This window comes from Lipophrys pholis (assembly GCF_963383615.2).
Source record: "Lipophrys pholis genome assembly, chromosome: 19".
In the NCBI taxonomy this organism is placed as follows: domain Eukaryota; kingdom Metazoa; phylum Chordata; class Actinopteri; order Blenniiformes; family Blenniidae; genus Lipophrys; species Lipophrys pholis.
The window spans coordinates 20890937-20995936 of NC_137647.1; the positions used below are offsets into that span (position 1 = coordinate 20890937).

Consider the following 105000-nt stretch of genomic DNA (forward strand, 5'->3'; position numbering starts at 1 on the left):
TCCAAATTTTAGTCTGCCTTCCCCGACGATCACATCTGTCATGGTTTTAACCTTTCTGCCGCCCATACAGGCCAGGGTGTGTCGATGTCCAACTAGGAGGGTAAATTAAGCATCATAACTTGGTCAAATTTGCTCCAGATAAGATGAGATTTCTTTATTAATCCCATTGGGGGAAATTCCTTTTTTTTCACATTGAATGGATTGAAAGTATGGATGTTGAAAGTATGGATGTTGAAAGTATGGATGTTGAAAGTATGGATGTTGAAAGTATGGATGTTGAAAGTATGGATTGGTCCTTAGGCATCTCGCAACATCGTTGATTTCTCCATTGAGTATTTCTGAAATCTTCACTCCAGTTGGGTCACGGGGCCTGTCCACACGAGAACGCCGTTTCATGTCACCGCATCATTTTTGGCCGATCATTCTCGCGGCGCAGCGTTTTTTGGAGCCTGAAAAAGGGTTCCAGAGTGGAGAAATTTGAAATCAACACCGAGGCTTTGAGGTGGACGGGCAAGAGGCGCATTTTACGGAAAAACGACGATGTCATTGCCCCTGGCGGTGTCACCCTCTCCGTGACATCACTTAACAACAAGAACATCGCAGATCCAGCTGCAGAAGCTCCTGATGCCAGGAGGTTTAATAAGGCCAGATGTTGGATTTCTCGAATACGAGGATGAGCAGAAGTACTCTCTGTGTCTTCTTCTACATTTTCGTGTTCTCTGTGGCTTCTCGGTTTTTGGTGTATTTCTGTGGCAGTTACACCGCCATCTAAAGGCCTGGCATATGTACTACATCATTTTGAGCCATGTTTATAGTCGCATGTGGAGAGAATTTTTTTTATTTATTTTTTTAAGAACTACAAGCAGAGACGCGGACCGGACCTCAGCGTGGCGTTATAACCTCTACTCTGACTGAAATGGTGCAAACCCCCAAAGGACCAATAAGAAAAAGCACTTGATTTTATTGCTAAATTACAGTCAATGTCTTCTTTGTTGCATGCAGTCTCCAAGGTCATCCACCATTGCGGGACTGGACACTTTTGCAGAAGAAATGTTTGTTGGAAACTCTTTGGGTCGGTCTCAGCGCCGCGCTGCAGACGATCTCTAACGAGGGCGGACGACAGCAGTTTCCCACAAAACTATAAAGTGAGCCGAAACGGAGGACGCTGTTATGGCATCAATAAAGCATGCTGTTGCAGCAGTAAAAGCATATATCACTGCCCGGGATAAAGTCGATCAATTTCTGGAAATATCGCATAAATAAAGATGTAGCCATAAACGAAATGGCTGGCATTAAATTTAGTTTGATCGAAGACAAAGGAAGGATTTTGATGAAGACAGCACAATCGGCTTCGCGACCCAAGTCGCATTCATAATTAAATGTGAAATTTAAGTGAGAGTATCCAGCACTAGACATTTAAAAAAAAAAAAAAAATAGAACTTTGAACATGTGTAGAGAGCAACTCGTGCGGTGCGTGAACTGGTTTTTTTTGTTAATCCAACTTTGCGTGTGTTTCTTGGATGTGGGACTGTGGGAGTCTCTGCCTCCCTTCCCTGAGTTTACACATAGTCACTGATCAAACAGCCTCAGTCATCAAACTCAACATCAAACCTCAGCGAGGCGCAGAGAGACACCGGCGGCCCAGATTTACACACCGCACCAAGGAGATCACACACACACACACACACACACACACACTTACACACACACACACGCCACGCACACACGCACACACACACACACAAGCACGCACAAGGAAAAGATATATAACTTGCTTTAAGCAGTCAATTAGGAGTTTTTTTTTTTTTTTACTGGTGCAGATCCTATTTTAAAATCTAGAAATGTATCACATTAACTAGTGAGAGCAATAAAGGAGAATTAGTGGCTGAATTTATGAAGTGCTTCAGAATCTATCGCTTTGTTCTGTCTGCTGGAGCTCGCCTCAGCTGCATCCCTAAACCCTAAAAGCTGTGTGGCTTAAAAATAAGAATAAAAAACCCCGAAAACAAACAGGAATTCAACAGATATTCTTCAAACATCAGAGCTGCAAAAGGTATGCAGGAGATGCTCTTTTTCTTTGTTAATCTTTTCTCACTTCTCCTTGCATCCAGGCTTCCGTACTGAATGATAACGTGTCACACTCCGAGACAGATTGATGCCCCAGACTGTTTTTGATGGACTCCTGGAAAGTTTTACGCCAAAAAATCTGAAAAAATTAGATCGATTACACTGAGAAAGTTTTGACTTGAAGAAGTCCAACAGAATCCCCAGGTCGTTGTTGACCTGTCAGAGATGCCAGGAACCCATTTTCGTTCAGCTCCAGGTGAATCTAATAAAGAAATAAATGGATGCATAAGTATTACAATAAATTAATAATAATAAAAAAATTAATCATTTAGAAATCTTACTCTTTGAGCCACATAATGTTGAGCTTTGTGCTCTCTACACCAGACTGAGGTGGTGGAGGGGTAGTACAAATACTCAAATACGCAGGAAAAACTACACAGTACTCTTCTCAAAATTGTCCTTATGTCTTCGTCATTTTTAATGGATTTTTTTATGGACATTGTGTTCCTCAAAAAAGGGAATCAGTTGACGGTGGACTACCTTTCAGAGTATTTTTTTTTTAAATAAAACAGTGATATGGAGATAGAGTCTGCACTGAGGCATGTTTAAAACTGTTAACTATTGAGAAATGCCAGAACGGGCCCACAGTGGGGAAAACCTCTCTGAAGAGTCGAGAGGTAACAGCATCGTTTAGAGAACTTGAATTTCGGACGCCCCAACAGTCCTCCAGAGGACAGGTGGAGTAACAGTAACTTGTCAAAGACAGCAGGGCGAGGGACAGAGACTGAAGGATCATATCCATCAGCCAGGCGGCAAAGTCAGAGCTCTGGTGATGGGAACTTTTTCTACAAGGAGGGTTCAATACCGCCGCTCCGTGGAGCATTAGGGACTCAATTTGAGAGAATATGTGCAAAACATTTTCTTTTCTCATCTCACAGTGGTCTGATAACAGCACCAGCTGTCCCTTAGTGGGTGAAAAGACACCTGTAGATTGTCCTCCTGTCTGCGTTCAGCACTAAAACATCCACGCCTCGTGGCATCATTCAGCCAAGGCTCAGGTTTCCTGGTTTGTAAAAGGAGCCCCAGTGTCTGAGATTGATTGGCAGGTGGAATAAAACCATGAGCTGAAACTATCAGTATTGTTGTTTAAAGATCCAGGAAATTCATGAATTTGGCTTAAAGCTGCAGAGAACTGAAATGATCGAAGTCGGAGTTTATGATGATACGGTGCTGAGCTGTAGTCTGATGTTTGACTGCTTTACGGGTAAGATCAACTTTATGATCAGAGAACACTACAACACAGACCTCCGAGGTCAGAACGGGCAGACCGTACCAGAAACCAAGGTCAAGTGTTTGTCCAGACACAGACGAGTCAATGAGATTTAAAAACTCCCTCGCCATTTGATCATCTGGCAGCGGACGTAAATGGTAAAATTGGACTTTGCCTATATGGCGCTTTTCAACGGCTTGATCAGTCCCAGAGCGCTTTACATCGTTAATCACATTCGCCCGTTCACACACACACATTACCAATGGAGGCTGCTGCCACGGAAGGCACCGTCAATCCATTGGGAGCAATTTGGGATTCAGTGTCTTGCTCAAGGACACTTTGGTGACGCGAACAGGAAAATTCCCCAACTATAAGAACAGGGGTGGTGTTGAGGCGCGACTTCTGAAGCCTTTGTTCAAAACTGATGAAGACACTGCGACAGCGGGGCCGGAACTCCTCGTCCGGGCCGACGACAGGTAAAGCACGCCAAGGCAGCCTTCAGCTTCACGAGTTAACCGCTGCGTTGCCCTCGGCGACAGAAGCGCGCTTACGTCGGGCAGGTGAAGCAGGGGTGGGCAGGAAGTGAGCTGCTGCAGCCTATAAGAAGCAGGAGCAGCGTTTTAGGTCCATCCTAATTAAAAGACAACACTTCTTTGGAAACCAGACGAGGGTTGAGGAAAGTTTGACAATCATATGTGAGTACACAATGACCGATTGACCCCGTTACTATTGTCAAAAATGATGTGGAGCTGCTGTTAGCCGGCGTCTATACTAATGGAAAGTAATGGAAACATATTTTTTATACAGTTTCCCTTCATCATTTGCTCATTCATCAATTTTTTTGTAGTGTTCTAACGCAGATGAGAATTTTGAACAGATTAAAAGACCAAAATGAGATTACACCATCCTCGTTATTAGACTGAAGTATCAGTAGTGGTACTTTATGACTGTATTCCAGTAACCTTTGCTCATTTCATGCTGGATTCAAGCACATGTGTTGTACAGAAGAGCAAATTCCTAAATTTGTCCTCTAACAATGGGTTCAATCAGCCGCTGAGGACACCGGACCGAGCGCTGGTAGAAGTAACCAGACTTCCCAAACGCAACTTGGCTCAAACGGGCTGGGATGGAGCGGTCAGTCAGTCAGTCAGTCAGTCAGTCAGTCGGTCAGTCGGTCCAGTGTTTGTCTGGACGTCCACCAGGATCTCTGCAGCCGACAGCGAAGTGGCGGCATCCAAAATGGAGACTCCATTCTGAAGGCCGCCTCTCTCTCTCTCTCTCTCTCTCTCTCTCTCTCTCTCTCCCTCTGCCATGGCGGCGGGTACGTGCCTCGGACCGGCAGCGTGGCGGTGGCACATTTTATGGGCATTCCCCATAAGGTGCCTTGTCTGATTGATGGCGCCGCCTCGCGCGCCTCCCTCTCGTCACTCCTCAGCACTGATTTATTCGTCTGCTCTCTGTGACTTGGCACCGGCGTTGCCCACTACTTCTCCCGTGGAAACTCCCTGCGGGCACATTCGCTATTATTTGGAGTCCCGGCGGGCGAAACCATCAGACAGAAACATGCATGCACACACACACACACAGATACACACATATATACACACACACAGAGCAGCGTCTCATCTCACATACACTGGGCCCTGTGCTGGAGGGCAGGTGAGCTTCCCACTGCCTCCACGCTGAAAGGATCTCTCACCCAGAGGGCTCAGCTGCTCGCTGGGCCAGAGGGGTAAGCGGCTGAGTGAGGCTGCCAAGAGAGGAGCTGGTCTGGGTGTGGATGAAGCCAATCCAACACACACACACACACACACACACACACACACACACACACACACACACACACACACACACACACACACACACACACACACACACACACACACACACACACTGCACGAGCACAGCAAGCTCTGTCTTTGCCAATCTACAGTTTATGATCCTTGTCTGCCTGTCAGGCTGTTCATAAAGAGATCAGCCCAAGTGGTGAAGGAATCAACATATAAATAAGATTGATGCACAGGGACCACTTCACGTTCTAAAAAAATCTGCATCTCTACAGTTTTAGGTCGGCATGATATTTCGTCAGTTCTTTTTACAAACTAAACCTGCAGAATAGGAGATAATTATCATCCGGCAGGTTAGCGGCTCCGAAAATCTAAATAAAATAGCATTTCTCCTCCCATAATTTCATTCAAACATTCATTATGCACAAACTGAAATATTTCAAGCCAATTTTTTGCTTTCTCCTTTGTTTTACCTTGTAAGGTGGAAATACAAAATGTGAAAACGTATTGCTGAAATATCAACATATTTCATGTTTTTCTTAACTGGAGGTCATGGGTCTCACAAATAGTGCAAAAAGTGTTTTAACGTTCATATTTAATTTTATATTTAATCTATATCTTGTGTGCTCTGAGGATAGAAGTAAATATCAATGAATTCATTAATTCTAAATGATACATTTTGTTTTAGAAGCCTCTATTTTATTTGTAAAGTCAAATGAACTGTGCTGTATTAATGAATTAGTGTGAAGTGATTTAAAAAATGCAAAATTTCACTTTAAAATGAGCTTTTATTTATATTATGTTTGCCTGATATCAGTAAAAATGTGAGAAAGCAGCAGAATTGATTAGTTTACTGTATTTATTCATCTGCCGTGTGTATTCAAGTGAACAGATCCACAGGAAGCCAGAACGAGCCGTTATTTCATGGATTTAAAAGAAAGAAAGCCTCGTGGTTTATGAAACACTCCTAAACCTTTAAGTTTGAATCTCGTTTTAGGACCAATTCTTTCCACGGTTTAGGCAAAGGGAATGTATTTAGACATTCGGAAGCTTTAACCTGTGGTTCTGCAGGAACTTCAGTCATAATGCGCGGGTGAATTTGTGAAAATGTTCATATTAACAGCGGCAAAATACCACAATCCCATAGGACAGGTTACTTTCTCTAACATTTCACTGTTGTTGCATAAACGTCTGTAGTTAAAGGGACAACCACAGTCCCAAAATACAGAGTTGTGGCATTTTAATTAAACAGTAATCAAGATTAACTAAAAGTAATACATTACTAGTTTTAGAAGTTATGGGAAGAAGAAGGTCACTTGAACCAAACATGAGCCAGGCATCGTCTCATCACGGTTCAAATCCGTGTTACAGCAGGAAAAGCTGCAAGTTGCAATGACAACCTATTTATTTTCTGAATCAAACAGATGAATAAAGGATGAGCTTTGTATTCCACATAAATTAAAGTCATCACTGACCGAGTCTCTGTCCACCATCTAGTGGCCGCCCGACACACAAACATCCAGAACAGGTTCAGCTGGTCGCATAACTTCCTTTAATAAACTGAACCCAGGAAACACACATTACAAAATTCTTCTGTTTGCTTTTTCTTTTTTTTCCTTTTACAGTCACATGAAACCATTTTGTCATCTCCCTCTCCTTTTCCAAAAGCACACACAAAAGAAAATGGAAACAGAATATTTGATAACTTTTCTCTTTTTTCTTTTTTTAAGCGCGTTGTCATTTTATGTAAAAAAATAACGGCACAAAAGGAAAAATAAAAAGAAACATTTGTTGCAAAAGTTAGCAGGGAGGCGAGGCAGACGATTCAACAAGGCTTTTCAGAGCCCACCAGGAGAAGCCAGAAGTCTGAGGGATTTTAGCTTTATAGCTCAGAATGGGGTGTGTATTATGGAGCGGTTGGTGGTAATGTGGTGCTTTACTATATATCCCAGAAGCTCAAACATTTGCTGTAAGTTAAGAATGATATCTTCAAGTCGGCGGAGTCACACTTCAGACGGTTCCAAGATGAGACTGAATAACTGAATCGCCTCCGACAACCTTCCAGTGAAAAGAGAAGATTTCACCGTTTCCTCACTTGGCGTCCCGAGGCTGACGAGGCTTTCTATCATGGAAGGTCGAACAAAAACAACACAGAAGGTGGTCCTTGCTTCAGATCCACACACGATACCTCAGCTTCAGTCGATCTTGCAGCAGATTGTCGGGGTGGAGAGCTTTGGTTCTCCTGGTGAGCCAGTTCGAAGTGGGCACTGCAGTGGACGTGACAATCTGAAGGGGCGAGCGTCGGCTGCTCCGGCTACACTTCTTCCTTCAGTCCCGACCCTTGAGTGGAGGGATAGCAGAGATCTGCAGGTGGTTGGAGTCCCGTTACCGGGTGACCACAGTCCTCCCACCCTGCTGAGAAATCTGGCGGCTTGCCGCAGACGCGTCCATGTCCAGAGCCTGGAAAACATCTCAATCCCCTTCACTCACACATTCAAAATCTCTGATCAACTTTCACTACCTGCTCATGGTCCAGTGAGTCCCGCACCCCACCCCCTCATCATCCAGGATTGGATGGTGGAGCCGTCCCATGATGCCCACGTTTATCTCGCCGGGGAGGGGGAGGGAGGGGAGGGGGTCGAGGGTCAGCGGGCAGCTCCGTGGGAGAAGCGGAGGTCCTGGTCTTTGGGGAACTGGGCTGAGGTGGTGGAGGAAGCAGCAGCAGCCGCAGTCACGAGTCCTGCCGGGGCCTCGGCTGGAGGTTTAGGCGGAGAGTCCGCCACCCAGGGTGGGGGGGGCTCCGCTCTGGTCGGCGCGTCGACGGCCGGGGAGGGCTCCTTGCGGCGCTGCGAGGCCCCCGCTTCCGAGTCCTGCTGGGAGATGAGCTGGAGCAAGGCGGCGGCCACGGCGGGGCTGATGTTCTGACCCGGCTGCGTGTCTGCCCCCGCCTGCTGGCCGGGAGCCGCTGGGGGGGGTCCCGGTGGGGAGGGGGGACGCTGGTCACCGGACGGGGTCACCTGGATGTCCCCGGCTTGTTTCTTTTTTGTCACTGCTCCATCTGAAGGGACAGGACACAACATTAGACATCAAGACACATAAAAACATCACTTTCAAATCCTCAGTGCTTCTATTTGCTCCTCTAAAGATCAACATGATCACCTCTGGGCGCTCAGGAGCTCCGAAGGCCTCAACGTGACCTGACGGTGACATCCCTACCTTCACCACAAGGGGGAGTAGGAGGGCACCGAGTTCAGCTTCACAGCTGGTCACTTGACTATTGTCAAAAATCATTTAATTTATTCACAAAAATTAAACTATTAATCACATATTTAAGTAAGGTCAGCTTTAGATGTTTTTTTCCCCTACATTTAGATGAATCTTCATTATTATTAGAGTTGATAAAACAATGATCTCTACAACTGATTCATCCAAAGCCAAAGAAAAGGGCTTTAAACTGAACGGGGAACTCGTGTGCCGCTAAATGAGCAGAAATGGTGACATATATACGAGAACTTTAAGTTTTAGATTTAAAAAAAAAATCTTGTTCACAAGATTACCAAGTCAGGGGAGATTCCCCAAACCTACTGCAAAGTGAAACGGCCTGTGAGAGTTTCAAAGATGTCACCAAGTGAGGAAAAGGAAAGAATCCAGTTTTATTCCACTTGCCAAATGTCTAGCCCAGTGTGAACAATTAACAAAAACAAAAAAGGGTGTGACAAATCAAAGTCGAAAGAAAAACATGCAGGTGAGATCTAAATATTCAAAACATTTATTTCCACTTAATTACTTTCTTCATAAAAGGCTGACATTACAGACCATTTAAAGCCGCGTCGTCTTGCTGTGAAGAAGTCATGACACCTGCTCCGTGATGGAAATGAGGCGAGGCAAGAAGGGAGAAATAAAAACACACAGATGGAAACAGGTGGAAACAAAGTGTGAGAAAGAAACGAGGACGCCGGAGAAATGTGGAAACAAATACAGTGTGAAGCTTTTCCTTTTACTCGAACCACGAACACCCGGCGATCCCCTGGTTTATTCGACGCACCAGTGAAGTCCGCAAGCCTTTTCCTAGTTACCTCGAGTCACCTGACGGCGAATGCTCAGGATTTTGATCCAACAGCGTCATATAATTTTGGAACTCTTACTTTATTGAGCACTCTAACCTTTGATTCATTGTTATACGAGTATATAGGAAGCCGGAGCCCCTCAGAATGAGCTCTTTTGTGTCAGGCTCTAAAGACTAAACCCAGACTTGCCCTTGCAATCAGTAGTAGAAGCGGACGAACCGCGAGTTAGTGCCTCCTCTGACTGAACGCCGTTGCTCTCGTCGGCCTGCTCCTCGGCCTGCGGCTTGATGATGTGGCCCAGAATGAGAGCCAGCAGGTTGGCCTGGTCTTCCTGGCTGAGCTGCGGCTCTCCGGAAGGCGGGGAGGGCTCCTGGGGCTCGGGAGGCGGCTCCGGGGGCTGAGCCCGGGGAGCCGCTGCCGGTGGCAGGCTTTGGTCCTCTAGAGCCCCCTGGTGGTCAGAGGCCTCGTTGAGGCTGGACAACAACTGGCTGACAGTGTCTGGGTTGGAGACGTTGAGCAGCTGCGCCACCTGGGGGAGGCTGAGGTCCGCTTGTCCCTGGAGGAGGTTCAGCAGCACCGCGAGCTCCGTCTGGTTCAGCTGCTCCGTGGGCACTCCCAGGCCTGAGAACACACACAGAGAAGACAGAGTGTGAGCATTTCCAAAAAGAGCTATGAGGATATTCGATAAGTTATTTATTTTTTTCCACAATAAAATAAAAAACAGGAAATTCCTGCATATTTTTAGGATAGTTGTCAAAAATCTTCAAAACAGCTTTGAAACTGACACTTTTGAAGCCTAAATAGAAAGAAACCTGTAATGTAAGGCCAGCATGGACTAGTTTAATGAATCCAATGCTTACAATACAATTTTCCAGCTTATAATTTCACATTTGGGAATCTTTGTTGTTCCTTTTTCTCATTCTTGTCCAGAGCAGAGTTCACCAGCAGGGAACCGACATCATTGTCTGCTTTGAAGTGAGTTAGATTACCACATATCAAAAATAAATAAACCCAACTATAACACTTTCTAGAAACTAGAGCAGAGCCAGCGGCTTTTATTTTGAAGCTAAAATTGAAGACACTTGAAACTAATAAATCTGAAAGTGAGTATTTTGAGTTTGGTTAGAGAAGCACGGAGATGAAAGTAAAAAGTTCTGGAATAGAAAAAAGAACCAGGCTTGTTTGTTTTCATTTCAGATTCCTTCAGGCACCGAGAACAACCAAGTTAGAAACATCTGATCATGTGATGTTTGTTACTTATTAAAGATGAGGCGTTTTTCTTCTGCAATTGTGTGGCAAGGAAATTCTCACTATTATCGGAGAACACATGGAACCGATGACGCAGAACCAGAAGAATTTCATGAGGATTCGGAAATCTATGACTTCTTAACCTTGCCTGTGCAGAGGTTCAATTTATGACTTTTTTCCTGAGAGATTTAATTATTGTTTCTCCTTAAAAATGGACTGCATGAAAAATATCCTTTAGACAACTGGAAGCAAGCTCCTAGAGCAGGTTGTATGGAAACTTGTCCTTTTGCAGGAGAATTAAACGCTTTCTGAATAGTTTCAATTGCACTCAGTCTGATTTCTCTGAACTTTGTCTCCTGAGGTTTTATGAGGAATTTTGCTGACAAACCACATGTAAAATACTTTATAGGGCACCATGTTCTCGCTACGCTGTCACAAGTTGACGCTGTGATCAGATCTTAAAGACGCAGCTTCATGGGGCTTAACATGGTAAAGACTGACTCACCTGGACCCTTTGCTCCGGGGCAGTTTTCAAAGCATGCCAACAAACGTACGCGCGCCATTGCAGTGTACTTCCAGGCAAAATCGACTTATTGAACTGGTCAGATTTTTCTTTTTCACTTCTGCATTCCGCCACAAGTCCACGACAGGACTGAGCATGGCATCTATTTACACATTTTACACACACGTTCCGGCACGCTAATGACTGGATCAGTCATATTTTAATCATGTAGCCTCACTACTGTGTGAGCCCCGCAGCTCATTGTATTTCTGGAATGTATTTGTGAAAACATTTGTCAGCAACCAAACTCTTTCCTTGTTGTTTTGGGAAAATTCAGGGGCCTTTTGCCTGAGTCTTTATTTGCTGAGGTGGCCTGTTTTTCATGACCATGAACCCTGTTCACACCAATGATCAGCATAAAATAACTTGTTTTTATTATAGATCTCGGGGCAAAATTATATGTTCAACTACCAGTCTCAAAATAATTATGTGGTATTACTCAACTGACTTGATAGTTTAAGATTTATCAATTCAGCATTTAACCTTTACTTAATGTCTGTATTAAAGATATGCTGTGCTGTATCTGCACTGCTCATCACCTCCAAGACAAGGAGGAGGAATCAGGATGTGGAGTGATGTCAAGGTCCAGCTGATTGACATCAACTCTGAGCAGTAGGTTAAATATCTGCCACTGATTATAGTCCTCCAGGTTCCCAAATAAACCTTCTAAATAGCCGATATCTGCAAATATCTGATATATGTTGAGAAATGGACGTGCCGTCACTGTCACTAGCTGTCTGTACACCTCGCATGGGATCAAATTTCATGTCAATACTTTTTTTAATTATTATTTCTGAGTCAGGGAACAGAGGAATAAAATCCAGCTGGATTTTTGTTCAGCTGCCTTCACTTGCACAAATTCCAGAAGTCACACACAAAGTGAACATGTCTCAATATTTAGACGGTGACTGAATCATGTATCCTGTCATTTATTTAGCAAACCGATCAAACCCATCACCGAAGATGTACTGAATTTATGGCAGTGGAAACAGAAGTTTTATTCCTAATTCCAGTGGAATTGAAAGCGACACCGCGTCTCTGTGATCCAGGTGAAGCTAGTTACCTGACAGCTCGTTCTCCAGGTTGGCTGCGGTGGGGGGTTTCGCGGGTGGGGGCGGTGGGGCTCCGGTCGGGCTGTTGGGAGGTCGACTGTTCTCTCCGCTGGAGGTCCCGGTCGCGTCTTTACGGGGCACTTTGGGCACAGGCACGTCCTCGGGCAGCCCGCTCTGACGAGCACGGCGCCTCTTCTTGCTCCACAGCTCGTGGCAGTCCTGATGGTGAGGAAGACTGCAGACAGAGTGGAAGATGTGACACGTGTAGAAGTGGACTAGGAACCACAGACACACAGTACTCAAAAGCTTTAGTTTGCTCATTTTAAGCTCAGTGGTTTTCAGCTACTGACTCAGGCGGCGGCATCCTGCTGGGCTCCACGTCACACAGGAAGTCACTGAAGAGCGCCTGTTCTGATGTGCAGCGGCGGGCCGGGTCCAGGGTCAGCATTCGGTCCAGCAAGTCCAGGGCGTTAGTGGGTAAACTGCGCAGACGGAAAGAGACGTTTCATTTTCGGTAACGGAATAAGCTGACCGCAGCTTTGAGGAGAAAGTGCAGCGTGGTTCCGTACAAGGCGAACTCCTCCCGTAGCCGCCGTCTGTACTGCTTCTTGGGCTTCATGGTGTTGAAGAGGGGGAGTTTAATGACGTCGGGCCAGACTGCAGGACAGGGACTCCCACACAGACGGCTGGAAGACAGACGGGTTTCATCAGCGGTGGTCAGCATGTCGAGTTTGAACCTGAGATCTCCAGCTGTGGTAAACTTACCTGATGAGCTCCAGCTGCAGAAGCTCCTGGTTCGCCTGGAAGATGGGCTTCTTGGTAAAGAGTTCTCCCAGAATGCACCTGGGCAGTTAGAAAAGGTCCAATGTCATGCTTCCAGCAATCAATCGACATCTAATATAAAGTTTGTTTAACTGTGATGAAAGTTAAACGTGAAAGTTCAGAGAAAATATAGGGCTAATAGACAGTGTGGGTTTACATATTGTTGTTAGTTGCTGAGCTGCGTTCGCCTCGATTCCCACAGCAGCTTGGGTTTGAGCTCTCGATGTGCTGCAAACAGCCATTCTTCCAAAAATATTGCCAACATGTTTGCTTGCGAGGCAGGAATAAAAACAAAACAAAAAAAAAAACCCACTTCTGCTACATCTGCTATTTATTTACTTCTATCGATGCTTGCATCCACAATTCCATGAAAAGTATCAATCAGCACTTTGTGGTGCAGTTTGTGAGGTGTGTGGGAAGATCTGAGCCCCAGAGAAGACGACGCCGAGAGGGAGGATGTGCATTCGGCCGAGACGCCAACAGTGATTGGTGAATTAATTTTTGGGAGAAACGCACAGCTCAGCTTTTTCCCATCAACTCTTTGGGGATGGCGTTAAAAGCAGCTCGACTCAACTAAAAGTTGCTTCATAAAACAAAACACTGGTGCAAATCTACAAATAGAAATATGTAGCGTCCACCGGCCTTCAACACACGACCGTGGAAGGAAAGATGAGTGCAGGGATCTGCAACCTGCGGCTCTGGAGCCACATGTGGCTGTTCAGCTCCTCTGTAGCGGCTCACTGGCGCTTTCAGAAAATGTCATGTAAATAAACAGCTGTTTTCATTTTTTATTTCTTTGCATTCAACGCTGATTTTCAAAACTGGTCTAACCTCCAGGATCGAAACAGCTAAAGAAGGGAAAACAGCTAAGTCAGACATTGTTTTGCGGAGAGAAAAGAAAAAAGAAAAAAGGGGGAAAGAAACAAAGAGAAAAGAAGGAAATTTTAAATTTGAAGAAAAAAAAGGTGAGAAACAAACAGAAACAAAAAATACAGGAAGAAAAAAAAGATTAAAAAAGATAAAAGGGGAAAACAAAAATAAGAAAAGAGAAAAAGAAGAGAAAAAGAAAAAAAAATGTAAACAAAGGAAAAAAGGATTAGAAATAAAGAAAAAAAAACTGCTTGTAGAGCTTAAACTGCTTTAATGATTCAGAAATGTACAGTGGCTTAACAACTAAGCTAAAGAGGCTCAAATAGCCAAGATGAATAAATAGTGGGAAAATACATGAACTTTTTCTTTTAGAAATGGCCACAAAATCTATAAATTTAATCAAATATATCAAAGTTGTACCTGTTACACTTAGATAATGCAATGCTTTTCAGATAATTAGCATGCTTTTCAGCTCCAGACAAATTTTACTTGGTTGACAATCATGAAAACAGCCATTTTGGTCATAAAGGTTGTAGACCCCGGGACTGAAAGATGTGCTATCAGATGTGCTACTGAGATGTTTCGTTGACTCACCCACAACTCCAAACGTCGATGGCTGGAGAATACCTCTCCTCACCCAGCAGCAGCTCGGGGGGGCGGTACCAGAGTGTGATTACTTTATTAGTGTAGGGCCGGCTGAGAGACAAGGACAAAGAGATGATGAAGCAAAGCACACATTTAAACGGCTGCTTCTGACCAAGAGCTCCATCTAGTGGGGAGATTATGTAACTGCAACAAGGGAACCCACTAATGAAGTTTAATCACAGCTTCGAATCATGTACTTAAAGTAGATATTATACTATAGAGGCTCACACAAACACAGTCTAATTGCAGAAAATAACCTTGTCTTACCTTTCCTCTGAATTATAAAGACGAGCCAAACCAAAGTCAGCCAGCTTGATCTGACCTCTGCACAGAGACAGAGATAAATGTGAGATAAGGAGGAACACTGAGCAAAAACACTGAACGCTAAATAGAAAAACAAGTTATTCTACATAAGCCTCTTTCGGTGTGGATCATTCTGGCGAAGAGATACTCAAATTGTTTACACATACGACAAATACTAAGCACTTAAACAAAAAAAGTAAATTAAAATGACAACTGTTTGTTGTACCATAGCAAACCAGTATGTGCAAGCAGTGCAGCCGAAAATGTTTTTGTAACCAGCATCTTTAACTTGGCTATCAGTATAGCTTGTTTTATGTTGTGTGTGTGTGTGTGTGTGTGTGTGTGTGTGTGTGTGTGTGTGTGTGTGTGTGTGTGTGTGTGTGTGTGTGTGTGTGTGTGTGTGTCTGTGTGTGTCTGTGTGTGTGTATTCTACAGTTAAACTGGATGTGCAAATATACAAATTAACCATCTGTGAGTCTTCAGCTTTTCAATTTGCACACTGTGAGTAGCAGCATTTTAAATCCTGTGCTGCATGAGGTGTAGCCTCCAATCAAACTTCTAATGAACAGAAACAGCCACCACCACATTACTCTTTTTACACACTTTGTATCCTTGTTCATTCCCAGAAAATTCATTGCTTTTGGCCCAATAAGTATATTGTGACATTCTACAGTTGACCGTTGTTAGTTATTGAATGTCTTCAGCTGATTTTAGGTACGAAACTAAACAAACGTGTAAACAAAGTGCAACAGGCCAAACCTGAAAAATGTCCCCTACATGAACTAAAGAAGACATATTCCTCACTTCCTCACCTGTTGTTGAGCAGAATGTTGGAACATTTGATATCTCTGTGCAGGAAGTTGTTCTTGTGGCAGTAGTCCAGACCCTCCATCAGCTGGCGCATGAAACTGCGCACGTGTTCGTGGGAGAACTGGACCAAGCCCGACTCCAGCAGGCCCATCAGGTCGTGGTCCATGTATTCAAACACTAGATAAAAAGCACCTGGGGACAGAGGGGAATGGCTTCAGCACTGAGACACTAAGATATCGGCACATGAGGTTTGGTAAGTGGGTGTGAGACGAGAGGCTCATTATTTATCTCAAAACATTTAACTCCAAATGTTACTCCTTGACAAGTTTAAGATTTATAGTGCAAGTACTCGACTGAAACTGTGAAAAAGCACATTGTGATGAGGGTTTTTTTTTTCAAAAAAAGTTTAGGTCACAGAGCAGTAAACTCACAGCTCTGCATTCAGTGTGTAAGGAACTGTTAAAGTGAATCATCTCTGCAAATATAACCGACACACATGCTGCCAAATAACTAGAGCCAAAAGATAAAGGCTGATTCAAACTCCATTAGAACAAGAAGACAGTTCGGCACTCCAGGGTACTGCCGAACAAAATGACATCATTTTCTTCGGCAAGCTCCTTCTGGCCGAAGAAAGTTGGTTCAACTGTGTCAACCGTCCAGGCCGAAGTATGTCGGTGCCGTGTGCTGCGCATGCACGTTCCAGCTCACTAATGACTAGCAGTCATATTTTAATCATGTTCAACATGTAACCTCGCTACGGTATGAGCCCCGCCGCTCGTAAACATGTGAGTTACGTAATGCCCCTGAACGCATCACTCAGGGCTGTCAGCTCCTGCATTTAAAATCGGACACACACTGGGACTCTCTCTTTTATTAGGCAAACTGTTCAGAGAAATGTATTTCTGAAAACATTTCGAGCGAAAAATAAGCAGTGCAGTTCTAAAGTTAAAACGCTGCTTCACAGAAGTGTGGCTGCGTTGCGGGGGAGTGGCCTGCGAGATCAACAGCTTCTTCTCGGAGTATGAACACACCTGCAGAATAAGCAATTTTTTCAGCAGCTGGCTGGCGTCACGGCCGAATTTTCTTCTTGTGGGTTCTTATTGGAGTATGCAGGGGCCTTGACGGTGCTAGTTTAATGTGATCATTTAAGCCGCGGTTCCACCGCGCAGTACGTGCCGGCACGGGAGGGTACAGTGCGGCAAAGCACACCCAGGCCCAACTCTGTCGCGGTCCCACCTCAGAAAGTACGGTTAAAATGTAGGCGGGGTTGTGAACGACACGGGGACATGTTGAGTGAAGAACACGGAGAGTCGTCCGAGTCGTTCTCTGTGACACAGCACAAACTTTCTTATTGTGAACAGCAGCGTCCAGCTCCTGCTGAATCTCCTCCTGTTACTGAGGAGCGCCTGTACCTCGTTGAAACACTGCAATGTTGTGTCGCGCGCCGACGTTTCAATAAAGCCAGTTAACAAAACAACCAGTCAGCGCAAAGCAGGCTATGTAAACAACAACGGAGGGTTTACGGCCGAGGAAATATTGAAATATTACAGGAAAGTCGAGAGTGACGGTCGTCACTACCAATCAGCAGACGGCTGCATTGTCCCTCCTCCAAGCAGACCTGTTCCTCGGTGCCAGGTACCTCAATGGAGGGGTGGCGGAAATTTGTAGCCGGAGGTCGCGGTTTCTCTCCGTACCATCAGAAAAGACGACGTCCCGGCACAGAAAGTGCCGTGGAACCGCGGCTTTAGAAAGTGAAGTGCCCAGTACTGGTTCCTAAATATTTTTTTGTTTTATAGTCACATCCTCAAATATTGTCCAGCATCTTATTTAAATTATTGATTCCTTTAAAAGAAAAGTAGGACTAAAATGGATCTGCTTGTTGCATCAACACCAGTGAATGAGCTGTAATGCATGCATATATCTTCATTTAGGATAAATGAAGTCTGTTTTATTGGCTTGACTTTCAAAATTGCATCCTTTTCGACACATTTCACACTTGTTTGTGATTGAGGATGCACGTGTGACAGTTTTATAGAAGGAGCAGCAGGATTCAGCTCTCTCGCTTTGTCACTCTGTTTCCTAAACACGGTACGTCTGGCTGCCGGCTTACCTTTATCTTTTTTAAAGTCGAGAGCGTCCTGCTTGTCGGTGACGATTTCCTTCATGTTGACGACGCTGCGGTGCTTGAGCTGCCGCAGGATCTTGATCTCTCTGATGGCTGTGATGGGGAAGCCCTCCTTCTCATTGTCCAAACGCACTTTTTTCAAAGCCACCAGCTCACCTGATGTCAATGCAGAGTGGACATGTCACTCAAACTGTGGGATTAGGAACGTCTAACACTCAGTTAAGATAGAGTCGCAAGCTACTGTCAGAGGCCTGTGACATATCTTTAAGTCGTCCTGCTAAACTATGAAACATTTCAAAACAAAAACAAATGCAGCATTCATCTATCCTGTGTGTATTAAGCCTTTTCTATTATGAGATGGACAAAGCAGTGTAGACAAAATACAGAGTATTCACTCACCAGTATCTTTGTCCTTGGCTTTGTACACTTGGCCATACGTTCCCTCTCCTATGATGCCGATTATGTCAAACTTATCTACACAGCGTTTGCCCCAGTCACTCTGGGTGTGCTTGCGCTCACCATATCGCGGGCAGCAAATCCTGGAACCCATCAAAAAGGAGAAAGAATAAAACTTTGGGTGGAGTTCGCAGGAGGAGAGAGGAACAGCGAGTGGGCAGGTGGTGAAATGAACTGACTTTGGTCTCTTCTTAAGAACAGGTGCGGGGAGCATTGGAGCCTGGCGGATGGGGGACTGTGGCGGCGAGGAGTCTCCTCCAGCAAGTGTGGGCGGGAGAGGAAGGTCGATGAGAGAAGGCCGGCTGCGAAAGTCTTTCTCCTTTCTCGAAGACCTCTGAGGAGGGGTGGACTTCTTTGGGCTGATCAACAGAACACAAGTTTGAAACCCTAAACTACTAGTGACAGAAAAAACAAATACAAGCACTTGCAAGACCAGATTTTAAAAACCTGAACACAAGCACTAATAATGACATAATGCTTAGATAGGCACAATTTAAACATTAACGGTACTCGTATGTCCAGGGAATATTTTTATTTCCGAAGATTTTAGACTGGCGGAGAGGAAACTAGCTGATGTGATGAAAGTTTATTCTTATCACCTAATAAAAACAGAACAGTGCATCAGCAGAACTGGGATCAGTATTTGGTCAGAGAACTCTCTCCATAAATCATTCAACACTTGAAGACAATTTTGCAAGTCCACAAAGACTAGATGTAGTTAAGATGAGGGCATTGCGGTCAGGCCACGCTCCCACTTCCGGCACCCCTCAGCCTGGAGATGTGCATCTTTAGTAGCATATTTTACACCAGCCTAAAACTTGATTCAGTATGACCATCTAAAGAGAACAGCCCCTGCAAGCCACAGTACAGAACAAGAAGGAAACGCTCAGAGAATGTTGAACTCTAAAATGTTCCCAAAACGCATCTGGTCTCACCTCATTACTGTTTAAGTCTTGCTGTGTACACAGTAACTAGTGCCAAACACAAAATAAACTTGTTCTAAAGAGTCTTAACCTATGATCCTGCAAATTTGTAACAGAGCAGTCAAAACTAACTCATTTGCATATAAGTGAATGGGACTGGGAGGAATCCTTTCATTTTCCATGCAGACTTTAGGTCCATGCATAGAGAGGAAACGTTGTTTTGCTTTTGTTCCTCGCTTCCTATCCGAGTTAGAAAAAGAGTTTGACGAGCTCCATCTGGCCTCTCTGTCTGAGTTTCACAGGTTAAGTTGTGGTGAACAGCATCTGTATGAACGGGTCCAGCAGGATTTCGCATGTTGTACCATGTCTGTGGAAGTAGGCCGACTGTATAATTCTACGCATCAGGTGGTCATCGCTCAGTTTGGGGTCTCTTCAAAAGGTCAACAATGAGCATTTTTGCCAGAGTGGCATTTAACTGAACTGTGTTTTATTCATGATTCAATTAAATATTATCTGAAAAGGTGCAGATATTTACCAATTTAGCCGTTTATTAAAACAAATATGAATAAATTACAGGGAATTTAGGACAACTATGGCACATTTCCACTTGTTCCTCCTTAGCCCTACTCAAAGTGACTTTACTCGGGTTTGACGCTTTTCCATTATGTGTTAGTAACCTCTAACAGGTACTTTCGTGGTACCGAAGCAGCCGAGGTTCCAAGCGAGCCAAGACGAGTAGACAATGTGGCATCGGCAGACGGCATGTCGCTGATTGGCCGGCGCGTCACGACACAGATGAGTCAGAGGGCAGGTCATTCACCCCGCCATTTTTTTCCCCAAACCAGAGGATTCAGGAGCTCCACGGAACGACATACTACGAGTATAGGGAGGTCTCCCGAGCCGTGGATACCACCGGTGTTTCAGATTAACAAGTTTCCCTGTTAACTGGTGACAGGCTTCTTCGAGCGTCCCCTTTTTCACAGCGGATGTTACCGACCAAAATCAGTAGATGTGTTTGTAAATGCCATTTACCCGCATTTCCATTAAAGTTAAAAGTATCGCACCGTTTGTTTGTCGTATTAAAACATCAGCTGATACTAACGGCTGGTGGCAGAAGTCACCAGTTAACGGGGGCGCCAGTGAAACCGAATCACCAGACAGTGAAGGATGAGTGTAACAATCCACATTTTCAAATATTAATAAAAATATGAAAATATATACTATTTATTATTTCAGCTGATATCCAACGCATGTTCACTCCGTATCATATCGGGATGAAGTGGAAAACTGAAATGACTCCGCCCCTGGTGGAGCTATATTGTAATGGAAAACAACCGAGGTTGAGAAGAGTAGAGACTAGGTGAGGCAAGTCGAATATGGCTGAATAGGTACTAGTGGAAAAGCACCATTAGTATTTGTCCCACCAGGTAACAGTCTAGTAAACTCTGATAGATGACGTGTTGTGTTGGTTTTGGGATCTCTCACCTGTCCTGAGCATTTCCCAGCAGTACAGGTGGTAAAGGCAGGGGCGGCAAAGTCGACGTCTTGTGGAGTTGGGTCTGGCGAGCAGGGCTGCGCGCAGGAGCCGAAGCTGGCGATTTGGCATGGGATGCCGTGGGGGCTGTTGGGTGCTGAATGTTCGGTTCAGCCTGAGGTGGCGGTGGCGGTGGAGCCTGCACGGCAGGAACGGGTGGCACAGGAGGAGACGGCTGAGGAGGAGGCTGGGGAGATGTGGCTGAAGAGGAAGGTAGAGCAGCGGTGACCTGATCAGCGGTGCTAGGAGCATCTTGAGGTGTCGGCGCGGTGGGCGGCGGCGGTGGCTGAACCTCCGCCGTCGAGTCTCTTTCGGGCTGCGAGGCCTCAACCTTGGCGGGCCTCGTGGATGTGGTGGCCACGGCCTTGCGAACCGCCGGTGGGAGGGGGGACGCGGTGCCGCTGGCTCGGGCGGCCGCCTCGGCGGCCTGCAGCTCCTTTTTCCTGCGACTCAGCTCTGCTCCTAAGCTGGAGTTAAGCGGCAGGCGGGAGGAGGGAGGGGAGCGGCTCGCTTGCCTGCTACTGTGAGAGCTGCTGCCCAGTCCGGCGGAGGAAGTGTGCCGCTTATTGCGGGAACGAGAAGAGGAGCGACGGGAAGAAGAGTACTGCAGAGGGGAACGACTCCTGGAGCGTCCTGAGCGTCTGAAAACACAAAATTAAAAATAAAAATTCACAAACAGCAAAATAACTTTCAGAATGAGATAAAGAAAATTAAAATATACACTGCTTGCTTTTTAAAGAGTTGATATGCACTTGATATAAGCACATCACCATAAATAAAATCACCTTAAACTATGCGACTTATTCAATAAAAGGCAAAAAAAAAGTTTTTCCTTTCTACTGTTGTTCTACATGTTACTGCAATATCAAGTCCAATATTACTAATTGACACTCTAACTAGATTAAATTAAAGTTAAATAAGAGGAGCGGGGACTGATCTAAATCTACCGCAGACTGGTTTTGCCTTTGCTATGGTACTAAAAGAAAATATAACTGTTGGTCAAAGCATTAGGAACACTTTGGAGAAAAAAATATTTTGTTTACAATAACTTCCAATTTCTAATTCTGTTTTGAATATGACATTCAAATAAACATACATCACAAATGTAACTATGTGAAATGAATAAGCAGTGTTCAACATTTCTTCTTTGGTTTTGAGAAACTGTGATGCAATCCTTGAATCTTCCACTGTGCAGATGAGCATGATCCCCAAACAAAATATACATAGAAATGTAATTATTATTGCACACTGGTGCTTTGTACAACTATCATCACAAAAGCAAAAAAAGCCATTGTTGTAACAAAAATATAACGAGGAGATACTTTAAATTAACTGAACACTGGAGTGAGACTATAGTATGTTATAAAGGTGTCCAGATTTCATGTGAAGTATCAAACTACCAAGTGATTTTCTTTTTATTATTGGCGATTTTTAAAGAAATCGGTGGAAAACTTCTGTTAAAACAAGAAAAAAGAAAGCATCCTGGGGATTACAAGAAATAAGACAACAGAAAACTTTTCTAGTCCACAAAACCTTTTCCTGGTCGCTAAAACTGACATTTACTTGAAGTCACGCACCTGGCGGGAGTCCGTTTCTAAATAGACTTGTTCTGACATAACTTTCCTTCTCTTTTCAATAGTGTTGTGCCGATACCAATACGAACAGTATCGGCAGGTACGAACTATTAACTGGCCGATACGCAGCGCCGTGTGTTTTTCTCTCTCCTGACTCTCACTCACTGCTGCCCTGACTCCTGATCCATGTATGGTGACGTATTCAGTGCATGCCAAGGAAAGCCTCATATCTATATTATTTGTTATTTTCATTTAAATTTAACTGGCGTTACTGTTTTACAAGTACCGGTACATGGATATTGCACTATTTTTTGGCATTTGTGAGCTAAAACTCAGGTTTAAGAAAAGTTTATTCTTTTTTCAGTTTCACCCATACCAGGTCGGAAATAAAAAAGTTGTCCTATATTTACTGTGTTGGTGTTTTTTTCCTGTTTCACAAAGGTTTAAGCAGCCAGATGAAGCCATAATAGCAATGATTTATACAACCAAGTGAGTATGCAGTTCTTAAGAAATGGAAGGAAAAACAGGCCATATCTTTTCTAAACATTGCGATATAGGCAAATATCGGTATCGGCTGATACTATGCAACCGGGTATTGGTATTGGGACACAAAATTGGTATCGGAACAACACTACTTTCCAACGTGCAGTTTTTGTTCCGTTTCAAGTTCTGATTCCTGCTGACAGCTGAAGCTCCTATTAATAGTTTGTTCTCAGCGTTCAATAGGTCTTTTGGTTTTAAACAGTAACCTGGATGATATAAAGTTAAGCTTTACCCCCCCAGCAAAATCAGGTTGACCAGGTTTTCTGCAGTCTCATCATGTGTCAGGCTTGGATCACTGAGATCTCACAGGTGGCCCTAAAGCATATACTCACCGAGACACGGGGCTGGTGCTGGAGGACCGTCTGCCCCCATACGGGCTGATGGATCGTCTTCTTGAATATGGGCTGGTGTCCCTCTCGAAGCTGGAGGACCGGTGTCTGCTGCCATAGGGACTGTCCGATCTCTGCCGGCTGCGGCGAGAAGGGTCCCCGTAAGGGCTGGGGCTCTGCTGGGCTGCCCTCCTCCTGGAGTAGCTGTCGTCTCCCTGCTGCCCGTACCCACTGCCAGGTGGGCTTTCACTGCCAGCCCCTCTTCTAGGACTGGGGGACAAGACAGAGCCGGCGCCCCTTCTCCGAGGGCTCCCCCTGCTTGAGGACTTGCCCTTGGGGCTTGATTTGTGGCTCTTGGAGGACTTGTGGTGGCTCCTGTCAGTCCGGCTCCTCTGAGAGGAGCTGCAGCTGCCTTCTTCTCGGCCTTCTCTCCTCTGCTGCCGGTCTTTCCGAGACTTCCCTGAGCGGCTGCTCTCCTTGCTACGAGATGAAGACGCGGAGGAAGTGGTGCTCCCAACACTGGCTGTGGGCAGCACCTGCGTGGAGAGCATCACCTCCCCACGTTTGGATTCCCCCTCCAGCTGGACCTGGCGCTTGGATGAGGAGCCTGTTGAGGCAGACTTGTCCTTACTCTTCCCAGTGCCAACTTTCTCATGGTCTTTGCTGCTCTTCTTCTTGTACCCACGCTCGCCATTCCCAGAGTCTCTAACCTTGTTGGGGTCCTTGGACTTTTTCCGGGAGTGTCTGTGGGCCCTGTTCTCCCTGACGTCCGGTTCTGGACCCAAGTCTTCCCCATCGTAGTCCGGAGAGAGGTCCAGGCGGTCCCCTAAGCCCCTCTCGGAAGGCCTGGAGGACGGCGGGTCTGAGAAAGTGTCTGAGTCGGAGCTGATATCGTCGTACTCCACCAAAGGCTTCACCGCGTTGACGCCAGGAGGCGCCGTGTCGCCCGGGCTGAAATCCTCAGAACCCGGTGCCGCCAACGAGCCTCGGTTATGTTTAGCCGATTTGTGCCGTTTGCGTTTAATAGAAGACATGTAAGACTTCGACTGCACCTTCCCCTCTTTGCTCGTCATGTCTCCCCCGGAGGTGTGGGTCGGGGCCTGGGTCTGGTGGAGCACACCGCTGTTGCTCGGTTCCGGCTTCCTCTTGGTCCCATGGTGTCTGTCCGACCCAGGCATCCCTCACGCCGGCCTCGATGCCTCTGGTGCGACTGGGCCTCGGTAATCCACCCAATTCATTCACATGAGCCCAAAGTGGTGCCAAACAAAAAAACTAACAAACAAAAGAAACTAACAAATGTTGCTTAAGCAGACACGAAAAGACAGAAAATAAACACACCAGGCCGCTTCGCGTCCAGTCCCGCTGCTTCAGAGCCGATTCATTCCGGCGACATCCCCGGCACGGTCCCGTCGAGGCAGAAAATAGGAAGGCGGTTCCCCCAAACGGCAGATTTCTGTACGTTACTCAGTGAATGAAGAAAAATATCCACATTATCGGAACATTGTGGCGTCGCCTCTCCGTCTCAACGCGAGCTAGCGCGGCTAGCTAACGCTCGGCGGTTAGCGAGCCGACTGGTGAAAAAGAAAAAAAGTCCCTTTGTGAAAAGCTGTCCTTGTCCGGTGCCAAGTTAAGTAAAGGGCTTTTTATTCCACAGAATTACGCTCTTGAGCGTTCAATAACAAGCAAACGCCTCCATTACAAGACGTTAGCCTCTCCAACAAATTGAAAACTTGACCCGGTTGGTACTGTTAACATGTTCCCTTTTAATGTAACTTTTATCCCCTATAAAGTCAATATTGATAAGAAATCATAGTATTTTCGTGTGCAGTAGATGTTCCAGTTTATTATCAATGGCTCTGGAAATCAACCAGGCCTATATTTAGGGCGATGCTGGTGGATTTAGTATGATCCACAGCCCTATCTGAAGGAGACTACAAACGCCATTGTGGCTCCTGTGACTGGCAGCTTCTGCGTACAGAGGCACGAGCCGGAAGCCGGTGTGCTGTCAATCACGGCCGTATCCGAGCAACAGCCTATCGCCACACAGTGCCCGCCCACCGGAGCCGCTGTGTCGCGACAGCGACGTAAAGTGAGAGTCAATAGAGCAATTTACTTGAATAAATCATTTGTTTTAGCCCGTAAAATGTCCCAACACTTTCCAATGACGACGACACATTTGGAAAGAGCACAGAGCGGGTAATATCTGGCTGTGCACGGAGTTTAAAACTTCAAACTGACAGAAAGCCGTAAAGTGGTTTGATCACCAGCAGACGCAATGCCTTAATGGATTGTATTTACGAATAATAAACAGGAATATAGTACAATATCCATTAATTATAATAGAGACACAGGATATCTGGGATCCCGCTTGCTTGCATTAAATAGTTTCAATGAAAAGGAGTTTATTAACAGGCATTAATATGACTATACAGAGTTACACTCCTTAACAGGTTTGAACATATTTGCGCTCACATCAGCGCACACATACAACATAAACAAAAGTAGCAGTGCAGTTCTTCAGGTTTTGTCCACAAATATAAAAAAGTTATTTCTTTTCATGCATTTCCACTTTTATAATGATCCCACCTTCCACAGTATTCTCTTTTCTTCTATAATTTAAATATGTTTTTCTCCTTTTGGGCTTGAGTGAATTCGTGGTAATAGAACAAATATTGAGTAAGCCGTTCCAGCATTTTTCATAATATTATATGGTGCAAGACAAAGACCACATACTTGAGAAAAGCACTGGTTGAAGTTTAAATTGAGTTACAATGGGAAGTTGAGTTATTTCACTTTGTCTCCCCGAATGGATTCTATAACACATTTGGGTTCATGGGCCATAAAGGCAGTTATTCCAGTTGAGCTATTTTTTCAGGTTAAACAAACATCAAATTTGTGTAACAGATTAACAGGACATATGTAGATTTACTGTCACATAAATATAATTTTCTTTGGTGTTAGAATTTTAACAAAACAGCCACACTAGGAGTTAATTCACGTGTAACTCAATTCATGTAATTTGATTTTTAATTTGAATTAATTTGATTTTTTGTTAATGCAGTTTTGGGGAAATGTGTTATCACAAGTACAATAAAATATTTATAAAATATAAAGATTTATGTTCCTGCCGCTTTACTGGGAAACTCTTGTTGTAATGATGACATCCAATTGTGCTTACACCTTGCTGTGAATTTGTCTCAGTTGTTAACTGAGATAAAACTTTTGTATTGCAGTGATCACACAGGATGTTTTTATTCAGCAACAGCGTTCAAAACAACAATTTCTTTTCTACAAAACATTTCGAAATGTCTTATATTTACTCCTGTCACTGCTGACAGAACATGGCACATGCATAATATTTTCTCATCATCATAGCACTGCCATGCCTGTTTATGATATCTACAACATTTGAAAATGAACAGAAAGCAGATAAATAGATCATTGTCTCCATATATACCAGTTATTAATGTTGGATTTTCTCAGTAAAACCTTCCAATCAGGAGTTTCACCAGCAAGAGCTCTTCACTTCAAAAGCCACAAAGTGTTATTAAAGTGAATGCCTGAAAGTTGAAAGGTTTCTAGTAGAAAGGGGCTTGCTCAATGCACATTTACAGAATTAAAATAAAATTTAAATAAATAAATTTAAAAATCCAGGTAATCTAGTAAATGTGTTAAAATGGTTTTAATAACTTTATGCAGACCAGTACAATATGAACATTGTATAACAATCAACAGAAGGTATTCCCATCATTCATGGGCTAAGATGAGGAGATACAAACACAATCATTAAACATATAAATATGTAGATTGCAAGAAAAACACAACATCAATACCGAAATAGATAAAGTTAAGGCTGTCTTTTAAATGAACCCAGACAGAAATAAATCAAAGACTTTGCCAATCTGAACTCTTAAAACCTAATTTCATGCACTCATGAATTAAATATTTTTTTTAATTAAATTAAAAAACCTAAACTAACTAGCAGTAGGGAGAGAACGCTGCCTCCCTGTTTCAACTTTATTTTTCGTTTGAATTCTCAGTGTGATTCCTGTCACACAATATTTATATATTTCCTCCTCTGCCACTAAAGTTCAGACGCAGTTCATGTGGCCCCTCGGATCCTGGACATATTTACTGTAGACGCAGTGGCATACTGGAAGGACGACATTGAACTGTTGTCAAGCGTGCGTCGCTCCGTGCCGCTACGTCGTATGACGCCGGACGCTCTGAACGCTGATTGGACGAGCTGCCCGTATCGGGGCGGGACTAAAAGCAAAGCGGAAGTGGCTGTTTCCTACTGCAATAACAAAGTTGTACATTTGAAACGAATAAATGTGATAGATTAAGACTTATTTAGTATCTATAAACCCCACCACTTGTATATCTGTTGTCATTGAACCTTTAATGGTACATATTTTACAGAGGAGGGCATAAAAAAATGAGAAAACTCGTATTATTCGACACATTTACTGGCTATATGAAGTGTTAAAGGTACAACTACTTCCGTTTATTATTATACAGATAAAATCTTTTTTGTAATATAAGAAACTATTCGGCTGTTCAAAGGTTGACACCCCTTTTTTGGCTCTTTATCTTGGCCTTTGTTAAAAAAATAAAATCAAAAAAAAAGTAGCCAGAGTAAGTTTTCTAATGTCCAGCACAACTTGAAATATTCTAAGTTGTATTGTTACGTTTTACTTTTCTTAAACGATGTAGGCGTTGTGACGCTTTACTTTTAGGCTGCCAGATCCCATTACTGTCGGGCTATTGTGTGGATGGATGGAAAGCTGTGGCTATAGGGGAGGAGGAGGAGGAGGAGGAGGAGGAGGTGAGGACGAGCCCAGCAGATAAGAGAAGTGGCTTATTGGCTCGCTGCTGCCTGTAACCCATATTTTATCAGAAACAAGAGGGCCCGTCGTCTGTGTCACAGGCCGAACGACGAACTAAAACAAAACAAAATAACGCTGTCGCACGGAGAGGACGGTAGCATGGTAATCGTGGCGAGGGCCCGGATCTGCATTTCACTGCGCCTCCACCGAGTCCATTGAGTCGGTAACCGGGTGGCAGTCCGACATGGGGAAGGAAGTAAACGGTGTGTCGCGGAGCCGGTTTGAGGTGAGTAAAGCTCGGGGATATTGGCTGACAGTCACCGACACGCGTCCAGCAGAGCTTCCCCGGCCGTCGGGATGCGGGCCTGCTTGTAATTATTACAAAACTGCGCCTCTTAACGCCGCTTCCGCAGTCGGTGTTTGGGATTAGGTCGAACACTGTTGTTGTGCTCCGACGGCACGTAGCCGCCGCTCGCCGTGTCACTCCGGTAAAAACACCCGTTGACATGTGTTGGTGGACGTCGCGAGCCGCACTTGGGGGGGGGGGATTTTCGGGGCTTGAAATGTTGTCGCCCCCCCACCCCCTCCCTACCTCCCTCGTTTTCCCTTCGACTCGTCAAAACAAAGACAATGAGGCTCGGCGGAGCAGCACGCCGAGCTCCGCTCCCCCAACATCCACACGTTCATCACCACAGACCGACTTTCCCCCCTGCAACACATGGCTGCTGGCTTTCTGCGGTCACGCGCGGAGGTCCGGTGTGTCTTTGGCTGGTTTTGCGGGGCTGTCTGACCAGCCCGGTGGTTGTGTTTATGCATGGCCGCTGCAGTGGTGGTGGGGGGGCCTCGGGTTTGGAACTCCTACCTGCACCTGGTAAACCGTCAAAACAATAAAAATAAATAAATAATTAAAAAAGAGTAGAGAGCTGCTTCGGTGCAACACGTACCGGGACCTGCACCCACAGCAGGACCAGCACCTGGACACACACGGACACGCCACACTGTTGTTGTTTGCTGCTATTCATCATAAACTTTGTGTCGCAGCCTCGTCTGGATCTTTAACTGGGGGGAAAGAACTTGTGCGTTTCCGCACTCGCAGCCCGCGCGCCTCGCTGTTGTTTAATCCCTGGCCAGGGGAGGATTTGTGTGTGGTTTTATTTATTTTTAACGATGCAACAGCTGACGACTCAGAAGACTCAGGCCGTTACCTTCTGGCCCGACAGCTGCGGCGGAGCCGCTGCGTCAAGCCCCATCCGCGTTCACCGCCGGAAAACGGAGCGGCGCTGCGGCCCGCGTTTCAAAATAAAACCACGCACAAACTCAGCGCAACCTAGTTTCCGCTGAAAATGTGGTGTGTTTTACCTCATTAAGCTCCAGTCATCATAATTGTTTCCTTTCAGCGAGGGGTGTTAAATTCTAGTCCTGGATACCAGTAGACCTGTATATATTTGATGTATCTCTGCTGAGACACCCTATAATCTAGATCAGATTGGATTATACTTTAATGTCCCACAATGGGGAAATTTACTTGTTACAGAAAAGTTAAAAAAAAAAAGCAACATATAGCCTATACAGAAAAAAGACAAACAATCTACTATAGAAAATTTTAACAATATTCAACAGAACAATGACTGGAGTACAAGTGATTATGCCATTGCCAAGCCCCAAAAGCAGGCCAGTAAGGACACGTTGGTTCCAGTCAAGAGTCTTGCAGCAGGGCAACACCTGAAACATGCAAGAATTGAGCATTGGGCGTTCCTCCAAGCCATAAAAATGTATTTTATTTAGACAGGCCAGAGTGCCCACTCATTTACTGTTTCATTTGATTCTTGGAATGTTATTGTCATATTTACATTTGTGATTTGGCCCTTTTGTTTGTAATGTACATAATTGTGATTGAAACTGCTTTATAAATACAAGCATTATTGTTTTTATGACCAAACAAGTCTGAAATCCGCTTTATAGAGGTGAATTGTGAATGCATTTTAACTTGTAACATTTTATTGCCTGACATACATAACATCACAGATGCACTGTTTGCATTTATTCTGTCTTTTGCTATTTTCCCCATAGCATTACTCAAGGCAAGTTTACATTCTTAACTTGTTATAAATATATGCCCTGTGAAGGATCAACAGGGCACTATTTTTATAGCTAGAAATTATAATTGTCTGAAAATATCATGTCACTATGAACAGCATACATATGTATTTAGTCTGATGCTGTTATACTAGAAAAAGTCGTTAATGTGTGAGGTTTTATTGATTTCATGAAAGCTGTAGTCCTCTCCAGTGAATAACTGTTGTCTGTTTTTTGTGAACTGTTTTTATTATTAATGTTGCCTATAAACCCCGCACAACTCTATTCAGTACTTAGGAAATATAAATTTTGAACTGATTTTCCGGACGATAATGTCAACAATATATATTTTTTTGTTTTATGATTTCGTGTTTTCTTTTTTCTTCAAAATAATGTCGTCATTGTATATTTATCAAGTCAAAACATGATAATCATACTTTATTAATTCCCTTGGAGAAAGTTTTTTACTGAATTATACAATATTGCTGCATTGAGATAGTATGTACGTCTTGGACGGAGTTGGAAAGCAACATCTTCATCCTCTTTACATTCCTAGAAGATGTCAACAAGTTGAGCAGTCGAATTGATGGGTTTTACTTTGAAAGGAATTGGCGGAAGTTGTTTTGATTCCCTGCTGCCCAGTAGATGGTAATCTGTTGTGTAGCAGCCCCAAACAAAAGACCACAAAAGCCTAAAAATGTTGACTGACATTAGTGGCTCCAGGTTGTGTTCCTTAATGAAAACTAATGTGTCAATAGTACCAGTATTTTGCTCTTAATTTGTTAGTTTGACTGTTAAGTTGTTTTGGGCTGTGCTTATGTAGATTGTTGACTCTGGGACAAATAAAACAAAAACAATATTTATTCAGATACAATTAAATCACCAACCGTATTATTATATGACACACATGGAGGTCACAGTCCCATGTCCTACTGATCTTCATGTGTCTTAAAATTATTAATTCTCCCAATAAAACATGCATTAATTTAACAGAAAATCCACCAGGTCTTGTTTTGCTTTACAGTTATGTTTAGCTGCAAGTCACAGCTTGGCCAGCTTTTTTTTTTTTATTTATTTTTTACCCACTGCCTCTCTTGATTATTGCTGACCACTGGAGAAAACATAATGCCCACATTCATGCAGCATCGGGTTCATTTTATGCTAGATTACAAAAGGGGACAGTGTATGCCCGTTGACCACGCGCATCTGCTTCTTTGGAAATGGCCCGGGATTATTTGGCCCAAAGAAGCGCTCTGGAAGGTGAGCTGTCAGAGTCAATTTGCCCCGAATCCAAACAACGAATGTCTGTCCCTTCTTCCTCCCTCCAAACTTTACACGTCTGCGCTGGCAGGCAGCCGCTGCACAGACAGCTGTGTGCACGTCGACTCGCTATGTTTGTCAGAGAGACATAGAGAGGCTTTGACCCGGAGCTGACTGGCCTCTGAAAGGTCCCGTCGTTAATTTCGACTGTCAGACGTGTCAGTTTGTTTTCTGTGAGCTGTTGAAAGGGTTTGCAAGTGCCTGAATATGGATATTCTGTGGCCTAGCAACAGACGCACATAATTAAAATGTTTTAGGGCGTATACATTATTCCTTTTGTTTCAACATAAACTATTGATTTATTTTGGGATCGTGGACGGGCGATATCTGCACCTGTCGAGAGGGGTAAATAAGCACCCGCATTTCCTGGTGTTGTCACAGATGTTTGCCTCTCGTGAATAATATGTGCCTTCCTTCACTTTTTATTTACACGCCAAATCTCCTACTCCTCAATTATCCGTCCCCTGATTTAGATTTACCGTTCTAAATCTTCTGGGGGGGAATGGATCAAGCCAGATGTTGCTTTATTTGCTTTGTTGCGACTGACGACGCTTCCGAGCTTCATTGTCTCGACATCTTGCGTTTTACAGTCGCGCAGAGTAAGACGTCCCACAGATGATGGGAGCCCTACAGCGCCTGGGTTAATGGGTGTGAACCTGCATCTTGATAAACGTTCATTTATTGTTCCTCTGTGTGCTGAGACTTTCTCCTCCACGCGGATTACAGACTCGTATTTGTGCTCACGCAGCATGTAATTATTTCTGTGGAAATCCATTTGCTGCTCGCACAAGCTGGAGCTCTCCGTCGGAGAGTCACAAAAGATATATTGTAACTAATACCACTGCACTCTCGGTGCTTGCTCATGTGCTCACTGGTGCAAACTCGACAGCATAAACTACAGAAGAGCTGAGGAGAGAATAAGGCAGGCAGAAAAGATAACATGAAAGTACAAAGTCTTTTTCTGCTTATTTTGCTCAGAAGACCCAGAATCCTCTCCCCGTGCTGCTTTCTATTCCTTCCCCCTCCTGCGTTTCCCGAGAACTGGCATTGAATCCATCTCTGAAGATGAGATTACCATCATTTATCCTCGCTTATGTGTTAGGCCCGTCCTTGAGTGAGGTGAGGGGATGGAGGAGAGGAAGAGGGCTCCGGCCATGATGAGGTCCTCCGTCAGGACTGACATTATCTTTTTGCATCCTTTCAGATGTTCACGAATAGTGACGAGGCTGTCATCAATAAGAAGCTGCCCAAGGAGTTGTTGTTACGGTGAGTGACTTTTAGAAATGCTTCATTCAATGATTGATTTTTTTGATTTTTTTTCCAATATTGCAATAATGGCATGCTGCATTCATCCTCGTGACCTCAGAATGGCGCAGCACCACCTACCACGCACACACACCACACACACATAGGCGGTTGTCCTCGCGCCACCCTCGTCCCTCCTGCAACCTGTAACGTCTCACCATTGTAAAGTGGACGCTCGCCTGCCCTTTAACAAATATTCTGACCACCACGGTGCCAGTTTCCCTCTATTCCCCGCCCTACCCTTTTCCCTCAGTGCCGAAAGTGTAATTAAACACAGATGCTCGTGGCTATAAAACATTTAAATTGATTTCAGACCGCAAGAGAGAAAAAAAAAAAAGAGAGAAAAAAAAGAGGAAAATCAGGACCCCCTGAGCAAAGAGAAAATGAAGGCCATAACTCAAGCCTCGGCCTGTCCAGCTGAGGTGCCTGTGCTGCTGCTGACTCTGCTGCTTGGCCAGGTGTGGCATTGTCCTGATTTGTGAGGCGGTATCCCCTCCCTCAACCTTCCTGCTGCGTTGTGGGATCCTGCAGCCAATGTCGAGCTCGGTCACTTTGACAGGCGTTTGAGAAAACTCAACTATCCCGCCAAAGGGACAAACGTCTACCGACCGGCAGTCGGAGACAATATTAGCTGATTTACTCGCACCCCGGTGCTGTGAGCGGAAGCGGATGCAGGGTCGAGAGTAAAGAAGGAGCTTCTGGCAGCGAGGGGGGGGTCAGGGTCTCTAAACCGTCCCTGTCTGTCTTCCAGAATCTTCTCCTTTCTGGATGTGGTGACGCTCTGTCGCTGTGCCCAGGTCTCCCGGGTGAGTCTGTGTGTCTGTGTGTGTTGTTAGGTTTTACGATAAGCTTGGTTCTAAATGTGCATTTTTGTCGCATCCCGCCTCAGTCCTGGAACGTTCTGGCCTTGGACGGCAGCAACTGGCAACGAATCGACCTCTTTGACTTTCAGAGGGACATCGAGGTGAGCAAATCTCAACATCGCTTCATGATTTCCCTCCTCCAAAATGAGGCGCCAAACACAGCGGACTGAGTCAGTGGCTTCTGTTGCAGGGCCGGGTGGTGGAGAACATTTCAAAGCGATGTGGGGGGTTCCTTAGGAAGCTTAGCCTGCGGGGGTGCCTGGGTGTGGGTGACAGCGCCCTGAGGTGAGTCTGGCAAGGTTCTCACCCGACAGAAATTCTCGCTCTTGTGTAAGATCCTCCGATGGGCCACAAGCGAGTGCTGCTCCACTGACGTCACGTGAATCTTTGTCGTAGGACTTTCTCGCAAAACTGCAGGAACATCGAGCTGCTAAGCCTGAACGGCTGCACCAAGATAACCGACAGGTACGCACACGGCTAACGCCGCGGTGCTGTTGACACATCTCTGTGTGGCGTCTTCCTCAAAACACTGACGGCGTTCCTCTTGTGCAGCACGTGTAACAGCCTCAGCAAGTTCTGTCCAAAGCTGAAGCACCTGGACCTCGCCTCCTGTACCTCCATCACCAACCTGTCGCTCAAAGCTCTCAGGTGTGTGACGGGAAACGCTGCGATGGACGCCTCCGTAGCAAGAACTCTCCAATGTGTTTTGCCACATGTGCTTCACTAAACCTTGGAACCTGCTTTACCCGTCACTAATTAGACTCAAGTTTGCCCGACTTTATCAGCCACACCTAAAGCACAACACATAGACAGAAATAAAAGGCTGATTAATCGATACGTCACTTGTAGAGTTCCTCAGACTCTCCACTTTCATTCTGCTATCGGTTCAAGCTGCTTTTTATCTTCAGTAAATTTCCATTTCAAACCTTTGTTTCTTTTCTTCTCCCAGCGAGGGTTGTCCCTTGTTGGAGCAGCTGAACATCTCCTGGTGCGATCAGGTCACCAAGGACGGCATCCAGGCCCTCGTGCGCTCCTGTCCCGGCCTCAAGGGACTTTTCCTCAAAGGCTGCACGCAGGTACTGACTGTGGAAACCACTTGATGAAGACCGTTTTCAACAAACAAGCTGATCATTGTAGAAAAACGGAATTCTAAAACGGAATGGGATGTGTTTGAAATCTAATGTTTGATTTCATCAGTGGCACTACTTGGCACTTTCCTACTCGTACATACTCGGCCCGCCTTGACTCGCCTTTTACGCTTTTCCACTACGTGTTAGTACCTTGTACCCGATACTTTCCTTGGGACCTCCTCAGCCGAGGTTCCAAGCGAGCTGAGGCGAGGAGACAATGTGACGTCGGCAGATCCTGCCATTATTAAATCACAATCACAACAAAAACGCGCACAAACCGAGATAAACACACAGAAATCAACCCCGTGGAGCAGCGACGTAGTGCGGACGTTTCTTTGTCTGGTGGCCGACCAGAGGATTCACCAGGAGCTCAACGGAGCCACCCGCTACAAGTATGGCGAGGTCTCCGAGCCACGGATGCCACTGGTGTTTTGGATTAACCGGTGTCGTTGTTAACTGGCGATTGGCTTCCTTAAGCATCCCTTGTCACAGCAGGTGTTAAAAACCCGAGCAAAATCTGTTTGTCCTAGCAAACGCCATTTAACCACATTTCTATTAAGGTTTGAAGTATCGTAGTGTTTGTTTGTCTTATTTTAACATAAGCAGAAGTAGGTCACCGGTTAACTGGGACGCAAGTTAAACTGAAACACCGGACAATAAAGTATGATCATAACAATCCACATTTCGAATTACTAATAACTTGACACCGACATCCAACGCGGAGTTGTAACTCCACTCTTCAAAATGCAGGTTTGCTTCGGATCAGGAGATGCAGATTCTATCGGGGGTGATTACTTGTGCATGACGGGGAAAAGCTCTGATGACTCCGCCCACTCCCCACTCCACTACTATAATTATATGTAGTATACTATAACGGAAAACAAACAAAACTGAGTCGAGGTGAGGCAAGGCGAGTCGAGCTGGGTCGAGTAGGTACAAGTGGAAAAGCACTATAAGTCCTTCAACTTCACTTACACCCATCACATGTACCAACTACCAAGTTCACTTTTTTTTTATATTTGCTCGACCTATGATACAGTCTCCATCCACAACACACATAAGACACATCGTTCATGCGCATCACACGATGTTCTTGAAGAAAGACATGGCAGGTGCTGCTTGTAGTGTAATGTAAATCTTTCATATTATTCTATTGTATCAGCATCACTACAGTAGTGAACTATGTGAATACTCCAGTTTGATTCCAGGCCCTTCTGGTGCATGTTATGGTTGGGGTTTTTTTTTTTCTGCGTACTGCTGCTTCACACATGCTTTTTAGGTAATTAGTGAATCTAAATTGCTCATAGGTGTGAATACGTGTGATTACGTGTTCAAGCTGTTGGGGTTGTACACAGTTTTTCACCTATTGGCGTCAGCTGGGATCGTTCCAGCTCCACACAGCTCCTGGATAAGGAAAAAAACAACATTATCTAAAAACATTGAAAATTGCTTATATTGTCCTGGCATGATTTAAAAAATAACAACTGTCTTTATTTCTTCTGCAGCTCGAAGATGAGGCTCTGAAGCATATTGGGGCTCACTGTCCAGAGTTGGTCACACTCAACCTGCAGACATGCTCAGTAAGTATAGTTAATAACGCCAATGGACTGTTGTCACGTTTCACTTACTTCAAAACAAATCCTGTGAATCGCGAGTAGTCTTATAAAACCACAAATTACAGGAAAAAAAAACTTGTTTCTTTCCACAGTACAGGCTGATGCACACCAAATACACCATGCTGTGCTCTTCATTTCAAAGCTCTCAGTGGATGTCCAGATATCGGAAGAAATATTCTCTTGAATATACTTTCATTATATTCAAATTTCTTCATCCCTGCATCTCTTCTCACACCTCAGCATCCCCCTCGTGTTGTCCTTCCTCTTTGTAGTACTTCTGGTCTCTCTCCCAGCTCTTTCTCCTCTGTTCTTCTGTCTGATCTCGGAAGATAAAATAAGACGGGAGGGAAATGGTGCTCCCCAGCTGTGAATGTTTGTGGTCCATGAAAATATAGATGGAGACAATACGTCGTGTGCTTCTGGTGCTGAGAGACTAGAGCACCAGAGAGGGAAAGTTTGAGTTTGAGCAACGCCGAAACTTTTTTCCCTCTCCGTTTCCGAGCAGCAGATCACAGATGAGGGCCTCATCACAATTTGCCGGGGTTGCCATCGCCTGCAGTCGCTATGCGTGTCGGGTTGTGCCAACATCACAGACGCCATCCTGCACGCCCTGGGACAGAACTGCCCCCGACTCAGGTGCATACACACACCCAGCCAGCAGTCCGGACCCTTTTATTTGTCACAGCAAACTAATAAAATAGCTGAGAAAGCAAACGATATAATGACTTTGTGTGATAGTTTTTAACTTTCTTCTTTCCTCAAGGATGTTAGGGTATAAGGCTCATATTGAGCTTCACAGACTGATGTTCAGATGGATGGGAATTATGGAAAAACGTGAAAATGTATCTACACACTGTTTGTTACTGCAATGTTTTAGCTGTAGTCACATGAAACTCCGATCTCCTTAAGTGAAAAGTGATGTTTCTGTTGTGTTACTGTTTTTTTTCTTTCTTTCCCCCTTTAGAATATTAGAAGTGGCTCGCTGCTCTCAGCTTACAGATGTGGGCTTCACTACATTAGCAAGAGTGAGTGCTGCGTCTGCGTCCTAATTAAGTCAAATGAATGAAGAAAAATAATGCATTCATCTAAATTCCTGTTTGCAGAACTGTCACGAGCTTGAAAAGATGGATTTAGAAGAATGTGTGCAGGTAATAGAATTATCCCAAACTGTTTTCAATGAGTGGGGTGAGCCCGCTTTGGGGGAGCAGCAGGCACAATGTGTCCCAGCATGGCTTTGATTTTTAAGAAGGAATCATCGGAACATTTTAAGAATGAATGGTGAACTGTTTTATGAAAACATATTATCTGAAATTTAGAATTAGTTTTCATTGTTTTGGAGATAAACGAAAGTAATTGTGTAGCCCATTATTGCAGTTGCAGATTAAATATAAAGGTGGGCTCATACTCACACCCTTATGAAAACACCTTCTCTCTATTTTGTCCGTCTCCATAACTCTTACAAGTTTGTGTTTCGGTTCAGATCACTGATGGAACACTCATCCAGCTGTCGATCCACTGCCCTCGTTTGCAAGTCCTGGTGAGTGTGTGTGCTCACACGTACGTGCACCACGTGGCAGCCTGGTTCAACAATCGGCGGAGTAATAAACGTCGGTGTCCCCGCAGAGTTTGTCTCACTGTGAGCTGATCACCGATGACGGGATTAGACACCTGGGCAGCGGACCCTGCGCCCACGACCGCCTGGAGGTGATCGAGCTGGACAACTGCCCCCTGATCACAGACGCCTCACTGGAGCACCTGAAGAGCTGCCACAGTCTGGATCGCATCGAGCTCTACGACTGCCAGCAGATCACCCGCGCCGGCATCAAGAGACTCAGGGTGAGCGGCGTGATGAGTCAGCTCTGATTCAGAGCGAAAGAATCGACTGCAGACGCTCCACGTCGTGGTGTAAAATCGCAGTGTAAACACGTTTAGTTGACTTTATGCTGTAACACTCACCTTCTTCAGCACTGCCAGATCGCTGCTGTGTTTGTGTGGACTGTGCTGCGCTATTTGTTGATGTAAAGGTGACGGCCACTGCAAAAACTGTTTCACACTAAACAGATGAGCCTTCTCACAGCGAAAAGGCCCCGGTTCAAATGCTGACCAGGGCCTTTCTGTGTGGCGTTTGCATGTTCTTTCCCCCATAGTCCAAAAACATGCAACGTGGGTCCCCGAGCAAGCCCAAGACCATCAGCTCCCCCGGAACTTACTAATGGATCAGTTTGGTAAATAATAAATGGATAAATTAATTGACATGAACTCCAATGCCAAAACGCCAAACACATGCACACTGGACCCCTCCGTTTTGCCTGTTTGGATCGTTTTAGCGTCGCTTAATATCAAAATACTGACGATATGATGATTTTATAAAAGAAGAATTTCATATAAAGAAAGGGAACATGGAATATGGGTTTGATGTGAATGTATAGTAGATGTATGGTTGAAGTTCGGGAGCGGTTTTACAACTATTTAACACAATTCTGCTGGTCTTTTTGAGGCTATGTCACCCGATACATTCCAAAGGAACTGAACCAACGTGATTTGATATCAGAATCAGGAATACTGGATTAATCCCTGCGGGGAATTCTCGGGATGTTTTGAGCTGCAGCGGATTGGTTAGAATCCAGAAGGGTGGCTGCAGAGTCGAATAGCTTTTGGCCACCAGTGACAGACAAATGACACAAATTCATGTTTTTTTTAGTTTTTTTTTGTCCAAATGAAACTTTGCTGTGTGACTCAGCGCTCCACCCACAACAAGTGATGAATCCAAACTAAGCTGTGAAAAACAAGCTGTCTCCTCGATGGCACTGAGCGAGCGCTCTCTGCCGATCTGACTGAACTCATCAATTCATCTCGTGCTTGTCCTCAAGTTTTTTTTCAGAAATATCACTCCCTCACTCACAGCTTGACTGGCTTGTTAAACGAGGGTTACGTGTGCAATCCTACATTCAGTGGCTCGTCGAATAATCATATTGATGTGACTTCTGGGAAAGCTTCAGGAGCTCCTGAAGCTCAAACTTGCCTGTGTAACACCTTTTCCTTTCTTTTTCCTCTGCCTCTTCCTCCACAGACCCATCTGCCTAACATCAAAGTGCACGCGTACTTCGCCCCCGTCACTCCACCGCCCTCCGTCGGGGGCAGCCGCCAGAGGTTTTGCCGCTGCTGCGTCCTGCTATGATGTAAAGACAACACCCCTCCCCCCCTTCGTCCCGGTGTCCCTTGTACACACACCCCCGAAAACCTGCCACTTGACCTCCTGACCTACTGTCCCTTCCACCCCCCCCCCCCCCCCCCCCCCCACCCCCCCCACCCCCCATAGACTACATGCTGGTGTGTGTGCTCACCCCCCCCCCCCCCATTCGGAGCTGCAGAGAGAGGGAATGAGCCAAACAATGCTACAGGGTCCTGGGTAACCCCCCCCCCCCCCCCTTAAAACAAAAACCTTCTCAGTTCAACCCATCTCACATATACACATAAGGTGTCAACATAAGCTGATGTGCAGCACTCACACACACATTCAGATTAACTCTCATAAGAATGTCAGCACATTCCCGGTCTCGTGTTCAAAGGACACATCAGTATTACAAAGAGGGTTATGTAAAGCTCTGTGATCACCACTGTTAAGGGATTTAACTCTCCATCCAATGAAGAATAGTTCAGACAAGAACATTAAAAACAATTGTTCTGCATTTGAGACAGATTACAATGACATTTTATTTGTTTAGTTTTTTTGGGGGTTAAAAACACAACGTTAAACCAACTCAGTAATCCCACTAACCTCATGACTCCCTCGGCGTTGAAGGTCATTTAACAGCTACCTCTAGACAGAAACTGCACTCGAGTAAGACCCGTGTTCGCTTGGTTCCTCAGGCGCTTTGTTTCAGAAAAAATGGGCAGCGATGTAGCTGGTTAACTGCCAACACCCCCGTCTCACACACACACACACACACACACACACACACACACACACACACACACACACACACACACACACACACACACACACACACACACACACACACACACAACGCAGCAGTAAGCCTTTTTGTTTATTTGTTGTTGTTTTTTCTTTTTTTTTCTTTTTAAAGAATACTTGCAGCTATTTGCACTTACAGTAAAGCAATGACGAGACACTTTACAAAAAAAAAAAAAAAAAACAGAACTCCAACCATCTCAGATTTGAAGACTGGCATTTTTACGAACAACACAAGAAAATCCTCACTTACCGCATACATTGCGCTTGCAGCCACCGCCCCCTCGCCTCTCTCTGTCTCTCTGTTACAATCAGAACCTTCAACTTACTGAAGAGAGAAAAGACAAACGTTGAATATTTTTCTAAAAAAAAAGAAAAGAAATGGACACCAGTGAAAGATCCAGAAGTTGGGGACTTGAAAAGATGCCAAATGTTGCATGTAACACCTCTAGTTTTCTAAAAAAAAAAAACATCTAATTGTAAATATGTGAGGATTGTGGGAGTTGAGAGGAGACGCCAGCTTCACAGCAGCAACGTGACTTTACGAGACGGACCCTGATGGATCTGTGTGCCGGAGCTGTGGTCGAAGGACCTGATGCTGGCTCGTGAATCCCTCAAACGGAAAAAAAACAAAACTCTTTTTTTTTTTGACAGAAGACCGTCAGGCATCACTACATAAATTCCTGCTGTCAGACCAGGACAATGGAAAGTAAAAGCCAACTGAAAACAATCAAAGTATGTCTATTTTCAGTTTAGTTTGATTTCCTTTCGCTGCTCTTGTTTTGTTTAGTCTTTTTTTTTTTTTTTTTTTTTTTTTACATCGCTGATGGTTCCAGCAATGAGGAACTGATGAACACGCAGCGGTGAACGGACACGCTGGACGCCGGGAGAGGAAACTCCTTTAACTCCTATGAGGCCTTGCGGGGGACGGAGTGACTGCGAGTCACGCCCTGCCCCCTGTGACCCCCTCCGTCCGTCTGGGACCGGCGACGCCGCGGGAGGTGGAGATCGGATCGGACCGCTGGCGTCACTGCATGAGGAAAGGACGACTGAATCTCGAGTGCAACATTCGGGCCTGCTGACAGATATGATGGAATGATTTTTTTTTTTTTTGCCGCCGAGGGCTACGATGGACTTCAGCCCCTTCGCCCTCGGAAGTATTGAAGCCTTTTTCTTACGGATTATCCTGTCCTGCACTTGCACCCGCTTTACTCTCGTCTCTTTTCTTCCCATTTTTATTTCATTAACGTGTCTTTTAAGCTTGTTCTTTCTTTCTCCTCGACGTGATTTCCTCTGGATCTCTTTGCAGTTCTTTTTTTCTTCTTTTCTTTTTTTTGCAGTGGTTTGGACTCTGCCTGCTTTGTGTTTGAAGTCATGAGTTCAGTGTCTCCATGTTGAGTTTGAGCCCTCTTCCAGTTTTCAGTTGTTTTCTTTGTTTTGTTTTCTCTGACGTTTGTTTTCAGTAAGAGTTCATTGTTACTAAATGTCCAGAGTGTAGCCTTTGTGCAAGGGAAGTGTTGGCACCGGTGCAATTGTAATAAACGTTAAATGTGAGGGGTTTTTGTTTTTGTTTTTTTTTTTGTTTTGATTTTTTGTTTATGCGAGTTGGAAGAGGAGTGGAGGATGACATGTGTGGTGTCAGATTATTTAATGTTTTCATCAGGGGTGACGGCTGTTTGGGCATTGTGTGCCACTTTAGCAGATTTTTCTCTCCCTTCCTCTAATTCCTACGCCTGCCCGGCCCAGTTCGAATGCATCAGACCGAGACACAAGGTGACGAAACCTCGGTGTGGAGCCATTCATAACCCACACATGTCCTCCGTTGATTTGTCAAATTCTGTCCGTTTCTATCCGACAGCCCGGATAATGCCAGCGGAGGTGAATCCAGCGTAATCCAGTTTCATCTGTTATGTTTGAACGGGGGTTTACGCAGGATTAGGGAAGAGCCAAGAGTCAAAATGGAGGAGAAATGTAATGTACTCTTTCTTTCTTGTTGTCGCGGGGTCACGACACTTAAATTCCAGGAAGAGAGGGGTGAGTCTGGATGTAACACCTGCTTGCCCTCATCATGAAACCTCTGTGGCACGAGCTGAGTCACCGGTGCAGCGGAACATGTGCTGCCAGGGCAAAGAAGTTTGAATGGATTACAAGTCAACCTGGTCTTGGAGGGTTTATATTTGCAAAAAAAACCAAAAAAAACATCAGTTCTTTCATGGTACAAAATTCACTACAGGCTCTTCACGGCTACACGCAGAACTCTTCATTTCCTCTTCGCACGTCATCAAATTGCCTCTGTGTCTTTGTGCGAGACCATCCTCCGAGTTTACACACAAAGTGGAGCCCTTGATGCTCCCGATCTGTTTTTCATACACGTTCAGTCCCAAACACTGGAGCAAGGTTTAAGATTACAACCGAAGGCAGGAGCGTGTTCATAGATGATTGACACCTGAGAAATTTCAAAAAAAGTTTCGACAATGACTGTAGTTTATATAATTACTGTAAATCTTTTCCTCTTTTTCTTTCTTTTGTTTTTTACTATTAACCGATATAAATGAATATGTACGTATGAATAAATATATACCTATATTATTAAGAGTTGTCCATGTTTCTCTCCTTGCGGTTTTAACTGGTTGTAGTTTCACACTGCAGCAGTAGGTGGCAGCCGTGAGCCAGCTCATTCATGGTGGCGCTCCGAGCTTTGCTGCTGGGTGAATTCAGCATAAAATCAGCCATCTAATCGATTCTCTGTCGTTTGCGGCAGACTGGGGTTAACCACTGTCTTACAATATTCAGCCACCATGACCTTTGTGCATTTCTTTGCATTACTGAGGTGTGTGCACATTTCATGGCATTGTTTGGTTGTGGTGGTGCAGGAATCTTTACCAATACCTTGTTTTGTTTTCCTCCAAAAACTTGGATTTCTGTGAAAACGTAATAAACCATAAAAAAAAAAAAAAGAAGAAAAAAAAAGAATCACAATAGAACAGATGTTTAAACTGAGACTTTGTCCCATTTTATAGAAATATTTGCTCTTCTTGGAATTTAATAACGGTGACACATCTAAAAAAAAAAAAGAGAAAAAAAAAGCTGGACATGTCCATGGTTACCCTTGTGAAGTGTCCCTTTCGTGTAATAACTGAGTGTGTGTGGGAAGACAAGAGTAGCTGGAGTTTTGAGGACTTCATGCAGGCCTGGTTCAACGGCGTGGCCGTGTCGTGATGCAGGCAGAGTGAGCTTTCGCATTGTCTTGATGAAACATAAAGATTTTCAATGTAAAGGAGCAGATGTTACTCTAATACCTCTGCGGCGTTGATGGTGCCTTCCCAGATGCTTATGCTGCTCATAATGCAACCACCAGCGATGCCGGCTTTTAAATTGTTTGCTCATTAACTGGATGGACCTTCTCATTTTGAGATGGTGTTTCCAAAAAACGAGAGAACATGAAATGGATCTCCCTCTGATTAAGAGGCCAGGGTTCTAAGCGTTTGCCACTTACAGGAGATTTTCATTCAGCTGCACGCCATGCCAGGGTAGGTTGTGAATCTGGTGTTTATTGGATCTGTTAGCAAAGAGAACCTCCTGCAAGCTCCAGGGTCTCACACAGTTTTCTTTCAACTGGTCTGACTACAAATGAGCAGAAGTAAAGCCTAAAGTTTGGTACAGATGAACCACCGCTGTCCACTCGTCTGAGGTGCTTTCTGTTCCAAATGAAATGAGAAACACTAGAATGTATTGACAGGAAGAAAGAGGGGACTCGTTGCTGGAATATGCAACTTCATAGCCGAATCATTAAGCAGGGGTCGTGTGGATTTTGTCCAGTTGATCTTAAAGCTTAATTCTTCACAAATGAACAGTAAGTTTGGTATAAATCATTTTGGCTTCTTCATAAAAACCAACACATCACCAGAGTGTAATGACAAGTGATGTTGAGTGTGACGGACTGAAATAGGATGCACAGAGAGGGACATGACTAATCAACTGAGTAAGTGGCTCAAGAGAAGGTATAGAAAGTGTCGGGTTCACGAGGCAACTGGGACTGAGAACACCATAGTGGAGAGTTGGCCAGTGAGTGCCAGGGCTGAAGGATTTGAATACAGAACCTTCATATGAATTAAGTTTTAGCCAAAAATGTATTTTTATAAGACCGCCCACAGAAAGGACTCTAGCCTATCAACGGCCATCGTAGCATCAAGGTATAGCTCTGCAGCTGGATCTGGATTGCCTACAGTTGCATCAACTACATGAAGCAGTCATCTGACATTGTCTACAACGAGCCGAGATTTAGAAATCCAATCTGATAGCAGCTGACTAAGGTCATCATGTGATTGTGAAGGCGTCTCGTCAGCACCGTCACATACATTTAGAGATCTGAATTTTAGAGTCTGAGTGCTCTGTAACTACTGCAGTCTACAGGGTCCGTGTCTTTTAAAGTAAAGATATTAGGGCAATATTGAAAAACTGCCTTGGTCTATAGATATCATTATCATGTTAGGCAGTAGCGGCCCGAGCTTGTCCCAGAATTCCACATGGACTTCAGGAGGTATTCCATCCAAACCTGCTGATTTGTTTGTTCGAGAGCCGCAGCTTTAGGTTCTTCCAGCAATAAAGGTACGTCAAGTCACGTAGAGTCAGTAACTGGAAATTGTGGTAGATCCAAAACAGTGACCCAAAACAACTCTTTTGGTCTTATAGGTTTCTGACTGCTGGTATAAATGTGACACTCTGTACCTCGGCGCTTCTGGTTTCTCTCCCTTTCTTTCTCCCGTCATCTCCAGGTGGGCGGGTCACGCTGTGGCTGTGGGAGCAGAGTTCTGGCTGAATAACCACCTGATTCAACTCCCCTGGGCTTCAGACGCCACTCGACGCTGGACTGTAGTGCTCTCTCAGTCAGTTTCTGTGGCACATGATTTAGGTTTTGGTTGTTCCAATATTCTTGATGAATCCTGCTTGTTTCTGCCTTCAGTGTGAAGATCCAACCTGCTCCGCTCTCTGACCAGCACTGCTGACTCAGCCTGCGATCAGCCAGCTCTGGATCCCACAAACCAGTCCAAGCCACCACGCTGCCCACCTGCTCACCTGGAGACTGCAAACTCGCTTTCCGAGAGACATCCGGATCTGCAGACCCGTACTGGAGGACCTGTGCAGACTCATTGCCTTGTTCCTGAGATTCCCCTGGATTCTGCATCTGTCCAGGACTTCAGCTAAGCTCTCCGCTCCCTCAGCTCTGCTCCAGACTTGCGCCTCTTGACTGTTTTAATAACCGTTAGAAACTCTATTCATTCTCCTCCTTGCCTTCTGTGTCTGGGCCTCAGCCTGCACCACGTAACGATAAAACCTTTAACCACATCCCATAAACATCTTGGGGTGAAGTTCTAGGGATTCCAGTGTAAACTGAGGTTGAAGAAAATCCTTTAATTGGGACAGGAAGAGGGATTTATAATCTCGTTTTTTAACAGGGTGCTATTAAAGCGCCACCCAGCAGCACACTTACATTGGCAGCTCAAGGTTGCACAGCAAAATACTCCTTTGTGAAAGAGGGAGCAACGAAGTGTCATTTATTTATTTATCTTTTTTAAATTGTGTTGAAGTAAAATGACTCTATCAAGAATCATTCATGTCTGGCTGAACAAAAGAGTAATCTTTCATTAAAATAACACTATACATCTATTAGACCGAGCGTCTTTACCCAGGATAGTAAGGCTGCATTTGCCAGCTGTTGATCTTTCAAGGCGCTGAAACGAGATCGATCGTCTCTAACTGCATTCCCCACCATGAGACAATATTCAGTTCTAGCATTTGTGTCATAGAGTTTGTCAGAGTTGTTTGGAGCAAAAGCAGCGATAACTATCTTCCACCATGGCCACTGCTATCCTTCCTGCTGTGTCCGCCCACACATCCAGCACCTTCATTTTGAGATTGCAAACAATGGCCACGCCCAAAACGGATAAATCACTCATCAGTTCATGCTGGTTTCAAAGTAACCGACCATTTATCTAATGATAAAATAGTAGTGCCAGCAGCGGAGGCAAACTGACTTGCTTGTGAGCACAAAATGAACATACATTCCTCTTAATTAGAAGTTTAAGATTCAACTCCTGTTTCCCAAGGTATGATAGCAGCACCCCGCCCCCTCATCCCCTGATGGTGCCTAACAAACAAACATAAAACACAATGAACAGTAAAACTCAAAATGGCAAAACCAAAATGTAATAATCCCATATTGATCCGTGATCGGGTATAAATCTGGAGCTGCAGAGAATCAAACTCCGGCAGTGGATTAAAACCGTATTTGTGCTGAAAAAGACCAAAAGAGTATTGTCTATGTTGTGTAATTGTCTTGCTCCAGTAACGGCGCTCAGACACACAACCGGTGAGCAAAAAACTGTGAGGCTGGGAAAGTAGATGGTAGTCGTGAGAACAAAGAACGGAGCGTCCACTGAGCAATAAACATGAACTGTGTCCGTGGAAAACACAATTATTTTTGCCTTTGTTTCCTAAACCGACTTTTTCTGAATGTCATCAGTGTGATGGAGTGGAAACACCCATACTTTTTTACTCCTGGATGACTCTCTGTATCATTGCCCTTGAATTCCTTCTAAAAAATATTAGAGATTTACCACTGAGGTCTATTACTTATCTTTATGCAATTGCCATGCTCAGCGACTGACATTTATACGATCAACACGCATCGCGTTCCACTTTCTACCCAATAAATCTCAATTTTAAGATAAGAAGCAGTATAACTCAGTGTTACAGGTTCATTTCTTTCGTCATTTAACAGCGTAAAGTGGTGGACGAGAGGTTAGAGAAGCGGAATTGGGATCAGGAGTTTGCAGGTTTGAATCCCACACCACTGTGGGTCCCCGGGCAAGAATAATAAACTGTGATTAGTTTAAAAGAGACAGAAGAGACAGTCCTTCACACACTGGCAGACTAAGCATTACTTGGACTGAAACCATGAAAAGAGGCTCAGCAAGCAGTTCTCTTGTGGGGTGAATCTGAGACTAATTTATATGTTCTATTCAGCTTTCCCAAATTTTGTTTTCAAACGATAGTCACATAAAGACGCAGTCCATCCTCTTGCAGTCATTATAGGTGCCGTTCTAGTCAATAGTTCTAAACCTAAAGGGTCTGCAACCTCTATGAGTCCCAAGAAAGCCATTTTCACGATTTTCAACCAAATTAAATTTGTCTGGAACCACAAAACATTAGAATTCTTGGAAATTAAGAAAAAAAGCATATAACAAATAATGAAGTGTCCCAGGTATAGGCATATGTGTCCCCCCAGTGTTAAACTCATTCCTACGCCCTCGGTCACAGGTACAGTTTAGATTTATTTTACTACATGTTTAGCTGCTGTGACCATATTTAAAGGTTGTTTTTTGAACATCATGGCTATTTTAGCCTCTTTAGCTATTTGGCTGTTTGTTGCCGCTTCCCAATGATTAAAGCAGTTTTAGCTATACTACACCTTTTTTTTTTTAATTTTTGTATTTTTTTAATCTATTTTCTTTATATTTTTCTTTTTCTTCTTCTTTCCTTTTTCCCTTTTCTCTTCCTTTTTTTTGTATTTTAATTTTTCTTCTATTTTTCCCTTTTTTCTTCTTTTTTTTCCATTTCCTCAAAGCTGCGGTTGGCTTGAAAACAAATATTTCTTTACATGACATGTTCTGAAAGCTTCAGGGAACCACTGCAGAGGAGCTGAAGAGCCGCAGGAGGCACAAAGATCCGCAGGTTAAAGTCCCGTGACCTGGAGTCAGGAGGGTCGGCCTCGGGGAAAAGGGTGTCAAATATTGCGGGTGTCTGAGGCTTTGCCTGCTCCGACACGTCAAACAAACCCAGAATGAGATAACATGGGGTCCAATGTGTGGCCTGCCTGTGGGTTTAATCAGGCCATGAGATGATGGCCTTTCAAAGAGCCAAAATAACAAAGGAGAGAAGCGTAACGGTTCCTAATATGCTTCAGAAAGAAGAGGGGACACGGCACAACACCCAGAAATGAACAGCAGGTGGCAACAATGTTGGTAGGCAGAGATCAGTGGAGCTGCAGTTGGCATGAGCGTTAAAGCTATTTTCTGTTTGTGAAAAGCAACAGGTTGTTAACCCACATTAATATGCAGGGGACCACTGTCTTATCTATCTATCTATCTATCTATCTATCTATCTATCTATCTATCTATCTATCTATCTATCTATCTATCTATCTATCTATCTATCTATCTATCTATCTATCTATCTATCTATCTATCTATCTATCTATCTATCTATCTATCTATCTATCTATCTATCTATCTATCTATCTATCTATCTATCTATCTATCTATCTATCTATCTATCTATCTATCTATCTATCTATCTAACTTTCTGTGGCGACTGGTTTGGCTGGTCGAGCGATCGTCTCCCAATCGGAAGGCTGCAGGTTCAATTCTTCCCCCGTTCACATGTCAAAGTGTCATTGAGCAAGACGCTGAACCCCAAACAGACGGAGTGAGCACCTTGGACGGCGGCAGCCTCCATTGGCATGCGGATGTGTCTGTGGGTGATTGTGACTAACAACGTGAAGTGCTTTGGGACTGCTCAAGCAGCTTCTCATGTGACATTTTGTAAAAACGGTGTTAAATGAAGACATTTTTCAGGATTTACACAAAAGGTTGGCGTTGTTAATGATAAGTTATAATGCAATCATTTTACCTGTTGAGATTAGGTTTGGCTGCATATATTTGGCCTCTAAAGTCAAATGAGTTAGTCAAAGTAGAAAGACAGTTCATTTGAAGGTTCTTGCTTCATGCGGGTGACTTCATCAGCGCTCGTTAGAATATTAAAGCAAAAAAAATAAAAACAGTTGGGAACCTTGTGTAAGTGATGAGGAGCAAAATGATGTTCTTCTGAGAAAATCAGATGTTTACATGGAGAAACAAAATGGACCGAGAGACAAAAACAAACTCTCAGGAGTGTGATGCTTTGAGATACAAAATCAAAAATAGGCAAACATGATGCCGGGTGTCACTTTTATCACCTGAAGCTTCATCTGGCTTGGTGTCTTTTCCTTGAAATGTGTCTGGCAGACCCCTGCCGCACAGAGAAGTCTCCATATTTGTGCGTCCTCGTGTTCACTGAGGCAGACCAACTATCAGTATCAATTTATCCCAGTGGAAAGAGCAGCAGCGGCTCAAAAGCTGCACCATGACGACCGCTGTCACGGCTGGGATCTGACTTCCGCCACATGAGGTTCATTTTGTTCCTCAGTCTCCCCCACCCCCACCCCCACCGCTCGCCGCTGTTTTTAATGTTCATTTTTAGCAGCAGTGTTTTGGCACCTGGGGTATAGCACAGATGATGAAAGGTGAGCGGCTCACAGGGAGAAATTTGAACGTATGTGTGTTTCCCTGCTGTGTTTTGAAACAAAGGAAGAGCGGGTCGCCGCTCACAGCACTTCATGATACCCCCTCGCTTTATTTCTCAGCAGAACACTTGTGACATTTTATTGTTTAGGGTTTCATTTTGCTGCAGCGTTGCTCTGAGCAGTGAGTGAAGCAATAATTAATGTGATAACAGATGCTGTCTCTTTGTCTTTCTTCTGTCTCTTCTCTCCAGCACACCCACAGAGACTTTCTGACAGCTGAGACTAAACTTTGATGGCAGGATATATAGGGTGCAGGGAATGCACTCAAAAACACCTCAAAAACTCACAATCTCCCTATTTTCCACCTGAAAACGTATTTCCCTTTTCCAACATAACAGATGTATTGCTAAAAGAGGACAAATCAATAGGGCATGCCACGGAAGGCTAAGAGAAATCTAGATAGCCTTTAACTTCAGAGGTATAGCACAACTCTGCAGGATTACAGCAGTGACTTTAAATGAAGCTCTGACTCTGCAGGAGCAGCCTCAGCTCACTGATTCAGCAGACAGGTGCAATATGTTAGGGAATGGAAGAAGAATTTACTGGGCAGGCATTAGAAGTGCTTAGTAGTGTAATGGCTCACACGTTTCAGGTTCATGGCGAGGCCCACTATGTGTGTAGGGTTCATTTATTGGATCACGTGGGTTAATTTAAGATTCTAACATTGTGTTTGAAGGACTGATGGTCTGTCCAGTGCACCTGCACGACATTAAGATGGTCTGATGAGGTAGAAAAACATGATTTTTTCAAATAGCCTTCTTTCACTTCCCTTCTTTATGCTGTTTCTCTGTATTTTTCAATTACAGTCTGATGTTTAAATGAGGCTCACTGCTATGTGTACGTTTATGACATATATATTAAACCAATAACTGATCTATTGAAAGGTTTTTGCTGCTGTATATACCCACAGGTTTGTTTCTGGTCTGGGTACAGAGGATGGCACAGAGCAGCATTAAATGGGGCAGATTTGACTCCCACGTAGAAGCTTCTGTTTTAAATATTCTGCATTTAAAAGGGAGAAATTCATCTCCCTGTCTGTAAATTGTGAGCCATTCCAGGCTTTGAAAAAAAAAAAAAAAAAAGAAGCCCCCGCCCATAACTGTGAATCTCGATTTCGTCAAAATGCAACCTGGCAGAGTTGTAAAAATTGCCCCAATCAAGCGGCTCCGACGCACGGAAAGGCGTGCCTCCGCCTCACATTGCGCTTCAAATTAAGTCTGAGCTGTGGTGAAGGACACAGTTTGCGTTGGATTTACACCAAGCTCATGCCTCCAACATGACGATCATTCGGATTTGATGTGATAAATCGGATATTTCATGTCAATATTTGATCTTTTTTATTGCGCCTGGATAAAGGGAATTTGCCATATTGGAGCTTCGCAGCGCGCGCGCGTCAGAGTACGATACACGCTTTCCCACACGTTTTCTTTTGTGGGATCATTGTCCTGTCGTGGCATGACTGAGACCTAAAACAACTGCTGTGTATGTTCGCATTCTGATTTTAAAAACTGTTAGCACCAGTTGACGTGTGTAGATTGAAGCGGTTCCTTCTCCACCGCGCTGCGCCGCGCGTAACGACCCTCCGGTGGTCCTTTTTAATGGCAACACCTGGAGCCTTCCTGCTGACTGGACACAGTCTGAGGAGTTGAAAGTTTTTGTTTTATTGTACTGCTGGTGTCTCGACCTGCTCTTCCCACCGGGATACCAATGATGACCGAAAACAGTGAGATGGAGAGCGACTCGCAGCTCCAGCGCTCTCCAAACGCCATGCCCATCCAGCCCATGTCATCCAAGGCAAGTACAAGCTTCATGCACGCATTTCCAATGAAATGGTGTATTTCACGTTCTGTGCGCGGCGAGTTGAAATTAAAGTGGGAAACTTTGCTTAATTGTTTCCTCCACAGACGGAGAGCAAAGATCGTTTCACACTGAAAATTTTTTTTTAAAACTATTTTCTTTCTTTTTTTAATTAGTCTTAATTGCATTTCAGCGTTTGGCTTTCTCTAGAGTTGGATCAAGTTTTTATGTAACGCTGATGACAAGTTACTCTTCACAAGCGCTGTTGTCTTCATCACGGCTGCGTCACGAGGTGGAAACGCACACGTAGGGTCTGATGTCACACTGTCTGCCTCTGTCTGTGCCCCCCACCTCCCTCCCCTCCAAATCTCCTACACACACACACACACACACACACACACACACACACACACACACACACACACACACACACACACACACACACACACACACACACTGCTTTGACTTGCATCCACTCGCTGCACACTTGTAATAAACTCAGCCATAACTATTACTGGCTTAACCCTAACCTAGTTTCACACTAAGACCCCTTGTCCAATGGGAACCGGGATTTGTGTCTCCACAGGCACATGGATCATTGGCATCATCTGGTTCTTATATTCACAATTTATCCATCATATTCATTTTAATGACTACTGAGCAATTAACATGGCAGAATATTCATGAACAATACAGCTCTGTGTTTTTGGCTGCATCTTGACGCCGCTCGCTTCTTTCATAGTGAATTTCTATTGTCCCTTGCATAATGCTGGATTTGCTTTGTACAGTCTGCCTGCTTGCGCCTCGAGAGTCCTCACAAAGCGTCTTCATTATTCGATTTGATTTGTTGACTCGACACAATAGGCAATGATTTCAAGGGCCGGCCTCCGAAGCCACACGCTGAGTAAACCTTCATGATTAATGGAAGGACACTTGATTTATTAGGAGAACACTCTCTGTACAACTTTCCCCTCTTTGTTTCCACCTCATACTTCTTCTCGGAAGCCCCCACACACACACACACGTTAGTGACATGCTTGAAGCAAAGTGACACTCCTGCGCAGATACTCAGCGTTTCTTCTGAATATCTGATATCCTCAGAGGGAGCCGCGAAAATAAGAAGTCGCCTTGTCAAGTGCTTTCCCCGCCGCACACGCTCATCGACAGCTGCAGCCAAATGAAATTGAGTGGGATTCCATTTGAAGCAGGACTGATTGGTATTCACATGATTCACCAGCGTTGCCCAGGCCTCGCCACAGCACAGCCACCTATAACACAAGTTCATCAACCTGGCCATCGGCCGTGCATGCGCTCCCCCGACTGAGCGAGGCTGCGCGGGTTCAATTCCAGGGCTTCGAATGAAACGGAATCGACATGAACACTTTGGCTGACATGCTCCTGGAACTTCCCTTCATTGGGATTCAGAAAAAGAGGCTGTCAATGGCCGACAGTCTGCAGCCATATTGGGGGACAAAAAGTGGAAATTTGAAACTACAACAGGATGTCACAGGTGTGACTCGGGAGACTGCCAATCAATCACAATGTCTTATCTAATTTCAACACTCAATCAACCTAATTTCTAGAATAGTATTAATATAGCTGCGGGCAAGGGGACAGTAAACGGATGGAGGGAGGTGGTGAAGTATCCATAAAGAATATATATATTGGAGGACAACAGATTTTTACCAAGGAAGAGGTAGAGACCTTCCTGTCCCCCCTCTTGTAATCTGATTGTTACCCTGTGTGCCCCTCCAGTAGTCATTGATGTCCATCATTGACGTTAGTACCTCAAGTCGTTATTTCACTAAAAGGATATAAAGCGTGACCCTGACAGTAGTTTGAAAAGGGAGTCTAGGACCAGACTTGTGTCCTTGATTCGTCTGAGGAAAAGCAGCATATTTTCACTATGAGATAAAAACTGAAATAGATGTTACATTATCTGATATACATGCCTAGAATGTCTCAGAGCTCTTAATGATTACAGGAAAGAAGCAAATGTTGGAGAGAGAAATGTAACAAAGGGGACATGGCCAACCTGAAATGAAGAAGTTCTATTCACCATCTTAACAAAGAGAGAGTATTAATCCGCCTCAAACAAAATGAAATAAAAACACTCATTGAAAGTTTAATTTCACCTTGACTTTGCCTTTTGGGGTGGGTGTTTCCTGATGTTGGAGTAGATGTGATTGCTTGTGAATTTCGTCTGTGGCTCCAGGTTGTAATTGTCACAGGACTCTAATCAGATACGCATGTTCACGATTATTTAAATTGGATAACATGACAGGGACACAGAGAGTGTCTAACAGATGCTCCTTTAAATCAACCGGCAGCATCGATAAATAGCACAAATGGAGAGCAGAGGAAAACGATGCCAAGGGATTAAGAGGAGAGGAAGGTTGGACTTTTTCTCTGCGGCTCCCAAAACGACGTTGTGTGGTGCATTGCCAAGGCCGGCTGAACCGAGAGCCGGAGAGCAAATTAGATGCCTGAGCAGCAATCAAACAGCCAATAGCGATCTTTGCTGAGAGCTCTTTGATGCCCCGGGAGCGGTCGAGAGCTTTGGGAGTTTTTTCTTTCTTTCCATGATAGAAGAGGGTAGATACCCCCCAACCCCCCCAACCCCCCCTCTTCAAGACAAGCGCGATTTCTCTGAGCCAAGATATCAAGACTACACACTTTTGGTCGATTGGTCCATTTGCCAGCGCGCCCGTTGAGAGATGACAACACCACATTTCATCCATGCGGCCAATTTGGATCCTTCATCCCAGTGTCTTCTCGACACTTAAGCACACACAGGCACAGGAGTGATGAAAGGTGATGGGCCGCATCAACGCTGAATCATAAGGGGTCTTAAACTGTACGGTTTGTAACAACCGAAGAACGTCGGCTCAATTTAAGGCCTTTTTTTTGTGTTTGCGTGTTCTATCTGTGGTTGCAGGGGTTTTCATCGGGTTCTCTGGTTTCCTCTCACTGACCAGAAACGTGTGCATTAGATGAATTTGTATCTCTAAATTGATATAAAGTGGGAATGGGAGTGTGCGTTTGATCTGTGATGGACAGCTGACCTGGCTGGGATCGACTCTGGACCCTCCTGCAAGAACAGACTGAGAGAAGCTCTACAGAAAATGGATGGTGCCTTAAAGTCCGGAATTTCCTTGCCATCGATAAATGAGACACGCAGGGAGTTATTTGAATTGAGGAGGATCAGATATCCTATCATACAGAAAACCCAACATTTGAATGGACAGATGACGAATTGGTTGCTATTGGGGGTGAGTCTCAACTACAAAACTAAAACACGGACAGGGTGTCATGCCATTACGGAGTGTTTGTTACTCGTATATGAGCAGAAGAACTATTTACCTTGGAGGTGATGCGGTTACTCTGTAGCCTCGCGATGACAGTTGAAGTGGGTCAGAGCACCACGAGATGAAAGTTTTGTGGTTGTCGTGTAAAAAGGCCCCAAAAAAAACACTATAAGCAGCAGACATAAAGACAGTCATAGTTATATCATAAGCCACTGATTTCTAACCATGGACATCCTCCAAAATAACATGAACCTATAGCAGAAACCTTCAGAATAAAAGCATTGTGCTGTTTCCAGGTGTGGGGAAAAAAAAAAAAAAAAAGCAGACTGCATGTTACAATTCGTTTTTCTTAGACCACTGGTATCAACGTCGCTAGCTAATCAAGTACGCCTGTGGGCTTCCCACAGGTAAACTAGACGGCTGGTCATCTAGTTGACCTGTGGTTAAGTCACCAAGGTTACTTGTAACTGGCAGCATAGCCACCGCGGGCTAGCGTCTGCCTCTTGCTGGGATGTTTGTAGGCTGCAGAGCCGGGTCTCGTACTCGCTGAGCTTCATCTCCCAAAGCTAACAACCCGCTGGGCTTAATACAGATACCGCGTTTCACTGGTGGAGGACAAGCAGTAAGAAAACACCAGGCACACTGAGCAAGAGAAGGAGGCAGGAGGAGCTAATGCTAATGCTACACTAGCGAACCAATGGATACCTGTTTTCGCGGTTGCATTTGTCCCAGGAACATCGTTTGACCATTTTTTTTGTCTTAAATGACTTAATTAGTCCAGAAAACCTCAGAAATGCTTGAGTACGGAGAATGTCCGCGTTGGCGTTTTCGGACAGTTGGTAGTTGAACACCATTGGCTCATTTATGTTTGGGGGCGGGGCTTAGCCAAAGTTTCCATTGAATGTCTGTGATTCCAATCACATGGAAAACAACTCAAAATCTTCTTCTTGTGATTCCTTTCACGATGAAGGACAGGACATCCTATTAAAAGGGAAAAGAGTGTCTCTTCCTCCCATAACCAGATCAGACAGATCCATCATTTATGATAAAGGGGATGTGGGTTTGTTTTCAAGCACACCTGTTCACACAGTCCACATTCATTCAGCTGGCGGATGATTTCTGAATTTACTCCTCGCATCTCACGTGGCCCTTGTCACGATATGACGGTGTCACCGTCCTGGCCTGGGGGGGGGCGGCTAAAGAGGGAAGAGCAAGTGGGCCAAGGTCTTCATTAATTAATGTAACACTTTCTCCACTGTGATGTTTATTGACGTGACATGACAAGGAAAGGCGTGAGCAGCTGAAATATTAGACACTCAAGAGCTACCGAAGCAGAAAAGAGTGTGTGTGTGTGTGTGTGTGTGTGTGTGTGTGTGTGTGTGTGTGTGTGTGTGTGTGTGTGTGTGTGTGTGTGTGTGTGTGTGTGTGTGTGTGTGTGTGTGTGTGTGAGCGAGCACATGATTGACTGTGTGTGTGTACATACACGTGTGGCAGGAGCAGAACGGTGGAAGCAGCCTGTGATGATGCATCTCTTATCTTGTATTCAGAGAGGAAAACTGCCAGGCTGCAGTGCGCGATGAGTTTTGAGCCAATCCAAGAAACACTGGGCCGCCAAGCGAGTCCACGTCGCGTCCCTGCGATGACGGCGACAACTCCTTCAACACTTCATGTGACATTTGACATTTTTATGGATTTCTGAGTTCTCGGCTCTCTTGTAATCTTTTGTTTGGCTCCGGCTGTTTTCAGCGAAGGTGTAAATAATTAAATGCATCTTGCACCTGGAACTTGAAATTGAACAATTTCCTACATCGTCTGCAGATGACCTAGAAGCAAAGTGAGCCAGGAAACTGTCTCTTTCAAAGCACAGCCACGCCACGGTTATTCTTTTTAAAGCTGAAACAGCCACACTTAGAACAAGGTCGGACAGTGACGTCTATTGCAGGGGGGAAATAATGTAAGTACTTTTTTCATAGAGCGACTGGCAGAGGGCATTGAAAGTGGAAATTACAGACTCGTGGAAGCAAAATATTGCATTTTTTAGCTCGCGTACATGCACTTTGTTGAATACCACTTTTCCCTTTGTATTTTAAGTGGGTTTGTGGGAGAAAACGACCCCCACAATCACCATTTCTGCAGCTCTTCTTTATTTTTATTCACACAAACGGCACAGAAGAAAACTCAGGCGTAAAATACATTTTAAAAAACAATAAAGAATTTAACACAGATGCACACCTGAGCCGCTTCCAATTAACCATTTATCAAGCACTTGTTTTCAATGTGGGAAAATATGCACATTTAAAATGAGCTTTCATGCAAAACCATTTTATTTATATATTGTAGGAAGAAGTGTGTACTTGTTTTTGTGCCTACCCCTTTTTATGACACATGCTTTTTAAGTAATAGTTATAATACCATATATGAAGACTCAACATAAAAAGGAATGCCTGGCATGAGAAGAGCTTTGCACTGTATTGCTTATGGATCTTTTCATCTCTTTGGAAAGAATCAAACTGTTCAGAACCTGGTCATTCGGAGATCGTCTGCTCTGGAGATGTGGTAAAAGGTTTCTCTTAATCTACACGTTTGCAGTAACCCTAGTCTTTGTTTACTCTGTGAATCTAGAAACAGACCTCACTGCAGACCATCTCATCAAACTCCACACTGTGGAAACTTCATGTAAGTGTTAATGTTGACCTTTGCAGAAGCTCAATAAAGGCACAGCTGGAGTTACCTAATCCAATTTTAGATTTTAAATGATCTCGGGGTGAGTTATAATAAACACACCCTGGATTTGGCATCATATTGCCAATGAAAAGTTTGAGTTTAGAGCTGTGGACAGCACTGAAGCATCCCATAAATAACTCAGCCTGGCCCCATTAAATTTAGCAGAAGCCACATATCCCAGTGAAATGAAAGCCTTATCATTGAATAATGTCCGCCCAGACCCTGCTCGGCCTCTGTGGAGCACTGATTTGGGATATTTATGTTGGCTGCACATGAGAACGGCACAGGCTTGGTGGATGAATCGAAGATGGAGGCAATTACTGGCAATTATGGGCAGTCTGCTGAGATGGCGTGTCAAAGTGTGCTCTGCAGCCATGGAGGAAGTGCAAGCTGGGAAACAGTGAGTGTGGGTGAGGTGTATGTGAATCCTAGGAATATTATGTATTTTGCATGAAGTTCTAGTGACCAGGACAGAAACATGAGTGAAACAAACCTGACCCAAATGTACTTAAGCCTCTTTTTTTTTTCATAGAGAAATAACATAAGACCGAGGTATTTCCTTTCAGACTTTTACTAATATGGGCAATATCGCATTACATATTTTTCTTGAGGGGCTACATCAGGGGTCTGCAACCTGTGGCTCTGGAGCCACATGAGGCCCTAAAGCCCCTCTGCAGTGGCTCCATGAAGTTCTGAGAATATGTCATGTAAATAAACATTTGTTTTCATTTTCATCTTATTTGCATTCAACACTGATTTTTAGAAAATGTCTAAAAACAGCTAATTAAGGTAAAATGTCTAAAACAGCCAAAAACAGCTTTGTTGGAAAAAGAAAAGAAAAGTAAAAAAAAAAGGAGAATAATGCAAAATGGAGAAAAAAGAATGGAAAACGAGAAAAAGAAAAAAATTGCCAGAATATTTTGCTGAAGGAAATGCTAAAACTGCTTTAAACATTTGGAGACACACTTTAGCTATAAATAGCTATAAATATCTATAAATATCTAAAGTGCCTAAAATAGCCAAGATGTAAAAAGGCAAAAGTGGGAAAATAAAATGGCCACAACAGCTAAAAATATTTAGGAAATATTGACATTGTACCTGTGACATTTCAATCATGCAGCCTTATTTTTTGTATGGATAATAATCTTTAAAAAAAATAAAAATAAAATAAAATTCATGGAATTGACAGTTTTGGTTTTGAAGCAAATTTTATTTTGTGGAAAACCGTGAAAACAGCTCTTTGGGTCATAAAAGTTGCAGATCCCTTCGCTACATGAAAAATTAAGACTACTGTGGTACTCAGAGTCATACATTTCCACTTATCAAACATGGTTTGCCTCCATTAAGTTCCTTTGCATCTTGTATGTTGCATGTTTTGTCTAATAAGAGTGATTATAATATTTCAACAAAGCAAAGTTACATTCCCACTAGCATGAAATTGCATAAAAAGAAATTGTTCCCTACCTTCAGGATAACAAATTGCAAGCATCGACTCCACTTATTTTCATTTGATCAATGGAAATCAGGGATGTTGACCTTACAATGTCAGGTGTGGATCATATAGCGTCACTGTCTTATCTCTGACAAAGCTCCCTTCACCCTCATCCATCCTCATTTGATAAAAGCTTTTCACCTCTGGGAGATTTCATTGTGAGCTGATGCACATGAATGCGCGTCGATGCCCCACACGGAGCGTGCCGTCGCCTCGGCTTTGCCTCCGAAGTATGATGCTCTCAGCTAATGTTGGAACGGAGGCGAACGGGAACGCTCCTTAAGCCCCGCGCTGTGACAGATGATTAGATTAGCTGTAATTGAGACATGTGCTCCTGCCCGAGCCGTTACGCCCAGCACTCAGCTGCTCTGATTGAGAGACTTTGGCCTGATGCTTCAAATAAAAGGAGAAATAGAAGCAGATTTTCATCATTTAACCTGAATATTGAAATTTTATGCTCTCCCCCTTCTGCAAATGGAGCGATTTTTAAATGGTTTAAATTACTTTGTGGCTCACTACTCGCGTAAAATGACATGTTTCACTATCGGAATTCACTTGATCAAATAATAGTTAGACTCCCAGCCAGCACAGATTTGTAGCATCAAACTTCAGCCTTTAAAACGGTTTATACTGTGAAATACAGGAAAAGTAGTAGGTGTATTGGCGGATTGGATGAGCTCATTTGGAACGAGCTCGACTATTATTTCATAAACATGATAGCCTTTTACAGAAACTGAAACCCTCCAGTTAGATTGCCAACAACATACTGACAGGATTTACTGCATACAAGTAAAGCATTTTTATAGAAATGTCATGGACAGATTCCACTAGTTACTGAAAAATAAAGATTACCTAGTTTTTTGAGAAAGTATATTTGGCAATAGCTTCAATTGCTGCCCTTAATTAGGCCTGTCTTAAAGATTAGAACATGGTTGTAATATTGTAGTGGTGGAAGATTCTCTATAAGCACATTAAAAAACAATAAACTACCAACATGCATGTAAAGCATGCTGCTGCATCACAGGTACGGTCGATACAGACTAATGTTACAGGTAATTAGGATTAAAGAGGCAATCTTACTTCATTAAAACACATGTTTTGATTAACAATAGCCCTGAAAATCACTAAATGAGCAGAACCGCAAGAGGCAGCAGCTTTAGAACAGATCTCACTTCAGTGAAAGAAGCCTCAGAGTCAGACTGACATTTGTACAATAAAATCTCAAATCGCGCAAAGCCAAAGCTAAATTGGTTCTCAGTCACTGGAAGCAACACGTGACCTCACTTTTTACTTCAATGTTACATCTGTCCCAACAGGAATGACTGCTAAGATACAGTTTCACTGCAATCCACTCATTTTCACACTAATAAAAAACGTGGAGATTGCACTAATCGCTGGGAGACGTTCGCTCTAATACATGAATTGACAAAAAATGACCACAGCTTTGACTTTATGATAGATCACGCATTGCTTTTTTCTTCTTTTTTTTTTTGGGACAAATTCAGATTTATTTGCCGTTACGTCACAATGCGTTTCATAAACTCACCCACCAACAGCTCATGGGATCCCAGCACGCCATGGCAGCAGCAGACATAAAACATGCAAAAGCCCTCATTTGATATATTCCTGTTTGCATGTGAAGTCACTCACTGATTTATTCTTCGATGATGACCTGCAGAATCCACGTAAACCGAAAGCACCGTTTCAGGCACACTTATTTTGACATGGGGCCAATTCAGAATCACTAATGCCCGTTTTTCTTCTTTTTTTTTTTAGCACAGGTAGAACATGCAGACTGCACACAAAGAGCCACAGGCCTGACGGGGACTTTAAAACTTCTTGCTAAGCAGCCACATTGTTAATCTCTATATAAAAGGACTTGTAAGAGACTTCCACGGGTGTGTCGAAGGCTGGGATTGCATCATGGTAAACTCAATACTTGTAATCTAGACTACCCCACTGGGAGAGAGAGAGGGAGAGAGAGAGAGAGAGAGATGTTTGAAACAGACAGAAGACACTAAACAGTCATACCCAGTCCATTTATCTCCTAACATGCGTTCACAACGAGCGCAGGAGACGGACCTCACGAGGTAACAACACACATCTGTTAGGTGGCTCAGCCGCCATATGTAGGGGCGTAAATCATTGCAGTGGGTTCGGTTTTTTTCTTCTTCCGCAAGAAGAATGTGAACATGTCTGAGAGATGTTTGTTTTTTGTTTTTTTTTAGCTTACGCCACTCGGTGCAAGTGTCGGTTTTTTCTGGGATGAGGTGGGTCAGGTGACCGCGTCAATCTCAGCTTGTCTTTACGAGGGGAATATGATGGATGTCAATCTCTCAAAAGGAGATCTGCAGGAAGCATGCACAGAGTACGGAGCTGCATTCAAGCCGTACGCTTTAGTTTGTCTTGCCCTACCTTAATATGTCACACGCACACAGACACACACACACACACACACACACACACACACACACACACACACACACACACACACACACACACACACACACACACACACGCACACACACACACACACACACACACACACTCACCGAAATAGACAAACTGTCTTCATATCTTATTCCCAGACACGCAGCGCTGTAAACAACATGTCCCTGTAAAGTGATTATGTTTGGCACTGAGCAGAACGAGCACAGACAAGCAGACAGACAGAGCATGTGCATACAGAGCGTCTGCGGCCTACTGATTATCTGCCAGCTCGTGTGTGTGTGTGTGTGTGTGTGTGTGTGCGCGTGGATCCACTCTTTCCATTCGGAAACATGGCCGCGCCCTCGCACGGCTCTGCCACTGCACGTCAGAGTAAGGAACGGATGTCTGTCCTTCGGGAAAACGAGCATCGTCATCTCTGCACACAGCTCCGGGCAAATGTCAGGAAACGTGCATTTATCCGGCCAATCAGTACGCGGCTCACGGACGATGCGCTGATGCAGCGATTCGTCGTGTGATTGTTGGGCTTTTGGAAATGTAGCAATCATCTGTCATTGAAGGCACTTTTTGGTTAATATATCTTATAGGATACAACAAAGCTGCGGTGTGCCGCTCTGAATTGCGGCCCATGTGTAATTGGGCCAATGAGCTGCCGGCATCCGACCGAGAGCCCCCAAGGAGCGGCTGCTGATGGATGATTACACCGTGTAAATTCTTGTTTGAATTCAACACAATAGTGTCCCTGTCGCCACGACCAAGGAGAGGCCGTTCACACACAGCGGTGACCGAGCAGGCTCTCAAACAGAAACGCTTATCTTGTTTAACCAAGTCACTCCAGCAAATCAGACGCAGGAAGACGTCCTTATTGAGGGGGACATATGGTGACTTTACTGTTAATGCCGTGTCCTTATGAGGCGATCTTGCGTTTCATAAGTCACCCTCTTTCCTCGTGTTTATGGATGCTGGGATATTGCCTGTGCTCTCCCGGGGCCGTGTTGGACGTTTGTTATTGCTTCTTGCTTATCTTGTGTTTATTCTCGGTGTGCTCTCTTTCTCCCTGTCGCCGTCAATGTGTGTGTGTGTGTGTGTGTGTGTGTGTGTGTGTGTGTGTGTGTGTGTGTGTGCGTGTGCGTGCGTGCGTGTGCGTGCAGCTCCAGAGACTAAAGAGGTCGCTCTCCTTCAAGACCATGATGCGCAGCAAGAGCGTGGAGAACTTCTTCCAGAGGTCCTACAGCGACGCTCGCCTGCCGCCCGATTTCATCACCGACCCTCCCCCGCCGTCCCCCCCGCTGCCGCCGGGCTCCCCCCTCGTCGGAGAACGCTCGCCGTCCGTCTCGCCGTCCGTCAGCCCCAACCCTTCCATCGCCTCCCACTCGCCGTCTCTCAGCCTTTCCCCATCGCTGCCCGCCAAACCGGCCCGACCTCAGATAACGCACTTCTTCCAGGACCACGTTTTCCGGAAGCCCACCAACTGTCAGCACTGCAAGCACATGATAGTGGGTAAGGTGATCAGCATTCTCCAGGGAAACACGTTCTCACGCTTCAGCAGTTTGCACAGGATTAAACACCTCCAGTGTTATGACCATCACACCTGGTAAAACACATTAAATAGCATTAGTTTGGATGGGTACGATCAAGTTCTCACTACTGCATATCAATAATTGAAGTAGTTTATAAAGCAGAACGTGGCACTAAATCTTGTACACGGTATTATTAGGAATGAGCAAGGTTGTTTTTTTTTATGTTTTAAACAAATAGAAAGTCAGAAAACATACCCTGGTATTCAACCCCAACCTGTAACCAGCCATCAGTCCTCATAATGTAATTATGACCTCTTGTCCAATGTTGTCCTTTCAGATTCTTGAATTGGACATTGTATGTTTTTGGACTGTCAAAGGAAACCGGAACCCTGTGCACACGGAGAACATGCAAACTCCACACAGAGAGCTCACGGCATCGCCTCTGCTGAGTTGTTTCATTTAAATATTTCATGAGATTAGATTTACTCCGTCATAAGCAAATCTATTGTTTGAAAAACTTGAGTGGAAGTACAAACTACTCAAAATGTTGATTTTGAACTACATTCATAATGTCAGCACCTGTATTAAACAATGTGGCCATGTCCGGATTTCCAAAATAGGTGGAAAAAAGAGGCTCTGCGATACTGAAAGATATCACTCAATGATACAATAATACTTTCAAAGTTTGCCTTGTTGGTATGCGTAGAAACTTTATATAACAAAGTAGTACCTCTTTGTATCCAAGGACTCAAATTTAGATAAGCTTAGAGAAGTTACTCAAGTTACTCAACATGCTTCGTTCTGTCTTAATATGAGTACTATGTCAATGTCTGGAAATCCATTTTTTACTTGGGTACTAGTGAAATCCATGGCATGATGACATACACCAACTGTCTCCCTGGATCTCGGTACACTGCAGAAAAGCACACCTACCTGTGCCAGCTTTGTACAAAAGTACACTCTGATCCACATGTGTCATGACCAGGACAGTAAATTGGTTTCAACACACTGTCTCTGGAAAAACAACAGGAAGTGGACATTTTGATCGATTTAAAAACGTGGCTGGACAAAGATTACGGAACATTTCTCACACAATTACATTCAATTGCACTTTGTTGTTTTTTTAAATTAACAAATGTAGATATAAAGAAGAAATCTTCTCTGTTAAAAGATTAAATGTTTTTGAGAGTTTGAATATCCACTCAGATTGTAGATGTACTTCGTGTAGAGAAGTAGATTATATAGTGTGAGCATGAGTAAAACTACATAGGTACTCATAGAGACACTACCTAATTACTGTAATGCTGATATTTGTAATTTTTAAGTGTCTATGTAGTGGCTCATATTTTAAAAGGAGAGAAGCAAAAAAAACGACGAGTAGTTTGGAGTGTTTGTATTTCTTACTTCCATCACAGTTTTCCATCAAAAGCAGCGGAACCCTTTGTCTCTCTGGTTTAGCAGAGGAACGTCAAAGCTAATTTACAGCAAGAACTTTAACCTGTTGTTCTTAAATAAAAAAAAAACTTTAAGGGTGACAATTTGTTACCACAGTGCACTTTCCGAGTCTACACATACTTCAATTCAAGTTCTTTTTTTTTTTTTTTAACAAAGAATCCAAGCAGCTGCTCATATTTATGATCGAGATGTATGAGACATTTCTTTCTGAGCTCGACTCTTGTGAACATGATGAAGGAAACGTTCTCAGACCGCCTAACCCCGGCTTTCGATCTCGGTCTCCGTCTTCCGATGAGAACTGGACTGCGTCTCTCGAGTGTATCTCCAGAGAAGATGTGTCGCTGCTTTTACCTCTAATTTGCCTACTTCCCGAAGCTGCTCGCCACCAGTATTTCTGTTACATCCACTTCCTGTCATTATGATTGATTGCGGAGCCGAACTGCTCCCCTGTTTGCCTCCGCGCTGTTTTTGTGCATGCATCACGGGTTTATTTACGCGATGCATCGCCTCACAGTAGATGTGCCACTTCTCACTGGCCCCAAAACAACATCTTACCTTTGTCTCTTATACTGATGAAGTCAAATCATCCCTTTGCTCTTCGCAGTGAAAACAGGGCTTTCATTGCTCGCTCTGATTTGTTCGATTGTTGTTTCTGTTCCATAACGGGCTCGACAATGTGTTCTCCACCGACAACGACTTCACCAATCAGTCATCTGTGCTTGGCGGGATGAAAAGAGACTCGGCCTCCTCGTCGTTAGAAGCAGAATGAATAGAGGATCCCTCGTTACGCAACAAATACATCGAAAGACATCTTGAACGCCGAGAGACTTTTATCACACTTGAAAAACAGAGATGGGAAAGCCAGATGACTCGATGCCAAATCGATTACGAGTGAAATATCTCCAGCTGGTTTTCCAATCTCCACAGGTTGGTTTTTCTAAGAGGAGCTTTTGATTATGAAGCTGTTAGTGGCGGCTCTGCCAGCAGCACCAGGCCTTGATTACACTCCCTACCTGAGCAGACACACACCTCCTCAAATGATCCCTGGGCCACTTTGTATGCGTAAGTGCCTGCTGCAGCCCGCTGTGTGTTTTTATTTCTCCTCTTTGGTGCTGCCGCCACGCCTGCGTCCTCTCATTCTCTCGTCTCTGTCTTCCCGCCCCTCCTGCAGGAAACTCCAAACAAGCGCTGCGGTGTAAAACCTGCAAGATGGCGGCTCACCTGTGGTGCACCTCCGAGCTTTCGCAGCAGACGTGTCACGGGAAGGTGCGACTATACACACACGCACACACAAAAACACACACACAATTTGATGCATAACACTGGCAGCTCTCTGAATGAATTCTCTGGTTTACTCAGCTTTTATATCTGTGGAGAATCTTGGCCACATCCTAAGTGCTAAGTAATCACTGCTGTGGTGTTTCTTGCACTGCGATTCACTTCAGACTGTGTGGGTGACAATGTGATGGGTTCTCTTTGCTCAGATTTCCTGTTTGTGGAGTTTGTGGTTCATGGTTTCAGCCCTTGCAGCTTCACTCACTAATTATCAGTCTGAAAATGTAAATGAGAAGTCCCTCCCGGTTAATGGTGGACATTATCTTTTTAGTTGGAAGTGGCGCCCAACATTTCTTTTCCCCAATATTGCCTCTTAGAAAGGCTCTGGAGCCCTTCTCTAATCTGTATAATACAACCAAACGCTGATGCGCACGCCCTCCGTCACCAAGGCATAGGCAGAGACCTGATTTAGACAGAAGGTAAACATACTGATCTACAGTCAAATATATAGTACAATACATAGATGCATAAAAGACAGTTTTCGGGAGAGAAATCACAGTTTTAATTGTATTTTTTAAAAGATGTTCAGTATTACTCACCAAGAAAAACCAGGTGCTATTTTAGTGCTGCTGCTTAGTCGGTGAAAATCCTACACCTCCTAAGAACCCATTGCTTTTCCTTTGACAAGAAACAAAGTGAGAGCCACGTCACAGTGAAACGTCAGTACGTCACTTCATCCACTGGATAACATGACACAGGAAATCATCACATTCCACGTCATCCCTGAACTTAGGCCCCGTTTATACGACAACGAATTAGAGTGTAGCTGCAAAACTTCCTTCACTTTTGGGGGGTCCGTTTACACGGCACCAGTTTTTAATCCGGCTCCCAAGGTTGAAAGATTCTTTCACGGCGCTAATCCCTCCTGCAGAGACTGATGGTGGCTACAGAGTCTGTTACTGCGCATGGTCATCTCTCTCCCTCCCTCCTGCTCATTCAGTTGTAAACAAACATGGCGGCAGCGTAGTGGTACGACCCGCGGCCTGTATTCTAGTTTTATCGTCCAGATCAGTAGTTTAATGGTTGAGACTCACCCTGATAGCATCCGATGTGTCATCAGTCCATGTGGATGTCGGGTTCTCTCCATTTTCTTCACGTTTATAGTGTCTTGTTCTCTGCACACGTCTGTGTAGTTTCATTTCAAAATCAAGCAACAGCGCCCTCCAGTGGCCCGGCACACTAACTACATCGTTGTCTCTGTGTCCGCTGCTGCAGTGTAAACGCACTCCTTTTATTTAGCGGATTAGGTGTCGTCACGTGAAACGTTGTCGTGTAAACAGGGCCTTATTTAAATGTAATTATTTTTACGGTAACATAATAAGTTAACCTGAAACAGACACGACTGTTTGTCAGTCACACATCCTGACACCATGTTGCTCCACCGACTGTCGACCAAAGACCAATGGGTTAAAGTTTCCTGGGGATTTCACAAACTGCCATGAGACCGGACGGCTGCGCCGCTGATGTCTAGACAGATTCAACTTGCCCTGTGCGTTTTCCAAGATGGTGGACATTGGGAAAACGGACATTGAAACGAGGCCGTTTTAGTGTCCGCTCACCAGAGGCTCTACCTGCACTTTGAATTTTGGCTAAGTTGTTAAAAGCAAATTTTTTTGAGGTGCAGCAAACTCACACACATTTCTTACTGCTACAACGAGTTAAGTCGAAGATGCCTTTTCCCACACGACCCACATTTCTCTCACATCTTCATATCCCGCTGATTGAAAACTGCAGCATAACCTGCCTCTTGAAAGTCAAAGATAAGCGAAGTATGACACTAAAAAGCGAAGATTTCACTGCCTGGTGTACTGGTAATCCTTCCCCTGCTGGACAATATGATACCTATACTTTTCTATAACGATGACGGAAAGTTGATGTACCAAAACTGAAAATCTAATAGCACTAGGATGTCTTTTCTTTGGAGGAAATTGTGTCATTTAGGGTATAATTGTGGAACTAAAGTACCTCCTCAGTTGTCCAGTTTGACCTTCCTTTTCTTTGAGTTGCTGCAGCCAGTTTTTAATTGTCTCGCTCTCCCAAAAAAAAAAAGACAATTTGAATTGCAATTATGATGTGAAAATCCTGTGCAGAAACACTGTTACCATGGTAACTGTGTCATACCAAATGTGTTGGTTCTGAAAAGTTTTGGTGGAACAGCTTAATATGATTATCAAGAAATTTATTATATATTTTTTTAAAAGACACTTGCGTCTTATCGCTGTGCACAAAACCATCTATTGCGTCAACTCACACATCCAGTGAACGCTCTGAACCTGCGGGCGCCGTCAGTCCGACTCAACGTTCTCGCCATATGTGCAGCTTCAGCTGAAACGCTCAGGAAACACAAGCATATGGTGCGGGGCAAAATATTGTTCTCAGCTTATATGTACGGCTTAAAAACCGCGGAGGCATCATCACCATTAGTCACAGGTCGTCTACGTTAAGGCGAGAAATGACGAGAATATGCAGATTTGTACCTAATTTGAAGATGGGTTGGGTTATAGGATTGAGAGGTAAATCAAACACTGGCAAGACGCTGGTTTTTGGGGTTTTTTCTGTGCAGTGATTCTTTGCGTTTTGACACCGGCTGAAGGACGAGGGGTGGATATGGAGAGTACGGCACACTAGGCAGCAAATTGGGAGTGATTTCAGATTTAGTGTTTAATCCTCCAGTGTGGGGCAGAAGACATTAGCATGCAGCAAGAGGAGAGGCCTTCTGAGAGCACTGTGTTGAAAAAAATAAAAACATAGAGCCCAGTGTACAAACACACAGAGCGTCCTGATGAGGGTGAAATATCATCACAGCACAACTCAGGTGTCCGTTCACGAACAGAGCGATCCCTCGTTTCTCTCCTTAACATGAAACGACAAAGTGAGTTGCTCATTTGCGAGTCAAGGCAAAGACCAAATGATATCTCAGCCGAAACACTTACTGTGCTTGATTCAGTGTGAAATTGGACGAGCGCGGCGGCGGCGGCGGCGGCGGCGGCGGCGGGCCCGAAGGTCCGCGCTGGTGTCTCGGCCATGAGCACGGGAGCAAGAGGTTGAGTGGATTCATTGTTCATAATTATCAAGCTGAAAGCGCGAATGCTTGGCATCGGTTTGTGACTCCGCGTCAGAAATGAGCCGCTCTCGGAGCAGCATCTGGTGGAAACACTGTCGAAGGAAACAAAAGGAAGAAGGTGGAGAGTGGAAGTAGCGCAGTTTACAACTGAATGGAATCTAAATGTAGGTAGGAAACACTCAAAATGCAAAACTATAGTGCAAACCTATATTTTAAAGGAAGTTTAAGCATGAGGCAACTATGCAACTTCCACGTCACGACGAATCTGCGAGGAAAAACTCCGGTGACGGGCAACAGCCATCCAATATTTTGGTAATCGAGTGTTCTATCCAACATTCCATCAATTATTTGAGTAATCGGATAAAACATACTTTTGCTTAATTAAATCCTAATTATAAATATTCAGCACAAAATAAGACTTAAGAACAACCAATTTCTTTAAGAAAAAAAAGACATTTATTGCATGTTTTTTAGGCAAAGTAATAAAGAGTTTCAGTCAAAATTTCCCAAATAAATAAATTAAATTTCCAACAAAAAAAAATACCAATTCATAAACACTTCCTTTAAATTCTGCAACTTCACATTCAGAATCAGAACCAACACATTTCAACAGGAATGCTTGGCTGTGGACCGGGACCTGGAACAAGAGTCTTACATGTTGTGGACCAGCGGGGAAAAAAAGCGAAAATTATCTCACATGTGACGTGAGCACGTTGTGTCACACTACAAAGAGTCCGTGTGAAACGTGAGCTTTAAATTTAATTAATCGAGGCTTTGAGGTCGAGGAAATCCCTCCATTGTTCTTTGTAATCGAGGTACTTGAGGAATTGTTGCAGCCCGAGTTCAAACTGCAGTCTGATGGAGGTCGCATTTCAAATGTAGTGTGAACGACCACGCCAAGAAATCAGATCTCAGGGAAAAAAATCGGAATCGAGCATCAAGACCTGCAGCCAGAACAACAAAGCCTGAGAAATCCAACACTTGTGTCCTGATGCGTTTCTGATTTCCATTTAACCTTTCTCTGTCTCGGACTGAAGCTGTTTTCCTTCCGGACGACTGTAAACAAAAAGTATCTGAAGAACACCACAAAGCATTCTTTTCTCCATTTCCCCACCAGTCTGGAGCGTTCAAGCGAAACTTCAGCTCGCCGATGCTCGTCAACGAGCAGTTGTCCGTGGTGAAGGAGGTCCAGCCGATCCAAGGTGAGCGTCTCCGAGCGTCTTGAGCGAGTGCACAGCTCTGCTGGCGTCTCCGTGCCTGTCTCTTTTTTTTTTGGGTTTTGTCATGTGGCTTTTGTCTAGCTTGCTGGTTTCTATTTAGACTGTTGCATGTTTGTGCGTGTGCATGAGTGTGCGTGCCGTAATAAAACCAGAACTGTCTCCATCTCACCCGACGACCGTGGAAACATGAAGTGGAAAAAGATAAAGGGGGAAGAACAAACTCAGCTTCTCTTGCAGGCTGACGGACAGTCTGCACCGTGGAAGTATGTGAAAACACACTTATATGTTCTACACTTGATATTTGTTATTAATAGGTGGCCGGCGTTATAAACTGGATCTAATGTGAGTAACTTTGTGTTTGGTAGATTGTTTCTACGTCGTAATGATGCTTCCTAATGTTGGAAAACCTGTTTATCTCAATGTTGCCTCATTTTTGATGAGATTTTCCACCAAATCAAACACATTTAACCTTTAAAATGAGGCGAGCTGTTAAAGTTTCACATATAGTGTTGACTTATTTACATAAACTGTTATGTTACATTTATGAAGTTTCAATTTCAGTAGAGGACGGTAAACAGTTCATTACAATTTCCGCTGTTTTGTAGTGGATTTGAGAGGTTCAAACCTTCTTGACAAAGTTTTAACCATTTAAGTGCTTTTAAAATAAATTTAGTTATTCCCCCATTTGAACCTTTTTTATTTTTAGGTTGTTGTTTTTTTAAAGCTGTTTTAAGCATTTTTCTTCCCTATTTTTTGTGGTTTTACCCGTTTGTTTCCCCCCATTTTAGCCTTTTTTTTAACGCCCGTTTTACCCAAGAGTTAAAAGGGCCTTTGAAAATGACTGTGTGTGCGTAAATAAACTGAAAACATAAACATTTTGTCAAAGCTCCAGTAAGCTACGAGAGAAGGACCAAAGAGCAACGGGTTGCAGACCTCTGACGAGTCATCGTAAATTTCTGACTGGGAGCGTGTTCATTCTTATTTTTCATATTGTGGAGAAACACCTGTTCACGTGACGCAGTCCCTCGCTTCACGTGAACCAGGCTTAGCGCCTCATGCTGTCACCTCCTTGTAGTACTGGTGAATCAGGGCACAATTAACCTGCAGCTCCGTTGTCGCCTGCAGCTCATGACGCCCGGGACTGTGCCAGGGCCAGCTGAGACCAAAACCTGCCAAAGCTCACAATCGCACGTTACAGAGCTTCCTCATAATCGTCCACACAAAGCAGCCTGTCAACGTCTCAGCTTGTGCATTCGCGCGTTAGCAGTTTTCAGGATGTATTTGCTCACTCACTCCGTAATTTGCCGTCAGCTATCTTTTGGCGACAAGTTATTGTTGTATTCAACCTCATTTCAGAGGGTGAGATTAATTACGGGAAAAACTGTTAAAGGCACAAGTTTGGGTCTTTGCGGAAACAATTATGTTTTGATTACCTGCTGGCTGACACAACGTGTGCGAGGATTTACTGTCTTTGTTTAGACAGGCACAATGTGAAGGAAGAAAAATAATCTCTCTCTCTCATGCTCACATTTATTTCTTTTGTTTGAACTTGTCCACATCTAATTTAATTTATTTAATTATTTGGATTATTATTATTATTATTTTTTTTTTTTTTTTTTCACATACATACAGGAGATCATTACTACTAGTAGTGTTGTTAGTAAAGGTGATAATGAAACAATAACTTTACAGGGTGAAGAGGATATTTCATAACTTTATACTTCATCCCCTCTTCCTTTTTTAAACATAAATAAAAAATGGGTATACATTTGCTTTTAATTTATTGCAGATTAATTTATTTGTATCCGATTTCTGTTTTATTCATGTTCAAAATAGAACAATTAGATAAATAAATGTAGAAATAGATAAATAACTACACATATATGAACAGATGCATATGAAATACATCAACAAAATGCTCATGTTTTCAGTTAGTTTCATCATTTCTTTGTTCTTCATAGCCCAGCAGGAGCTATTTTTTCAACAACCTACTAAACTAAACCGGGCGAGCTGGATGTGACTAATGTTCACATATTACTAAATATCTTGCTTCTTGAAAGACCCGTGTATTAAGTGGACATTTGCAACCACATCACATGCGGAACTCCTTTCTCTCACTCACTGCTGTGAGAAGACAGCCGAAGGTTATGCAGGCGCTTGAATTAAAAAGAAAAAAGGTGTTTGTTTATAAGAGAGTGTAGCGTCAGCGCACAGCTCACTTTTGTTTATGCCTCGCCAATTAATTACCCTGTGCAGAAGCATCTCTGTCAGTTACGTCACTTTGAAGATTCTCCTCACCTCTAAGCAGTTGGGAGTAATCACGCCACAGAAAGTCTCGCTGCAGCATTTTCCTGATGAGAGTGAGGAGGAGCTGACTTCTAATAGGAAATCATTTTGTCTTCTTTCGTTCTTCACGGAAGAATACCCCCCCCCCACCTCGGCTGTAGGCTGGTGTCGAGCTGGACGGGAGGAATAAAAGGGGCCTAAAATCTAATTCCTGATTCTGACTGCAGAAATATTGTGATGGCGCCCGAGTGCTGCTGCTTGAAATGTCGCAAAGAAGGTTTCCAGAGGATTTCCATCTTATAAATCTGATTTCATATTCCTTTTCTACTCAGATACATTATAGCTATTAAGCTAAGATGCATCTCATGCCAATGAGTGGATGTATAAATAAATTAAAGCGCCAATTGGACTGTCTTGATGTGTTCTTAACTTTTTGGCGGCTGTCCTCTCTCTCTCTCTCTCTCTCGCTCTCTCGCTCTCTCGCTCTCTCTCTCTGATCTAAAGTGGGTCATGTTGGTCCGGGACTGACTGCGTTACCACGGTTATATTTAGAGCGCTTCCTTCAAGACTGGCACAGGCACAATAGTCATCATGTACAGTGTGATCTCGGCCTGTAGTCCTAATTGTAGTGTGTCTGGAGCCGAGGCTTCGGGCGAATAATTTAGGTGCATGCTTTTACATGAGTTACGTGTGTGTATGTGTGTGTGTGGTGTTTCAGAGGCCGTGCGGACACGTGTAGACCCTGTGTACGCCGCCCTGCGCTATGGGACGTCCTTGGCGCAGATGAGCCGCTCCAGTTTTGGCAGTTTGTCAGAGTCGCCAACACGCAGCTTGGTATGGCTTCAGTTCCCGATAGTTAACTCCACAGTGGTCCATTGAGTCATCCCAAAACCTCTGATGACCTGCAGCATGACTGAACACACACTTTTCAAGCCAATTCAAAAAGGGATTAACTGTCTTCGCTGTGTTAAGTCACTTAAAAGTCATCCGACGCTAATTCACACGTTGGGAAAACGGGAGAATTTGAGGCGAAAGTATTCCAACAATAATTTCCTTTGACTTTTATTTGACAGAAATCAAAAGATTCATAAAAATCAAGTCCACAGATACAAGATGAACCTGGAGAGATTTTGGCCCCGTTTACACGACAACGTTCCAAGTGACAACGCCTCGTTTGTTTCACTAACGTTTTGCAGAAACTGTGAAAACGGTGCAGTTAGTGCGCCAGGCCACGAGGTGGTGCTGTTGCTTGTTTTTGTAATGAAAACAAACACACACGTGCGCAGAGAACATTATGCTAGGAGTGTTTCCACAGTCAAGAGTAACCAACATTTCTATGGACAGATGACAACGTGGATGCTTTCAGAGCTTTAAAACTACCAATAATGTCTCTAAAACTAGAATACGGCTGCCATGTTTGTTACTCGCACACGAGCAGAAGAACTATTTACCACGGCGGAGGTGTGCATGTGCAGTAATAGCGCTCCGTAGCCTCCGGTATGAAAAAGGTGACGGTTGCAGGGACTCTAAGCACCACTGTCGTGTAAACGGGGCCTTATATTTCAGTTTTAAATAAACTGGTGTCATCAACGGCTTGCCCTCTAAAATCACAGTTTTGGAGCAATTCATTCGGTCTCTCACCAACTTGATCATTCACATTCCAATATTTGTCACTTTTGGGTTGATAACGTGATCATTCTTGCTGTAAAACCTTTGGTATTTAAAGTCTTTTCAAAGTAAAAGGGGGGTCTTGGGGGAGCCTTTTCCTCAGCTTAATTTTTCTCTTTCAGTCTAAAGAAAGAAGTATTTCACTCATTCTGGGAACTGAAAAGTAGTAGAGAAGACGAATTAAAATGAAGGAACTCTAGATTTTTTTAAATTAAAAATGTATCCCAACAGTCATGAACTATAATGTCTTTTGACGTGACTAACATCAGGAAGCTCAGCATTTAAAGTACAAATAGAGGCTGAGAGAAGCTCTTGTATCAAATATGTAAAGCAACAGCAAACGTCAGTTTAAGAAAACTGTGTTTATATGAAGGTTATTGAAACTCGCGCTGATCAACACATCCATCCCTGCCAGTTTATTCACATGCAAGAGGAATATCAATCTCGTCTTAACATTTCCACCAAAAAGTCAATGAGGAGCATTTTTATTTTTTTTTTAAATGTCAAACGCTTCCTGCCAAAATCCTTCCTGATAAAAGATGACGTCACTTCAAAGCCTGTTGTGTGTGATAGCCGGCGGCATACTGATTAGAAACGAGGTTGAGCGACGGGTCGGTGTGGGGAATTTAGGCCTTGAAGCTTTTCTGCATTCATGTCACTGCATAGAACCTGAGAACATGAATCCCTCTTCATCTTTTAGGTCATTGTTCCAAACAAATATTAAAGAGTCATTACAATAATGCACCTGAGAGGAAGGTTGAAAGTGGAAAATGTTGGGGGAGATAATGTAAAAAGAAGAATAATTTTACGATTGAATGTCGCAGATAAATACTGATACAGCAAACTTTATGTAGAAGACATTTATTAAATTATTTTTTATTTTTTTTCATTCATCTCAACTGATATCTGGTTTTTGTTTTGCTGATGGGACATTTTCCCATGTCCCATGCTTAATTCCTTCATAGATTGATGATTCAATTACTGACTATTTATTTTTGCATGCATGAAGGTAAAGCGACAGATGGATTGTTGGGATGAATAAAGTTTTACTGAACTGAGCAGAAAACACTAAAGAAAATGCGTTGCACCGCTCTGTCGTATGTTGATGAGCTCAAATGTTGTGCTACAGACATGTTGAGAAATCACATCTTGTTAAAAGCCTCTTGCTGGAAACGATAAAAAAAATTAAAAGCTGAAATATTGAGGACAAATTTTAAACGTTATTCTCAAACATTTTTCCTTTATTCATGACATTTCTATTTTTTTTCCTCGCTCAAGCCAAACATCACTCCTGCAACAAAATTAAAACGAAGCGTTTTGAATAATTCAGCTCAGAAAGAGTTTTTACTGTCGCCCTCAAATGCAACGTTAATGACAGCTCGCTGCTAACGCTTTATTTCTCTCTCTCTCTATGTCCTCCTGCGATAAGGGGGAGGGAGGTGAGGAGAGGCAGCAGAGACAGTCCAGCATGGAGGAAGAGATAACTCAGGAGGCAGGGGGTAAACACTGCTCTCAGTGTGTGTGTGTGTGTGTGTGTGTGTGTGCGTGTGTCTCCATGTCTGGATGTGCATAAGTATGTGTGTGTGCCTACCTGTGCAAAACTGCCTGTATGAGCAGATTACATGTTGGCTTGTGCGCCTGGCACCTTTCTGAGAGAATCTCACTCTGTTTGTAGATCCTCCTGCTCCTCCAGAGCCCGAGATGGAGACGGAGGTGGAGGAGAGCAGCGAGCAGGCTCAGACCCCTGCAGAGGTATATGAATCTCCTCAATTATTAGAATAATGATGAAACCGTCCAATGATTCTGACTTTCAGTGTATTTATTGGTGTATTCAACAATGTTGTACTCCTTAAGAAGCCTTCTCTGTTTGAATCGTTGTCGTTGTACTGCTTAATGCACCTTTAATGTCGGCCCTTCGTTGTCTTTCTGCCTCAACCCCCCCCCCCCCTCTGCCCTCGCCCTCCGCCCTTGTCTCGCTCTGCGCAGGTGCCCAAGCGCATTGAAGTCCACTCCGTGCACACCTATGTATCGCTGTACAAGTTTCTGCCTCAGGAGCAAAACGACCTGGAACTGCAGTGAGTGAAGCCCAAACAAACCAGCCGTGTGCAAGCATCTCCACAGACGTGTGTGTGTGTGTGTGTGTGTGTGTGTGTGTGTGTGTGTGTGTGTGTGTGTGTGTGTGTGTGTGTGTGTGTGTGTGTGTGTGTGTGTGTGTGTGTGTGTGTGTGTGTGTGTGTGTGTGTGTGTGCCGTCCCTGCCCGCACTCCATTGTTTTCAGGTTTTTTTTTGTCCCTCCTCATTGTGAGTGTACTTTGCTTTTGTCTGCGTTTCCGCCCCTCCCAGTGATCTGTTGTTCCTGCAGGATGAAAACGTCCCCTCCATCTGCAGAGGACGGAGCCGGGGCACCCTTAAGGACGACTAATTATAAACTGGGAGCCCATCACTGTCTGTGTGTGTAGAGCTGGTGACTGAGCTGTGATCCCAGCAGGGGACAGGATAAAGACACTGAGCAAGCGGGAGATGAGAGGAAGGACAGACGAGGGGAGATGATGCGGTGCTGAGGCCATTGCGATAAAACAGCGAAACTTTGTCGGTGCAGTCAGACTTCTTCAAGCAGCAGATAAATAGGAAGAAGATAACGTTTGTATAAAAATAGTATAAAATGAACCTTAGATAAATAAATAAAAACGGGTACATAAAAACAGGCAAATAAAACAATCGCACCGTCACTGGCTGAAAGGTGCAGCAGTGTTGGCACAGTCTGGAGCTTATGTTGGTGTGTGTGAGAGAAGGTGTGGGGGGTGGGGGAGGGCCTGGCAGGGGAGGGGAGGGGTGACGGAAGCCACAGCTCTAGGGAAAAAGCGGTTCCTTAGCCTGTTGGTCCGAGTTTTTATATTTCGGAATCATTTTCCCCGATGGGAGGGGGGCAAACAGATGGTGTCCGGGGTGAGTTCTGTCCATGGAGATTTTGGTGGCGCTCCTCCGCCGGCGCCCAGCGGACACAGCATCCAGGCGGGGAAGCTCAGCTCCAATGTTCTGAGCCGTCTCCACAACCCGGGCCAAGTCTTTCTGGTTCTGTGCTGCGCAGCTGGCGTACCAGACAGTGACAGAGGACGACATTTATCGAGATTTTCCTAAAATGCTATATCATTCATATCGATAGGACTTTTTGCATTAAAGTATCAGTCGCTCCTTTTTACCCATGTCTCGCCTGCCTGCAGCACGCTGCAAGAAATTGCTTAAAACTAGTGAAACTAAAACGGGCACTCGGTAGAGCGCGCGCCTTCGCCAACGCCATATTTGTCACCATGGAAACCAAAGGATTACAAGGTTATTTGAGCCACCACATCATTTGTCATGGTCGTTTGAGTTGGTTCATGTTATCACGGTTTAACTCAGATGTACACATATTTTACAATTGGGACCTCTGACCCCCAGCCCCTAACCAGGATGATGACATCACTGCATCATGTGGAATATCAGTGGATAGGGAATTGAAAACGGAACATTTTGGCATTGATTTGAGATGAATCAAATTAAAACTGATATAATTTTTTGACCTTTTCGTGACCTTGACCTTTGACCCTGTCGCTGTCCAAATATTATGGACCCATCCTTGGTTAAAGAAAAATCATCCCTGAAAATTCTGGTCAGTAGTTTTTGCGAAAAGTTGGTTGCGTATATTCCAACTCCGTAATCTATAATCCCATACTGGTTTATTATTGTTATGACACACAGGGTCATTGTTTAATCTGACCCAGTGAGGTCATGACCTTTAAATACAGTGAATGTTTCATTTAATATATGAGTCTAAAGACGTATTGAACATCTGGTCCGGGGGGTCAAACCGGGACGCCAGAGGGTCCAGCCCGGCCTCTGAGATGCAAATGCAAACAGTCGTATCATTGCTGTATTATCAGTTGCCACAGTATTGGCATGATGCAGAATTTGTACTTATTTTGAAGATATGACATTTTCATGAGTGTATTCTATTTATTTGCACTCAAACATTTGGAGTTGTGTATGTTTGTGGATTATCGTGCTGTTATTTCACTGGTCTGACCTCCTTGAGCTCCTTCCTGAACTAAAATGAGTTTCACGCCGCCGGCTTAAAATTTATTTTGTGCAGCCGGTGGTTAATAAAAGTGCCCGTGTTGTCGTTTGTTCGTGGGTTTGACCCAGAATTGTCCTTTGGGTAAAAATATCGAGTTTCTATGTTGTATCGCCATTTTGAGAAAAAATATCAAAATGTGAATTTTGGGCCATATCGCCCAGCCTTCGCTGAGGCTTTAGAGGGAAAGAATAGAGGGAATCGAGGAGAGCAGTGTAGAGAAAGGCTGTTGATGAAGTGAAAAAGAAAGAGAGGAGTAATTAAATTTCACAAAGGTACCGCAATGGGGCCGTTAACCATCTGTGCAGTGTGCAGTGTGCAGTGTGTGTGTGTGTGTGTGTGTGTGTGTGTGTGTGTGTGTGTGTGTGTGTGTGTGTGTGTGTGTGTGTGTGTGTGTGTGTGTGTGTGTGTGTGTGTGTGTGTGTGTGTGTGTGTGTGTGTGTGTGTGTGTGTGTGTGTGTGTGTGTGTGTGTGTGTGTGTGTGTGTGTGTGTGCAATGTATGCCAGCTCCTGGAAGTCCAATGTGGCTCAGGGCTCCCTGCTGAGATTTCATCACTGTGGACGTCAGAATAGGAAAACTTCTGATACACTGCCTCCTGGTCCACACACTCCCTTTTCTTTATTTATTGTCACTGCTGGAGGGTATAAAGACTTTACTGCCCTCATTAAAGCTACTTCATGTCAGTCTGGACAAAATATATCAAATTATTATATGTAAAATTGTATCGACCAGAACTGTCACATTTTATTTTATTTTATTTTATTTTTTGTTTGATTTTATTTCTCAAACATTTCACCAACACAGTGTGATGTTTTTGGCAGGGCTTTGGCTAATTACAGGCTTTTACTCTTAAAGTAAAATTTTCAACCGGCACACCCATAACATTTATTTTTATTTAGTTTTTGTCTGCATTACAATATTTACGCAAAGTTTTCCTTAAATATCATTTTCAAGTGTCTGTTTCCCCAAGATTATGAAAATATCATAGCAATGCGAACGCTCTTATTCTTGCATTTAAAAATCTGATTTATTGCTCCTATTTTAATCACTCTGAACATAATCCATACCACTAAATCTGATTTGGAGTCACAAGATGATCCAATGTAGGGACAAGTTGCTTTTTCTCCGCCACCAAGACCCATTCTTGCTTGACTTTGCTGGTGTTTATGAAATCTACGCACATTAGAATCAGGGTCATTGTTGATTCGCCCCTGGAGGTGAGAAAAGAGGCAAAGTTCTGTCTGTGTGAACGTGGAAGCTCGCACCTGCAGTCTGTACGCTGATGATGTGGCGCTGATTATTTCACCTCATATTGTACGAGGCATGTTCCCTGTGGAAAATCCTTTGGGGTCCTGAAAATTCTTGGCAAAGAGGGGGCTTTGTTCGGGTTTTACTGAAGGGTTTAATTAGTGGTTCAGAGGAGGGAGGCAGTGAGTGTTTTCAGACTCAGCCTGAGGATGTTAACAGGAGTGATGGAGGAGTGTGTGCAAAGTGCAACACATCACGCAGGAGACGTCAGTCAAGCACCCGACTCCCGAGGAGGTCTAATCAGGCAGAGTTTACAAAATAACATCTGGTGTGAATGCAAAACAAGCCTGTAAGAAGAATTATGAAAAAAAAAAAAAAAACAACAACACACACAAACTGTGCTACTGTGTGGAGGCTTTTATGAATGTACAGACTTTATTTTGAAGGGATTTGGAAATTTTCCCTGCTTTCTCAATTATAAGACAAAACGAAAGCACATCATTGATGTTAATTTGCTCTCCTCTCTGAATTAGTGAAGCGTTTGACATGTAATGTTACTGAATATAAATGTTAAAATGAAGTTGATGAATTTGATCATTTTATTTTGAGGCTGCATTATATTTGAAGTCTGAGCTCTGGTCCTTTCCAGCTAGATTAGATTTTATTGATTCCTTTGAGACAAAACCCTCAAGGGGATTAACATTCCGGCAGCAATACAGCAGTAAAAAGGAGTTTGCATTTTATCTGAGCGCTCTGATTTCCTCCTCTGCCAATAAACGTGTGTTTCAGGTTAATTGGTGATTCTAAATTGCAACATGGAAGCTGTAAAAGTACTTGCAGACGTGCCTAAAGAGTGAATACTGTACATTTAAAAATGTATACATTTATAAATGTCCTTTACTTTACCAGCAGCATCTATGTCACATTTGACACTGTTGTGGAAGGGTTCATGTAAAGCAACAGTAAAACAGTGAGGAGGCTGAGAGGGTGGACCTGCACTACAAACTTCTTCTCCCCCAGTGGAGAATAACCTGCAGGGCCTGCAGCAACTTGTGATGGCAGCAGAACGTAAACAAAACTGGCAGCGCCATTGACATTTACACTGATCGACTACAAGAGTGGATCTTAAGCGTCCACCTGCCCTGGATAGTACCTGTTGTCCTGGCTGGACACACATGTGCTGTAAACAGCGTCTTCTCCTGAGGGCAGGTGGGAGGTTGTGCTAAAATGCAAATATGAAGACACGCAAAAATATTCCCAAGTACCTGTTGTACAATCAGGGTTTTTTAACTGCAGTCTTATGACGTCAGTGACCAGAGTAAATGTGTCAGTAAAGGATGGAATATGGGTCTCAGAGTGTGTGTGTGTGTGTGTGTGCGTGTGTGCGTGCGTGTGTGCGTGCGCGCGCGTGCGTGCGTGTGCGTGTGATCATATGGGGCAGTAGTGAGCACAGACACCCAGGAGACCGGAAGTACAGCAGTGCAACTGGGACGGCGTTTTTCTCCCTGCGTATGTAGGACGGCGTGTTTGGGAAAGTCTCGTCAGAAACTAAGGGTTATTATTCCATGCAGGCCATGTTATAGCATCTGACCCCCCTCGACCCCCCCCCCCCCCCCCCCTCCCTGCACCGAACCCTCTCACCCCTGTCGAGTCGTAATTCATGTTAACCTTGTGACTTTGGTGCCGGCCGCTCCGTCACCTCTGCAGGACGCCGACGTTTTGACCTCCAGAGCTTCAGTGTCCGCTGCAGCTTCCCGTTGTCCATGTTATCCATTGTGCTCGCACTCAACTCCGCGTTTCACCCTCTCCCCCTCTTCCCATCGCCCCGTGATGAATCTCACCCTTATCTCCCAATATTCCTCTCCTCTTCACCTCAATCACTCTCACCCCTTTCATGCCAATTTTTTTTCTCATCCTCCCCCCCTCTGTCTTATCTCCTTCTAGTCCCGGCGATCGAGTGCAGGTCACCGACGACTCTAATGAGGAGTGGTGGAAGGTGGGTAATAAATCATTTGCAATTGTGTGTGTGTGTGTGTGTGTGTGTGTGTGTGTGTGTGTGTGTGTGTGTGTGTGTGTGTGTGTGTGTGTGTGTGTGTGTGTGTGTGTGTGTGTGTGTGTGTGTGTGTGTGTGTGTGTATTGCGTGCCGATCACAGAAATACTGCACTGTACGTGCGCATGCATTTGTTTGTGCTCGTGCTCATTCAGGTCATTGAATCGGGCCTTTAAATACGCGACACCTGCTCCGTTTCTGTCCGCGGTGAACACTCCGGCAGCCTCCCAACGTAATCTTCTCTGGAAATCACCAAAAGAGTTTAACATAATGAACCTGAGCAGTGTTCGAACCTCAAAGAGCTTTTTTATTCAGCCCATAATGAGATTCACCGACTCCCGGTGGAGAACGAACGTGCATCTGTGTGTGCGCTTGCGTTATCAGTCAGCGCTAAAGGAAGACGCATGCAGACTTCACTGTAACTCCAGTGAAGATTCTGTGCACAGGAGGAACTGATAGCAGCAGAGTCGTTAAAAAAGGAAAGAAACATGCAGCCGTTGCTTGTGTTTAAACACTCGGGACAGAAATCCGACACGGGGGTGAAGTTATTTCTTGTTTACCGTTTGAACAAACTGCTGTTACGTTAATTTGTGTAATTTATGTGGTTCGCTTTATCGAGTGGTTTCCTCCACCTCTCGCTGCTGCCTCTGTGATTTACTGCTGCATTAAAAGGAGAATTGGAGGCGATAAAAAAAAGAAGCAAAAAAAAGAACAGTTTTTTTTCTTCTTGCTTATTACATCCAGTTTAGCGACACCAGTCGCCTCCTCGATTCTGCAGGTGAATAACTGCAGATAACAGTTCAAAGATGTTGGACTTGACAAATCAGTGCAAAGTGTGCAATGATCAGCCGTTTCATTATGACCGGGGTCTGAAACCTGTGGCTCTGGAGACGCATGTAACGGCTCCTTGAACCCGTCAGAACATGTAATGTTTAAAAAAAAAATTAAGTTATCTTCATTTTATTTGCATATTGTGCATTTTATTTGGACTAATCTGAGTCTCATAATAAATTACATAGGCCAGATAACTGCAGTGTTTGTGGTCACTTCCTGGTCTGCAGTGTCAGTCCCATCGAGGCTCCACCTTGAAGCGTCCAGCTCTTGAAAACATTCAAGCCCATTGAAATGGTTTAATATATCTTACCAAAATTAAGCATTGAAGGAACTTTTAAAGAAGCTCTAAAGGAGTCCTATTATCCAGCTTTTCAACACGCTCACATGGTCTTCTTGGTCCAAAAACATTATATCCAAAGTTTATTGCTCCAAATCCAGCTTTTCCTTGATTTTCCTCCATTTGAATATTGGATCATAGGAGCTACATTCAGAATCTGCTGTGTCTGTGTGAGCTGGACTGGCTCCGCCCACACATGCCCATCTTGGGAAGAGGAGGAAGTACTTCCTCTCGTGGTGCCATGTGCCAGAGCAGAGTTGCCTAATTGTGGGAGGAGTCAAAGGGAGGGCCTGCCTTGATTGGGATTGGCTGAACCCCCGATGACACTATATAGGGTTTGATTTCTGATTGGCTGGTTGGAGCAACACACTTTTTAAAACCTGAACCAGGCCAGGGAGAGAGAGGACAGACTGTCTTCACTTCTGGGGCGTCAGTCCAGGTATGGGGACGATTATTACTGTTGGGAAACCATTAGAAAGCTAATTTTGCATAATATGACCCTTTAAAAACAAAGGTGAATATTAGTGAAACATTACAGAAATAGCATGTAAGAATAAGGATAAATTAAATGCAGTTGACAAAAAGAAACTGTTTCAGATGGTCCTAACAGCAAGTTACATGCCTATTTTGCTGGTCAGCTGCATTAAATTCATGGCAAAAATAGAATTTTACCAGCAAAAGTTATTTGGGATCAGAAGATGAAAATCACTGATTTGAAACTGGATCACTGTAAATTAATTTCCTCATGTGCTTTGGTTTATTTGTGAGTTTGCTGTGTGTTCTATAATCACTGTGTGAAAGGTGTAGGCTTCTGAAAAATATAGAATTCTTTTATTATTTTCATTAAGGGGCAGCTCAATATAATATTTTCCTTCTTCTGGCTGTTCCCTTCCAATCATGGAGGTTTTTCTGATAATCTAAGGTGCGCTGCTGTAACATTTCTTTGCTTTCATGAAAACAACAAAATCAATGAATTAATGAAAATGAATGTGTGAGCTCATTAAAATGTTCCACTAGTCTAGATCCAGGTCACTGAGTAATAAACCTGTTAAAAGCTTCAGTATCAGTAAATGGGAAACATATACAGGTTTTATTTAGTGCTTCATTGACTTTAATTTGTTGTGCATCTTGGTTCCAGACAGCACAGCACACAGAAGTCTGGTGGGAAGTACATGTGGCCTATTTGGAGACTACTTCTGACGGTTAACCAAAGGATCTGCTCTTGCTGTTTTTTTCAGGGTAAAAGTGGCGACAGAGTGGGATTTTTCCCTGCCAACTTTGTGCAGAGGGTCCGACCCGGCGAGAGGGTGTGGAGGGTCATCCAGGGGGTCAACGGCAACCGAGAGAGAGGTCACATGGCTGTGAAGGAATCTCAGGTACTCGCTGCTCCGAGGCCAATTGTGTTGTTGCTGAATGTGTTTTCTTGTTTGTGGTTAAAAAATTTCAAATTTGCCATTAACACTAATGATCACATACATACACTCAGTTTCTTCCGTGCTGTAAGAATTAATGACCCATGTTGGTGCCACTGATAAATGCTCATGATCTGGTATTGTCAGAATATTTCAAATACAGCAGGAACAGAAGAGGTTAGATTTAAAGTGGAATCAGTACATTTATCCTGAGAACACATATTTCCTCCCATCTGATCGTAGTACGACAATACAAAACACAATACTCTAAAGCAGAGCCCCTAGGCTATGCAGTACATCAGATTGTTTATCGGGAAAATACATCGTGGAGGAAGGAAAAGTGGGGACTATCTGGTGGAGGTAAGGTCATGCTGTGGGGCTGTTCTGCTGCCTCTGTTACTGGAAGCATTGAATTTATCAAAAGGAAGGATTCAATCTGAAGATAACCACACTATTTTGAAGAGAATTCTAGTTTCTAGAAGGATAAAGCAGCGGTCTGCCATCCCACCAACTTCATTGTTTCATTTCACTAAGAAATTACTTCAACTTCCGACATCACTTTGGCTCATTTGCACTAGTTTGTGATTTCATACTTAAAGTTAGTGGTGCTGGCATTTCTAGATGTCCGCAGTCCTCTTTAGAGCCAGACTATATATAAATATCTCACTATTTTAAAACCCAGGGAATTCATGTGAAACTCGAAAAATTTAAAAAAAAAAAATTTTTTAAAAATTGTTCGGAATCCACCATGTTCTTCAAAATGGCTGACTTCCTGTTGAGCATTCGTTCTGCGTGTACGAGACTTTTTGGTTTGTTTGTCTTGTTGTGCTACATACTGTATGATACTGTATTGAGTTCCGAAATTTCACAGGTGGCGCTGTTGAGCCATTTTACCGATCACATGTGTATTTTTCCCTAATTATTAAATTTTTGCGACTTTTCAAGTACATTTATGCCCTGAAAAACGCATTTTATTTGTGGCGAGAAATCATAATAAACGGTAGGTTTTCAATCTGTTGCAGATATAAAGACACACTACAAAAGTCCCAGGTCTTGTTGGCTTGTTGGATCCATTCAGATCTCTTTCAGAAAGCGCCGGCTCATTTTCTGCCTGCTCCTTTCAGATCTGTGTGGGGAAGCGAGAAGACGGCGAGCTGTTCCTGAAGCTGAGCAGTGGGAAGAAGCGAGGGCTGGTCCCGGCTGACTCCATAGAGGAGATCTGAACCTCCGAGTGTGCGCCGTCGTCCTTTCATCGTCACACTAATCTTCAAACAACCAGTCACCACTTCTTCTCTGCACCTTCCCCGCCGGGAAAAGACAGCCACAGATTCTCCAGCTTGTCATCGAAAGGAGAAAATCCTCACCGCTCTTTAAAAAAAACAAAAAAACAATCCCAATGTAAATCCCAGCGGATCGGCTGATTGTGAGCCTGTTTGTGCTGAGTGTGCAATTACGGAGCCCCTGTATATATTTACAGGAACGACTCGTTGGATGTTGCTGCCGGTTCTCCTCTCATATCAATCAAGACTTGTTTGAAAAGCGTCTGCTGGATGCCCACTCACATCTCATTTTTTTTCCGTCAAACAAAAAAAAGACGTCTGCCGACGTGGGAGGAGGCCGACTTCCCGCCGTGGGAACACGATGCTTCTGTCAGTGTCCTTGTCTGGTTTCTACCCACTCATCCCTATCTGCTCATTTCAGGGTCTTTGCCCCGGGGACTGATATCAGCACCGTGTAGACCGCCGCACAACAAGAGGCACTTGCCAAGAGCAGCTCCTGCCATTCAGACACGCGGCACAATCAGATGAAAGGAGTCACTTCGCTTTTTTCCGGAAATCCTCGGTACTCTCGGGCTCAGTTAGAACTTCACTTTGCCAATTTGATGGAGCAAAACGAGACGGTTCTCAAAGGGAAGCTCGTGGCTCCGGGCGTCTTTTCACAGGAAATTCAAAAGCTATTTTTTTTCCTGACTTTAAAAAAAAATACAAAAAATAAAAAAAATCTAGATTCTGCACAAAAAAAGGAAAGAAAATGCGTCAGCATATTTTTATTTCTGGCATAAGATCTGCTGGTGGATCCAATTCTCCCTGCAAAACCTGCTGTACAGTTTCAAAGCCAATTGTACTGTTTCAACTCCCAGGGATGCTTTTGATGTATTCTTACCCTTGTGTTTTGAGTGAGACACAGCCTTGTTTAAAAATGTGTTGTGGTATGTCTACTGCAGTTTTCTATAGAAACGATCATCTAGGGAAGGCGTCCATAAGCGCTTGTTCCCATTTTCCACCCAATAAAATTAATCTGGAGTCAGAAAACGTGTTGAAGAAAACACGCTGTTCAAACTTAAATATACAGTTTATTTCTATTTAGACCAAAAGTGAACTTTATGGAGGCCTTTAGGAAGGTTTGTGGTTGTTTACTCATGTCTCCCCATGTAGCAAACAGACATAAAAGCAAATTTGTCCATTTTGAATGGAAACTATTCATATTACTGAAATGTCTTCATTTATCTATTAATGGTTTATTTATTCAATCATGGCTTATTGGGACAGCTGGTCGTAACCATTATTTTGTCACATTCGTCACCTTAAACTATAAGATAAGAGTCATTTTGAAGGAACACATACAAATGTGATTAAGAAATTAATCATTTACAGATCTGTGTGAGGTCAAACACCATCAGAAAAACATTAGAAAAAAAAAATCGAATAATAAGGCGGGCGGAGAGTACAGTTTAGAGTTTAGACTGAGTACAAACTGTTTTAATGTTAATTTCATAGCATTTGCACATTTAATTGACACTCTCGTTGACATGTGAATAATCTCCAATTGTGTTGTTTATGGGTATGAATGAAAATCACAGAAACTCACTGAAATTTTGGGCAGTTTTCGCTGCTATTGGGAAAAGAAATGAGATTGAATCTGGGTTTCTTTACATTTTGATTAATTTTTTGTATGAAAGGATATTGCATTCACATAAAAACATAAACAACAGCTCTGTTTTTCTGAATTAACGAGATAATTATCTCATAATTATGAGAAAAACAATATGAACAAAATGGCTGTTTTTCTGAATTAACGAGATAATGGCTTTATGATAATATCAAAATAGGCTGTTTTTCTGAAATGACAAGACAATTTTTGGGGAATAATTCCTTTTCTTATAATTAGGAGATAATTATCTTGTTAATACAGAATAACAGCAAATTTTTATTTTTCTTATGTGAATGCAATATCCTCCAGTATTTCTTTGGGGGGGGGGGGGCTTTTTACTTTTTTATTTAGAATTTTTGTTTGATTTAAACTTTTTATTTATTTTTTTAAAGGTTTACGCTTTTAATTTTATATTTGCTGCGTTCCATCTCGGCTTCCACACACATATGCATGTAATATCAAGGTGCGCCGCTTTAGAGACAGAGTTTGGACAGACGCCATAACTTACGTTTTTTTATGCATAGAAGAGCTAAAACGTGATTTAGGGGTTCATTCAGTTTAGAAATCTCTGGATTTTGGTCTATTTTTGTTAGTGTTCTAGTTTCAAACACTGTTAGTTGGAACAAATATCAATAAGTGTCCCTCCAGGGAAAAAACTGGGTTGTTTGTTGTGAAACACCAACAGGAGAAAAAAAAAAAAATGTCTTGACATGTATAACCGCGACAAGCCTTTCCTTGGCGCTCGGAGGGCAAAAAGAGGTCGGTTACCTCTGAGTTTTACTGAAAAGCCTCAGTGGGAGATACGAGTGTTGCCCAGCATTTTGACATGTCCACTAAGGCTCAAACAGCGGGAATCAAACTGCAGTCGGTCTGCCCGGAGAAACAACGGGACGGGGATGTTTCAGACTTCAGTGCGTGGCGGCTCGGTGAGGCACAAACAAGCTCTGAGTCAGTGTGCATCCAGGTAGCGTCGTGCCCACGAGTGCCTGAGTCATCATCGATCAAATGTCAGCCTGTCATGTCGCACTCTCCGCTTGGCCTCCCCTGTCGTCTTGTTATTGATGTGACTGGTCACTTCTGACATGATGAGAAGACACTTTCCCTTTCTCCCCCCTTCGTGTCGGTACGCTCTGGATGCCTCAGAATTCTCCTCACCCATTCGTTCGTTGTTTGTTTATGGAATCCGATCCGTTCCCGTAGAGGTACACCTCGTTCCAGGGAGGTCAGGAACATGGAGAGAATGCCCGAGCGGAACACAGAGAAGCCACACGAGGAGTTGTGAAGTACTTTATAGATCTAGTTATTATCACTTTTATTCTGCATTTCACTTGTGGAGTCTCCTGGAGACTGTGACTAAAGAAGCTTCCCTACTTGTAATAACAAGATTAGCACTTTATTTTGTGTCATCAGAATAAGTTGTAGTTCTGTTACGGTGCAGTGATCGCTGTCTTTAACTGTAGCTTCACCTCAGAGCAGACGGTTCGTGTTTTGTCTTGTAGAAGCAGAATAAACACAGAAATATCTGTGAAGAACTGGATCCACACACGTAAACACCTCGTTACCTGGCGTTGTGCTTGGATTTCTGTAAATCATGTGTTTGGATGTTTCCCTCCCCGAGTCATTTGTCAGACACATACCTCAATAAATTGTCTTTACAAAACCGCGTCTTTTACGGTTTCACGTGTGTCAAGGTGTGAGGGCCGCACTGCAATCCTTGGTGATGTTGAGCGTCCATAAACACATTTATATTCCCCAGAGCATGGAGCTCCTTAAATAAGGCCACTTTTAAACATATTCTGTGACATCCATGCATAATGCACCATCCTGCAGCTGCATAAAAAAATAAATACACACCCCTGTGCACATAGGAAAGACAAAATGAAGCTCCAAACACACACACACACACACACACACACACACACACACACACACACACTATACAAATCACATGAAAAGTAATAGGTTTTTTTTGGTAAAAGGCAAATCAGGCAAACCAGTGCAGATTTACCCTCAAAATGCAAATTCAGTAATTAGTCACACTCTTACTCACCAGTGAAAATTGTTTGTCAGCACAGCAACAGCAGTGTGGATCTGAGGTCAATAATCAAGGGCAGATACACAAGGGAAGGGAAAATGTTGAATAAAAATCAATGTAAAATACCACTAAAACATATGTTATTGATAAAACTAGTCTCATCAAAAATGTTATCTATTAACAATTCAGATCAAATATATGAGTTCTTAAGCTTCAGTGGTGTATTGTACATATTCTATAATAATTTGTATGTCAATTTCTTTCATTTAATTACCTCCACTCCGCCACACTATCAAAATGTTATAGAAAGAAGATTGAGATGATCACAGCTGCTCAGATGGTAATAAAGTACATCCTCTTCATATGTTAGTGAGGTTCAATGATTGGATGAAGAGCTTCAGGAGGTCACAGGATTTCTTTCTCACAAACAACATGGCTACCAAGCCGATATAATCCGCTTATTGGCTGGAATATATTGATTGCCAAGCCTATTCTTATTGTTTGTTTTATTTTGCAGACATTTTCACTCCAAGCCGAGTGTTGTTATTCTCATTTATGTCCTCGAATTCAATGCATAGATTTCCCAATAATTGGAAAAATGAAACTGCGTGTGTCAAATGTGACCTAATTCTGGAAACACATGACTAAATACCCATAAAAGGTCACAAATTAAGACAATTTTGACAATTTTCTCTGTTTTATTTGCTAATTAAAGAGCTGTGATCCAGTGACTCCTTTCATACTTAACATATGTTCATTTCTCACGTATTGATCGTGGCAGCTGCCTCCATGACGCGCAAGACGCTGCAACAGCAGGAGACTGACAGCTGCCATTTTGAAATGTGATGTTAAAGCCTGCAGGATGTGAACATGGAAATCTCTCCCATTATTTCCTTCCCTCCGACTGAACGGCAACGCCGGAGGCCAAGTGTCCTGAAGCCAAACAGCAGAAAGTAGTTTTACACCGTTAATGAGACGGACGCACCTGAAAGACACAATCCAGCAGTCTGGAAACCAGGAGACCATATTTGAGGTTTTTCCTCCGTTCTGATGTCGGGACGGAGGAGATCCTTTGTTTCCTCACCAGTACTGCTCCATACCTCTATTAGCGCTCGACAGCTTTGCTCATCTGCTGTGACTCAGTGAGTCTCTTCAATCTGAAGACACTTTTGTCAGTGTGGGAGTTTCTGAACGGTCCCGTCTTTCTTTCCTGGCTCCATCACTCCCGGCCTCCTGTCTCACTCTCACTTTGCTGACGCACTGCTCCGTCTTTCACCGTCTCTCTCTCAATCCTCTGCTGGCTCCCTTCTCAAGTTTTTCTCTCCTGCCTTCATGCCAGAGTGTCCTTTTTTTTTTTTTTTTTCTTGCTTGTTTCATTCTAAAGCTCCTGTTTTTGACTTTACACATCCTTTAGTTTATTGTAAGGACACAGCGGCTGAACCTCCGCGATTGAATTACGGAGGCTTATGTGGATTTTCTCCAATAATTACGGCTCATTTGACTTGGCTGCTCAGGCTCAGCTTGGCCATAATGTCAGCTTTCTGAAGCGGCAAAGCAACAGGAGGGGGATAATTAAGGCCCGGTGTAAATGTGATTATTCATGAAATCTGGCTCAGCATCATGTCTGACTGAACCTGTGCACACCCTGCGGGGGCTTGCTTGTGCTTGTGCTTGTGCTTGTGCATAATAAATGTCCACTATCATTATTCGGAATGCCCCCCCCACCCCCCACCCCCCGCTGTTACCATTACGTCCGGTGACCTTTCGAGGTGCCTCCGAGCAAGTGTCGGGACTAACAGCCTCCGTGGCTTGTACCGCGGTCCAGGTGAACAGAGAGCGGTAACATCAATAGGGACAGAGGGAACAAAAGAGGTGAGCGAGGATGACAGAGGGGGACAAAGAGCATCAGCGGCAGGACTGAACACTGTGTTCCTCGTCTTTCATCCCTGGTCCGCTGCTAACCTGCACTACTAACCCGGGGATTACAAGCATTACTGCAAACTGTTTTAACTCATTAAAATGGAACTATCAAACAAGTTGATTGCCTCGCAAAGTATTTATAATGACAATCAAAAATGTCAACATAATAGCAGATGACGAATGCCACTTTTGAATATTCGGCTGTCCAACAACTGCCCGTTTGCTCAGTGAACTCCGTGTAACTCTGAATAATTGTTACCTGAAAATTGGAAACAAGAAGGAATTATCAAGTCTGATTAGTTAGTCTAATTAAAGGCTCCCACGAACAGCACGACCTTTGGCCGTCCGAGACGAAAGATACGCTCGCGGGGGAATAAAATCCGCAGTCGCGGCTCAAATCGGTCGGGCTCAAATCGGTCGGGCTTTGGGCTCGGTTCCTAGAGACATAAGCCCGCAACCACTATCGGACTGTGTCTGATATTTGGGGAGCCATAGCGGCAGCTGCCGTCACGTCAGCTTAAACAAACCAGTAGAGACGTGGTATGACATAACCTAGTTATCCGTGCGACACCAGAATGCTAATGTAAAATGCTATGACATGCGTACAAATACTTACTTCAAGTTCTCTGCCTCCTTTTCTGGGGATTTTTCTCCAAACATAAGAATACTGCAAGGGCGAGAGGTCGGTCCTGAATGGACGGCGCAAACTTAGGACGTTTTTATCACATGTTGACACGATTGCGTAATCACGTTGCGTCGGCGCAGATTCTGCAAAAAACGGTCATTTAAATTCGTCTTGTACGGTCGTGAACGGCGTGAAGGCTTTGACGACGTAATGCGGCAGCTGTGCCTGCTCACTGAGTCACTCTCAGCATTAGCATTGGCATTACCTTGTGTTGCTGTGAGTGAGAGTCGTGGGTTATTTCACTGAACTCCTGTTTACTGGAGGAGGCATCTCATTAATCCTGAGCAGGACGGCACACACTGCAGTGCTGTACTCTAAAGGTGAGGATAATGTTGAAACTAAACATGTTAAAGTGTCAATCGTCAATTACTCTGCAATTATTGACACAACAAAGGCCTGTTTACAGCAGCATTATTATGCTCATGCAGATTCAGTCTTTAAACGGCACGTCAGTTACTGTAGAAGATCACATCCCAGTTGGAGGAACAGTTCACAATACTCGATTTGTGCGGCAAACGGATGTGACTTTATGTGAACCCACTGAATGAATCAGTCATTAAAAAGACACCACACTCAGCTACGGTGCCACGGCTGTCAGCGATCACGGATGAACCCAGACGCCACACTTAAGTGAAGTTTAACCGTGTATTTAAAAAAAAAAAAAAAAACCAAGGCAGAGGTGTCCAGTAAAGGATCGTCATCATGAAACTGCAGTTGCTGCTTTGTTGTCTTTGAATCTTCTGTTAAATGAAAAATGAAATGATGACATTCCCAGATCATACTGCATTTATTCATGTTTGGTGCACAACTTTTTGAAAACAGGATTGTTTCACTTCATTTCAAACACATTTTTTTTTAAAGAATATAAAAAAACAACTACATTTGCCCATTTATCTGGAGCATAAACAATTTGCATCATGGGAACTTTTTTTTTGTTTATTTCTGTTCATTTTAATTCTTAATTTCATTTTAACCACAAAACAAAAAAGTTTACGGAAGAAGGGAGGAACTGATGAAGACACGGAGGTTCGAGAAAGTGAGGCAGTTGAAACCAGTATGGCGCCTCTACAGCTCCAACAACCCGGATCAAGTTGAGAATCTTTTGGCCAAATGTGAAAGTGGCGCTCTTGTACACCTGGAGTCTGTTTTATATCGATTTATTTAAATGACTCCTTTCAAGCCACTGAAAAAGCAGTATGTGCATGTTTTGTTTTTGTTTTTTTTTTACTGCACAGGATTGTTATAATCTCTTTCACAGCTTTGGCACTCGATTCCATACGTCTGGTCTACACCTGTCTTCTCCCTGCATGTTTTCGTCTTTACACACCTGATCCCAGCTCGTGAGCTAATAACTGATTCTAAAATCTTAAATGAGCGAATGCTGTTGTTGCATTCAGTCAGTCATTTAAACCCGGTGCAGGAGCCTAAAAACACGCAGAACTTCGGAAGAGAAACTGGAGATTACTGGAAGTGTGTGTACACACACTATACACACTGGGGCTGCATATACACCCTTGCATAAATACTCACAGGGACAGTCCTCCTCCTCAGAGTCTTGGTGTTTCTTTTTATAAGTATGCAATTATCACACTTTCTGATACTCGGGTGAGGAAACAAGTGATTATCGAAGCAAAGCGAATCAGGACAAAAGCAGCTGTCATGAGATTTCAGTGGCAAAAATAGAGCTGATTAGATGAATAGTTGTTCTAAGAATAGCAGGTAATCACAGGTTGCTAATACACACACACAAACACACACACTCTCACATACTGGTATCGTCTGACAGCAGCATAAAGAATTATTTTTTCAGCTGTGACTATAACATACCATTACCCTTTCTGCTGTGCCCACACATGAAGGAAGGCGTCCCAGTAATTCATCTCTGACATCAAGATACCACACATACACATATGAATACACAGCATATCAGCAGCGAGTACGACACAATAAGCAAAAAGCCATTTACAAAGCTGCCGCGTGTTTCAAGATGGTTTATTATGCCCGTCTTGTTTCACATCCCCTCTGTTGGAGGCGAGTAAAAGGTCATACACTGGAGGAAAACAGTCTTTTCTTTTTTGGGTGAAATAAAGGTCTCCCGACACGCAAGATGACAAGCTTGAAGCTGAGAAGCGCCGCGATTCATAAAGAACAAATTCAGCCGAATGAAAACAAATCCGAGGTGGCTTTTAAAGGGCCCGGTGGCCTTCATTTTGTCTCATGCCGAGCGTCAAAAGGCAGCTTCAGTAGACAGGAAAGCTCCCTCTCTCGTTACGTGGGCTTATAAATCAGGGATTGAGCGGCGCTCTGAGACAAAACATCAGCAATCGGAGGGATAAACTGAGCATTGGAGGGAGCTTGTGTGACGGGTCATTTTTGCCTTTAAGAGAAAAGAACATCATCAGTCATTTGTCCGTGTGTTTACGACAGTGCTGACAGTGCGTACAGTCGAGGATACATAATGGTCTTGGTCTTGTCTGTCGGAAATGAGAATCTTTCATTTTTGAGCTTCTCTTAGTGGAATTTTATTTTTATTTTGTTTACCTGTTTTCTTCAGTCAGTCTGGCTTCCTCCAACATTCCAAAGATACCTTTATTGGGGTAAAGGACAACAGGCCCTGAGGTCTTTCACACAACAACAGTGTTGCAAGTGTATGAAAACAATGTTTTTAAAAATGGATTCCACAGCTCAGTTTCCAAGGAACGCACCACCCTCCATGGAAATAACAGAAAAAGCAACTTTTCTGAAACACAGAGTTCTTCATATGGTCGCAGACACAACATAATCCAGATCACATATTTCCTATGTACACCAGCAGATGTGTACCATGAAGAAAGGCAGCTTAAATGTGCATGAATGTTTACATGGTACAGTTCTATACATGAATGTGTGAGTAGATGCATTACAAAAACACAGGACCAAGCAAACCAAAGCATTTCCCTCTCTTATAAACGATGGTCATTCTGGATGTGTCTGGCAAAATGACTCCATAGGGCCGCCTACATTGTTGTGACATTTGGAACATCTACTATGTGTGTACACGTTTCACCTACAATAAAGACAATTTTGGGAGACATACGCAGGACGTCAGGTCGGATGAAAATGACACTGACACCCACATTCTAAACCCAACAGGAAGTCCACCATTTTGCGTTCTGCGTAAAATGCAGGAAGAGCAAGAATTTACACTTTTTGACAGTTTGATGTACTATTATTAGCCGCTTTCCCAATATCAAGCTCAAATGGGGCACCGTGTGCATATTTTTATTATATTGTATTTTTTATCTGCTTTTTTAGTTTCTGCTATGTGTGCTTCTTTCTCTTTACTATCCTGTTGTACCACTGCAAATTTCTCCACATGTGAGATAAATAAAGGATATCTTATCTTATCTTATGTGGTGACATAGACCTTGACATGTTCACGATGAGTCATGAGGAAAATGGTGACTTGTCATCTGAAAGACGTGTCTGCAGCGGCACGGCGAATTCTGGTATTTTGGTATGAAAATACGAGTGTTTATATCTCAGCTTCACATAATCCAATCTACAACAAACTTCAGCTGCTGGACACCAGGGCCAGTCATTACTTTTTGAAAATAGAGCTCAAGGACTATAGTGGTTATTTATTACTTATTTTTATTGTAAACAGCGACACTTTATCTGTCCCTCTTTCTCTCTCTCTCACACACACACACACACACACACACACACACACACACACACACACACACACACACACACACACACACACACACACACACACACACACACACACACACACACACACACACACACACACACACACACAGTGTCAGTTCCCCTGCGAATAACAATTCTGGCTTTCTACTCCTGGTAGTCTGACTGTAGTTCTTCCTCTTTGTGGCCCGTCGGTGGAGCCGGCTCCAGTAGATCTCCTCTAGGCGTGGTAGTGGGGGGGGCCAATGATCCACTGAACAGTCTTGATGACCCGCTGCAGTTCTTTCTTTTCATTTGCAGTGCAGCTGGCATTCCACACCGTACAACCGTAGGTCAGGACACTCTCTAATAGTTTTCAAAGCAGCAACTCCTGAATGCTCCTGCTGCTGAGAGAGAGAGAGAGAGAGAGAGAGAGAGAGAGAGAGAGAGAGAGAACGGGAGGGAAAGAGAGGGAAAGAGAAACAACGGGAGGGAGGGAAAGAAAGAGAGAGACTATAGCACTACGCTTTTTCACTCAGCCAATCAGAAGGCAGTATGTGGCTCTTAGCCTGTTTGTCCTCAGGCACCAAACATGAGCTCAAGGTATTCGTGCTTCTTGGGGCAAGTGGGTGAGGTTCTAGAAAAGGGCACCAGCATTAAAACTACATAGCCTTACTGGGTGACGTCAACGCTCATGTTGGCACCGACTGGGTAACCTTGAAGGGGGTGGTTGGGAGGAACGGTCGGCCCCGATGTGAATCCGAGTGGTGAGTTGTTATTGGACTCCTGTCCTCGCCATAGATTGTCCATAACAAACGCCACGTTCGTACACAAGGATGTTCATAAGAGTGCTTGATACCCGGTCCTAAGACATGTCAGGACTTAACAGACCAAAAACAAACAAACAGAAAAAAAAAAAAAAAAAGGCTCTCACATCGGTAACATTACAGAAGAAACCGCAAAAGTTATGTTCTTGCTTTCCAGGGGGTGACCACTCAGATCAGGGCTGGGTTTGATTTGGAGGACCAGGGATGTGGAATAATCAGAGGTAGACAATTTCAAATATTAACGATAACACACCACCAACAAGAAAAGCAAAAGAGGATCCGAGGAAAAAAAAAAAAAAAAAAAAAAAAAGATTTTTGACCTGTTGATATTTGAACTATTAACACAAGTCAACTCAGCGTTCACTGAGTCACCATCCAAGTCTCTGACAGGACAAGCCCTTGAGAACACGACACCGTCAGGAGAAAGCATCTCTAACCATCACTATTGGACATCCCGACTGAGCAACGGTTGTCCCTGCTGAACTCTGAAGAGTTTGACGGCTTCTCTTGGAAGAAAATAGAAGATCATGTCTTTTGCTGCTCTCTTCCAATCGGTGGTGTCTGGTGGAGGCACGTGGTCCCTTTTCTCAAAGCTGCTCAACCTTCTGGAGCCACTGATGAAAACTGCTTTTGAAATAGCAAAACCACACTTGATTCAGGCACTCAAAAACACAGCGCGAGATTGTATCAACGCACTTCTGTCGCTGGAGAGCACACCTGGTGCCACTGAAAGACTTGTACAGCAGGTGTGATCTGGACATGGCCAGGGGGGGGGGGGGGGGGGGGGGGGGAGGAGCTCCTGAAAATGAGGCCGTCGTCTATGGACTCCTTCTCAGCGTGCCCCACTGATGTGACATTGCAAAGCTACTCATCATAAGAAGAGTTTCTACAAGATCACAGGAACCACTTGAGCACAACTTGATGCTCAGCTTCTTGGAGCCAATATACAAGATCTACAGGCGACCTGACTGGAGGAAGAACACGCTCAAATATCTGGACCCTCACTGCTTCTCCTGCGAACATCAACGCAAGAGCCAGAAAAATGCTCTGTGGGGAATCAAACTACCACCACAAAAAAAAAAAAACTGAATGGGGCCAGAATGACTACACTGCTGTTATCAATTGCTGTTGTGTTGTGGATCTATCTGAATAAAAGAATGAAATAAAAATAAATGAATAAAAAAAAAAATTGTTGAAGGCTCTTGGTCTATTTTGGAACAACCCCACATCGAACAATTCACCACGTTGGGATTGAGCTTGGCTGAGAGACTATAGCACTACGCTTTTTCACTCAGCCAATCAGAAGGCAGTATGTGGCTCTTAGCCTGTTTGTCCTCAGGCACCAAACATGAGCTCAAGGTATTCGTGCTTCTTGGGGCAAGTGGGTGAGGTTCTAGAAAAGGGCACCAGCATTAAAACTACATAGCCTTACTGGGTGACGTCAACGCTCATGTTGGCACCGACTGGGTAACCTTGAAGGGGGTGGTTGGGAGGAACGGTCGGCCCCGATGTGAATCCGAGTGGTGAGTTGTTATTGGACTCCTGTCCTCGCCATAGATTGTCCATAACAAACGCCACGTTCGTACACAAGGATGTTCATAAGAGTGCTTGATACCCGGTCCTAAGACATGTCAGGACTTAACAGACCAAAAACAAACAAACAGAAAAAAAAAAAAAAAAGGCTCTCACATCGGTAACATTACAGAAGAAACCGCAAAAGTTATTTTCTTGCTTTCCAGGGGGTGACCACTCAGATCAGGGCTGGGTTTGATTTGGAGGACCAGGGATGTGGAATAATCAGAGGTAGACAATTTCAAATATTAACGATAACACACCACCAACAAGAAAAGCAAAAGAGGATCCGAGGAAAAAAAAAAAAAAAAAAAAAAAAAGATTTTTGACCTGTTGATATTTGAACTATTAACACAAGTCAACTCAGCGTTCACTGAGTCACCATCCAAGTCTCTGACAGGACAAGCCCTTGAGAACACGACACCGTCAGGAGAAAGCATCTCTAACCATCACTGTTGGACATCCCGACTGAGCAACGGTTGTCCCTGCTGAACTCTGAAAGAGTTTGACGGCTTCTCTTGGAAGAAAATAGAAGATCATGTCTTTTGCTGCTCTCTTCCAATCGGTGGTGTCTGGTGGAGGCACGTGGTCCCTTTTCTCAAAGCTGCTCAACCTTCTGGAGCCACTGATGAAAACTGCTTTTGAAATAGCAAAACCACACTTGATTCAGGCACTCAAAAACACAGCGCGAGATTGTATCAACGCACTTCTGTCACTGGAGAGCACACCTGGTGCCACTGAAAGACTTGTACAGCAGGTGTGATCTGGACATGGCCAGGGGGGAGGAGCTCCTGAAAATGAGGCCGTCGTCTATGGACTCCTTCTCAGCGTGCCCCACTGATGTGACATTGCAAAGCTACTCATCATAAGAAGAGTTTCTACAAGATCACAGGAACCACTTGAGCACAACTTGATGCTCAGCTTCTTGGAGCCAATATACAAGATCTACAGGCGACCTGACTGGAGGAAGAACACGCTCAAATATCTGGACCCTCACTGCTTCTCCTGCGAACATCAACGCAAGAGCCAGAAAAATGCTCTGTGGGGAATCAAACTACCACCACAAAAAAAAAAAACTGAATGGGGCCAGAATGATTACACTGCTGTTATCAATTGCTGTTGTGTTGTGGATCTATCTGAATAAAAGAATGAAATAAAAATAAATGAATAAAAAAAAAAAATTGTTGAAGGCTCTTGGTCTATTTTGGAACAACCCCACATCGAACAATTCACCACGTTGGGATTGAGCTTGGCTGAGAGACTATAGCACTACGCTTTTTCACTCAGCCAATCAGAAGGCAGTATGTGGCTCTTAGCCTGTTTGTCCTCAGGCACCAAACATGAGCTCAAGGTATTCGTGCTTCTTGGGGCAAGTGGGTGAGGTTCTAGAAAAGGGCACCAGCATTAAAACTACATAGCCTTACTGGGTGACGTCAACGCTCATGTTGGCACCGACTGGGTAACCTTGAAGGGGGTGGTTGGGAGGAACGGTCGGCCCCGATGTGAATCCGAGTGGTGAGTTGTTATTGGACTCCTGTCCTCGCCATAGATTGTCCATAACAAACGCCACGTTCGTACACAAGGATGTTCATAAGAGTGCTTGATACCCGGTCCTAAGACATGTCAGGACTAATCAGACCAAAAAACAAACAAACAAACAGAAAATAAATAAATAAATAAATAAATAAATAAATAAATAAATAAATAAATAAATAAATAGATAAATAAATAAATAAATAAATAAATAAATAAATAAATAAATTAATAAATTAATAAATAAATAAATAAATAAATAAATAAATAAAAGGCTCTCACATCGGTAACATTACAGAAGAAACCGTAAAAGTTATGTTCTTGCTTTCCAGGGGGTGACCACTCAGATCAGGGCTGGGTTTGATTTGGAGGACCAGGGATGTGGAATAATCAGAGGTAGACAATTTCAAATATTAACGATAACACACCACCAACAAGAAAAGCAAAAAGAGGATCCGAGGAAAAAAAAAAAAAAAAAAAAAAAGATTTTTGACCTGTTGATATTTGAACTATTAACACAAGTCAACTCAGCGTTCACTGAGTCACCATCCAAGTCTCTGACAGGACAAGCCCTTGAGAACACGACACCGTCAGGAGAAAGCATCTCTAACCATCACTATTGGACATCCCGACTGAGCAACGGTTGTCCCTGCTGAACTCTGAAGAGTTTGACGGCTTCTCTTGGAAGAAAATAGAAGATCATGTCTTTTGCTGCTCTCTTCCAATCGGTGGTGTCTGGTGGAGGCACGTGGTCCCTTTTCTCAAAGCTGCTCAACCTTCTGGAGCCACTGATGAAAACTGCTTTTGAAATAGCAAAACCACACTTGATTCAGGCACTCAAAAACACAGCGCGAGATTGTATCAACGCACTTCTGTCGCTGGAGAGCACACCTGGTGCCACTGAAAGACTTGTACAGCAGGTGTGATCTGGACATGGCCAGGGGGGAGGAGCTCCTGAAAATGAGGCCGTCGTCTATGGACTCCTTCTCAGCGTGCCCCACTGATGTGACATTGCAAAGCTACTCATCATAAGAAGAGTTTCGACAAGATCACAGGAACCACTTGAGCACAACTTGATGCTCAGCTTCTTGGAGCCAATATACAAGATCTACAGGCGACCTGACTGGAGGAAGAACACGCTCAAATATCTGGACCCTCACTGCTTCTCCTGCGAACATCAACGCAAGAGCCAGAAAAATGCTCTGTGGGGAATCAAACTACCACCACAAAAAAAAAAAAACTGAATGGGGCCAGAATGACTACACTGCTGTTATCAATTGCTGTTGTGTTGTGGATCTATCTGAATAAAAGAATGAAATAAAAATAAATGAATAAAAAAAAAAAAAAAAATTGTTGAAGGCTCTTGGTCTATTTTGGAACAACCCCACATCGAACAATTCACCACGTTGGGATTGAGCTTGGCTGAGAGACTATAGCACTACGCTTTTTCACTCAGCCAAGCAGAAGGCAGTATGTGGCTCTTAGCCTGTTTGTCCTCAGGCACCAAACATGAGCTCAAGGTATTCGTGCTTCTTGGGGCAAGTGGGTGAGGTTCTAGAAAAGGGCACCAGCATTAAAACTACATAGCCTTACTGGGTGACGTCAACGCTCATGTTGGCACCGACTGGGTAACCTTGAAGGGGGTGGTTGGGAGGAACGGTCGGCCCCGATGTGAATCCGAGTGGTGAGTTGTTATTGGACTCCTGTCCTCGCCATAGATTGTCCATAACAAACGCCATGTTCGTACACAAGGATGTTCATAAGAGTGCTTGATACCCGGTCCTAAGACATGTCAGGACTTAACAGACCAAAAAACAAACAAACAGAAAAAAAAAAAAAAAAAAAAAAAAAAAAAAAGGCTTTCACATCGGTAACATTACAGAAGAAACCGCAAAAGTTATGTTCTTGCTTTCCAGGGGGTGACCACTCAGATCAGGGCTGGGTTTGATTTGGAGGACCAGGGATGTGGAATAATCAGAGGTAGACAATTTCAAATATTAACGATAACACACCACCAACAAGAAAAGCAAAAGAGGATCCGAGGAAAAAAAAAAAAAAAAAAAGATTTTTGACCTGTTGATATTTGAACTATTAACACAAGTCAACTCAGCGTTCACTGAGTCACCATCCAAGTCTCTGACAGGACAAGCCCTTGAGAACACGACACCGTCAGGAGAAAGCATCTCTAACCATCACTATTGGACATCCCGACTGAGCAACGGTTGTCCCTGCTGAACTCTGAAGAGTTTGACGGCTTCTCTTGGAAGAAAATAGAAGATCATGTCTTTTGCTGCTCTCTTCCAATCGGTGGTGTCTGGTGGAGGCACGTGGTCCCTTTTCTCAAAGCTGCTCAACCTTCTGGAGCCACTGATGAAAACTGCTTTTGAAATAGCAAAACCACACTTGATTCAGGCACTCAAAAACACAGCGCGAGATTGTATCAACGCACTTCTGTCGCTGGAGAGCACACCTGGTGCCACTGAAAGACTTGTACAGCAGGTGTGATCTGGACATGGCCAGGGGGGAGGAGCTCCTGAAAATGAGGCCGTCGTCTATGGACTCCTTCTCAGCGTGCCCCACTGATGTGACATTGCAAAGCTACTCATCATAAGAAGAGTTTCGACAAGATCACAGGAACCACTTGAGCACAACTTGATGCTCAGCTTCTTGGAGCCAATATACAAGATCTACAGGCGACCTGACTGGAGGAAGAACACGCTCAAATATCTGGACCCTCACTGCTTCTCCTGCGAACATCAACGCAAGAGCCAGAAAAATGCTCTGTGGGGAATCAAACTACCACCACAAAAAAAAAAAAACTGAATGGGGCCAGAATGACTACACTGCTGTTATCAATTGCTGTTGTGTTGTGGATCTATCTGAATAAAAGAATGAAATAAAAATAAATGAATAAAAAAAAAAAAAAAAATTGTTGAAGGCTCTTGGTCTATTTTGGAACAACCCCACATCGAACAATTCACCACGTTGGGATTGAGCTTGGCTGAGAGACTATAGCACTACGCTTTTTCACTCAGCCAAGCAGAAGGCAGTATGTGGCTCTTAGCCTGTTTGTCCTCAGGCACCAAACATGAGCTCAAGGTATTCGTGCTTCTTGGGGCAAGTGGGTGAGGTTCTAGAAAAGGGCACCAGCATTAAAACTACATAGCCTTACTGGGTGACGTCAACGTTCATGTTGGCACCGACTGGGTAACCTTGAAGGGGCTGGTTGGGAGGAACGGTCGGCCCCGATGTGAATCCGAGTGGTGAGTTGTTATTGGACTCCTGTCCTCGCCATAGATTGTCCATAACAAACGCCATGTTCGTACACAAGGATGTTCATAAGAGTGCTTGATACCCGGTCCTAAGACATGTCAGGACTAATCAGACCAAAAAACAAACAAACAAACAGAAAATAAATAAATAAATAAATAAATAAAAGGCTCTCACATCGGTAACATTACAGAAGAAACTGCAAAAGTTATGTTCTTGCTTTCCAGGGGGTGACCACTCAGATCAGGGCTGGGTTTGATTTGGAGGACCAGGGATGTGGAATAATCAGAGGTAGACAATTTCAAATATTAACGATAACACACCACCAACAAGAAAAGCAAAAGAGGATCCGAGGAAAAAAAAAAAAAAAAAAAAGATTTTTGACCTGTTGATATTTGAACTATTAACACAAGTCAACTCAGCGTTCACTGAGTCACCATCCAAGTCTCTGACAGGACAAGCCCTTGAGAACACGACACCGTCAGGAGAAAGCATCTCTAACCATCACTATTGGACATCCCGACTGAGCAACGGTTGTCCCTGCTGAACTCTGAAGAGTTTGACGGCTTCTCTTGGAAGAAAATAGAAGATCATGTCTTTTGCTGCTCTCTTCCAATCGGTGGTGTCTGGTGGAGGCACGTGGTCCCTTTTCTCAAAGCTGCTCAACCTTCTGGAGCCACTGATGAAAACTGCTTTTGAAATAGCAAAACCACACTTGATTCAGGCACTCAAAAACACAGCGCGAGATTGTATCAACGCACTTCTGTCGCTGGAGAGCACACCTGGTGCCACTGAAAGACTTGTACAGCAGGTGTGATCTGGACATGGCCAGGGGGGGAGGAGCTCCTGAAAATGAGGCCGTCGTCTATGGACTCCTTCTCAGCGTGCCCCACTGATGTGACATTGCAAAGCTACTCATCATAAGAAGAGTTTCGACAAGATCACAGGAACCACTTGAGCACAACTTGATGCTCAGCTTCTTGGAGCCAATATACAAGATCTACAGGCGACCTGACTGGAAGAAGAACACGCTCAAATATCTGGACCCTCACTGCTTCTCCTGCGAACATCAACGCAAGAGCCAGAAAAATGCTCTGTGGGGAATCAAACTACCACCACAAAAAAAAAAAACTGAATGGGGCCAGAATGACTACACTGCTGTTATCAATTGCTGTTGTGTTGTGGATCTATCTGAATAAAAGAATGAAATAAAAATAAATGAATAAAAAAAAAATAGTTGAAGGCTCTTGGTCTATTTTGGAACAACCCCACATCGAACAATTCACCACGTTGGGATTGAGCTTGGCTGAGAGACTATAGCACTACGCTTTTTCACTCAGCCAAGCAGAAGGCAGTATGTGGCTCTTAGCCTGTTTGTCCTCAGGCACCAAACATGAGCTCAAGGTATTCGTGCTTCTTGGGGCAAGTGGGTGAGGTTCTAGAAAAGGGCACCAGCATTAAAACTACATAGCCTTACTGGGTGACGTCAACGCTCATGATGGCACCGACTGGGTAACCTTGAAGGGGCTGGTTGGGAGGAACGGTCGGCCCCGATGTGAATCCGAGTGGTGAGTTGTTATTGGACTCCTGTCCTCGCCATAGATTGTCCATAACAAACGCCATGTTCGTACACAAGGATGTTCATAAGAGTGCTTGATACCCGGTCCTAAGACATGTCAGGACTAATCAGACCAAAAAACAAACAAACAAACAGAAAATAAATAAAAAAAATAAAAAAATAAATAAATAAATAGATAAATAAATAAATAAATAAATAAATAAATAAATAAATAAATAAATAAATAAATAAATAAATAAATAAATAAATAAATAGATAAATAAATAAATAAATAAATAAAAGGCTCTCACATCAGTAACATTACAGAAGAAACCGTAAAGTTATGTTCTTGCTTTCCAGGGGGTGACCACTCAGATCAGGGCTGGGTTTGATTTGGAGGACCAGGGATGTGGAATAATCAGAGGTAGACAATTTCAAATATTAACGATAACACACCACCAACAAGAAAAGCAAAAGAGGATCCGAGGAAAAAAAAAAAAAAAAAAAAAAAGATTTTTGACCTGTTGATATTTGAACTATTAACACAAGTCAACTCAGCGTTCACTGAGTCACCATCCAAGTCTCTGACAGGACAAGCCCTTGAGAACACGACACCGTCAGGAGAAAAGCATCTCTAACCATCACTGTTGGACATCCCGACTGAGCAACGTTTGTCCCTGCTGAACTCTGAAGAGTTTGACGGCTTCTCTTGGAAGAAAATAGAAGATCATGTCTTTTGCTGCTCTCTTCCAATCGGTGGTGTCTGGTGGAGGCACGTGGTCCCTTTTCTCAAAGCTGCTCAACCTTCTGGAGCCACTGATGAAAACTGCTTTTGAAATAGCAAAACCACACTTGATTCAGGCACTCAAAAACACAGCGCGAGATTGTATCAACGCACTTCTGTCGCTGGAGAGCACACCTGGTGCCACTGAAAGACTTGTACAGCAGGTGTGATCTGGACATGGCCGGGGGGGGGGGAGCTCCTGAAAATGAGGCCGTCGTCTATGGACTCCTTCTCAGCGTGCCCCACTGATGTGACATTGCAAAGCTACTCATCATAAGAAGAGTTTCTACAAGATCACAGGAACCACTTGAGCACAACTTGATGCTCAGCTTCTTGGAGCCAATATACAAGATCTACAGGCGACCTGACTGGAGGAAGAACACGCTCAAATATCTGGACC

General features: G+C 43.7%; 3 protein-coding genes across 6 annotated transcripts; 2 read left to right on the forward strand and 1 right to left on the reverse strand.

Annotated features, from left to right (window-relative positions):
- Positions 1-6653: 6653 nt before the first annotated feature.
- On the reverse strand, positions 6654-24959 carry cdk12 (cyclin dependent kinase 12). Of its 3 annotated transcripts, none has more exons than XM_080488089.1 (14): positions 22991-24959; positions 20493-21182; positions 18264-18443; positions 18028-18167; positions 17614-17784; positions 15506-15695; positions 14658-14714; positions 14340-14441; positions 12819-12896; positions 12623-12739; positions 12404-12535; positions 12065-12288; positions 9411-9812; positions 6654-8182 (listed from the first exon to the last, which is right to left on the reverse strand). In XM_080488089.1, exons 1-14 carry the CDS (start codon positions 24163-24165, stop codon positions 7770-7772), a joined length of 4071 nt encoding a protein of 1356 aa, XP_080344215.1. In that variant the 5' UTR covers positions 24166-24959; the 3' UTR covers positions 6654-7769. The 3 variants fall into 3 exon arrangements, with proteins under 3 accessions (XP_080344215.1, XP_080344214.1, XP_080344213.1); XM_080488088.1 differs by having other exon boundaries at positions 9381-9812; XM_080488087.1 differs by having other exon boundaries at positions 18028-18443; positions 22991-24291.
- A 2825-nt stretch (positions 24960-27784) lies between these two features.
- fbxl20 (F-box and leucine-rich repeat protein 20) lies at positions 27785-41658 on the forward strand. 2 transcript variants are annotated; one of them, XR_013936337.1, is made up of 17 exons: positions 27785-28102; positions 32417-32478; positions 33269-33323; positions 33407-33481; positions 33571-33665; positions 33777-33845; positions 33933-34028; positions 34330-34456; positions 36016-36090; positions 36632-36762; positions 37091-37151; positions 37230-37274; positions 37607-37663; positions 37750-37962; positions 39197-39305; positions 40754-40834; positions 40936-41658. XR_013936337.1 is itself a non-coding variant. In XM_080488170.1 (16 exons), exons 1-15 carry the CDS (start codon positions 28061-28063, stop codon positions 39302-39304), a joined length of 1311 nt encoding a protein of 436 aa, XP_080344296.1. In that variant the 5' UTR covers positions 27785-28060; the 3' UTR covers position 39305; positions 40754-41652. The 2 variants fall into 2 exon arrangements, 1 of the variants encoding a protein (XP_080344296.1); XM_080488170.1 differs by having other exon boundaries at positions 40754-41652.
- Positions 41659-50738: 9080 nt separating this feature from the next.
- On the forward strand, positions 50739-86504 carry LOC308124830 (SH3 and cysteine-rich domain-containing protein 2-like). Its single transcript, XM_080488171.1, has 11 exons — positions 50739-51296; positions 62423-62771; positions 65418-65512; positions 69763-69847; positions 72870-72985; positions 75249-75318; positions 75495-75571; positions 75806-75894; positions 81124-81175; positions 83640-83777; positions 84938-86504. The coding sequence occupies exons 1-11, from the start codon at positions 51210-51212 to the stop codon at positions 85034-85036; spliced, it is 1257 nt and encodes a 418-aa protein (XP_080344297.1). The 5' UTR covers positions 50739-51209; the 3' UTR covers positions 85037-86504.
- Positions 86505-105000: the final 18496 nt, after the last annotated feature.

Excerpts from the sequence above, each read along its gene's own strand:
- LOC308124830 (XM_080488171.1), top strand. The coding sequence starts at position 51,210 with ATGATGACCGAAAACAGTGAGATGGAGAGCGACTCGCAGCTCCAGCGC. Across the intron at positions 62,772-65,417 it reads CTGCAAGCACATGATAGTGG|GAAACTCCAAACAAGCGCTG; the intron begins GTAAGGTGATCA and ends CCCCTCCTGCAG. Across the intron at positions 65,513-69,762 it reads AGCAGACGTGTCACGGGAAG|TCTGGAGCGTTCAAGCGAAA; the intron begins GTGCGACTATAC and ends TTTCCCCACCAG.
- cdk12 (XM_080488087.1), bottom strand. The coding sequence starts at position 24,165 with ATGCCTGGGTCGGACAGACACCATGGGACCAAGAGGAAGCCGGAACCG. Across the intron at positions 21,183-22,990 it reads AGCACCAGCCCCGTGTCTCG|ACGCTCAGGACGCTCCAGGA; the intron begins GTGAGTATATGC and ends TTGTGTTTTCAG. Across the intron at positions 8,183-9,410 it reads AGAGGAGGCACTAACTCGCG|ATGGAGCAGTGACAAAAAAG; the intron begins GTTCGTCCGCTT and ends CTGTCCCTTCAG.
- fbxl20 (XM_080488170.1), top strand. The coding sequence starts at position 28,061 with ATGGGGAAGGAAGTAAACGGTGTGTCGCGGAGCCGGTTTGAG. Across the intron at positions 33,846-33,932 it reads TGCACCAAGATAACCGACAG|CACGTGTAACAGCCTCAGCA; the intron begins GTACGCACACGG and ends CCTCTTGTGCAG. Across the intron at positions 37,963-39,196 it reads CCGGCATCAAGAGACTCAGG|ACCCATCTGCCTAACATCAA; the intron begins GTGAGCGGCGTG and ends CTTCCTCCACAG.